The sequence below is a fragment of the Apostichopus japonicus genome, chromosome 8 (genome assembly GCF_037975245.1).
Source record: "Apostichopus japonicus isolate 1M-3 chromosome 8, ASM3797524v1, whole genome shotgun sequence".
Taxonomy (NCBI): domain Eukaryota; kingdom Metazoa; phylum Echinodermata; class Holothuroidea; order Aspidochirotida; family Stichopodidae; genus Apostichopus; species Apostichopus japonicus.
The window spans coordinates 3685990-3805553 of record NC_092568.1 but is presented as its reverse complement, the minus strand read 5'-3'; the positions used below and the strand labels follow the sequence as shown (position 1 = coordinate 3805553).

The 119564-nt window shown below is 37.8% G+C and overlaps 4 protein-coding genes and 2 long non-coding RNA genes across 6 annotated transcripts; 2 read left to right on the top strand and 4 right to left on the bottom strand.

The window, feature by feature from the left end:
• The first annotated feature begins 1067 nt into the window (after window positions 1-1067).
• LOC139971109 (GTP-binding protein 2-like) lies at window positions 1068-18164 on the top strand. The gene is made up of 12 exons (XM_071977311.1): window positions 1068-1471; window positions 1917-1943; window positions 3164-3348; window positions 7788-7896; window positions 8554-8751; window positions 9768-9954; window positions 10367-10583; window positions 11148-11283; window positions 11990-12048; window positions 12571-12742; window positions 13739-13897; window positions 15376-18164. The coding sequence occupies exons 1-12, from the start codon at window positions 1394-1396 to the stop codon at window positions 15544-15546; spliced, it is 1698 nt and encodes a 565-aa protein (XP_071833412.1). The 5' UTR covers window positions 1068-1393; the 3' UTR covers window positions 15547-18164.
• Window positions 18165-18561: 397 nt separating this feature from the next.
• On the bottom strand, window positions 18562-66995 carry LOC139971108 (zinc finger FYVE domain-containing protein 26-like). The gene is made up of 42 exons (XM_071977310.1): window positions 66762-66995; window positions 64445-64722; window positions 61617-61701; window positions 60172-60261; window positions 58723-59394; window positions 56111-56278; window positions 55435-55523; window positions 53824-53993; window positions 50882-52066; window positions 49971-50048; window positions 49149-49330; window positions 47569-48556; window positions 47120-47240; window positions 46258-46523; window positions 45748-45983; window positions 45317-45483; window positions 43788-43873; window positions 43121-43221; window positions 42353-42445; window positions 41324-41549; window positions 40169-41163; window positions 39165-39389; window positions 38277-38342; window positions 37760-37939; window positions 37166-37261; window positions 35817-35973; window positions 33061-33225; window positions 32023-32186; window positions 30749-30888; window positions 30236-30488; window positions 28838-28998; window positions 28060-28236; window positions 27614-27779; window positions 26690-26782; window positions 26041-26103; window positions 25519-25665; window positions 25050-25247; window positions 24343-24596; window positions 23373-23571; window positions 22907-22966; window positions 22276-22503; window positions 18562-21609 (listed from the first exon to the last, which is right to left on the bottom strand). Exons 2-42 carry the CDS (start codon window positions 64654-64656, stop codon window positions 21376-21378), a joined length of 9636 nt encoding a protein of 3211 aa, XP_071833411.1. The 5' UTR covers window positions 64657-64722; window positions 66762-66995; the 3' UTR covers window positions 18562-21375.
• A 17982-nt stretch (window positions 66996-84977) lies between these two features.
• Window positions 84978-99743, bottom strand: LOC139971110 (melatonin receptor type 1A-like). The gene is made up of 4 exons (XM_071977312.1): window positions 99605-99743; window positions 94947-95103; window positions 93215-93345; window positions 84978-90147 (listed from the first exon to the last, which is right to left on the bottom strand). Exon 4 carries the CDS (start codon window positions 88672-88674, stop codon window positions 87661-87663), a length of 1014 nt encoding a protein of 337 aa, XP_071833413.1. The 5' UTR covers window positions 88675-90147; window positions 93215-93345; window positions 94947-95103; window positions 99605-99743; the 3' UTR covers window positions 84978-87660.
• A 6093-nt stretch (window positions 99744-105836) lies between these two features.
• Window positions 105837-110172, bottom strand: LOC139971808 (G-protein coupled receptor moody-like). Its single transcript, XM_071978555.1, has one exon. The coding sequence runs from the start codon at window positions 109478-109480 to the stop codon at window positions 108467-108469; it is 1014 nt and encodes a 337-aa protein (XP_071834656.1). The 5' UTR covers window positions 109481-110172; the 3' UTR covers window positions 105837-108466.
• Window positions 110173-111907: 1735 nt separating this feature from the next.
• On the top strand, window positions 111908-114451 carry LOC139971526 (uncharacterized). The gene is made up of 4 exons (XR_011794412.1): window positions 111908-112133; window positions 112583-112662; window positions 113374-113611; window positions 114317-114451. It is a non-coding gene; the product is annotated as an uncharacterized lncRNA (long non-coding RNA).
• A 714-nt stretch (window positions 114452-115165) lies between these two features.
• On the bottom strand, window positions 115166-117372 carry LOC139971525 (uncharacterized). The gene is made up of 3 exons (XR_011794411.1): window positions 116999-117372; window positions 116064-116280; window positions 115166-115532 (listed from the first exon to the last, which is right to left on the bottom strand). It is a non-coding gene; the product is annotated as an uncharacterized lncRNA (long non-coding RNA).
• Between the last annotated feature and the right edge of the window lie 2192 nt (window positions 117373-119564).

The window sequence follows — 119564 nt, the reverse complement described above, 5'->3', positions numbered from 1 at the left end:
ATGTTACGTCTTCCAGGCCGATCGAAGGGGAGGGGTCATAGGCGTAGGAGCCTAATTTGTTTTGGGGGGCTGCAACGACTTGCCCGAAAAATATAACCAAAATTTTTAGCGCGCTTCGGAGCGCTCGTTCAACATCTTAATGTGCATATCATATAGGCATTCATCGGTTATTGGCATGTGATGTAATATATTGGCATATATTGGCATGTGATGTAATAACTGATGAATGCCTATATGATATGCACATTAAGATGTTGAATGTGCGCGGAGCACACGAAAAATTTTGGTTATATTTTCCTGTTATTACCCGTCCATATTGGTTATAATTATTGGGGAAGTCGTTACAATTATAACGATATTAATAATATCAGTTTAACCATTGAAAAACACATTGCAAATGATCCTTCTTTCAGTTGGTGCCCGAAAAATTCTCAGCATATTGCCCGAAATTTCACAAAAAAAATGAAAAACACTGCAAATTTTTCTTCTTTCAGAAGGTGCCCGAAAAATTCTCAGCATATTGCCCGCATTTTCACAAAAAAAAAATGAAAAACACTGCAAATTTTTCTTCTTTCAGTAGCCGCCGAAAAGTTCTCAGCATATTGCCCGAATTTTCACCAAAAAATTTGGTTGGGAACTTGCGATGCTGCAGCCCCCAGAACCCCCCCCCCCCCGCCTCCTACGCCTATGGGAGGGGTCATCGGATTCGACCATCCGGCCCTTAAAAATCTTTGTGAAGACGGAGGGTACATAGATTCAAAATTGTGCATTGAAAATTCCTGTGGCCACTGATGTAGGGTTAGTTAATCATACACATTTTCCCATGAAAGGTATGACTTTAATGGTGCAATAAGATCCTCAGCAAGATTGCATCAGTTTTAGCCAACATGTTGCACCTGAAAATTTGAAAGTTACGTCATCTGAGACCGAATCAAACGAAACATTTCCCATTTTGAGAAAACAGTAGTTTCCTTATTACTAAGCTCATTTTTTCTGAGTAGAGATACACGAAAGTTCCAAACAAAATATTGCTGGTTTGGAGAAAGTCTGGTGTAAGAATATTTTTGTTTTTGAACGACAATTTCATTTTACTAGCTGCGGATTTGGTACTAGCTGATAGAAGCTCTACGCAGAAGATGCACATCTAATTCTGGTCAGAACGCCTATCAAACAACACGTCACAGTATTTTGTTTCGTTTTAGTGGAGGATTACGCAAACTCCCATATCAGCTGTGCAAGCCGGAAACTGACCTGCGCCAAAACAAATGGATCCCTTATAATCTGTTTACAGCTACTAAATGAACTCGTAGCACCCATCGACCATGATTATTTTCTTGCGATTATCGAGAAATCTTCGTACCACAAAGTAGATTCCCCGCATCTAATTTCAAACATGGATTCAGAATACGATTGGATGGTTTCTGATCCTGCCGTTACTCAAGCCAGATCTTTGTCCAACCTTCCACCAGAAGTAAGTGAAGCCTAGCGTTACGTAACTGTCGGTAGAGCTCTGTACCCAAACAATAACAAAATAACAGTGTTTACTATTACTGTTGCTCAGTACCCGAAATAAAAACGGCTCGCCGAAATGACATGTACTTCAGTACTGTGTAGGCTTAGGATGGTTTGTGCTTCCGTGCCTAAAGTTAGGCTGGGTTTCAGTCAAGCACAGTGAGTCAATGTTGCTAATGAAAGCTGCGCTGTGTACCAACATCCTCGTTGTGATATCCGTGAGGGGTTTTTAACGAGTACCTAACAGAAACAGAATAACCTAGTAAAATAATTATTCAGAATATATGCAGTCCTGTGTAATTATATCTCTGTAGTTTTATACTTTTGATATCGTTAACTGTATGTCATTTATGGAACCATGTAGTAGTGATGTAACTTTCCTTGGCTTGCTTTTCAATTCACAGGATGAAAAAGGAAATGTGGAGTACAAGGTAAGTTTCAATTAGCAGGACTTAGGTTAATTATGATAGATCTGGGCCTTAAGTGTAGTCATTTATATCTATGGGTGAATGTACAGTACACTTGCTACCCAGTAGTAAACAATACAGTGTATTTTCAGATATAAATATAATTACAATATAATAGTGTAATATATTAAAATAGTCATAATAAAATAGATGTCTTAAGTACTGTTCCTTACAACTAGTTTATCTTGCCTCCTTAAATCATATACAACCAAAGTAGCTCAATTGAAGCATAAATGTTTGGCCCTAAAATTGAAGCCATTGACAGTGCATAATTGTAAGAACTTTGGAATTTGTGGTCTTGCAAGCACTTTGAGAATATGATTATTGTAAGATCCAATTAAAGAAGTTTCTTAAAGGAAAAGAAGGCAGGGATCAAAGACAATTTATATCGTTCAGTAACCTCAAAACTATCTAAAATTTGATTTTTAAGTTAACCGCTTTGTGTTGGACTGAATACACTCGCTTTGAAAATTGGCTCTTGAGGCCTAGCCACAATGCACAGTAAGCCGCCATTGATTATGCAATATGCCTGGAATTCCATCATGATGACATCAGGGAGGAACAACTCTCGTAACAAAGTCTTTCACCGTGTGGTAGACTCCCCGTGGAAAATTTTCAGCAAGACGATACTTTTATAGCCTGAATTTTGTTTATTTTCCATTTTATGGGATATAATCTACAAACTTCTGGAATCTGACGGTAGTAGAATGTTTAACTGCTGAGAAATCAGACCTCAAAAACAAGAAAATACCAAAATGCCACGGTGGCAATATATAATTTGCAAAACTTCAGAGTGTGATAATTTGGTCAAGTTTGAAGCAATGCAACTGATATTTTCAGAATATGCTTATTTTAAAGTGGTCCAAGCACACAATCAATTTGGAAATTTTAGAAGAGGTCGAACCACAAAATAAAGTTCTATTCAAAATCTGGTGATTTGATATGGAATGACCCTATTACAAATGAGGCCATCATTGCATAATCACTTTTAAAAGATTTTTTAAGTTCTGTGAGAGTAAAGGATGTTGACCATGTTCTTTTGTTTTGCAATGTCTCATGCAAATTTACTGTAGAAAGTTGGTATTCATATCTCGCTGTTGACTAATCATGTTACGGACAAGGTAGCAATTAGATTTGCTATTCAGGATATGCTATGATAATTATTTTACCTCTGTAATTTTCAGCTTAAACTGGTCAAACCAACGCAAAGCAGATTTGAACATCTTGTCACACAAATGAAATGGCGCATTCGAGAGGGCAAAGGTGAAGCCATCTATGAGATCGGTGTGGAAGACAATGGTATGCTGGTCGGTCTGGCAGATGAAGACCTCACAGAATCATTAACTACTCTTGAAAGAATGGCTAAAAGGTACATAGTGTTCAGTCAGTCATAGAGAGATGTCGTGAGCAGTGGTCCTTTCCATTCTATGATTTAAACTAGTTGTCAATTTGCTCTCCTTTCTGATTACTGAACTGTACAGTTTCCCTTATGCAAAGCAATTAAGGTATTCATGCAGTCAAGTTGGCTTAGGTGTAAGTGCATTTGTATGTAATCACTGCATATATGTCGAGATAGCAAGCTTTAGTTGACCTCATATTTGACAAGCATGTGGCTTACCATAGTTATGATGACACAAACCATATTTTAGGGGAAAAAGATGAAAGCTCATTTCAGGTCAGTGTGAACAACTTTCAGCACTATAATCTCATGAATACACATGCAGTAAGCAGGCAAAACGTGTATATTTTTGTCAATGGAAGGTTGTTTCATGACATGAAAACAATCTACAGTACACTACCTAACAAACTACAAACTACCAAAGAGTTTAAAGTTCAACTAACATCTCTAGTACAGTAGGATTACCTTGTAAGTTATGCAATATCTCAAGGAGGTTAAAGGTCACCAGATCTCATACTTGACATGTGACTTCCTTTTGATGAACCCCATAATCCTATTCTTTTTGATGGGAGGTCGAAGGTCATCTGTGTTCATAAGAGGCCAGTGTATGAAATTCATTAGTACTATATCTCTGGCCTATCATGAACAGAGCTAATGAAGTCAATGATAAGTTGTAATGGATTGATGAGTATGCATTATGTGGGGAATCTCAAGGTCAACTGATGTTCAACACAGGATACATCGTAAACACTATTACTCAAGAAGCAGAGAGCAATAGTAGCCAGACCTCATAAGTGATATGTGGCTTCCCTTTGAGGAGCATATGGAACCTATTGTGTTTGTTGGAGGTCAAATATAATATATTGGTAGGGAAATGTAAATGAGTAAATGTGTGTGTAACAACACAATGTCAATAATAAATGCAAAATGTGCCACATTCAAGCTCAAATAAGCTCAGTGTAAACTTCAAGAAAGAAATGTCTCTGAGAATTCTTTATAGGGACTATTGCCAGAGCTCATAGTAAAAGCAGTTTCTTTTTCTGCAAACTGTCATATTACAATTGATGTGACATTTGTAGATTATTTCATCATGTTAATCTTAATTAGCAAACTTTAACAAAATGTCATAAGTTCTGTACTTTTAACTGGTTTCTGAGTACAAAATTGTCACATACATACTTTTTTATATTTAAAACTTGAGTCAAATGAAAACTAACCATCTGATTGGTAAACAGCACTAACAATCTTTCCGATAATTTTGTAAATATAGGTTGCCTGTGGTTTTGTTACTAACTTTGAATTGTTTTGAGTTGCTTGCAAATTATCAACTGAAATATGTTTAAAAAGTTCAATTAAAGATAGGTTTGGACTCTGACTTAACCCTATCATCTGATATGGACTTTGACCCTTCAAGTGATCTGTGAAAGTGCTAACTGTGCCCTGTTCATGGTATTTGTGAACAATATATTTGTTACTTTCTTCGAACTCTGACTTCAGAGGATATTGCAGCTGAAACTACTGATAAAGAAAAGGTTTATCTTTTACACTATACTCAGTGGTATTAGTGAGAGTCTGAGAATATCAAAACAGATGGATTGATAATGAAGAGCTTGTTTGTTTTTCAATATCATATAATCAAATGACAGATGGGTGCTATTCTGCTTCAAGTACAATGTTGCCAAACTTCTGAAAATTTTAAAAGTATATTTTAAATTTAATGGTCTGATTCATACTCTGGATAGTATTACTGTTGAGTATGGATCACCTGTCATACTCGACACCATTAAGTCAACTTTGACATTTTTATTTCAAAACGTGTGTTGTATTTTAATCGAGGTAAATGTTCCATTAGGAGTTAGGACATCCGAAAATTGATCTTAATTTTTGCATCTGGGCAATTCCATGAGAAAGTGGACATGATACCCAAAAAATTAAAAGTGTGTGACAATAGTAAATTTGGTGTCATATGAAAGCTAAGAGTCCATATTTTCCAGAATCAGGTTCAGAAATGCAATTTTCATGCATTTTGGAATGAAAATATATGGGTAATTGAATATTCATGAGTTGATACAGAAAATTGGATGATTGGTAATAAAAACTATTGGTCACTGCTATTGATAGCGAGTATATGAATGATATCAGCCACTACCATGTGAGAGTATAGATCATGGAAAACTGAATGGATAATATTTTCGCCCCTTTTCCTCATTGGTTCCGCTTCAGTGCCCTTCGGTATTTTTGCCATTTGAAATGTCCTTCCGTTACCGAAAATATAACTTTTTTTAGTTTTTCAGGAAAAGTTGCAGCAAGATTAAAATGAAAGTTCATCTTCAAAGCAAGTTTAGATTGGCCAACAAAATGAAATAATTAGTTTCACCCTGGTCCTCTTCATTTGTTCATTATGATTGATTAAAACCTGTCTTTCCGTTACCATTTTGGTAACGGAAGGACAGTAACGGAAGGACAATTTTGTTTTTCCAGTCAGATAATTGAGTCATTTGCCTATGATTAAAAGTAAATATCATTGCATGCATACATATATATATTGTATATAGCATCCTGTGGGAGTTGTTGATTCTGAGAGTGATGTTTATATCTATACTACTGTAAGGGGCAATTCCATGGTAGAGCCATTCTCGGTCACGTGTGTGACTGAAAAATGAGGAGATTTGCACTTTACCACTAAGTAACTACTTTTAGGTAAAGAAAGTAAGGTTGGTTTTAGTACTTAAGTATGCACTAGGGGACTATTTTACAAAACCATATATTGCTTAGCCAAAATCACAACATTCATGTGCTGGCAGAGGTCATATAAAGGTCGGTCATGTGTGTGACGTGAAATGAAACTGGCTATTTTGCTCAAAAAAACATTGGCAAATTCCTCAGTTTCTAACAGGGCTGAATAACCCTAATTTCTCATGAATCTACCTTAATGTGTTTCTATTCTTACAAGACATTTCACCTCAATATTTCACTTCTTAAAATTAGCATAATACTACATAAGGTAAGAAAAATCTGGTCACGTGTGTGACATTGTTGGGTAACGTGTGTGACATTCTGAATTTTCATTGTGCGTATGCAAATTTCAGTGCAAATGTTGACTCTAGTAATGACCACAGAACAGCACTGTTGATATTCCATAGGAATTACTTTAATACAGTTTTACTGCCATGATTTGGAGGGTCACGTGTGTGACATTGTCGGGTCACGTGTATGACATTCTGCATTTTCATGCACAAATGTCACACACGTGATCATCGGTCATGTGTGTGAGGACTAATAAGAGGCTATGAATTCATTGTAGGAATAATTACTTGACTGGATATTTTGCAGAACTAACAGTGTGCACCAAGAACGGTTGCATATCAAGTGTGGACATCATAAGGCACATCAGTTACTTTTTATGAAAACTTTTGCGTTATTTTGGTCACGTGTGTGACATCAAAATTATGCTAAAATTATGCTCCCATTATTAACAAAGAATTGAAGATCAGGAACCTCTGCTTTAGGAATGAAATAAATGAACCCTTGGTTACCTGCCTCCATGTGATACTGTAGTTGATAACTGAAATATTGTTTCTAGATACTCATGTAGAAAAAACAAATTTACAGTTAAAAACTACTGTTTGTTTGTACTTTTAGATACAATCACTTCCCATTAATAAGCAGGTGATTATTTCTAAAGTAGTAGGACTTCAGCTTCAGTTAATTATCATTTTAGAATAAATTCAGTTTAATATACAGTAGTGATAGTTGCTTCAACTTTTTCAGTTTCACTTTTTCAGTTATTGACCTACAGTTAATTAACATAATGTGATTAGTTGATAATTAGAAATAACTTCCATATTTTTGCTTTTGATGGTCAATACATTGTTATAGTTCACATTGGAATGTTGGTTCTGACAATTATATTATTGTGTCAACATTGTGATATACTCTTCTTTGCACACTGTAATTGAGTGGACATTTTGTCCTTCCGTTACCGTCCTTCCGTTACCAAATTTAACTTTAATTAGCACAATATTTCTAGAAAACCAAAGCAATAATTTCAGAATGGAAAGTGGTACAGTATAGGAAACAGTATTGTGATAACATTTCTCACCTCTAAAATAATATTACTCCATAGAATTCACAGAGTTTTACAATAAACTCAAGACCTGTGAAAACCCTTGTCCGTTTGCCGTCTTTCCGTTACCGACCTCATTAATATTCATATTTCAAAAATAGGAAGGGTTTGTGGAAAAAAAATATGTGAAAATTGAAATACGTAGTTATAGCTAGTCAATGATGACAATTATTTGTTGTAATTAATGGGGATATTCATGATATACTTGTTTAAATGTCAGAAAATTAGTCCCAATGTCCTTCCGTTACCATGGAATTGCCCATCTGGCTTTTTGTCTTTTTAGACTTGGAGCCACCACAGTAGAAGTCAGAAGGACCACAGTAGAATCATATAATGGACTTAATAAAACAGCTTGTGAAGTTCTGGTTAGGAGAGTACCAGATGATCAACAGGTAAAACCATATTTAAACTTGTTATATAAATCCAATTGTCTGAACATTGTAGAATTCTTAATCTACAGTAAGATAGAAATATTTCTGTTGTGAGTTTTCCTTTTATGTTATCATCTTGAATGGACTCATTGTTTGATTTTGGCCTAGAATGAAATCAAAATATGCTTGTAATTCACTTGGCTGATGGACAATATCTTCCTTTCATATTTCCTCTCAGCCCATTTGAGATTCTTTTGTTAATATTAAGTTCTAATACTTTGAACAGTTAGCTTACCACTTTACAGTATGTCAAGTATTGACTGGGAGGAGGATTTTATATTTCTCTCTCCACTTTTAGAAAGAATATTTCCTAATATGAAACATTTAGTAGCTTCTGACTGCAGAATTTCCATGAATTTTGTCTCAAGATTAGCTGGTTATCAACTGGTGTTTCATTGTATATACCCTTATTGCAGCAAGAAGACAAAACTTACACACTGTATGGTTGTTCCTGGGAGAGCTTTGCCCTCGATAGACCACAGTGCATACAGTACATCTCTAGAAGTCAATAAGTATATTGTGTTTAATAGGTACATTGTATTAAGTCAGTGTTGTTACGTCATTAACTGTTATAGCTTTGTTTTAACAGTTTCCTTTTTCATTTCCCTCTACTTATAGTACATTGATCTTCGATTAGCAGTCCTAGGAAACGTGGAATCAGGAAAGAGCACTTTACTGGGAGTTCTGACCCAGGGTGAAAAAGACAACGGACAAGGGAGGGCCAGATTGAACCTCTTCCGGCATTTACATGAAATTGAATCTGGTCACACATCCAGCGTTAGTCACGAAGTCCTTGGTTTCAACAGTAAAGGGGAGGTAAAGATTCATATTTAATAAATTTATATCCTCAGAGAGAAATGAAATCGAAAAGACTATAAACTGTCAAATGAAATGCTGCTTTGATGTAATAAACAGAAACTAGAGCTTTAAAGTGAATTTGGTTATCAAATATAGAAAGTTTGTGTTTTTCTTTTTTAGATATTTAGCATATTTTGAAACTTTGATTCATGTACATAATTAAGTGTAATGTTCCACAAACAGATATTCGGAGAAATTTATTTTGACAAAACTCTAAATTACAGAGTTTTGATTAATCGCAGAGAAATATTCTTTTAAAGTTCAAAGTTAACACAGAGAAGTGTCATAAATAATCCTAGACAGGAAAATATGATAAAAATATCTTTTCAATAGGATTGAAAGGGTTATGACGGTTTTAAAATGAATCAACTAGATATTATAGAAGAGTCAAATTAGATTCAATGTAATGTTGTCTCCTAACCATTTACTCAGGTCAAATATTTAGCAATCTTTCTTTGTAAATCAATGAAACCTGCCATGTAAATATGCCAATACAGAATGTTTTTTCTACTGATGAAGTTTATTACATTACTGCCCCAATAGGTGTTTTAGTATGTTAAGAATTTTGTTTATAGTACAATAATATGTATCACCACTTACTGTGGCTGCAAGATACGTATATGATGTATAACATGGTGCCTCTACGCTTTACTATTAAATGGTGTTTGATGTAATCCATGGGTGTTGTGTTGTTAAAAACATTTTTAGATTGAGGTATAAGAATTTAAAAAAAAAATGGATTAACATTAACTACTAGACCTACTGTAGACTGTTGTTATCTTTGATATAGCCATGAAGGGGCATTCCTGATATTCAGCATATTGTTGAAGGTAAATATCTTTAAAACCATAATAGTTACAGAGATGCTACTAGCATACAAAAGTTTCCATTGGTTTAGCCATAGAATGACATGTCAACACCACATATTTTTTAATTTTTAACCTAAAATCATCCTTCTATTATTTATTACACAGGTCATAAACTATAACGATTCCAAGCAAGGGTGTTTAACCATGAGAGAAATCTGCCAGAATGCATCAAAACTTATCACCCTGATTGATTTAGCTGGACACCAGAAATATCTCAAAACAACCATATTTGGTCTGATGGGATGTAAACCCGACTTTGCAATGCTTGTCGTCAGTGCAAACAATGGAGTTGGTGAGTCGATGGTGCTGTTGGCTTTTCAAAGAAATGTTAACATTCATACGGATTTCTGCTTTCACTAAACTTGCATCGTCAAGAGTTTCATAACATCTTTATCCTGCATTTTTTGCTGTTTGATTTTTACTGTAATTACATTGTTTGCTAGATTAGTGCACATCTGTTTGGGTGTTCAGGAATTCTTGAAGCAGAGATAACTAATATTGTTGAGAAAGGCATCTGATTGAGATCACTGTCAGAGAGCTTAGCTTGGAGAAGAACAAAACAGAAGCTTTGATTACTATCTTAAATTCTATATTATTTTGGCCAGTTCACCATTTAAACTTGAAAATCTTTCGACAGTGTAATTTCTGTATTTTAGGTGTACTTAACATCCATTGATTCGGTTCTTGTCTTGTTATTCCCGTAGCTGGTACGACCAGGGAGCACCTGGGTCTTGCTATGGCTCTTCAAATGGGTATATTTGTGGTGATTAGTAAGATTGACATCTGCCCACCTTGTGTACGAGAGAGAACGTTACAGCAGGTAACCAGACTACTATCAGGACCTGGATGTGGTAAAATAACTTACCCAGTCACATCCAACTATGCAGCAGTAACCGCTGCACGAAGGTTCAATTCAGAAAAGTAAGTATTTGGACAGATTTTAATGATCATGTTAAACAATCATTCACATTGATATATATATATACATAAATGCACCAAATTATCAACACTATCCATACATCCATAGGAAATGTTCTTGTCTTGGAAGGATATATATATGCGTATGATGTGTGTTCTTTTTGTTCAGGGAAATGCGCTTTCTATGGGATCTATCGTTACAATTAACTCTAATTGTGATAATAAGGTGAGGTATGTAGTATCGATATGTATATTCACATCAAATTAAATATATATATATGAATGTTCTATCAAGCCATTGCAATGTGATATGCAATTTGATATCTGGGGAGTGGAAGAAGCCTTTGGAAATAAACCATTCAGTTTTACAATGAAGCTTATAGACAGTAATTTTTCAAGAGGTAGAAGAGAAGATGCTTATTTGTAATCTTCCATTTGCTGTCCCCCCCCCCACCCTCCCCTGGTTCTGATTTAAACTATATAAACTTGAAGATTAACCTTTTACTCATCTCTACATGTGAATTTTTTGGTTATATATCTATTAAATTGGGTTCTTTCTTTCCTCAGTATTTGTCCTATATTCATGGTGTCAAATGTAACCGGAGAAAATCTTGACCTACTTAAAAAATTTCTTCACATCATACCTCCCGCTTGTACCACTGGAGAACAGACTCGATTGATGCAAGAGATTACAGAGTTTCATGTGAGTTTAAATAATTTATGAAATGACAATGGTCACATGATCTTTCATTCTTCTAGTGTAGTTGGCTGTCGCTATGGTATATTGGCAGACCGCAAAGGAATATTAATACAATATAGATAACCTAGATATAGGTATGTGTCTCAAAACAATTCAAAAAGTTTTACAATGTTGCTTGAATGTATGCCTTTTGAGGCTGGGAGGAACTGAAAGGGATTGAAATCTTAAAAGCAAAGCAAGAAAATCTTTTTTGTTAAACTTTAATAAATATTTTTTCACTTACAATTGTTTTTCTCTTCTTTGATAAGTAATTTACAAGTTGAACTGCCTCCTTCTTTTCCAATTCTGGATGTTATGAAATGAATTGCTTGTGTTAAAACTCATTCATACAGGATTGTGTTAAAGCATATAGGCTGCAGAACTGTTACTGGTGAAAAGAAAAGATGAAAATAGTTGCACTTGGCAGTACTGACTTGTGTCTCAGTAGCTCTGTTTGTATTGGTCGGTATGCTTTTGCCCGACAATACTGGCATCAATCCCATCCCTTGACTCTCGATATTAAACCATTTCCTCCTGTTATAACTTGTAACAGTAATGCATAACCATATAAAAATGTAAAAGTGTCTGTAGAGAGTGTGAAAAAGGAAAAGCTACAAGAATTATAATGATTAATGATGCATGTTTCTTATTTTCTTCTTGTTGAATCCAGGTAGATGAGGTTTACAGCGTTCCTCACGTGGGGAAGGTGCTCGGTGGAACGTTATTATCGTAAGTTCCTACCTAAATCTCATTCAAACTTCTTTCTTGATTATCATATGCCGCTAGTTTCATCGTCAGACACCAAATCCATACCTTGTTTACTACAGTCAGTATTTATCCTTCATATATGTTTTTTAAGTAAGTCTTTAAGTCAATTTACTATTTAGTTTTTATGAAATTCTGAAATATTCTTATATTGTTAAAGTTCAATTATTTACATTGCAATGCTATTTTATTACTACAAGACTCCTGTTGGATCTTGGTGCATTACCATACATAAATATAAACCATTTTCAAAAGTAATGTAACCCGAATTTAAAAAAATCAATCAAAAACAATGTCACAGTGTCCCTTCCAGATTGGTCCAGCAAACATTACTTTATGCAAATATATGGCTGTTCAGTATCCTGTGGAACCTTCAATACCAAAAATAATATCCTTTGCTTTTATGTCGGAATTCTTGACCCGACCTGGTCTTTCCCTGAGGAATAATTGTCATTCAGTATTTTGTTGTTGTTTTTCTTCCATCAGAGGTTCCATACAAGAAGACTCTACTCTTCTGCTAGGTCCCAGTGAAGAGGGGAATTTCAAGAAAGTCCAGTTTCAAAGCATTCACAGGAATAGAAGTAAATGTCGTGTAGTGATGCCGGGTCAAGCTGCTACCTTAGCATTAGGGGAATGGGAAGAATTTCCCTTAAGAAAAGTAAGAATTCTTTGGTCACTCTCTCTTATGCTGTTTGTTGTATGTAAGAGTCAATAGCACTGTGGAGCTTCAGATTTGAAACCTTGCTGGGGATCGAGGTATATTTTTTTTCAACTAAATGTAAGTTTTTTTATCAGTGATTGGATGCTGATGAAAATGAGTTTGTTTTATGAAATTTTATAGTTAATAATTATTCTTTCTCTTTTATCTAATTAATCTAATAAATTAGATGTAGTTAGCCTTCTTTCCCCCATTTTGTCCTATTTTTCATGATATCAAATGTTTTGTAGAAAAAAAACCTGTTCATAAGAGGTTCCTAATGTAATCCCACCCTACCTTTACTGGCTGTTAATTGCCAAGGCTATCTTTTGATCTCTTGGGTCAATCATGAACTCACAAAGCCTTGCAATTTGTTAAAAGAAAATCATGTCATTTGTTATAGTAATCCATAAGCAACATTTCCTACTAATCTACAATGTTGTATTCTTGATGTTCGTTTGATCTATTGTTTCCGTTAAGCTTTTATTTGTATTTAAGCAATTAGCATGTGTAAAAGTAAGTGGGCCTGACATTTCGATCCTAGTAGGATCTTCTTCAGAGGCTGAATGACAAGCAATTATCTAGTAAGTAATATAGCTCATTCAGTGTCTTTCCAGGCACCTCCCAGAATTGTTGATATTGTTAAGAATTTCCAAAGTTCTATATTTTTCGTAAAAATATATTTTCCTTTGCGTGTTCCACAAATCACATTCATGCATTGTTGAAATGTTATAGCAATGTTGACTGGACTCTTTGTGAAAGGCACAATGAGACCATTAATTCCCAGTACATGTTAAATATACTAGCCTTGTTTTATCAAACTGACCACTGGTAGTGGTACAAGAAATATGTTTATATGAATATATCTTCTGTCGTCCTTTGAACCTGTCATTTAACCCTTAAGAGAACTTAGATTTCTCCCAGCAATATTCTTATTTTTGATTTTAATCTTTGCAGGGCATGGTACTGGTAAGGGAAGACCCTACATGCTGTATGGAGTTTGAAGCTAACATCTGTGTACTGTACCATACTACCAGCATCAAGAAAGGCTTCCAGGTTACAGTACACGTAGGGAGTGTCTGTCAAAGTGCAATCATTGAAGATATGATAAACGAGGTATGTTTTGTATCCTCTTTCCACAGAAAAAAGACATTCGTAGGTTTGATCAAGATGTAGCGTAACAATCATAAGATGCTTCTGGTTGGTTAATTATCTGTAGAAAGATGTAGTCTAACAATCGTAAGATACTTCTGGTTGGTCAATTATCTGTAGAAAGATGTAGTCTTACAATCGTAAGATACTTCTGGTTGGTTAATTATCTGTAGAAAGATGTAGTCTAACAATCGTAAGATACTTCTGGTTGGTTAATTATCTGTAGAAAGATGTAGTCTAACAATCGTAAGATACTTCTGGTTGGTTAATTATCTGTAGAAAGATGTCGTCTAACAATCGTAAGATACTTATGGTTGGTTAATCATCTGTAGAAAGATGTAGTCTAACAATCGTAAGATACTTCTGGTTGGTTAACTATCTGTAGCATACCATTTCACAGAGAAACTTAGTAACAAAAAATGTGAGGTCTTCTGAGGAACTTCTTTTTTTTTTAAAGTAAACCAAAGCTATACTTGATGTCTCTGTGTAGACAGTTGGTTTTCAGACTTGGAAATTCCAGCCGTTTACTAGCTAATGCCAGTGGATTTTGCAGTACACGAGTAGAGAAAAAAAATGCACTTCCATTTCTCTGCCAGCTATTATGCAAAGTTAATGTTCCTATTACATTAATTCAAGGAAAGTAAAATTGGGGGTTTGATTTTAGCCGGGAGATATTTTTATGCACTGGCATATCTTAGCAAAGTGGGCTGAAATTGAGAAAGTTTAGACCTGGTTCTTGAAACAGTTGAATCTAACGACCTTGAGCACTTTCTGCAGGGAGATAATTGACATGTCAGTGATGAAAAAGCTGTAATTTCTTAGCCTAGTTGTTGTACTACAACCCTTCTTATGGACCCCTTATTTGTGGCTTCACATTTTGGTGTTGAAAACTGAAACGAAAAAGTATTGAAACAAGTGAACTGGTTGACTGACATATTTGTGATGTTATGTTGTGGTATCTAACTCTCCAACTGGTCTCCTTGAAGGCAGTGCAGTGACATCACTTGTTACATGACTAATGTAATTCCTTTGTAAAAATGTAATTCCTTTGTAAAGAGTCATGACAAATGTAATTCCTTTGTAAAGAGTCTCGTGACAAATTAATACCTTTGTAAATAGTCTCATGAGAAATGTTATGCCTTGTAACGAGTCTACTGTTGGTCTGTGATATTGAGACCACAGTGTAAAAGAGAATCCACTCTGCTGCATACTGGTCGCAGCAAAACTAATTTGTTAAGAGTCAAGTTCACCAGTTCAAATCAAAGCCAAAAGGTCTACTTTTGAGTCAGATCAGACTTTCTTGGTAAATATATTTTGTTTCCTCGCTTTCCTCGATTCTTTTGCACAGTGGTCACCCTATAATAACTTTGTCGCTGAAATATCTTGCCATGTTGCAATTTATTCACAACCCTTTTTTGCTTTGCTCTTTAACACTTGTACAGGATTCGTTAAAAGTTAACGAGCAGGCTCTGGTAAAGTTCAAATTTAAACGACAGCCCGAGTTTCTCAGAGTAGGCGCAAGACTCTTCTTTCGGGAAGGAACGACTAAAGGCATGGGTCAGATAACGAAGGTTTACAGTCACAATGACAAAGGCCCTCATATAGAGCGTTGAAGGGTACGGAATGCCACCTGAAGCCACCGCCCACCTGCCGGAGATGGGTTCCATTTTTCAGTCTTCTTCATATAGTCATGACTTTGAAACAGTAAATGTCTGTAATCTTATACTGTCCTGTTTTCATTGTACGTCTCGCATTCTGTCTGTATCAATTGTTTGAAAGCGTATTTTAATAAGATCGTGTAAATATATCTTTTTAATTACACGTGAAATTTGTTGTGGTGTCTGGTGGTGATTTTGAGTGGTGTTACAAGTTTACTGGAGGTAATAACACAAGCCGTGTGTGGTAATTGTTGTCTTGTATTTGATAGAATTTTAATGTGAAAATAATACTTCAGCAAGCTGCTTCAAATGTATCGCTAATAAAACGTTTCTGTCTTGATTAAAAATTGTCAAATTAGGTTGATGTTGTTAACATCAGTAGAAATCAAACTGTGGGTGATGTTTTTATTTATAAAAGTGTGTCTGATGTGATATTGCTTGTTTTGGTGTGTTTTGCTAGAAAACTAACAAACAAAGAGGTTAAGAGAAGATATGGGTGAGTGCAGGTTTGTTCCGTGTAGCGTTTGTTCGATGCTTAGTTTGACTTTGTGATCTTACTAGTGTGTTTTCTGGTATACCAAGAAACAAATGGCGGGAAAAACACAAGGTTAACTGTATATATGGGTGATTGGGAATAAATATGAGATTCTCGGCTGTAGAGGGTTTCACTGTTAACGGTATATATGGGGTGATTGGGAATATATGTGGCACATGCCATGTGTAAGTATGAGATTCTCAGCTGTAGAGGGTTACACTGTTAAAACTGTATATATGGGGTGATTGGGAATATGTGTGGCATAATGCCATGTGTAAGTATGAGATACTTGGCTGTAGAGTGTTTCACTGCTAAATGTATATATGGGTGATTGTAGGGTTTGTTATGTGTAGCACATGTCATGTGAAGGTATGAGATATTTGGCTGTAGAGGGTTTAACTGTTAACGGTATATATGGGTGACTGTCGGGATTGTTATGTGTACCACACCTCATATGTAAGTATGAGATTCTCGGCTGTGGAGGGTTTTACTGTTAACGGTATGTATGGGTGATTGTCAGGTTTTTTATGTGTAGCACATGTCATGTGAAAGTATGATATATTTGGTGGCTGTAGAGGTTTCACAGTAATCCTTTGGAAGTTCAAATATAAACTTTGGGAGTATAACTAAGTGCATTTCACGTAAAGGTTACTGGGTGGATATGCGTGCGTTATTAATCATCATTATCATTATTACTTGTGCTTTCTGTAGGTCTTCTGTATTTAGTTATCTCTGATTGCCTGTTCTCACTGGACAAACATTGAAAAAACCTCACATTTATTCAGTCCGGAATCTTTGTACTGGAGAGATAGGAGTTAAATACAGTTTTAAAGTGGGGAAGGGGGGGGGGCTTACAGTAAAGCTGCTCTGTTTTCTAATGTAGGTAGCGATAGAATCTTGAAGCAAACTTTTATCCTGTATATATTTTAAAGCTGCTATTTTACATGTAGAAAATTTTAAGGATTTATTGTAAATGGGTGTAATAGCAAAAACAGTAATTTTTTTAAATATTTAAGCAACTTATTTTATGCATTAGAAACAATTTAAGAAGGACATTGGACACTCTTGCCTGCTGTGAACACAGATTGAGCTTTATAGAAGTTTATTCATTGCAATAGTGGGTAGTGTTAATATTGCAGAAACAGACAGACTAATGTGTTTGTGTGTGACATTGAGTACTCCATAATTTATTGACTTTATTTGAAGATGGTGTTGATGACGATGATGTCTACGATGGTGCTGATGATGGTGTACATGGAGATTCATTTTCTGTGTTTATCTTAGTCTAGCATATTTTGAGGCCAATGTGTTTATGGGCAATACCAGCAAAGAAAGTCAAAGTGCTCTTTCAACTGTGCCATTGAACACAGTGTGAGTTTGATAGAAATTGATCATAATTCTTTGTGATCATGGGTAATGTTAAGATTGTAGAAAAAGACATACTAATGTGTGACCTGTCACATTTGTGAATGGTTTTACCATTAATTCTGCTCTTAGCTGCTTTAAGTCCATCTGAAGTAGCCCATGTTTGTGATGCGGTATGTTCTGCCTGACGGGGAATATCCGCCACCCTTGGTCAGTTGGTTATGAGGTTTTTGTATTGTGAAACAAACGCTAGATAAATTGAAATGATTAGTAATTTCAAAACCGGACAACACACTTTTCAGCGTTTCTTCTCGACAGTTATGGAATATCTAGTTACTAAGTGTTCATAATAACGTGACAAATGATATGTTTTACATTTTATGGTGACATCATTTTTAACTGAACAAGACCGTATGTTCTGGATTTTGGTACCATCAGGTAATACTTTTACATAATATCCATCATATCAATAAATTCTAGTGACTTCAAAGGTATAATCGTAAACCCTTTTTACTGTTAATTGGAGGTTTTGCCATTTTAATGATATTCTCTGCATGATTTCTGTAATTGTCTTTCTGAGTAAGTTGTATAGAGAAATAGTTTGAATGTTGTAATATACTTAACAAAGTGAAATATTTTGTACAAATAATAAACGTGCAGTGAACAAATTTTACTCCATTGAATTTTTTTTTTATCTGTCTTGACTGAAACTGTGAAAGTCTTCAAAACATTCCTTCTTCATAATTTGATTAAAAAGTCCAAAGGCACCCTTGTCAGTTATTTATATTTCATGTAACTGCTTGTTCTCTTTTGCAAGGGAAAGGCGGGGGGGGGGGGGGGGGAATCCCATTAAATCTGTAGTTTCTTTGTCATTTTCTTTGTCAATTCAGCCTAGTTCTGCAGAATGGTTTAAAAATTGGTAAAGTGGACTGTAATGCCAGTACTCTTCAAAAATACTGTCAGTAGTCTTCAAAAGTACTTAAGAAATACCTTAAAAGTCTTCAAGAAAACTCGCCACATGGCTAGAAGAGAAAATCAGAATAGACACAAAAAGACGATGATAACAGACATTGAAGATGCTTCAAGTGGGATATTTTGTTTCATACTGTAGAAAAAAGTCACCTCTTCCCAAGCTTCTGTTCACACATGTAATTTATGTCATCAATGGAGTGAAAACATTAAACCTCATTCAAACTAGAAAGTAATGTGTAGTACACAACATTGTGGCTCAAATGTACCCTATGTAAACAATAGAAAGAAATTAGGTTTTTAAAAACTATTTAAGATATATTACAAAATAGACACGGGCAAGATAATTCTTTGAAAAAGTAAATTGTGTGCAATGAAATGCAGGGTCTCAAAAGATAAATTAATGACAATATAGAAAAGAAAATAGCTTTGTTCTAAATTTGACAAATTGTCCATTTAAAAAAATCTGAGACATTTTCTGCATCATTTAACTAGAGAATTGTAGATTTCTGCAGTGTCCTAATCATTGGCATAAGCATAAAGTAACAGTAAAAATTATGGTATATTCAATAACACTGGTTCAAAAAAACTATGGCAGAGCCAAAATAAAAGTATAGACTGTAAGAGAAAGAAGAAATAAACCCTACAGACTACCCGATACTACTTACATGATTTAAAGTTAACTCATTGCTCCCTTACTCTAACATGCTAATTTCTCTGAGCAGACATTCACAATTACTTGATCATTGCTAAAGCAGAATACAGCAAACCCAATACTGAGTATTTCATAAACTTCTAATTACTGTTGGTACAAGAAACCAGGGCTACTGATTACCCATTTTTCATGTTATTGAAAGCAAAAGAAAATTTCCAAAACAGCAACTATACTTGTGCTCAGTGTACTTAATAACAGATCCATCCATCTTTTAACTGAAATCAGCCACTTACGTTACTACACAGAGTCAGTGGCATACCTGTGTGATTTTTCCATCAAATGTATGCAGTCAAGGGTCACTACAAACTACAGTATATATCCCTCATATATTACTCATGTATCTATATTGTCACTCAACGTGTAACTGTATAGTAACCCAACATGCAAGACTATAGTCACCCAACATGTTACTTTATAAATTCACCCAACATGTAACTGTATAGTCACTTATGTACAGTAGCTATATAGCCACCCAACATGTTAGCTGTATATGGCCATATATATATATATATATATATATACTGTAAATATATAGTCACCCCACAAAACATTCAGGAGTTGTGTAACAATACAGATGTTAGTGTAACTGTGTATACAGTAGCTCACTGTTTTGTTACTCATACAACTTAACATAATGATACAATTGTCTGCCTAACCTAGAATGCTCTAGACACCCCTGTACCAACTTGAAAAATCGTCAAAGATAGTTGAACATGATTCAATGTATTACAGATCTCATAATTTGCCTTGAGTATACTTCAGCTTATCTACTGATTTTCAATGTAGTCAGTTCTGCATCAAGCAAGGAGGGAGATTAGTTTGATTCCTTTCTCCCTCCCATGCCATTACCCTTCCCTCTTCCTGTACCCGCATCCATTCAAAACTTTCAACAAAATTCAAACACTGGTAGACTTCACATCTTAAATCAAGGTTATGTAGATTTTTCTCCATAGTAGAATAACATACAGCTTGTAAGGCAGTCTGAACCTATTGCAATGCTGGAAGTAACTTATGAATTATTATTTAATCAGAATTGCACTAAACTAAATAATGGTTTTCATATGCATTGACCCACTACTAAACAAATTTATACTAGCATTATCCATTATCCCTCAAGCAAAAGAATTGGAAGCAACAGGATCAGTGTGCATGTGTCAGGGAGGGTCCTGTATAAATGTATAGATATGCAGAGTAAAATTATACAAAAGCAGAATTACCCAAAAAATATATATATATAATAGGTAAATAAAAGAAGGATTTGTGCAAAAGTCAGATTGTAAGGCACTCCAGTGAAACATCCATTCAAAACATTTGGCATTTGGATCTGACTTTTACCATATGAAAGTATCTCTTTATTGCCTTATTATACTTGGTAGGAAGTCTTCAGCCTTCCTTCCTAATGCCCTTCACATTATACCACAGAGGAACACAAAAAAAAATCAACTTAGAAACTCCTTTAAATACCTCCTTTCCTCCACATCCAAAACTTAACCCCTTGCAATAACCCCCCTCCCCCACCTTTCCCCTCATTTTTTTACACTCCAAAACATGTCAAAATAACAATGATTAATAAATTTACACAAGATACCTGACATGCATACTTGCCAACATCTCATGTATTTGCATTTTCAACCCTAAGAAAAGGCATTCCCAACCATCACCAGACCTGCTGAGAGGGGAGGGGAGGGGGGGAGGTAAAACAACTGTAGGCTCAGTCCATGGTTAATAAAGGGTCCAAAGAAACATGGGATAAACACAACGTAAACAATCCTCATTTCGTAATATTAGGCTTTCTAAGGGTGCTCACTGGTGTGATTTCCACACAGCCTGACCTGGCTCTCAACAGACCTGACCATCATTTTAGCATTCTCAAAATCACCAGAGTGTAGTATTAAACACTGTTTTTAGCACCATAGCTATTGATGATCCGTTCCCATGTCTAAACATGAAACTTTGGACCCTTGTTACCATTAGGTCCCTATCTCACCCATTCTGATTGGTTTTTTCACCACACCCACATATTTGTTTAATCACCCTCAGTCTGCTCAATATAAAAATCTAGTTCAAGTCAGTCCAGTCCATCCCATGTGCCTCCTTCCTCTCAGTTTCTTTTATTCTAATCCGTACATCTTTATCTTCCCTTCATCTAGATCCCTACATGACATTTCCATAAATATGGCTTCCCCATTCTCATTTGGTTTCATCTTTGCTCCCAGTAACGTCCACCTTTCTTCATCACCTCTGCCACATCCCTCCTCTGCATCTGTTCCATCTCCTTCTTCTTTAGCCACTGGTCACACATGTCCTTGATCTTTGTGTTACCGGTTCTCTCCGCAGCGCTCGCTATCCTCTTGACATCTTCCGTTCCTCTCTCTCCCCTGACTGCCAGGAGATAAGCCTTCTTTAACTTACCACATATGATGTGAGCATTTATCTAGTGAAAAACAAGAGAAACAGGGCCAGTTCAAACAGAGGCAGGATCTTGAACACATTCCATAATCAAGTTAAAGAAATCATGCAGGATAAATGGCAAGCCAAGGAAATCACAGATGAGACGCACCGATGCTGAAATACTATTATCTTTTGATGGGTGTCTGGAATTCAAATCTTGGTTTATTTCCTACTATGTATATAAAGAAATATGAACTTTATATAAGATGGCATGCTTCAATTCTGTCTGCCACATTATATCTTAGAGATTATTAATGCATAATGCAGAACCACTGTGGCCATGTGATTGGGTGTTGAATATCTTTTAATGCAATTTTCATTTTAACTAACATTTTCATGACAAGAGTTCAGAGACATTTGACATCTTGTAGATACCAGGTTCTTTTAAAGAGATACCTAATGTAATTCCAATCCTCTCTAACCTTTGACCTCTTGTCTAATAGATACCAGGTTTTTTCAAAGAGATAACTACTATAACTCCAATCCTCTCTCACCTTTGACCTCTTGTCTAATAGATACCAGGTTTTTTCAAAGAGATAACTACTATAACTCCAATCCTCTCTGACCTTTTCCTGTCAACTAATCCTAAATTCTATTCCTAACATCCGTACCATCTGTCATACAACCCATCTGCTGAACTCATCATTACCTTCTGTGAATCACTGTTGATGAGTTTAATCAGACTCTCTGCCTCTTTCAGAAGGGTTGGGTTTCCAGACATGACCCGGATGCAGTTAGCTACCACCTCGTCACATTCATCATGCTTCATCAAACCTTTGATACAACCCAGAAGCTGCTCGATGTCCCTGTTTTTACCCAGCGACGCAAGATGTCTCCCGGCTCTGGTGTAAATAAGAGAGTCGGGGAGACGGAAGTCCTGCATGGAAACAAATATATAACATTGAGTATGTCTATGGGTAGTATGTCATAAAGGGGAGGTGGAAAAGAGGAAGATTTCAATGTAAATATAGAAGCGTTCCAAGACTTTTAAAATTTCACATATATATGTATTGCCTTCTTCAGGGATAATTTTTTTCAGTTCAAGTTAAATTCAGTCAAATTCAGTTCAGTTTGGTTAAATTCAGTCAAGTCAAGTTCAGTTCAAGTTAAATATCAATTTTGACCCACAGTAATTCTAGTAATTTTCCATTAGTGCAAATCCATGACCACAAGAAAATAATAATTTGTTATTTTATTACATAATATGGCAACAAAAGTACACACCTCAAGAAAGTGTTTAATTTCCCTCTATCACTATCACTCTATAATGCATTACATACCTGTATAATTCTATATGCAAGATCAAACCCTTCTGGGATGGTACTGCCACTCATCAAAACCTGTCAAACAAGAAAACAACAAATCCTGGACATCAGACTACAGGCACTCAGTAATTTGTTTCTTACTATTCTTACTATAAACTGACAAATAAATAGATATCTTGATAGAACTTGCAAATGAAGTTAGAAGAAGAGCAAAGAAATATTTGTCAATAACATATAACATTCCTAAATCTGATTCATCCCCACTCCCAATTCAGTTTGATCACTAATTAACCTCTTGTTACTAAGAGTGCTACAGGATTTGTTTACGAGGCAAATATGTGTACAACATTACCAACAAAGTTTCCATTCTCCCCCCTCAGCCCCCCCCCCCATTCCCATCCGATAATTGTTTTCTATTTTGTATAATGAGGGGGGAGACTCCAGTTTATTATGCTCCCATATGGCAGCATTGTTCACTTACTCTATATGCCACCTCAGCTTTTTCTTTGCCTCCACCAAATAATGTTGGCAATTTCACGGCTTGACCTGCTTGTGCAGCAGCTGGAGGGGTAGCGGAGGCCCCTGCCACAGCGATAGCCTTTTGAGAAGTCGTTTTATTACCCATGACACCATGGAGGAACTTGGTGACATCAATCTGAACTAAGATTGTATTGATATGTCTGAAAATATAAAAACATGCAACGAATAATATCAAATTCATGATGCATGACCCAAAATAGCCAGCTTGCTTTTTTGTTTAACATATGAAATCAAAACAGTAAAATGGAAAATATAAAGAGTTTTTGAAAAGAGAAAACTTAAAAAATCTTGCACCAACTGGGATGATGCTGGCCTCTTAAGTTTTGCTCATGAACTACCCTCCCCAACTACCCTGCACTCTTTAGGCCTTGCTCATGAGCACCCTTCCCACCTACCCTGCAGCCCTTAGGGCTTGCTCATGAGCACCCTCCCCAACTACCCTGCACCCATTAGGTCTTGCTCATGAGCACCCTTCCCACCTACCCTGCACCCATTAGGTTTTGCTCATGAGCACCCTTCCCACCTACCCTGCACCCCTAAGTTTTGCTCATGAGCACCCTTCCCAACTAACCTGCACCCCTTAGGTCTTGCTCATGAGCACCCTTCCAACCTACCCTGCACCCCTTAGGTCTTGCTCATGAGCTGCCTACCCACCTACCCTGCACCCCTTAGGTCTTGCTCATGAGCTGCCTACCCACCTACCCTCCTGCATATTGCTCAATCTAGGTAAAGTGAGGTTTTGTTTCTGTCAGGTTCTTTGCTGCAAACCCGAGCTGGTCTAGGTAACAAAAAGAAATTATACGTATAGCTAGTTAAAGAAAGCCTACTTTAAGCATACCAGGAATAATATACCACCACGCAACCCCTATTAACGTAAGGACCAGGTTTTAACAAGACCATGACCAACTTACTTTGTCAGATCTGATGGCGATAAAGTGAGGCGTACATTGACATCTCCCTCTTTTCTACCCCCACCCCAACCGGCTGGAGACTTTGAATTTTGATTTGAGGCCCGGGGTACACTGCCCCACTCTTTGTCCTCCATCATGGCCTTCAAGTGATCGTGGGCTCGTCGTACATGATGCAGGCGATCAAACAACTCGCTGTAGGAAGTGGCCCGCTCCTGGTAGAAACGAATACACAGCATCGCTGCTCGGACAAAGTCCTGTCAGAATGGAAAGAGATGTTGTGTGATAGAGATGACCAGTTCCTTGAAACTATAGCACACTGATAGGGTGGAGGGAGGTGGGTGGGGGTGGGTGTTGGGAAGAGTGGGGATGGGAGGGAATACATGACATGGGATTTTTGGTTTGTATTAGGCATATCCACAAGTAAGACATTTTTATATATAATACTACATGCATTTATTAACACATACATGCACAGAGTGACATACTTTGCGAAAAAAACTTTTATAAAACTATGAAATGATTTTTTCAGATTATATCCTACTTTCTATGCAACTATATATTTTCTATGAAACTCCACTTGCAGTATTATAAAGCAACATACTAGCACAAATGCTCTAAGTTGTACATGGGGAAATGGTATATCAAGATTTGCAACTTTCAGTAAATTTCAGCGATGGCATTTCATAAATGAACGCATCTGGCCTCACCTTCATGAATACTTGAAGGTGGTAGAGTACATGGTTGAGTTTGTTCTTGTTGAGGTGTCGGCATACCGCAGTAAGGTGAGAGTCCCAGATACTGAGGGTAGGGTCTAGACGGACCATGTATTCCTCTAACATACCCAGTTCACCTTTCTTCAGACAAGGCAGGAATAACCCTTCCAGGAATACTTCACCGGAACAATTCTGTACAGAATGATAACAGATTAACAGAATGGTAACAGATTAACAGAATGATAACAGATTAACAGAATGGCTATTCTTGACACTGATGTGTTAATACTTTCAAGAAGATATGTCTCACAAAATGTCTCGAAACCTCACCAGGAACAAGATTCCCTTGACCTATTCCTGCCTTGGAATATTGTTGAGTACTTCAAGCACCCTTCAAGATAGACAGAGGCATTTTTTTCGTATTATTATATCTGTTTGTGAAAGAACAGATTTGTTTATTTACGTGTTTGATGAGGTAATCGAGGGCCATGGAGAGCAGATCATACTTCATGTAGAACTGAATGGCTGTCAGGTACGGGCAGTATGTGTTGATGTAATACAAACATTCTTTGGCAGCTGGGCTGTCCAGTTTCTTTTTGGAATAACCATCCTGTCGATATGGAAAGAATATAAAAATATATATATATATAGATATATTTATCTTGATTTAAAGATGCAACTTTCTCTTTTTATGATAAATTTTTTCCAAAGTCCCTTTCCATTTCCTTGTTGTTTTTTGTTTATATATTTTTTATTTCTAAGTGTGCAACCATAAACTGATGATTCTTCGGCAGCTCGGAGGCCAGTTTTCAAAACCTTCTTTGATCATAAAGGACAAAATAATAGCTTCTGATAGAAAAGACGTCCACTCAACATAACAACTGCAGCAGTTGTCTTAATTTGAAACTCCCAATCAATTCTTGAGGAAATTGTTTTACATTTCTCAATGGCCAGCAATACTTGGTTTTCAATACAATTATCTTACCATATGAGGTGCAGCAATGAAGTCTTTAATGGATGTTGAAGATGCATCAAGTATATCTTGAGTCTGCAAGAAAACACAGTGTAAGACACAATATGGTGATGGTATTGTCATGAAATAAATCTCCAGTATTTCTTCATATATCAAGAGGATGAATTGAGATCATCTAATTACCATTTAATTTATGTATTATTTATTAAACGTTTGAGCCAAAATTTAGACAAGCTTAACTCCATTGCTTTTTACCATCTCCTTCTCTCTTAGATACTAACACCTTAGAGAGAATGTATTATTAAATGTTTCTCTGTCTGAAAAGACATATGTGACTGTTATCTTGCACATTCTGCTTGGACACAGTGTCCAGTGTAGGACGCTCTGGGGGCTGCAGCATTACTGAAGCTATGCTGTACAATGACATTATCTTCTGTGCTCTGCGGTTCTCACAATAGGCATATGACAGCACGCTGCTCTGCAGTGATAATCTCTATTGATTTATATTTACTTAGCTTTGCAGCGGGGGATTTTGCAACTGCTGCAGCTATTTTCATATTTTGATGTTCTTCTTTAAATTACTTGATATTTTATAGCTTAGACCTCATTCATAGAAAAACTCTATAAAATATTGATGGTTTATAAGAAATGGTTTAATTACCTTGATAGTCTTGGCATGTGAGGACTGAAGGAATTCAATGATATCATTCAGTAGCTTAGGAAGAGGATGACAGAGATTCTTGTCGTTGACAGGCTTAAAGAAAATAATGAAATGCACGCTTTAGTAGAAGTGAATCCAAAAGAGCACATTCTCCCAATTCATAAATATTTTCTTACATGGCCATGCATTCGTTCCCTCGTTACTCATTAATTTGTCACCATGTGCAATTTTCATATATACAACGTTCTACATAGATTGCATGTTTTTACAACAAATGCAGAATATTATATTAGATCATATCAGAACCTAGTGCAAGCAAACAATCTTCAATTTTCCACATGAATGTGCTTCTTTTTTTTTTTCAATTTCCGCTTGTGCAAAAACAAGGTTGGGGGAAATCATTTGAACTTGGTCTAATGTATAAGTTGAGAGGGTCTGACTCTTCTGGGAGGATCTTCTGGAATGCTAACAGTTTGTCTTTTAAGAAGATCCGAGCCGTAGGATCTAAACGCAAGGCCCTCTAAGTCTTACATTTATTTACTTACACAAGCTGTTTGCAGTAGATAAGCAGATTGTAAACAGTTTTTTCTCTCTTTGAATTTGATCAAAACAGCAATCAGAAACATGGCTAGCGGAACTTCAAAAACTTTCGATATTAAAGGTACTTCAAACAAGCTGCTAAACATAAATTCATTTGCTTGAACTAATCCTGTAAAATCAAGCTCACCATTTGCCACACATAAACTCCTTTTTAACATATGTTAGATTGATTAGAGAGCTCAGGTCAGGGAAGTCCATGTCACTTACAAATCAGTCTCCCAATAAGGCAATATCAAAACCTCAAAACAATTTATACTTGCAATTTTGATAGATGGAGCCCTTTCTGCTACAGATAATTTGTAACTATCACAAAGTATTAGATACCTTCAAAACTCTGGAGAACTTAAACCGTGCCATTTCATACGCTCCGGCCCTCAAACAACTGGAACCCCAGGCTGACCAGACTGCTGTGTTGTCAAGACCACACTTAGTAGAGACTTCCATCGCTAGCAAAAGTCGCTCACTTTTCACGAGGCGGTCACGGACGTTCCTGAAAATGAGATTTAGTGGTAACAACAACTTAATAATCTACAATATCAAATCAAAGCTGAAAAAGAAACAAACTTAAATAAAATTTGACATTAAGGAGACACTTAAGTTGGTATTGTTTCTCGGGATTTTTTAGACGATTTCCATGTTACCTTATTTTAGAAATGGTATAATGAAAACTGATGAAAATCTCTACCACTTCAGATGAAAAAAAAAGAGAAAAATGATTGTGCAAATGAAGGAGAATGAATATAGTCACATGGGAGAGTTGTGCCTCTTACCTGGCTTTCTCTGCCTGGGCTAGTTCTTGGATACTTGGGATGTCGGCACAGTTATTGGCCACAAACAACTTGAGTAAATCTACCGTACTAAGATATGTGTCACACTTCTCTACCCAGTTGCTCTCCTCCCCGTGGGCAAACTTCAGTTTGGCATTGAATAGTAAGGTTCTCATCATACTGTATTGGAAATGAGGCATAGAAATGCTAAAATGATGATATAATAATGAAAATAATAATGTACATTTATACCGCGCCCCTATGACACAAGTGTTGTCAGAAGCGCCTACCTAGCAAAGCAAAACGTTACATATTAATAGATCATGTGTACTGTGACTGTAAAACAGCAGCAGATTTTTAGCAAAACGGCCTGCGAGAGTTGGATTCAAGTAACATTCGCTGTATTATTAATGCTACATATACCTGAATTACATTCAAGAAGCATTCACCATAGTGTTATAGTGATAAATACCTTAGTGACATTGAGATATATGGTAGTTTTAATGCTATTATGTGAGTCAAATTCAAAATGTATTTGTGATAGCATACCTGCTACATATATACCTATTTTAGTTACAATCTAAAGTGTTCATTTTCCTGCTAAAACTAAATAAGAAAGTTATATTATGTAATGACTAAATTACATTTTCTATATATGAACTGCCCCAGATAAATACAGCATTTTCATAACAGCCTTCTAGAAACATAGATATCAGTGTATTGCAGAGAACTCCTGTTACTATCAGGATCATTAACAAAATATAACAAATGGCAATCCCACCTTATGATTAAAGAATGGTCAACTTCAGGGTTTGGGACCCCAGGTCTAATTGGCTTGAGCTTTTCAGACAATGTTTCCGCAAATTGTAAGAGATGTCCTCCACACTCAAAGGAGTCATTAAGTAAATCCAAAATAGACTGACAAAGAGATGTATTGGGAGCCTGGAGAGAGAGAGAGAGACTGGAACATGTTAATTGCAACACTCAAAGAGGAATGTGGTTCCACTTACAAAACTAGAAACAAAACTTTGAGCAATTCACGTGTAACATAAGCAGTGAGTTTTCAAGAAAACATGGATGAGATGGTGCCAAATTAAACATAGGACATTCCTTGACTCAAAATGTTCACAATATTTTTAGATTACGTTAGAAATAATTTATCTGCTGGATGCAAGGGTTAAAAGGAAATCTCAAACAAAACTTTAGGAAGAATGTCACCATTTTAGGATGAATACACCTCAAAACTGCCAATCAAATGTAAAGACTAGATTACATAATCATGTGAGTTTGGTGTATTCGTGTTTTAGAGATAAGTTTATGTTGATTTGTGTATTATATTATATCCTTTCAGAAGTAATGAAGGTTATATGTGATAGCATTATCCAGACCACTAAAGTGAATTGATAACTGAAGTATGCCCATACTACTCCAGTGTGACAAAACTACTCGAGTGTGACTATTCTACTCGAGTGTGATGATACAATAAAGTGTGACGATACTACTCAAGTGTGATGATACTAATACATTGTGGCGATACTAATCAAGAGTGATGATACTACTAAAGTGATGATACTACTCTGAATATGTGACCACCACAATGTTATGTTCACTATAGGATCACAAATATGTGACCACCACAATGTTATGTTCACTATAGGATCACAAATATGTGACCACCACAATGTTATGTTCACTATAGGATCACAAATATGTGACCACCACAATGTTATGTTCACTATAGGATCACAAATATGTGACCACCACAATGTTATGTTCACTATAGGATCACAAATATGTGACCACCACAATGTTATGTTCACTATAGGATCACAAATATGTGACCACCACAATGTTATGTTCACTATAGGATCACAAATATGTGACCACCACAATGTTATGTTCACTATAGGATCACAAATATGTGACCACCATAATGTTATGTTCACTAAAGGATCACAAATATGTGACCACCACAATGTTATGTTCACTATAGGATCACAAATATGTGACCACCATAATGTTATGTTCACTACAGGATCATGAATATGTGACCACCACAATGTTATGTTCACTACAGGATCATAGGTCATGTGAAATCTTGAAAGAAGAATCCACAAACTAAGAGAAGTATCACATCAGGCACACTTCAGTCATCCTGGTCAATTAGGGTTTGACGTACCTTGTCGTAGTAAAAGTCCTCCCTGATTGTAATATTTTCGTTCCTATCGAGGCTGAGCTTCCACTCCATGTCCTGCATGTACTGTGGGGCAATCATATCCCCCTGAGCTACCTCAAAAGATGTAGGTGTACCAGACCTTGACCTTGAACCACCACCTTGGACAGGAGATGGGGTCAGACTTTGAGAAAGGTGCACCCCTAGCCCTCTCTTGTCGAGAGAATGAGGAGTTGAGCTCAGCTTTCCACCTTGAGGTCTAAAGAAAATGACATGGTTTGGTGGTGGTGTTTTGTATGTAAAACACATAAAAACTGCTGATGAAATTGCTGAAATATGCATGAAAGCTCCACATATATAATTTCTACATTTTTTTCAAATTTTTGTTAATGATCTTGGATAAAACTTGACCAGACAAGGTAGCAGGTTAAGGGGATAATGGGGGTTGTGTGTCAAAGTGGCTGGAAATGTCACCTTAGATCAATAGTAAAGATGTGACGATGCTTATCGATTGGTTACCTTGGCATAATGAAGGCACGATAACATTGATCGCAAACTCTGACTGGGGTTTCACCGTAACCCTGCACGACTGCTTTGAGCTGAGAACAACGCCAGCAAACAACGCGTCCACAGCGACGGCAATGGTGCCTCCTATTCAACTGCAGTTTGAGGAAGATAAGAGTACATCAAGAAGGATCATTGTGATTCAATGTACTGAAGAAGATAACCTTTCAAATATGGTATATATATCAAATGACAAAATTACATGTAAAGGGAAGAAGATAACCTTTAAAATATGGTAAAACATAAATATGTCAAATGACAAAATTACATATAAAGGGAAGAAGGTAACTTTTAAAATATGGTAAAAGATATATATGACCAATGACAAAATTACATATAAAGGGATTGAGGGTGGGGGCAGGGCAGGATATCATCCAGGCTACAGAGTGGCAAGAGATAAGTAATTTCAGCTCTTCATTGGAGTCTAGTGCTGCCTCTTATACACTACACATCACTGAACTTCACTTCCAAGAACAGTTATGAATCCATATGTTACATCATCGTTCCCATTGCACAGATGCTATCTCATCCAGAGGGTCCTACATCCTCAATTAGGCTGGTTCTGGTTCTGGTTAGGTTGGTAGGGGCTACTAGTATTGCAATTTCATGCCAACATTACAAATTATATTCACAGCCTAAGATCTCCAATCAACTACTGCACAGTGGATTAGTTATTGCAAGTGTAGGACATCATCCACACCAATCAGGGGTGGGGAAAGGAATATTAACCTAAATGAAGAATAGTGAAGCTGGGTTAGAAACATAAAAGTAGGGATTACATGATACTCATATGGAAGTAAGAGCTAGGTAGACACATTTGTATTGGATAGACTGACTGTCTCTTTGTACTTGGTAATAAGAAGATTCAATAAGGAATGTACAGCTTTGTGGAGAGAGAGGAATAGGGGACTAGCTAGAACTCAGCTGGAGAGAGGTGTGCGAGGGGTGTGAGAGGACACCTTGTGATAGAAAGGATGAAGTGTTTTGTAGTCGAAGAAGTATTTATTGTGTGCAATATTTCAAGGCAGTATGAGAGTGTGCCAGAGAACATGCCCTTTAAGATATTAAATATTATAAGAAAGAAATATATATATTCTTGGGATTTGAGGTCTTTGGTGCTGACTGGAACTTCATATTGCACCTGTGCATAGAATAAACTAACTAGAAGGAGTACTCTTAGCTTCCCATATGCTAACACCATGGCGACTGACTGATGAGTAAAGACATACCATACTGAACTTCTCAGTTTGACAGTTCATGCAGTGAGTGACTGTCCCATCCGGTACCCAATCCTCTTTCTTGGGGGGTGTGGTGGGCAGAGTATTCTTATTGTCTAAAGCTGCTGGCTTGGAAGTGTCAGATCCCGTAGTACACATATCTAGTGATACAATGACTGAGGTGAGGAAATCAAAAATGTGTAATGATCATAATAGGCTATTTTTTAATAAAAACATTTAATGACTGGAACATACAGACTTGCAAAAAAAGACAGGAAGGCTGTGTAGTTGGTAAATTACACAAATAAGAAAAAATTAAATACACCACGTTTTCTTTAATTTCTTTGTAACATTCACTAGAAATGGTTATTTGCAATCACTGGGTTTAGTAGCATAAAATTCCTCAAAAAGCAGGTTTGAAGACTACAGGGAATGAGAGTAAAAAATATAAATATGAAATATTAGGGAAAGGTGCCTGAGGCCTAAATACAATTATGTGTTAGTGGTATATACTTCCAAGATACTGTGTTCACAAAGTAACCTTTTTTTTATATTTCAAATCAAACATGAGCAAACCCAGCCATTTCTTCTCACTTGTACTAGGGTCTGTGCAAAAAAATAGATTACTGACACTTATTATATTTTAGTTCAAATCCAAAAAGTGTCCTACAATATTGATATAAAATTCATTTTTTTATAGCTTGTGACAACTTGATCCACAAAATTGGCATTTCTTAATGAAAAGACAATTATGCAACCTCCAAATCACCTCCATGTAGATATTGTCCTGTGATGAATACCTTGTCGTGAACTGGAATTTTTTTTTTTTAATTAAGCAGCATGACATACAAAAGAAATAAAAGGAATATTATCATATAAACTAGCAATTTTATTGTGTTTTTGTATTTTGTAATTATAGTGCAGATGAGGCGTCTTTTCTTTTTATGTAAATTTCTTGCCTACTGCTGCAAAGTTGGACTAAAGCCAAACAAATAAAAGAAAAATGAAAAATTACAACACTGGCAAAGAAATAAGAGCGGTGCAAGTAACCTTTATGTGAGTCAAAGCTTCTCTTTGGTTTTGGGACTGGAATTGATGGCGGAGAAACTGAGGAGAGGCGAGAAAGCCTGCCTCTGGCAGTAGCGAAGGGGGTGGTTATGGTACTGAGGCTCATGAGAGACGCAGCGGTCATACTTCTCTGCAAAGTCGATGTACCTGGAAATTTGATAAACATTTAAAGTACAACAAATGTTTGCTGGAATGTCAGCATGATACAAACCTTTGAATGGTTACTAAGCCATATATAACATGCATGTAAAATATGCTTGAGCTGGCCATTAGGTGGCAACCATCTACAAACAGGGATGATTTTAAATTGTTTAATAATTATCAGGGCCGATTTTTCAACGATAATTCAATCATCTTGGGTGATTACAAACATCATTTGGATGTTCACAGCTACTGTTTGAGGTTGCCTTTTGGACTGTTAGTTTCTGTTCAGTAAATACACACAATACTAACAACTTACACTTTGATCACACAACACATCACACAACACTATATGCACACAATATAACACTTTACACATGGATAACACCACACTAGCACACACACATTCTAGCAATTACACATTGATAAAACAACATAGCAGACCACACTACAGACACACAATACTTAGATTGGTCGCAAAATAGCACACACAGTATATATACAGTATTATACACACAATACTCATAATTAACAAATTGATAACGGAACATACCACACACAGTATATACACAAAATTCTAGCATTTACACATTGATAACACAACATTGCACACAACACTAAATACACGCAATACTAGCACTTTCATCTCACAGAGCACACAACACTATATGCACACAATACTAACATTTACAAAGTTGATCACACAACATAGCATACGCAGTTTATACACGCAACATAAGCAATTACACACCCATCACACAATGTAGCACGCAACACTACTGTATATGCACAAAATACTAACATAATTTACACATTGATCACACTACATAGCACACACAATATAAACATAATACTTACATTTACAAATTGTTTACACAACATAGCAAACAACACTTTGCACACACAGTACAATATACATATAATACTCAATACTAATGCTTATGAATTAATGACACCATATTACTAAATTTACTAATATTTCTATGCTCTTTTCCACTGTCCATAATTTCCCAATCAGTTTTACATTGTTCATTTTCTAAATAAAGAACCAAACTTCTCTTGAAATCCCTTCCCAGTCACTTTCTGGGTTGAATTAAATGACACTAGGGTTTGATCCCTAATTAAATAGTACAAGGGTACTTTGGCTTCTGATTGACTAGATCGCCCAGAAAAGAATGGATTATATACAGCAATCACTACCAACTAAGGACTGGATAGCTCAGATGGTAGGTTGCAGAGTCTCTGGTTCAAATCCCATCGATTCACTAAAACTTCTTTGCTCTTTTCCAACCTTATATACACACAATACTTAATATACTCCATTGGCACTTTGTCTTAAATGCTCATACAGTCATGCAATTATCACTGAAATAATACACATGTAAAAAAAAAACCTTAAAAGTGGTTATGTTTGCAAAGTTTTAACAAATTAAAAAGAAAATATGATGCTGCCATCCATGCATGATGCCATTGAATTCATAAGTTAGTAAGAAACATTATTACTGCCAATCTGATAAGAATAAATGAAGCCTTGTTCTGATACAAAAGTATTATATATGCAGACATGATACTTTAGCATGCTAAATAGTAGTAAATACACTGGCAGGTTGTCGAAACATTGAACATTCTAAGATTGGATATAATAAGAATGGAGTAAAGTCTAGAAATGAACACACTAATAACTAATATGTTGTGGTATGGATTATTTCAAAAGAAAAATTTGAACATAAATGAGAAACTGTAATAATGTGAATGATGGACTTCATAGTGATTCAGACCGTGCATACAATAAACAAATAATATTTTTATCAATACATTTTCAGTCCTTGCAAAGCGAAAAACAACAGTACTAATGAGTCTGATGGCTTAAATAGCATAAGTGTGTGCTTGCAGGTAAGCACCTGCGCATGTGTAAGTGCTAAATAATATCTCTGCCCAACTACTCACATGCTACAAGCCATAACTGATGACAAAAGCAAAAGTGCTACTATAGTACCCAACCTCTCAATTACCAGACATAATACTACAAAGAACATCGGTGGGAACTATATCATATATCCATCTTCATAGTTTTCTCATTACAGAAAATAAGTAACTTAATTCATTCAACTCGAGAAGAATGTATTTTACATATTAAAGAAAGTAAACATTTCACTGTGAAGAAAAATTTCAACATAAATGTCTATTAGTCATCTAGCCATATATATTTTTTTCTCAGATCTGAATTCTTACTTCTCTGATCTGACATGAAAATTTCTTAATTTAAAAGAGAATTTGTCTCAAATAAAGAGAACAATGATAGTTCTTTTTAACTTACACCAAGGTAGTCCACTTGAGAAGGTAAGGCTAACTTTTTCCCATTTTAATAAATATTGAGCAAACAAAGGAAAATACTAAAGACATTTGGCATAGCTGATTTTAAGATGAGGTGAAATTCCATTATTGAACCTTAAAAACTCTCGAAACAACTTGAGCATGACCAATTTAGATCAGATTAGTTCAGAATAGCTTAAAGTAGTTTAGCCTAGGCTAGACGAGACAAGTTAAAATGAGAAGAGACGCAGTCTTAAGATTACACTGCATTGATAAATACGTACCCATATCTGATAATTCTACCAAGGCTACGTATATCGCAGCTTTCGCATAGTAAAGTACCATGGCTTTGATGGATTGGACGGACACTGAGGGCAGTGTATATATCGTGGCCTCCAGCTCCTTCATCAGTAAACCATGAACTTTACTTGCCCACTCCACCTAGAAAGATGGAAACATAAACATATTTCTTTTTTCTGTGTGATTAAGTGACAGATTATGGTCATTTAATGTGTTGACTCTGACCAGTAGCTGTTGTAGCCAGATTCTTACCATACCATCACATAGGTTTGGGTGTTCTGGCAAGTTCAGAAACTCCAGACATAGAAATAATTGTTCACTCTCACTTGATTCTTTGGTGCTGTCAGAATTAAACTCAGAATAACCATAAGAATATGAGCAAGAGCAAGGTCACGACTCAAGTAAAGCGTGAGAGTCTTCACTCCCTAAGTTCCAAAGACTTACCAGATGTTTGAAAATAAGCAGGGCTATTTATTTAAATACTCTCTTCAATTCAACATCTTGCAGAATTTGAGTCAAGGAACATGGTTAACAGGAAATGTTTACATTTTCAGAGTCTGATTTGGTACAACTTCCTTGTATCATATGATTATGTGGGAGGATTTCATGGAATTCTAACAAGGTATTGTTGTACTGATCATTTTGTTTCTTGTGAAGCGCATCGAGACCGTCGGTATAATGTGCTATATCAATAAGTATTATAATTATTATCATTATTAAGGTGGACAGTGGTTCTCTGGCATGGTTGAAGGGGTGAAAAAACTCAAACAACAGGAGACTTGTAAGTAATTAATAAACCGTATATGACAAAGGAGAGGTGATTTATGTTTAAGTAACACCACATAACAATACCTAATTACATAAGCGTGTCCACAAACATTACGTTCGTCATGATCATAATCAAACTATCACCACAAACCAATGTAGGTAACTACGTGTTACCATTACATCATCTGTCTTGTTGCAAACTTGAAAAATTGCAAACATGGCTGACATTTATCATACAGTATGTAATCCCATACTGTATGGGATTGCGCAAGATCGTGATACGTGGAGGAGGTTAATCACTGAGCATGTCGGATAGACGAGACTCAACTTACTACTTACTTCTACTACTATGTAATCCCAAGTAGGACATCCATGAGTATTCCAACTATTTACAATTTTATCGATTAACTGAATTTTAAATAGAAGTTGGATGAGAGTATTATATCCGAATATAACACGACCAACAGCCCTTCCCTGCCTAGTTCCTAGTCATAAAAAATCAAAATATGAATAAGAGAAAAGAAAACGATAGTATTGACAACAGTAAACAACAACAATAACAAACCTTCATATTCATGAGGAGTTGTTCAAAGATGAGTTCTGGGTGAGATTTGAGATGACAATAATCCGTCCTGGCTGATTCAGGAAGACACAGGAGGGCCTACAGAAGAAACACCATCAGATTAGATCAGACTCACTATTGGATCTTGAACAACTTCAAAGATCTCTCCGTGAAATATTGTAGTGCCATCGACCAGTGGTATTTACAAATACGTTATCAAGCAATTCCATTTAACAGTCGGTGATAACATTGTAATGGTTATGATATCAAATAAGTTTTCTTGATGAAATATTTTTCTATGCTTTCCTCATTGGCTAAAATACATTCTCTTTCACACTGACAGCAGTAAATATTGAGAGGAAAAAAACTGTTAGCAATCTACTTATCTACTGCAAAAAGTATGTGTAAGTAACTAAAGTAAGAGTTGGAGGGCCTGATGTTTTGATCTTAGCAGGGTCTCTTAGTTTGTTTTAACTTTGTTTTCCTATCACTAAGCATCTGAAGAAGATCCTACTGGAGATCGAAATGTCAGGCTCTCTAACTTTTACATACGATAGTAACTATTACATAGACAGCATATCATATTAAGATACCAACCTTGGCACCGATGAGTAAGGCCTGGAATTCCTCTAGTGTGTTGGTAGGCAGTACTCCAGCACATTGCTGCATCAAATATTGAACCATGAAAACAGTTCCTTCTAAACTAATCTCCTCACTGCTGTCTAATAAATTCTTTCCCAAAGATGCCAATTCTTCTACTTCTATAGATTCCAGAATCTGTTCCAGAAGATAAAGAAATTAATCAACCTGAAGCATTTTCTTATTGCTTAAAAAATGCATCCAATTTACCCAAGACATAGCTTGCAAGAAGAAACTTGTTATGAATAATACTCATGTACAGAGAAGATCATGGAAGGTCAAACGCCATTGGAGAATAAACAGGATTATTACCGCTAGCAAAACTCACATCAACATTCAAGTATAAATATGGGAATATGTTACTCCATTCTTTACAAAAATGGTGGGAATTTTAGGGATGTATAACCAGCTATCTGCATGGGTTCTTTTAGACTGTCATCCTTGACTAGAATCAATTTAACTTTGATTCACTTACATCGTACGCATCGACATGGATGGTAGATTCTGACAGACAATGCTCCAAGTGTTTTTGCCTGATATCCTGTAAATTAAACAAGAGTCAATAGAGAGGGAATTATTTCATTAAACTGTAGAATCTGATATTCGGTTTCAAACTGGTGAACAGCTTGTTACATTGTGTCAGTAAATGAAGAGTGTAAAAAGAAAGCGTTTTTGCAAGATAGGCCGAGTGCAACGTACTGTAGGTCCTGTTCAAAACAGGTCTGGTGCAAAACAGGTCTGGGTGCAAACCAGGTCTAGTGCAACACATTTCCTGAATTGGCTGTCAGAAAGTAGTATCACATCCTTTTTTTTTAAAGTAATTTCAAAATGCTCAAGGACAAAGAATTGAGACCAAAAACAAAATGGTCATGAAGTCCAACAACAAAGAAAACCTGAATGCTGGGTTGTACAACAAGGTTGCCACAATACATACACTACTTCAAATAAACTCTTTGTCTGTCTGGTTTAACCCCTTGGGTAATTCTGAATGTCTTGATATTTGGGTTGCCTTTGACAATATTATAACTGCTACAGACCAAAACATGGCTTTGGTTCCAAATAGTTGATGATGAAATTACTACATAGTAAGCTAACCATCAATTCCCCCCCCCCCCAGACAGGGTGAAATTCTCCTGGTTTATGGCGTACATAAGAAGTGTTCAGATCCGGTGGGTAAACAACTGACATTTTCCTAACACCTAAACTACCTCTGAATACACCCCATGCATAAATTGGCACAAATATTCAGAATTCCCATAAATTAATTGCAAGTGAGTTGTACTTGCACATTTTCAACAATTTATAGTTAAGATAAAATCTCTCACCGTCAAGAGAAAGCTACAGAATCTAATGGTGCACTGACCTTGTGAAACTGTTCCGTTTTTCCAAAATGCCGAGCCCACCTCTTGGCCAAGTCAAAGTCTTTAGCCTGAAGAATGACGTCCAGGGTCTTCTGTGGGACATGTATCGTGTCCTGGGCAATGTCTTGCCACTCGGTCAGTAAAGGAATGTCTTGACTGAAAGGAGAACCAGCATCCATGAACCTCTGTCCTTCTAGCCCCTTCTGATCATTGGTGTACTCTACGATCTAAGGAACAATCAAGGATACTCCATTTCATGTCGTTTCTAAGCTTAATGCAGTTGTGATAGAAAGCTTAAACTTATATCCCTGCTAGCTATTTAACTCAATTAGACTACAGAATTAAGACCACTTTATCTGCGTCTAGTAAAATGGCACTAATTATTACCTTATTTCAACAAATAACCAATAGGACACCAACTAAGTAAATAGAATGCCCTCCCCCCTCCCCCTCCCACCCTTGAGAGATATCCATATTTCCATATATTATGTTGAAATTTTACAGGCAGACAATACATTTATGCAAGCATTTAAATACTTGCATGAAAAGATGATACCACATGTGAAGGAGCAGAAGTAATCACAAAGTAAAATGGATTATTTAAGTTTGGTTGTTATCTCGTGAATATTAGATTGCCATAATGCCCTTACACTGTGCTTCACAAGCTATTTCACATAGATTTCCCAGAAAATTCACCCAACTGTGATAGTTAAAAGAATTTAAAGGCCTGTTATTTTATTCATTACGTACGGTACTTGTGCCATGATCTGTGTCTTCTGTATATATATGATGCTAAGGCCACCAAACTAACTTAACATAACCACTCATCAGTTCTATAGAACCATACAGTAGGTAGGCATCATGTACAGTAAAGAACAGAAAATTATAGCTATGAAATTTAGTTGAGATCTTCCTTTCAAGATCCTATTCAAACTAAAAAAGCAGTAAATTAAAACTGTTTTGACCAGATCAGATTCAAGTAAATCACACATATTTATTGACGTACCTTTTCATAGATTTTAATCTCTTCCAACTGACGTGAGATGGCTTCATGCATAGGAGAAGGGCTTTCAACTTTGGCCAAAGACATCGCCAACAATTGTATGCAAGCAAATCCTGGTATTTTTTGAAGAAGGCTAAAAATCATGTGCATCTGTAAGATCGGATTGGTCACTCCGAGGAGAAGTTTCCAATGGATGCCAATTCTCTTCGATTCTGACGTTGGACTGGCAGGTCGTTGGCAAGCGCAGCAAAGGACAAAGTCCCTCATGACTTGAAAGTTTGATTTCAAGGATTCTTCAAACCCTGACATATTTTCGATTAGTTGCGTCGCTTCGCCCCATTTCTTAGCGAGTACCAATCTCTCTAAGGCATGATAGACTACGTACTGGAACTGCTTAGAGTTTTGATGGGCGAATATGCAAGCTTGGACGTTTTCAATGTTGAGAGGCTGACAGGGTCCAAAAGTAGGTGTATCGAATTCACCAGGGGTGTCCGCTACGGGCAGGATATTGGCAAAAAAAGCTCTGATGTGCCTTTGAAGAGTCGGGAAGGAGTTACTCGACATGAGGACTCTATCAAGCTCTGCGTTCTCCGATGCATCGTAAACTCTCTCGGTTCCAAATGTCTCTTCAAACACTAGGCTCTTGTCACTCTCGAGGGAAGTACTAAAGGAAATGTTATCGATGCCTTGCGGTTGATCATCCTCCACAGCTAAACTAGACACTCTTGCAAGAACTGCAAATAGATCAGATTTAGAGTGGAGGTATTTCATCGTCGACTCCGTCATCCGGAAATGTGAGCTTGAGGATGACGGCGGACCAATAGAAAACAGCATATCGCTGCTCTGACCTTTCATCTCCGGAGTGGACAGTCTCCTCTTTATGTGAGCAAACTTGGCCGTTGGACTGTAAGCTAGGGTGTACCCAAAGTCCTGATTGAACACATCCACTCGAACTTTGAACTGGAAAGACCTCTGACGCAAAAGGGTCGACCTCTTATCTAAAGAAAAGATGAAAAGTCAACTTCCAAAAAAATGTAGAAGATGTTGGATCATGTTAAATTAGTAATAAGAAAGACGGGCTTAAACTATTATTTGAACCAAAGAGGATATGAACCCATACATACTCGGGTGGAGGAGAAGGGGGGGATTTCAATTTACCTGTTTCTTCCACTCCTTGGTCATCTTCACTTCCAGAAAAGACCTCAATTTTCCCAGGAGAGAATCTGAGGGCATACTTTTCCAATTTTTCTGCAAGGAGTTGAGAAACGTGTGGTACGATGACATTCAATAATCCAGCGAAAACCTCGCCCTGTCCGGACTGGCTGTTTAGCCTCCTACCAGTGAAATCTCTTCGGAACCATTCCAGTAGCTGAGGAATGGTGATCTGTACAAATAAAAGTTGAAGAAGTCTTGTTCTGGTTTGTCTACAAGGACATAATATCTACAATCAGGCTTAAGTACTATTTAAAGCAGCATATAGACTTCAAATTGATAAATATTTCAATGCTATTCCAAAGTAAACAAAGTCCACCTCAAAAAAATTAAACTCATTAATTTGTTTAGTCAAGGTTCATTTCAAATGGTGTAGCAAAATTTTGAAAGTTGCATATACATGAAACTGTCCGCTGTAAAAAAAAAGGGAGGATTGAGTCTAAGTTATTAATTACTTAACCACTTCCATTCATTTGGTGAGAAACAAATCTAGACTGACCTCTTATTTGGATCAATTTGTAATCCTAGTTTAAGAAATACTCAAATCTTCGAAACAAATTCTGACCAAACTCAAAAAGCTGCTTTAAGAACACTATTTTTAACTGTAAAGACAAAAATTTTGTATTACACAAAATGAGCTCAATGATATTTCTTTTATGCCAGATAAAGTTATTTTACTATTGATATCGAGTAAGAATTATTCTGTCGTTAGGTTTATTTTGTTTCTTGGGCGAACTCGCTCTTCATTTGAACACATAAGCATGATGACACCTTTTCCCACAACAGTTACCCTAACCAACCCCTCTGCCTTTGGTTTGGGATGCAGCCACATTTCAGGGAATTTCAAAGTTCTATACCAATGCACATGTTACCACTCAATATTATGACTGGATTAGGGGGAGAGGAGGTGATTAGCAGATAACAGACAACATCAGCGAGGGACAGGGGGTTGGGATGGGCATGGGTAGGGTTTACCTCATTCCTACTTTCATCAACCATCACTGTCTGTTCCAGGTATTGCTGCATTAACATGTCCAGTTGTTCCTCCATATCCTCTTCTCTCAGCATCTAAAGAAAACATACCAAGTCAATCAAGAAACAACAGGAAGCAATGGAGGGTAGGCTCATAAAAGTTACAATGCCTCGTATTGGGATTTAGAGCAGCTGGTTGGGTCTGCCTCTTAATGCTCCGTGCCGCAGACATGAAGGAGCTCAACCAACAGTTGCTGCATTATCACCACACACAAAAAAAAATACCACGATAAAACAGTCCATTATGTTTCAAACTAAATATCGATACGTCCCAATTCCAGGTAATCACACGTTTCAAAGCAGATGTTGTTAGACATTGCTAACTTTCCATATGAAAATAAAAAGTGGTGAATCTCAATAAAACAGATTAGATTATATCAGAAAAGATTATATCTATTTAGCATTTGGCTGCATCGATTGGTAAAACGACAAACTTTGTAGCGTTGTCAAAGAATAACAGACTAGCACTGACTTTAGGAAAACAATCACTTGGCAAGACCTCAAAGGGTTTATAATGTTATTAACCAGCTCATTTGATGCTCTCCAATCATCTACTTTGAAGTTGCATTTGTCACCGGCCAACCTCTGTCACTATCTAGTATTAAATTATTTGTTTTCATGTTTTTTGTGGGTTTTTTGTGGTTCTGCAAAAAATCATCCTGTATTGAGAACATTGTCACATAAAAAAGGAAATTGATGTCACAAACTCACAGTCAGAACTGGAGATGAGATAAAACCACCGGTGATGGCAAAGACAAGCCTGGTATCGGCATCAGGGATGTACTTAAACCAAGGATCCATAGCATGAATATCTAAAACGAATAAGTATAAATTAAATATATATATAAATTATCCATAAATAAATAAGTCTGAGAGACAATAACACTCAATATATAATTGAATATCAAAAATAGATATCTATAAGTCATTATTTTACAATTTTTCAATTATTTAATGTTTAATTAAAAAATATCACTGATGAAGAAGAAAACTCAATCACACATGCTTGTGACACTTAATTAAGTGTCATGCAATAGTTACATAATCATTTATTTATTCTATTTTCTATGTATGGTAACCTGACCATAAACAATACGAACATTAAACTATATACAAAAACAACAATAAAAACTTGATTTCATCCAAAATGGAGAAAAGAATGAAGAAACATTGATAATCCTGACACTTTTGAGATGATCCAGAGAGTGTGGAATACAATCACAACATGTTGTAATACTTAAATCAATAACACAATGTAACTTAAGGGTACCAACAAGTATAGAATCTTCAATTAAGCTTGCTAGACGTGTATTTTTATTTTTTATTCGAAGGTTGTAAATATGTTATCGTTACTGTGTCAGATTTAGCGTCCACTTACCCACCACACGATCTTCGAGAACACGACTGAATATTGAAGGTGGTGGAAGACCTTTCCGTAAAATTAAAAACTCTAGTTCAAAGGCACTGTCGTGAAAAACAAAGTGGTAGGAAAGAGGGACATTGTTTAGATTGCATAGTATAGAAACACAATAAATAATGTAATATTACAACAAATATCATCATTTTTAAAGAAGACGGAGACATTAAATTACAATATCAGAAATCTTTTAATTGGCTAACATGTCACCTCCAGTCATCCATTACCCACTAATTGGACCAGTAGGAGTACTTGCTTGGTAAGTAACTCAACAATAATACACATGTCTGATGAGGAGGACTTAATTGCCTCCAACCCTACCCCTCTCTCTCCCATATGTGGTACAGATATTCAACCTCTCTCCCCCCACTCCCCCACCAAAGCCCTTGTTACTAGCTCCACCAATGAATAACTCACCTGACTGTTCCCATTTGACCTATCCTATAGGCGTACTTGCATAGATAAGTTAACAGATCTAATGTCATGGATGTCTGTGATGTCGGAGGTTCCTTCCCTCAGATATTCAACCTCTCTCCCCTCCCTCACTCCCCCACCAAAGCCCTTGTTACTAGCTCCACCAATGAATAACTCACCTGACTGTTCCCATTTGACCTATCCTATAGGCGTACTTGCATAGATAAATTAAACAGATCTAATGTCATGGAAGTCTGTGATGTCGGAGGTTCGTTCCCTCAGATATTCAACCTCTCTCCCATCTCCCACTCCCCCTCTCCCCACCAAAGCCCTAGTTACTAGTTGCACCAATGAATAACTCACCTGACTGTTCCCATTTGACCTATCCTATAGGCGTATATGCATAGATAAGTTAACAGATCTAATGTCATGGATGTCTGTGATGTAGGAGGTTCGATTCCCTCAGATATTCAACCTCTCTCCCATCACCCATCTCCCACTCCCCCACCAAAGCCCTAGTTAAAAGTTGCACCAATGAATAGCTCACCTGTCTGTTCCCATTTGACCTATCCTATAGACGTACTTGCATAGATAAGTTAACAGATCTAATGTCATGGAAGTCTGTGATGTCGGAGGTTCGTTCCCTCAGATATTCAACCTCTCTCCCCTCCCCCCACTCCCCAACCAAAGCCCTTGTTACTAGCTCCACCAATGAATAACTCACCTGACTGTTCCCATTTGACCTATCCTATAGGCATACTTGCATAGATAAGTTAACAGATCTAATGTCATGGATGTCTGTGATGTAGGAGGTTCGATTCCCTCAGATATTCAACCTCTCTCCCATCACCCATCTCCCACTCCGCCACCAAAGCCCTAGTTAAAAGTTGCACCAATGAATAGCTCACCTGACTGTTCCCATTTGACCTATCCTATAGGCGTACTTGCATAGATAAGTTAACAGATCTAATGTCATGGAAGTCTGTGATGTCGGAGGTTCGTTCCCTCAGATATTCAACCTCTCTCCTCTCCCCCACCAAAGCCCTAGTTACTAGCTCCACCAATGAATAACTCACCTGACTGTTCCCATTTGACCTATCCTATAGGCGTACTTGCATAGATAAGTTAACAGATCTAATGTCATGGATGTCTGTGATGTCGGGGGTTCGATTCCCTCCACTGACGGGGCCAGGTGTCCCGTCAGTGACCTGTGTCTGGTGTGGCTAGGAATGAATTGCTTCTCCTGAAATACAAACACAAATTAATAACATTACCACTAGAGTGCATAACTGATTAGGTTGCAATGATAGTTCCATATCTCCATTGATGTCATATGGGAGGATAACCACCATGGAGGTCGGCGGATCTTGATCGGCCAGAAGTGAGCTAGGTGGAATATCTGGTATTGTGAGACATAAATTCATGACATCTCATGTAAATCCTCACCACTGAATGCCATAGTGATTACCTATCCTAGTGTATTTATTACTAATAAGATTAAATATACCTTCTGTTTGCTCATGATCTGATCGTAGACGTGGTGTAGAGCTGCGTGGACGAGCATCAGATTCAGGACGTTGGTGAAGAAGCAAGTCTTCTCTCTATTGGATTCAAGCAGATCCAGGTCAACCGAAGCCAACTCCTCGCAGGCGATCTGGATGCTGTGGAACTCAGGGTGACAGGCAGCTCTGGCCGCAGCATGGAGGTCAAACAGGTCTGGATCTTGACAATTCAGGGACTGACCTATTCAACCATGGTGAGAAGAAATGATGTATAACATTGAGTACAAAAGTATTTCAGAAATACAGGAAGAAAAGTAGTAAAATATATTTGCTTCTTCATATACTTGAATGAGATCATGTATGGAGAATAATAAGATCCTATATGGACAGCATTTCATTGTTGGTGACAATATAGTATTCTTAAGATTGGACATAGATGGAAAGTATAGCATGCTCTTCTGATGGTCAAGCATCGGCTACAAAGATGACAGAGATGATGACAACAATGATTTTACCTTTGAGAAAAGTTATCATTCGAGACAACAGCTCCTTAGCAACCAGTACAGGATGTCTGGGCTTGGCATTGTCTGAGCTGTGTGCCACAGGTCCTTCATTAAGAATGTATATCCCTGAGACTGGTTTGGATGGAAAGTGATCCTTCGGCTTCCTGTGAGGCAGACATAAACTTGGTGGACCAAGAGAGACAGGAATATTTGGACAGCAGCTTTGAATGATGATGTGGACTAAGTTCAGTTTCAATCTCTTGGCAACGTCTTCCAACCTGTAATGAAAAGAACAAGTGAGGAAATTAACTCTTGCCACTATTAAAGTAGCTTCAGGCTCTTAAAAGTTGAAAGTATTATTCCTCACAAGTATAACACACAGTTTAATAACATCGACCATATTTGACAGACAACTGGCGGCAAAGAAAGACCAATTTAATGAGTAATTTAAAGAATTGAACAAGTATTGCGTGAAATGAAACAGGGCTTCGATCCCACGGTCCTATAGTATGCAAGTTACTGTGGCTTCCGTCTGACACCCTATGCAAAGAAATACTTGATAAGGATCCCCACCACTAAGATAATTTGTTTTGATTTTAAATTGAATCCATTTCAAGAAATAATGACTACTGATATGTCCTAACTAAGGAGAAGTCCTTGTACAAAATTTTTGCAAACTTCTGAGAGTCTGGAATTTTTGTTAGAGGAAGTTTTGAAATATGTCCCTATCGTGGCATAAGTCTCAATTTGTCAAAGTCTTTATTCAAACATTCTGACTATCTTTGTTGGCAGAGGAGGACTGATTTGTATAAGAGAAGGTTATGGAAGGAAGGAAGTGGGGATTGGAATGATCTAAGATGAATCTCTCTAATACCTGGCTGGTGGGATGTTGTTTTCAAACATCATTTCTCCAATCAGGTTACTAGGACTTTTACTGAAGATGACAAAAGGATTTTTAGCATTGAAAACTCCTCCTTTGAGCTCCATATCATTATCTGTGCAATAAAAGAAAAAAATGATGATTAAAAATGTTACAATCACCCTGCCAAAGCCATTCCAAGATAATTAGGCTTGCCCAATAAGTATTAAATCTCCTAACTGCATTTGATGTAACATCAATGTAACAACTTACAAACATGCCAATTATTAATACTAATTGTAAACGGAGAAACTTGTGATGTACAATCTAATGGGTATCGTTAATATCATCTGTCGACTTTGGTTTCCCTCCAGATTGCTGATAACCACTACTTTTGAATGCAGCAGAGGAAGACACTCTATGGTACACAAATATTTGTAACATTATCTGTAAACAGCCCTTACCTGGTTGCCAATCTTGTGCTTCCAACTGGAGGGATGCTAGAATACAGGCATGCTTAAATATACTAAGAAAATAGTTGGAAGTCCTCTCTGGAGAAGCCCTTTCCTTGTTCCTGGAAAGGTCTGACAAAACCATCCCTGCTGCTTTATCTAATGACTGCAGCAAATAACCAGAAGCCTTCAAAATTGTCTCGGCAGGGGTTGACTTTGCGGAAGTTTCTACCGGAAGCTGAACTACCTCCATCGTATCGTTTGACTCTTGGCGGAGAAGATTGTCCAATTTAGACACTTTAACAGATATATCTGACAACCTCTTATGAGAGTTCTTGAAAGACGAGGAATCAAGAGGCCATCTGCAATCTGTGAGAAGTGTCCTCAAAGAATATTCAGTTTGACTCAGCTCAGTTTGGGGTTCTCCTGGGAGAGAAATCTCGCTCCACGAATTGACCAACTGATGGATTCTCGATAGGAAAGAACAGAGCCCGAACGGTGAAGATGAGTCCTCTCTCCCCGAATCTGGTAGTTGTTGTGCGTCTTGAACTTTCTGCAAACGGCCAACGGCCATCTCCAGCAGGTCCTTGCACGACTGCTGCGACAGACAGAAGCTGCAAGCTAAATCAAGAATGATCATGACGGGAATGCTCAACTGTCGAAAATGATCGTTGATAGTCGAGGATGAAGTCGAAGGTTGCTGTTCTCCGATTTCTGATGACAACTTGAGATCCGGAAGAGATGGAAGATTGGACGATGTTAGAAGTACGTCGACTATTCCTGTCACAGATGTCGACATCACACCGGCAGCGGCCATGGAAGCGATTCCTAAGTTTGCCATTCTCCTTACACTTCCCGGTGAGTTTCCAATAATCCTTGTCTGTTGTAGTCTGGACTTATTTTCTATGGTCTGAAGTTGTTGGACTGCCTTCTCCCATCTCTGACAGAAATGTACTTCAGTTGCATCTGGCTTATCATTCATACCAAACATTTTCACCACCTGAGAGTCAAACATTGATAAAACAGGCAAAGAATATCGTAAAATTTAATATGAAAACTTTTCTGATGAGTAGAATCTTAACAAATGCAACATACCCAAAATCTGTTAACACCATAGAATATTTTGCAAGTGTAATTGCATGTCCACCAGCCCACAATGATCACAAAGATATCAAAATCATTTATATGTATGAGGCTATGATACATTTTAATCATCTCATGGGTAAGTGGGTAATCTTAGTAGATTGGCAATTACTTCTTCCAGCAAAGTCTTTGTGTAATGAAAACTAATTATAGCTGACATTTGACTCAGAGGGCTTTAACTTTCTTTCAAATTCTAGGATGGAATGCGCCTTCTTGTACAAATATTTCTGCCTAAATTCATCTCTATTTTATTTCAAGTTTACAAACATATTAATATCTTTATTTACTGATAGATAAGAAGGGTCAACCTAACACTAAACCAAAATGGTTAAAAATATCAATCAACCACTCATTCGTTTATTCACAAAATTCACTATTTGTCAATAAAAAAAAATCTATTGTTTATTCACTACTTACTATTATTTTTGAAACTAAGTAAAACTTCTTACCTGAGCAGCCTGAGAATAGTTTCCCTTTCTCAAACACATCTTTAGGAGAGTATCATCTGTGGCTAACATTCTAGCAATAATGCTCCTGTCAACTGGAGCTGATAACTGTTGGCTTTCACTTCGCACCTTTCTGCGCCTCTTTCTGTGACCTCTTGCCCTGCCGTTCATACTATGGGCTCCATCTGGCAGGGTTAAGGTTATAAAGATAAGTTTTGTATCATCTTGACTTTGAAAGGTTTAACTCTGTTTGTTCTAATGGTCAGCATTTTAGAGATGTTATCAGTTGACAACAGGGAGGTACTTTCCTGCAATAAATCTGTTACAACACTATAACTTTGTGGTTTAATTACAGAAATGACCAATTTTGTGAACACATCTGCATTCTTCCTCCCCTCATGAAATACAAAATACTGGGTTATTCAATTTAAATGCCTCAAACAAAACCCATAGCTTTGCAATAATAAAACCAATAAACTGAGAACTAAATCCATGTCTAATCACAGCAATGACTGGACCGAGGGGTTAGCAGATTTTCATTTCACATCAAAATTAAAGTACTCTGTTTTGCTTTGGTCAGTAAATTTCCCAAGCCTAGAGAATATTTAATCAAAAGAGCTTGCATACGATCAAACTAAGAAATCCTCCTCCAGTTTAATCACCACTTGAAGGTTTATAACAGAACAATTAATAAGATATGGTTCCTAATATTTATTGATGAGGTACGTTAATGTTAGGTTCTCCCTTGTTCCAGTATAATGAGTTGTCAACAGTAAAATAACACTATTGTAACCCAAGAAATCTCTGTATGAAGTGAAAACTTACCAGTCGACTGTCTGTTTTCCCCACTAAACTGTGAAAGGGTGCTCTGAGAGCCACTTTCTCTGCCTGAGCTACTAACACCTACAGGATATAAGTGTGAGGATAATAGGAAATGGGTGAGTGGAAAGGATGTGTAATAGAGGTAGGATGAGGTGCTATAAAATGACTTAATAACAAGTATCCATGCTGAACCTTCAGAGCCATGAAATGTCACTGTCACAACCTAGACTGTAAGTCTGGACCACGGGCATAGCTGGACTTCTCTTTGTAAGGGAGGTTCAATGCATTTCTAGGGGAGGCAGGCAGACCCTTTTTTGTAACAAAATGTTTTTCTGATCATTCTATGGGGGGCCTAAATTCCTATACTACCCCTCCCCCACCATCACCCACAGTGGTTTTGACGTCACCGTACTGTCTTTAGTATTACGTATTATTGTTGTTTTTTATTATTATTATTGTTGTTGTTGTTATTATTATTATTATTATTATTATCATTATTATTATTATCATTATTATTATTTTTATTATTATTATTTTTATTATTATTAATAATATTATTATTATTGTTGTTATTATTATTATTATTATTATATTATTTTTATTATTAGTCCACTATGAATGCTGGCTTCCTTTCACTGGGACTGAGAGCAGGTTGCACTTCACCTACCACAACAAGGTTGGCTACTTTTGTCTACAAGACTGACATATATCAGGAAATGTTAACTTACTTCAAATAACAAGAAATAAGCTAATAGCTCTTATCATCAGAACTGTCACATATTTCTGTGTGTACTTTAGCGAGAAGGAGAACATCAAAGAACTGTGTTTAATACAGTATAAACTTAAACAACATGGCTAGGAGATACCATAAAGATGAAAGTAAGGTGATCTTATTTTTCTTTTAAAATCCTCACCAGATGTTCTTTTGCCTCTACTGTTTCTCTTTCTTTTCTTTTCCTTTTTCTTCTGCGATGCCGATTCCAGCTGCAAGATATCTCCGAGCTTTTCCAAATCCTCGTCGCTGCTCCAGTTCTCCCTACGGGACCCTGACCTCAAGCTGACAGAGCTCTCCGATACCAGTTGAAATCGCCACCATGCTTCGTTTATGTACTGCGTTAGACTTGCTATTCTCTGTGCTAGATTCGGTAAGGCTACAGAGGTGTTCAAGTATCTTAGGAGACGGTCCTTTTCATGAGGCACGGTGTCGTACGCCGATATACCGTACAGCGCCATCTTTTCTTTGGAGATTCCTGTGAGGCAATTTTTCAACGTCATGAGAAGTTTCTTCATGACGGTTTCACTGACGAGGAATCCTATTTGAGATGTGCTGAGGTGGCTCTGTTGGGACAGACTCTCGGAGCTGATGTGTCTCCCCGTACTTGCCTCTAATAAGAAAGCTTCGCTGCTCTGATTCCCTTGATCTTGTGTCTCAGACTTCCTGTTATCCTTCACCTTTGTTTTGTGTTGTACCGAAGAACTGATCGGACCTAAACCGAGAGACGCTTCTTTGGTGGAAAGATCCAACTCTGTCACCATCTTGTCACTTTTACTCTGCGACGCTCCGTCTGTGAAATTGAGTCTCCTAGAGATTGCGCCGTGTCTGGACTGTAAATCAAACATGTCGCTAGCACCGGCGACCTTAACAGGACTAGAAAGGCTTTCCAAACTTGTGATGCTGAGGTTGGTCAGATCGTCTTCGATAAGTCCTTCCTCCTCTCCACTGTCAGCATGCAAGTCCCTGCCATCTGACAGGTCCTCATACCTCAGAAACAGCAGGGAGAATAGATTCTCAAGTATCTCCACTCTGTAACTCAACGGATACAACGCTGCCATACCCGATTCAACCTTCGTAAGACACTCGTCCAAAAACTGCCCCGATTCAGCTTCCGTCTGTTTAGAGTCATCAGTTTCCTCGCTCGAGAGTTTGGGTCCATGAAAGACACCTGCTAGAATGGCTTCCAGAAAATACTTCGAAATCAGAAAGCTGGAGTAGATGACTACATCCCGTTCTTGTTCCAGTGGAAGCTGATCCACATCTTTGTCATCTGCAAATCGCACGCTCTTCGTCTTTTTGGTGTCGGTCTTCGTCGCTCCATCCTCTGAAAAAATTACAAAAGGAAAAGGGGGGAATAAATGGCAGTAGGGTTGTGCGGGATCCCGGTAGTCAAGTGAATCCCGGTATCCAGATCCCGGTATTGACTAATCCCGATCACAGTGCAATGTGTAACTACTACTGGTATTGGGAAAACAACCGGTTATTACATTCGTTTCGGTATCATTCCCGGGAATCCCGTACATAATAAAAATATCTACGTGTTACTATTTGAAATAAAGAAAACAAAACACGATTTTTTCTGGTTTCTGTGTTCTTAGTTTGAATAATATCTGATCAACTTACGTACTGGTCTAGACTAGGCTATATATTAACAAATCAACTTTTCACGTAGTAATTTGGACCTAGGCTACAATAAATATCGAACGTTACTTGCGCTCAACATGTTACGGGACCTCAAAGTTATTCTGAAGTTTTCGTTATTTATTCTTCCTTCAAACGATGATTGTCAAGGTTCCCATGTACAAAATCTTACCCTTATGCATTTCACCTCATTTTGTTATAATAATTTTAACGATTTTATAAATTTTGAGCCAAAACCGCAGGGAGTATATCCAGTTTAAATCCATCTTCGCACAGGACTGTATATTTTTATAGCCTAGGATACGGTACTGGTACACAGAAGTGCAGTACTTGAGATTTTGCTGCTGTAATGAAATGGATTCGTTTATTAATGCGGGGGGGTTCCACGATGTCATTTATATTTATCTTTCGCTACTTTTTTAATTTTTAAGAACTTTTGTACGAAAGATTGATATTGCACGTATTCAAAGTATATTTCCTGGAGTAAACAACAGCCCATTAACGATATAAATAAATCTGTACTATTTTTATGTATGTAGTTTGTAATCCCGTATTTCGGTAGCCCCTATGTTATATTCTAATTGTCTGAAGTTCCAAACACGTGGTGACTTGTTGATAGTTGAAAACTTTTCATTGTGAACTTTTGAACTTGAAGGGGTTGCCCTATTCCAATATCATGGAATAGTGGGGAACTCCCAATTTATGTTTGTGTACGGATTACAAGTTTAATCCACTTGCGAACGTGTTAATCTAATATCGTACGTCGAGTATGAATGAAGGATGGTGTGGGTTGCTTTTTTCCAAGGTTTGTGCTTTTCTTTTTGGAAGTGTATGTTAAAAAACAAAGGCCCTAATATAGCGTGTTATTTTTTTAATTTTTTTTTTACAAACGTGCGTGTAAGAGTATGTACATAGCCTAGGCTATGCATATTGAATGTATGACATTGACAGTCTCGTAACTAAGTGCTTTGAACCGTAGATGAAAGTTGAGGAAAATACCGGTTGTAGTTACGATACCGGTATTCATGTTGCAACACTACCGGTTGTGGTAAATCCGACTACCGCACAACGCTAAATGGCAGCAGAAACAATGTAGAGCAACTTAATTATGATTAAGAAATTTATTTGGCATTCATTATACAGTTTTCCAAGAGAGTAAAAAAAAAAGCAATAGAAAAACAGTAACAATTCTTGTATGTAAAAGTTAGATGGCATGACATTTCGATCATAGCAGGATCTTCTACAGAGTCTAACTGAAATAAAAAAAAGTGTAACAAAATTATTTTATACAATAAATGATAACCTTACGAGGTCCTAATGGTTGAATCCGAACAGGTTGAGACAAAAACAGGAAAAAAAATGTTGCTACACTCATCGACAGACAGAAAAAAACATGAAAATATTTAAACATATTTTTTGGAAATTGCTGGTGATATTTACTGATTTCTGGTCTTTGTTTCAACAACTTTAACACCACATCTTGATCCAATTGTCCCAATCCCGTAAGGCGATGCAACATGCTAAGTATGGAATGTGAATCAAGGTCCTGAAACATCCTACTGGCTCGAGATTTCAACAGCACTTGTTGACCGGGGGATGGCAAAAGCGGTCTGCAAAGATTAAGAGCTTTAAATCATTTAATGGAAAACAAACTTGCTGAAAATTGTCTATCATTTCAGATGAGGGTAAGCACTAAATAATATCATTTCCCAAAAAACAGCCCTCCAATGTCCATCAAACCTCCATGATTGCTTTGATATTTTCATTGAGCCATAACTTCCAATGTTCTTATGTAAGCTAACCTTTTAAGTTGATATTATGTGGTGTTTTTGCAGTTCAACTTTGGTTTCTCATTTTGAATTTTCACTCAAGTTTGGTTTAGAAGACAATCCCCCTTAATAGATCTTCCTGACAAAGCAGCTTTTTGAAATATTTCTTTAAATATATTGCAATTAACCAAACTAGGATATGTATCCTCCTGTATTGTTTTCATCAAATGACTGTAATTGAGTGGTTAATTAATTAATTTGATTCAATCCTCAACAATTTTTGTCTACCAGACATTTTTCATCGCAGTATATTCATTTTCACAAGTTTAAACAAAAAATGTACTTTTGTTTCACTCCTTGAAATGAAAATTGACTTAATTTTGTAATGGTATTTTATAATGAACTAGCAGTGAAATATTTATCAATTTCAATTATAAAAAAGCTGCTCTAAGTATATGCTGAGTAGTGAGAAATTTCTGGAGAAATTATATGGCCAACGTATGAGCAAAGTCCACTCTAAGTCAGTGAATAAAATCCTTACTGTACCTCTAAATGTGACACACAACTAAGTACAAAGTGCTCCAAAATTTCAACAACTCCCGCAAGAAAATTTACCTCAAATTTCACTAACAGAATAGGCGAGTGGCCGAAAAAGGAACAGACTATATGTAAACAGTGCTGTGTGTAAACAAGTACCCCATCATATTTTGACTGAAGAGGAGCTTATTATAGGGTTAGACAATCTGTGATACAAACTCCTCCAGTTTACTCAAACATGCAGACAGACCTCAAGATTGGATATGCAATGTCTTCACAGCAGCTGCATGGTATTCCAAAGCTGATATATTTTGATGATTTATTTTGTCCAAGCAAGAATTAAACTTTCCCTCATATGTCAAAACTCTGTCTCACTGGGTTGTTGCCAGGTACATAATTAAATATTAAAATGACAAATCTTTGTATCTTTGTTATCAAAAAGCATCACTGGATTTAATGCCCTTTTATAATTTGTGAAAATGTGAAAAGGAAATTCACAGACCAATGGTCAATTCTTGATATAGAAGTTTGTGAATGTAATTAGATGCATTGACATATTCCAACTGAAATTTCACAGACCAATGATCAATTCTTGATAAAGTAACTTAGTATGTGAATGTAATGAGATACATTGACATCTTCCAACTGAAATTTCACAGACTAATGATCAATTCTTGATATGGTAACTTAGCATGTGAATAAAACAAAAAGCATTGACCTCTTCCAATTCAAATTGTTAAATTACCTCACTGTCTCTAGACACCATCTCATACCAGCTACTTGCTCTCTTAACTTGTCACAAGCTTCATTAAGTAACGGGTCCTTACAGAACATCTGTTGATATGAAAGAATAGTTAGAAGGCAATTTTTCACAACTTTTATTGGCTCCTAATTTCTCTAGCATGGTGTTCTTAGACAACTGCCCACCATGCAAGTACACAGGCATAAATTCATCGTTAGTCTGTGTGTCATGGGTTCTGCAGTGCAATAGAATCATGAATTGTATACTGCTACACATGTTTTCACATCTCTTATACTACACTTTGCAAGATCCTTGAACTTTGTGATGCAAGCTCAATCATGATTGATTCACACAAGTGCACCTCATACTCTAATAAAACAATATTATCAGTCCAAACAAGAAATTTCTTTCCACTTTGGTCTTTCCCATCTATTGGTGAAAAAAAAAACAGTCTGTCAAAATCAGTTTCTGGCTGACTTCAGAAGCTTTCACCAAAACTTTAAAAGTGAAGACGATTACATAAGATTGCAAATTACCCTAGAATTATAGTTTTAAATCTGAGAATTGAAGATTCAGAAAGAAGTTTGAGGAAGAGGGTGTTGACCTTGAAGAAGGCCGGGGGTCGGCACAGTCCTAAAATGTTACCAACGTCTGAAATATCCTTGATTCATTTGTATACCTGATTCAGGCAAAGGGCCTGGATGAGATCTTCTGCTGATGAACTGCTGGTGACATAATTCCATCCGATGAGAAGAACTAGAGGTTTAAGGCATTGAAATTCGACCGGCTGAAGTAGAATAGTGAGTTCCTCAAATAGTCCGTCTTGGATAAACTTTAGACAAGTACTCTGCGAGAGTTAGAGGAAACATTTAAAAAAGATGTGAATTATGATCATGTAAGGTTGTAAAATTGGGTGACCCCAGAAAAAAGTACTTTTGGACATGCAGTTCTAGGAATGTTATGTAACTTGATACCCTTTTGTGCAGTGGTACGTGCAGTGGTACATAGTACGGTGGTAATAACTTTAAAACAACTTGTCAAAACCAAAAATGTCATCTTTACTCTCGCAGGTCACAGGAATGTGGATTTAATGATATTTAGTAAAAGCAAGCAAAATACACATCATTCTCAAAGGAGTCCACAAATGCATTCTTAAATTCTGAACCTGAAAGTTACAATCCTCACCACATCCCCCTCATGCTACCCCCATGCCCCCCTCCCCAACCCCAAAATTGTAAAACCAAAAATAAACAAGAGCATCAATGATGCAGTATCTCAATACTGGAAGTTCTAATTTCGATTCTTAGTTTCATATCTTTGCTCTGTCTCTACAATTATTAATATCAATATATATAATATTTTTGGTCATATAGTTTGATGTCAATGACAACAGTCAAATAAGAAGAGGTGAACAACTCGACCATATTCTTGATGCCCACCTTGAGAAAGCTAGGCCTATCGACCTACTGTACGTTACTGTAGTGGTGACTACCATCAAAACTGTGTACACTTCCAAGTATCAAAACAACCCACGTTTTTCCTTCTCAATAATTTTGACATAAAGATTTCGTGGATTTATGACTTGGAAAAAATAATGTACAAGTAGATTGCAAGTTTTTAATTGAAAGTGATGGGTGGCCTCCTCCTCTCCTTATAGCCACCCCAGTTCCTCTCCATTTTAGTATTTTCTTTTAATTCTTTGAATATTTGATGTCAAACATCACAGGTTCAAAAGAAAGCTAAACATACTTCTTATAACCTTATAGTTATACATCTTACATCCTTATAAATAAAACATAACCTTATCCAATTTTTATAGTCTTATAAAAGTTGTGATGCTATGGCTGGCTCCTCTTTTATACATACTCCAGTGAAAATAAAATGTGATAGATTATAATTTTTGTTCTTAATTCTTTTTTTTTTTTTGGGGGGGGGGTTAAAGAAATATATCAAACAAGCTGTTAATTCATAATGATGCTTCATTCTAGAAATGCACAATATACACTCTATTCCAAGTTAATAGTTGTTGTATTATACCATTCACATTATGTTAAATTTATGGAGTCACAGTTAAAATATAAGTTGGAAACTTAAGAAGGCAATCGAACAAACTTACTGCACCCTGGCCCAAAACTGCCTGAACACCACCAGTACAATGCTAATGTGGCCATTACTAAATGAAAGTCTAATATAGGATGCACTACTGTAGGCCTAGCCTAAACTTGTAAACACATATTACTAAAACCATGGAGCTATAAACAGACGAAGTCATAATATTAATTAAATGTAGTATGACAATGTGTATGAAATTAGTGTGCAATACACTACCAGTACCAGCAGCATATCTCACAACAGTATAGAAATTGGTCGCGAGGGTGGCCATTTTCGTATATCTAACATGTAGCTGCCATGAGTCCTAACCAATCTGCTACAAACCAGAATTGGAGGCGGGGCTTGAGTCATTGCCAATCTGCTACAAACCAGACTTGGAGGCGGGGCTTGAGTCATTGCCAATCTGCTACAAACCAAACTTGGAGGCGGGGCTCAATTATCAAAAACAAGGAAACAAACAAGTTTTGTAGCGTGTGCAAAAAAGCCTTGGTTCAACGGTTTTTCAGAGGGATTTGGCCAAATTTGGACATAAATCGGTGAAAAAGTCATGGAATGAGATACAATTCTGGAATAAAAAATAGTAACTTTTGTTGGCCTATATGATATATGCTTGCTCTGGAAATTTCAGAGAAAAAGAACTTTGTATGAAGACGCTGAAAATTTTTTTAAGAGAAGAGAGAGTCCCACTTACTGTTACAATATCTCTATACATGTAATGTATTGAGATAAAAATTCATAGAAGAATCTCTTTGGGAAGGAACAAGTGACCAGCAAGTTACAGTAAAAGAGAAAAACCAATATTAATTTAACTTTGTGTCTTCAACTTTTGTGGCAGACTATGTGAAAGAAAATTGGTCTGATTTTGGTAAGCTTTTTCAATTCTGCTATCCCATGAGAGTGTGGTGAAACAGCTTAGAAGCATTTTCAACACTCTTGTCATATACTAAGTACTGCAGTAGTACAGAAATACTGCTTGTTAGCTGTTCAACACTGTCATCCCATGAGATTTACAATAGTTTGGCTGGAGAAAATTGTAAACACATGCACAAGTTACTCCCAAACTCCACCTTTTTTTGGTAAAATCATCTATTAGCATAGAAAATTTTACTTTTAAACAACTGAAACCTCAATTTAAAACACATACCACTATTTTAAACACTTGTAGATTAAGATACTTACAACAATTTCACCGAGTAAGTGTATCTGCTTTTCTTGAACCAGAGCACTGTAGGTTTCCCATGCCTTTGCTCTATCATATTCTAATGCAAGCCCAACCAATAGTATCGTATCTTGAGAGCAATCCTTTAATTTACTCCTCTCGAGTACCACAGAGTCTTCTAAGTTCTGAAATAACTTCCTCTGCTGCACTTTGCTGTACAAATGGGCCAAATGCGACGTCTCTCTAGCCAAAAGGGAAGACCTGACACTCAGAGTCAAGCTTTTATTGCTTACTTTGGACAACACGTCCAAAATATCCTCAAACAATCTCTCGATTTGATTGTCCCCTGTTTGCGATGGTGGATCCCACCTTGCTAAGAGTGTTATGAAGTTTTCTACCCGGTCATCAAACTCTGGCGTGTCCTCCTTGCTGTTGGCGATGTCTTTACGTATCTCTGCCAGTAAATCTCTGATACAGGTGGCGTAAACCTTCTGGAGCGATTGATTGCTCGTTTGGTACGACACGTGCCCAGGCAGGAGTAACTGACTGATGAGGGAGTGACCTAAAGAAGAACTATGCAAGAGGGTCTTTTGAAGGAACTGAAGGGCTTGCCGTGATAAAGAGGGCTTGTGGTGAAGTCTCCCTGGTTCTTCCTTCTCAGTCAAAAGTTCAAGGTAAAAAGAATATAACTCCTGTTTAAAAAAAAAAAGGAACAAACGTTTATAATATTTCGATTCTCCCTTTCATGGAAAATTGATTACTTCAAAATTGATGATTCATTCTATACAGCAAATTAAAACATTTTTAAATTTCATTCCAATGGAAATTTAAATATATTTGATCCTGCCTGTAATGAACACTACCAAAGCATCTGTTGAATTAAATAAGGTAATGACTTTGTCACAGTTGTCCACACAGGGTAATGTCCACAATGTAATGTCCACAATGTAATGTCCACAATGTTTGTAATTCAGACAATGAGTAGAATCAGCAAATCATCCACAACCTCAATAGCATATATATCCACAGGAATTGTTCTTGTTTGTGACAGATATATGCAAAGGTAATGTACTCGATTGTTCATTGAAATGCATTTCTTTCGGAAATACGTTATGTTGATACATTAATGTGATACTGAGATGGTAGAGTAGCTATGGACAGGGAGGGGGAGTGGCATCACTTATAAAACACCTATTCCATCAGCCTCCCTCACCAAGAACCCTCAATCTTCTGTCTCCTCTCCTATCCTTATGACCTCTATCTCCACCCCCACCCCCCCCACCACCATCTACTTCCCCTTCCCAAATGTGTAAGCCATTCAGGAAATATAATGATATCACTTAATGCACTTTTTACAGCTTAAATTGACCCATATTCCCAAATAGCCTTTAAACCAGAAATCCATAATTGATAAACAGTAACCAGAGTAAATTCCAGCATATACAAGGGAGTTTGTAGGATCGCTTTACCTGGAAAACTGGAGGTGAAGACTCTGCGTGAACTTTCATCAGTAACATGAGAAACTCTACTTTCAGTTCAAACTCAGGAGGCAAGGCATTCTGGGAAAAGAGAACGATGTTTCCATTAACACACCAACAGATATCATGAATTAAAGTTAAGAGGATAAAAAATGACAAGATTTATTGAGTTTGACGATGTAGCATTGCTAGATCTTTCAAGAAAGTGCTCATTTTCCTTTCATGGTCTATTACGATAAATTGACAAGCAATCGCATCTCATGGTTTGCAATTTAATATTTTGTAATAACTGTTTTCAGCTATCTACCAAGGAGTACAACCATAATCAGAAGAAGTAACTCTGAAACTCACTTGCATGGCTGTTACATTCAGTGAAGTCACAATTGCTTTGATCATACTACAAATTTTGCAGAGGTCAATAGTCCTTCAAAATATGAAATAAAAAATAAACTTTTCAGAGAATTGCTTATAGTGATTAGTGAAAATTAGCAGTTATTTTATGGAATGATTTATATTGTACATCCATTAACTAAGAGTTTCCATTCACAACCATTCACCTTCACTGAAATGTTTGTAACTGAAGATTGTTCAATTTCTGGGAAATTCTATAGTATTTTCATTTTCTTTTACATTTACATTTTCAAGGAACTAAAAAACAAGACTATTTCGTTTTTGAGGTTTGGAAGAAATTGTGCCATTTGGATATCACCCAAACTGTTACAAATAATCATGACGACACAGATTCACACTGTGTAACGATCTATTTATGTGACAGTATAACAAGGCAGTATGTAATTTGTAATGCACAGTGTAATATGGAAACAAATGACTGTATACCTCATGATACATTTTTGTATTCCTTTTTTTTTTAAAGACTTTCGAAAAACTGCAGAACAGATGTATAAAAAGAGGGCTTGTTGCAGAAAGAAAGTCAGTCTTATGTGAGAAAATTTTCAATAACGACTTTCTTTCTATTTTAAATTAAGCATGTTTAGTATTCTGCACCTTGTTAATGATATTTACTTTGACAAAGCACAAAACGGTTTCAAGCAATTAACCAAATCCTGATAGCAAAACTGGATTTGTACTGCCATGTTTCGTATCTGCCTAGCTTTCTAGCATGATCATAAGATCTGACACCATTTTAAACACCAAACTATATTAAGTCTCTTGATTATATTTGTTTCTGCCTACAAATATCATTCCATGAAGAATATGCTACACTAATCTACAAATCTTTCATCTATGCATTGCTTCCATCATATCCCTGCCCAGACCTACGAAGAAAGAAAGTCGCTGTGGAGCACATGGTTAGGATAAAATATTTATCCTTACAAGCTGTCTATTATGGTGAATTTACAGTATTAAAGTTGGAATCAGGTCAGCATTTTCTACATCATGTGGGAAGCTTTTTAATAAATTAGTCAGATTTTTACCTCGGCTGTTGTAGTTAAAGTCTTCAGAAGCTGGGAACAATGCCAGGAGAGATGTACAGGAGAAGGCAGACTGTCAGATCCAAAGCTTGAAAAAAGTTTAAAAAAAAATTGACATTTACTGAAGTATGAAATTACAAGAGTAATTTACCACCACATTTAGATGTCTTGAACTTATTTGACAAGTACTCATCCTTTTGACTTTGCATACATAACAAGACACATATAATTAATGAGCTGCCTTTCAAGTTTTAATCACTAACAATGACACATTTCTGTTACAAGTATTCTGTATTTATTCTGTAATTATTGTGCAGCAATACGGAAGGTTCATTCACTGGCACAATCTCTGGACTGGTTTTCTTATTTAAAAACAATATTCTATAAACACCAGCTCATAGAGTATGTTCATTGTGCAGGAGATCAAACATACCTCACAATTATATCCATACCACTTTTCTCACTGATCCAAAAACAGGAATGAGGTAAATAATTTCTAATACACTTGGATGCTACAGATCTGTTAGTGAACCTTTACACATTTGTACTGTTTAGCTCAAACAACCACAGATGTTACATTCAATTTTTTCTTGGTTACAACTGTATGGTGTACCTTGATCAAGAATCCTGATCACATGAAAGTTTATAGCTCATTAAATACATTCAAGTACAACTCAAGACAGAAAGCAGTCTTTTAGCTCAAAATCCTTTTTTGCATTTAGTCACCAAGTTACTAATTTGGCAATTTTACTCAAACATCATACAAATAATATTACTAAAGGTTAAAAGGTACTAATATGCCATTCTCGACTCATTCACCAAATGAATATTAACTATGGGAGTAATTAATTAATCCAAATAATTCTACAAATTTTGTCCTTGGAGACCTTTACAAATTAGTTTTCACAAACATAGTCACAGTTTTAACCTTTACTCCAATGGGTATTTGAAATAAATCTTTCACTATTGCAAGCTATTTCTTCCATGTGATGTTATTATCCAACAGTATCAAATAAATTAATAACAAGAGCATCAATGATGCAGTATCTCAATACTGGAAGTTCTAATTTCGATTCCTAGTTTCATATCTTTGCTCTGTCTCTACAATTATCAATATCAATATATATAATATTTTTGGTCATATAGTTTGACGTCAATGACAACAGTCAAATAAGAAGAGGCGAACAACTCGACCATATTCTTGATGCCCACCTTGAGAAAGCTAGGCCTATCGACCTACTGTACGTTACTGTAGACTGTAGTGGTGACTACCATCAAAACTGTGTACACTTCCAAGTATCAAAACAACCCACGTTTTTCCTTCTCAATAATTTTGACATGAAGATTTCGTGGATTTATGACTTGGAAAAAATAATGTACAAGTAGATTACAAGTTTTTAATTGAAAGTGATGGGTGGCCTCCTCCTCTCCTTATAGCCACCCCAGTTCCTCTCCATTTTAATATTTTCTTTTAATTCTTTGAATATTTGATGTCAAACATCACAGGTTCAAAAGAACGCTAAACATACTTCTTATAACCTTATAGTTATACATCTTATATCCTTATAAATAAAACATAAACTTATCCAATTTTTATAGTCTTATAAAAGTTGTGATGCTATGGCTGGCTCCTCTTTTATACATACTCCAGTGAAAATAAAATGTGATAGATTATAATTTTTGTTCTTAATTCTTTTTTTTTTTTTTGGGGGGGGGGGTTAAAGAAATATACCAAACAAGCTGTTAATTCATAATGATGCTTCATTCTAGAAATGCACAATATACACTCTATTCCAAATTAATAGTTGTTGTATTATACCATTCACATTTTGTTAAATTTATGGAGTCACAGTTAAAATATAAGTTGGAAACTTAAGTTAAAATTAAAACACACTGTAAGGCAATCAAACAAACTTACTGCACCCTGGCCCAAAACTGCCTGAACACCACCAGTACAATGCTAATGTGGCCATTACTAAATGAAGGTCTAATATAGGATGCACTACTGTAGGCCTAGCCTAAACTTGTAAACACAACAATGTGTATACGTAATTATACAAAAATACCTGATGGGCAATCAAACAAACTTATCATGACTCTTGCTCTGAAAAACTACCTGAACAACAGTACAATCCTTAAATTGATATTACTAAAACCATGGAGCTATAAACAGACGAAGTCCTAATATAAACTAAATGTAGTACGACAATGTGTATGAAATTAGTGTGCAATGCACTACCAGTACCAGCAGCATATCTCACAACAGTACAGAAAATTAGTCGCGAGGGTGGCCATTTTCGTATATCTAACATGTAGCTGCCATGGGTCCTAACCAATCTGCTACAAACCAGAATTGGAGGCGGGGCTTGAGTCATTGCCAATCTGCTACAAACCAGACTTGGAGGCGGGGCTTGAGTCATTGCCAATCTGCTACAAACCAAACTTGGAGGCGGGGCTTAATTATCAAAAACAAGGAAACAAACAAGTTTTGTAGCGTGTGCAAAAAAGCCTTGGTTCAACAGTTTTTCAGGGGATTTGGCCAAATTTTGACATAAATCGGTGAAAAAGTCATGGAATGAGATACAATTCTGGAATAAAAAATAGTAACTTTTGTTGGCCTATATGATATATGCTTGCTCTGGAAATTTCAGAGAAAAAGAACTTCGTATGAAGACGCTGAAAATTTTTTAAGAGAAGAGAGAGTCCCACTTACTGTTACAATATCTCTATACATGTAATGTATTGAGATAAAAACATGAATGTTAAAAGAGCTGCTTAAATATGCAGCATCTATAGGAGACTATAAAAACTAAACTACTTTACAACCTTACCAAGTGTTGTGAGGATTCTTTGCCAAGGCCTGTAGGAGATCGACAGCTTGGGGTACACCACTATCAGTCTCATTTTGTGCATGCAATGAGATTAAGCAGGCCCTGGCCAGTTCCCACTGGCCGAGCTTAAGGTTATTGCAGAAGGCTACGAACAGCTGTTTCAGAGATATTGAAGCCTCTTGTCCAAATGGATGATGGGATGGCAGATCCATATTGTGTGTTCTCACAGAGACTTTGTTAAATAAAATATCTCTGTTACCACTTTACTGCTGGTAGCCCTGTAGAAACACAAGAACAATGCATATTAACAAGTAAATGAAATAGATGTACAATCATGCATGAGGAACAGAGTAGGCATACTGTAAATTCAAAAGGCAGGTAATAAAGACGTAATGAAAAATATACTACAAAGGCCTGAGTATTGTGTGAATGAAAGTAATCTAGAGAAATAGCAATGAACTGCAGCATACATGCGAAATAACATAATGTAAAATATTACACAAGTTTTATTGATATCTTTTTGATAGCTTGCCGATGTGATCATTAGACACAATGCACCCACATTAATGGTTCTAGAAGCTGAAGCTTAAATGGAATGCATATCAATTGTTACTTGTTGGCACTGAGAGTTGCTAGTAATTATGACCTTTATGTTATTAATACCTTTTTCTTGAGAAGAGAAAGCTTGCTGATGACACAAAACTGACATTCCTTCTAAAATTTTGGGTGCTGAAAGCTTGCTGTGTCATCAAAATCTCAAAATGTTCACTGGGAGTAGCTTATGTTGGTACCATGGACTAGGAATACTAGAGGTTTTTTTCAAAATTTGAAAATCTTCCAATAGGTTTCATGTTCTGAAGAACTACAAAGTTTTGAGATGTTTTCAAGGAAATGGATAGTTGGACACTTGTGTTTTAGTTTTTGCTTTAGTAAATCCAAAGGTTACCTGAGCCAACAGAACTGTGTTCAAAACCCTATCTGTGTGATGATTATGGTTGAACACCAGCTCATAGTGGTCAAACCTCTTTTCCATAAGTTTGCAGAGGTTTAAAAGGCAGGCATGTAATTTTTGCAACCATTCCTGCTCTCGGGGCCATTTTATGTCACCATCTGACGGACCAGAGTGTAAAGTATCTGACCACTCTCTCGAAAAGTCAGGTAGGTTACTTGGCACCTCAGTTATCATCACTGCTGTGCAGCTATTGTGTATGAAGTTGTTTTGGAGCCCCATTTCCTATTATGAAACTAGAAATTTACACCAAATCCAAAGAAGATGCCATTTACAACACTGATTAATGCAGCAAGTTTGTTATGTAGATCAAGAGAAGCAGGAACCTATAGGTCATGGGGCAGACATCATGCTACATCATATAGGCCTGAAAAAAACGTTATAAGAGTTTGCTCGGCTGTCCTTCATGTATACATGCATATTCCTGAGAAGAGGCCAGATCATTATGGTTTCAGGGTAGGCTGTATTCAAATCACATACTAAAGGTGCTTTACACTGCACAAGCACCTTCAGGAAATCATAATTGATAATGTGCACTAACTTCACTGAGAAGTTTTTTCCTCACATGTTTCTAATTAAAGTGCTCATACAAAAATCAATTGCCATGTACTTCTTGTTTCTTCCTTCCACTGTGATTGTTTTAGTGCCCTGGACTTTAACAATGTACAGTTATAGGAATGCAATAGAGCTATACCGTATAGGCCTAGGGTCAATCAAGAACAATCACTGATGAATCAACTAGAACAATCACTGATGCTATTTGATCCTATCCATCCTGAGCTGGCTCTTTTGGTATGTTAGCCTTGGGGATTAGGGTTGGGCCTAGTACATTAGGTTAAGAGGCTATGGATTCGTCAAGTGCCCAACAAGTGCAACATTACCCCTAGTTAACCCTTTAGCCCTAATCTGCAACACAAACTCCCCTAAATTATGAATGGGAGTGGATTTGTGCTATCCTTTTCCACTTTATAGTTTCTAGTTCACTAGACTAGGCCTTGGTTGAATTTTCTAACATGTAAAGGTTGTTTACACTTACCACACACACGATTGTCAGGAAATGTTGCAGTGGTCTGACACATTCTGTTGATGTTATAAAATAATACTGAAAAGGCTAGGACTGCCTAAATTAGGCTAGCAGTCGACGCACCTGTCACTACATTCCGTGTCCTACGTAAAAGAGCAAGGCTAGGCCTAGCTTTACGTTGGGCATAGGCTACAACAATAGCGGTATTTATTCTAGGCCTAGCCTACATATCACTACTCTCTTATGTTAAATTGCAGGCCTAACGTTAGGCACATAATACCAACTTGTCTACAAATGAAAGGCAATGCGGTGTGAAACTCTGTACACCCCGTTTCTTGTGCACGAATTCTGCATCGTGAGTTTAGAAACCTCGGTCATGTTAGGCCAGGCTAGCCATATAGTGCTACCCAGCTCTTTAGTTGCGACCGAATTACTCAGACCGGTATTACTCAGCTGTGCACATCTGGCTGAAGTTGGCGAACAATAAGAGCGACATCGGGCTGAAGTTGGCGAACAATAAGAGCGACCAATAGTAGCGAACAATAAGAGCGACCAATAAGGGCGACCAAAAAATGCTAGAAAGTGCAAATGATACTACGGAGTTGTGTAGTGGCCTTTGTAATGAGCCATGTGGCAAAAATGATGTGTTTAAAGCAAATTGAATGATCGAATGCTTTCAATCGATTGCAATCAGGAGGGAAAGACAGGCTTTTGGACGTTCCATGCATTAAATAATTTATTATAAGAGATTCACACCCGACAAACTCGTAATTATGGAACTGGGTATAAAATATCCCCAAAGTCAGGGTATGGCCTAACTCATTATCGTAGTAAAGCAAAATTATAGCTCTTAAAATATCAGACCTGCCCCGAATATCAGCGAAAAGCGTAAGTTTAGGGTAAAAGATAATATATTTGCAAACAAAGCTTAATGGGAAACATGAAGAAGGGTGGGGCGAACGTTAAAGCTGACATTACACTCTACCGAAGTATGTCAACAACCGTGAGGGACGATGTCGGGCAGGGGGTTATTAACAATTAACTCAGCAACTGAAAGTAAAACGTAGCATATATATACTGTTATTCAAAACCGCATCTGGCAAACAAATAAAATATGTAACTCAGTATCATTGGGGAGCAAAAACGTAGCTGACGTCACCAGCTATCACCCCATACCAACAAACCTCGGGGGACGGTATCATTTAGGGTGTTATTAACACCCAAACTCGACGCAAAGTCGCATTTACAGTTTAAATACGGTTTTTCAACACGATTTTTGGCTAACAAATCAAATCTGTAACTCAGTATCATTGGGGTCCCCAAAGTAGCTGACGTCACCAGCTATCACCCTATACCAAGAAACCTCGGGGGCCGGTATCATTTAGGGTGTTATTAACACCCAAACTCGACGCAAAGACTCATTTACCGTTTATATACGGTTTTTCAACACGATTTTTGGCTAACAAATCAAATCTGTAACTCAGTATCATTGGGGTCCCCATGGTAGCTGACGTCACAAGCTATCACCCCATGCCAACAAACCTCGGAGGACGGTATCATTTAGGGTGTTATTAACACCCAAACTCGACGCAAAGTATCATCTACAGTTTAAATGAGGTTTTTCAACACGATTTTTGGCTAACAAATCAAATCTGTAACTCAGTATCATTGGGGTCCCCAAAGTAGCTGACATCACACTCTATCACCCCATACCAACAAACCTCGGGGGACGGTATCATTTAAGGTGTTATTAACACCCAAACTCGACGCAAAGTATCATCTACAGTTTATATACGGTTTTTCAACACGATTTTTGGCTAACAAATCAAATCTGTAACTCAGTATCATTGGAGTCCCCATGGTAGCTGACGTCACCCTCTATCACCCCATACCAACAAACCTCGGGGGACGGTATCATTTATGGTGTTATTAACACCCAAACTCGACGCAAAGTCGCATTTACAGTTTATATACGGTTTTTCAACACGATTTTTGGCTAACAAATCAAATCTGTAACTCAGTATCATTGGGGTCCCCATGGTAGCTGACGTCACCTTCTATCACCCCATACCAACAAACCTCGGAGGACGGTATCATTTATGGTGTTATTAACACCCAAACTCGACGCAAAGTCGCATTTACAGTTTATATACGGTTTTTCAACACGATTTTTGGCTAACAAATCAAATCTGTAACTCAGTATCATTGGGGTCCCCAAAGTAGCTTACATCACCCTCTATCACCCCATGCCATCAAACCTCGGGGGACGGTATCATTTATGGTGTTATTAACACCCAAACTCGACGCAAAGTCGCATTTACAGTTTATATACGGTTTTTCAACACGATTTTTGGCTAACAAATCAAATCTGTAACTCAGTATCATTGGGGTCCCCATGGTAGCTGACGTCACCAGCTATAACCCCATACCAACAAACCTCGGGGGACGGTATCATTTAAGGTGTTATTAACACCCAAACTCGACGCAAAGTCGCATTTACCGTTTATATACGTTTTTTCAACACGATTTCTGGCTAACAAATCAAATCTGTAACTCAGTATCATTGGGGTCCCCAAAGTAGCTGACGTCACCCTCTATCACCCCATACCAACAAACCTCGGGGGACGGTATCATTTAAGGTGTTATTAACACCCAAAGTCAACGCAAAGTCTCATTTACAGTTTATATACGGTTTTTCAACACGATTTTTGGCTAACAAATCAAATCTGTAACTCAGTATCATTGGGGTCCCCATGGTAGCTGACGTCACCAGCTATCATCCCATACCAACAAACCTCGGGGGACGGTATCATTTAGGGTGTTATTAACACCCAAACTCGACGAAAAGTATCATCTACAGTTTATATACGGTCATTCAACACGATTTTTGGCTAACAAATCAAATCTGTAACACAGTATCATCTGGGAGCAAAAACGTAGCTGACGTTACCAGCTATCACCCCATGCCAACAAACCTCGGGGGACGGTATCATTTAGGGTGTTATTAACACCCAAACTCGACGCAAAGTCTCATTTACAGTTTATATACGGTTTTTCAACACGATTTTTGGCCAACAAATCAAATCTGTAACTCAGTATCATTGGAGTCCCCATGGTAGCTGACGTCACCCTCTATCACCCCATGCCAACAAACCTCGGGGGACGGTATCATTTAAGGTGTTATTAACACCCAAATTCGACGAAAAGTATCATCTACAGTTTATATACGGTTTTTCAACACGATTTTTGGCTAACAAATCAAATCTGTAACTCAGTATCATTGGGGTCCCCATGGTAGCTGACGTCACCCTCTATCACCCCATACCAACAAACCTCGGGGGACGGTATCATTTAGGGTGTTATTAACACCCAAACTCGACGAAAAGTATCATCTACAGTTTATATACGGTTTTTCAACACGATTTTTGGCTAACAAATCAAATCTGTAACTCAGTATCATTGGGGTCCCCAAAGTAGCTGACGTCACCCTCTATCACCCCATACCAACAAACCTCGGGGGACGGTATCATTTATGGTGTTATTAACACCCAAACTCGACGCAAAGTCGCATTTACAGTTTATATACGGTTTTCAAACACGATTTTTGGCTAACAAATCAAATCTGTAACTCAGTATCATTGGGGTCCCCAAAGTAGCTGACATCACCAGCTATCACCCCATACCAACAAACCTCGGGGGACGGTATCATTTATGGTGTTATTAACACCCAAACTCGACGAAAAGTATCATCTACAGTTTAAATACGGTTTTTCAACACGATTTTTGGCTAACAAATCAAATCTGTAACTCAGTATCATTGGGGTCCCCATGGTAGCTGACGTCACCCTCTATCACCCCATACCAACAAACCTCGGGGGACGGTATCATTTATGGTGTTATTAACACCCAAACTCGACGCAAAGTCGCATTTACAGTTTAAATGAGGTTTTTCAACACGATTTTTGGCTAACAAATCAAATCTGTAACTCAGTATCATTGGGGTCCCCAAAGTAGCTGACATCACCAGCTATTACCCCATGCCAACAAACCTCGGGGGACGGTATCATTTAAGGTGTTATTAACACCCAAACTCGACGCAAAGTCGCATTTACAGTTTATATACGGTTTTTCAACACGATTTTTGGCTAACAAATCAAATCTGTAACTCAGTATCATTGGGGTCCCCAAAGTAGCTGACATCACCAGCTATTACCCCATGCCAACAAACCTCGGGGGACGGTATCATTTAAGGTGTTATTAACACCCAAACTTGACGCAAAGTCGCATTTACAGTTTATATACGGTTTTTCAACACGATTTTTGGCTAACAAATCAAATCTGTAACTCAGTATCATTGGGGTCCCCAAAGTAGCTGACATCACCAGCTATTACCCCATGCCAACAAACCTCGGGGGACGGTATCATTTAAGGTGTTATTAACACCCAAACTTGACGCAAAGTCGCATTTACAGTTTATATACGGTTTTTCAACACGATTTTTGGCTAACAAATCAAATCTGTAACTCAGTATCATTGGGGTCCCCAAAGTAGCTGACATCACCAGCTATTACCCCATGCCAACAAACCTCGGGGGACGGTATCATTTAAGGTGTTATTAACACCCAAACTTGACGCAAAGTCGCATTTACAGTTTATATACGGTTTTTCAACACGATTTTTGGCTAACAAATCAAATCTGTAACTCAGTATCATTGGGGTCCCCAAAGAAGCTAGCGTTACCCTCTATTACCCCATGCCAACAAAAATCGGGGGACGGTATCATTTAGGGTGTTAACACCCAAACTCGAGGCAGAGTCTCATCTACCGTTAGTATACGGTTTTTCAACACAGTTTTTGGCTTACAAATCAATCTTACTTTTGGAATTTGTCATTAAAATTAAAACCTGCAGGGTTCTCGCCCGCTTTTTTGTCAAACCGGGTGGTCTCAAGTGCCGATGATCAATTCGGATGCCAAGGGTATCCGCGCGATCGCGTAGCGTAGCGATCGCACTCTCGGCGTGCGGTCAAGGGGCAAAGTTCGTTGTGTGGGTCCAAGGGGCTAAGCCCCCGGAAGCTCCGCGATTTTCGTCTTTTCTAAGTAGGCAAACTGCTTGAAATTGACTTTCTCGAGCTATGATTTATAAATGCTCAAATATTTTTCAATAACTTAGAGTTATACATGACTGCCGAGTAATAAAGACAAAATAAACTGGTCTTGGTGATTCTTCCAACAGCCAAGCCACTTGAAATTCGCGCTACTTTACAAAGCTATGATTTCTTAAATTTTCAAATGTATGGCAATAACCTGGACATTGCTGTTAGTTATACTCTACAGTATAAAGAAAAATAGTCAGCTGACCATTGACTAGAGTCAACATTACATAAACTGCTACATAAACTGAATGACTATTTTTTTTGTGTGTGTGTGTCACGGTGATTCAGTTGTGACTTCATTTTTTTCCTGCCCTGGTTTAGGTTATACGATGTTTAAATACAAACATTCTGGCATCTCTCAGTACCCAGAAAACACAAACTTCGTTCGCAACCTTTTGCTGTGTAAAAGCAGGGATCGTTTGTGTCGCGATATCACTATACTGAAGCGCTTACGTGATACCTGGAATGTGTTATTTGCCGTGGTTGCAGTTGGGAATAGGAAGAGTGAACTGAAAAGTGTGAATATTTAGTCGATGGTTTTATTCACATTAAAAATGTCAAAATGTTTCAGTAGTACTTGCTAACGTTGATTATTTATAACAGCTATAAAACCAGGCACCCAACTTTCAAACAGCTAGGGCGCACAACTTTCGAACCGATCGGCGAGAGCCAAAATCAAATTCAAACCTGGAGCCCCGCCCGGTTAAATCGGACTGGCGAGAACCCTGGCGTTATTACCTGGTTAATACATATTCAAAATTCATGAAGGGCAACTTCAGAACATGGAACAAGAGTGATCATCACAACCTGGGATAAATAACCTTATCATGCATGGATACAAATGTACTAATTGAATTAGTGCTCCTGCTTTTGTATTTTTGATGGTGAGTGTATCTTATCAGATCTGTATTCAGCAGTTGTTAGATCTGTGGTAGAGAAACATTATCATTGGTTGAGTGCACTTTAAAGGGAACACGCATACACCCTTTGTTCATTATATGACGTTTGTAACTTATAAAATACAAGTTGATCCCTCCATATCCAATATATGTCTTCTGAAACATCACGAGGGTACCTTTGTTGGAACATAAAAGGAGATTGAAGAATTTAGCCGACGATAGAAAATAAGATTTAGGTAACTGCATGCCTGTTGATTATGCCCTGAGTTGGTTAACGGTATAGTACGGATTAAACCGATAGTGACTGAAACAAAAAACTTGAGGTTTCATCGGTTGTTGATTACACAGACTTGTGTAGGTACGTTTTGTTGACCTGGATTCAGGTCTCTCTAAATGATACACCAATAGTTAAAAGTCGAAAGAGCTATTTTTTAAATTTTCATTCCAGTGAAGTTAGAGCATGTGTACACATCAATGAAAGATGACCAAACTTGATCATAGTGTCCTTGAGTAGTGGGTCATATGGGTGTTTAGTAAGTTTATGCCAAAGGTTATACAGAGGTCATCTGGGTTAATTGTGTGAACACACTCAAAATGCTTCTCCTATATGGGTGATCACCAGGGTTGTCACCAGACCATTTTTAGAGCCGGGTAATCTGTGACAGTGATCCGCGCCCTGGGGGAGGGGTATAAAGGGAGGGGGTGTCCCCCTCCCCTTTTGAAAAATTTTCAAATCCTGATGGTGCCTACATGCAAAATGGTGGCATTTAGAAAGGGTTTTGATCCTCAAAATTCTTCTGAGATACCTTTGTTTTTCATGTGGATCACTGAATTTTCCTGGGATCTTTTTTGGTATTTTTTTGTATTTAGAGCCCCTCATCACTCACCCCAGTGTTATTGTTCCAAATGCACATTGTTCTCATTTAGTATGCATGACCATTAAATCCCCCCAAAAAGGAATTCACATTTTACCTGTACGGCAGTGTACGCGGGAAATCATTGGTACAGCAGGCTGTCGTCTGATGATTTGCATGCTACAGTACTGTACAACATTCTTACAATGTGCGTGAAACACTTGTTCTTAGTTAAACTTGGCAAATCGCCAAGAAACGATTGGCAGTGGAACGTCTCTACATGCATAACTAAACAGCGAACAGTATCCAATGCACCGAGTCTTGTCTCGACATGTTTTTCGAACAGTACTCAGTGCAACGTTTCCTAGCCTAATGTGCCTAAAGTCCACACAAACGCGAGGCCTAATGTTACTACTAAAAATGATATGTAATCCCGAAAGGATGTATGTATGTATGTATGTATGTATAGTGATCTTCCCGCAAGCAGGAACTTCCCGCAAGCAGGAACTTCCCGCAAGCAGGATAAGGCACGAAGTTTCCTTCTTGCTTTTTATTACTTCTGGTAACCAGAACATATCGGGGAATAAAATAAACATGTATAAAAAGGTTTTGCCCTTCAACATGAAACTATTCTCGTTTAAAACTTTCTTTCAGTCAAAGTTCGTAAACTTCGTACTCGTGCTCGTAGGCCTACTCTGGATGTTTACAATAAACAATTGCATATAACGTGTGTTGGTTACAAGCGATCGGTTTACGCAGGGAGTTGTTATGAACTCCCTGGTTTACGCTACCTCCACGCTATGAATAGGGTTCTATCGATCGGTTCACTCCCATTGTGTCGGTGGTGAATAGCTAGCGAGGGGAATTTGCGTTCCTTTATTTGGAGTGCGGGGAAAGTAGCGTTCCTTTATTTGGAGCGGGGTTAATTACAGATAAGCTGCGTTTTGCACTGAATCGCGCTAATCTTTACCAAGTTACTTATTGGCGGTACTGTAGGCTAATTTGTGCCGGGCGGTAACGCTGAAATTGACCTTGAGTACCGGGCGGAAATTTTGAGAGCTGGGTAGCACCGCCCGGCGCAGTCCGGCGTGGTGACAACCCTGGTGATCACCATGCTGGGTCATAGTGTTCACTTAATATGGAGACATAATTATGGTGAGTTCAAAATATGGATGTCAAAGATCATCTACTTATCTTTTGCAGTAAGTTGTATGTAATACCGAAGGTTCTTTTCGTGCAGTTTGCATTGGATTATGAAGAATGTTGGTCATAGTGTTACTTGAACAGTAGTGGTAAGAATTTGGGGCCAAAGGTCATCCGGGGCTCAAATTGGGTGTTACTAAAACGAATGACAATTGCGTTACACATAACGAATGACAATATGTTGTACACACTAAAAAAATGCTTTGACTAAAACGAATGACAGTAATGACAGCACAGAAATTTGCTTCAACCGGATATCACAGTTCAGACTTCGTGGGTATCTAGATCTAGTAAAGTACGGACAAGATAAAAACGCAGGCGCGGCGGAACGGAAAAATTATTGGGGGGCTAATGTGTGGAGACTATCTAAGCGGAGCGCCACCATCAGTCGGCGCGGAGCGTACAAGAAAATTTTGGGTTTTTTCAAACCCCCAGATGGCCGGAAACGGCACTTCCCGAGTGTTTTATGCTGCGAATACCTAGCCCTAAAATATGGGTCTCAAGCCTGCAATTTCTCAGATTGCACGTTAAAGTCTGTAAAAAACATTGTAATTTGTATATTCGATGGTGTTTTAAGAGAGTTGCTATTACTCGTAGTGTACTCGCAAAGGCGTTTTTGAGTGTAGTAAGGGCAGTGGCGGAGCTAGGGGTATTGGTCAGGGGGGGCAAGAATGGTCTATAGGGGCGCTTTCGACACTATCTAAGCAGAGCGCCACCACAGGTTGGCGCGGAGCTTACAGAAAATTTTTGAGTAAAGATACTCCCTAGATTGCAGGAAATGACCCTTTCCGGGCCTTGCTAATTTGCAGATAAACGGAGAATAAATAGGTGTCGTCGCCATTTTGTCGGAAAATTACACCAACAGAATATGACAAATGTCAATAGGTATATGAGAGCGCAATAAAATAGTCAATAATCGCGAATAAGTAAAAAGTAGTGAAAAGCTGAAAAGGGCGCCAGCAGTCCATTTGAGTCCTTCATGGGGGGGGGGGGCATCCGCCCCCTGACTGTATATATGGACGCTCCGCCACTAAGTAAGGGGATGTTGGAGAACTGGCTGAAATGAGGCAAGGCATTGGCCTAAGACGAAGTTGTGTTACGCTTACCGGTACTCACACTCGCGGCTTCCACTTTTCACGGGGCGTGAAGACGCGGTTGGGGTGACAATGTGGTCTATAGCTATGGGACGGGCCGAGGGTCCCCCAGCAATTACTTAAATTATTACACCTATATAGTGTACCTGTGCATCGGACAGATCGACAAGTATGCATTGAAAAATGGGCAGATGCACGTTTCGGAGCCTTGGTAAATATTGGGGGGGGGGCATATCATGCATTTGCCCCCTCAACTTTTTCATTGGGGGCTGAGCCCCCCCCCCCCAAGCCCCCCTGTTCCGCCGCCACTGTTAAAAAACGCACCTTATAGTAAGCGAAATTGTAAGTCTGATTTTAAAAAGTAAATTTAACGTCATTTTTCCGATATTAATTGTTAGAAACTAACAATACTATAATCTTGAAACGGCTTCAGTTATCTTTCTCTATAAATCTATAGAGGTAAAAAGCACAGCACTCAAGCGCATTCTCACACAAAAACTATCCCTGTGGTTTCTATCCGTAAATTACACCAAAACCCTGCAACCACGTAACATGCGATTTTCCTCAAATCATTTTTGCGTAGAAAACCAATAACCGCATTTACTCCACTCCGTTAATCATTCTATCTCCACTCAACAGTGTCCTTCGTTGTCATTCGTTGTCATTCGTTATCATTCGCTGTCATTCGCTGTCATTCGCAAATGATAATTAACCCTGTACAAAGTCAATTGTCATTCGGTCATTCGCTGTCATTCGTTTTAGTTTGTCCCCTCAAATTTGCGATTTTGTGTACAACACTGTGATTTTCTTCAGCAATAAAAGTTTTTTTTTAAAAGAAATATCACTAAATTTTTCAATAAACTTTCAAAAGGTAATCCATAATTAGTATACCCTGTAATTTGCTTAAAAAGTCATGGTCTTTTCTCTTCTCTTCTACTTAGATATTAATTTCATTACTTGTCGTTTGTTGCATGTCTATTGAAGAATTAGGTTCTTATCAGCTTACTGCTGAATGCCGGAAGATCTATGAAGATTCATGTGGAGTTTGTCTAAGTTTGTTTGTTGTTTGTTTGTTGTGTATGTGTAACTAAAAAAGTCAATGCAACTTAAAACTTCATGAAATGTACGTATAACTTGAAAAGATATCAGCCCAGCTGCTTTTCACGTAGTTTTGGCCGTTATGCGTTTGATTGCAAAAACTGGTACACAATCAAATCATCATCTTAACATTGTTGAAAATATGAAAATATCTCAACTACTTCAGTAAGTAAACCTTGATTGAAAGCCATACTTGATATATACATTCCCCTTATTATATACAAGAAACATATTGTATATGTGCTGTCAATGTTAAATGCCAGATATCGAGTCAATATATTAGGCTAATTTATGTATTTCGAATCATGAGCCGTTTATTCTTTTTTATTCACTTTAACCAGTCATTTATAAAATAAGTTTTTTTCGGCACAATTTGAACAAGGAGGTCAGATACGTTATATCCTGTGACGGAATTGATGCTTTAACGCAAACGTATTTGAGAGAAATAACCAAAAACCATGGATTTGATCATCGTGTTTGCAACTCGGTGGTCCAACGTCTTAAAACAATTCACATGCTTATATGCAATTAGGTGGTTGATTGAAGACAATTTGAGAAAAATGCCATGATAACATTTATCGCTAACCAATTTATATGATATGTTTTGTCTAAACCAAATTTACAGTTGGATCATTGTCATTAGACTACCCATCACATGTTATCTCAAATTGGTTCTATTGGATCCCATTTTAGGAAAATCGGGCCTGAACTTTCACAATTTGCTTATACTGTCGACATGATTTTGTTGTCTGTCAAATAAATCCATCTTTAGTTCACGGGGATTAATTCCTTTGGTATTTAAAAGGAATACAACATCGCTAAGCCTTCTATTCTCCATTGCGGTTGCATATCGATAAACTTCTACACACATACTAAAAGAAGTTTGGAGACATATTAACTATATTTTGACTAACTCTTGTAATACGGTGAAATGTGACTGTACACTGACACTAATATCTATTCCGAATTGGTCCGGATATACTGATCGGGGAAGTTTCTTGTTATTTCATTTCAACGATACTATATGAGTAGGGTCATTTTAAGCTTACTTATGTATCTTTGTATATAATAAAAGGTATTCCGTAAAAAATCATAGCTTTCCTAATAGCTTCATTTTAATTTACGGCTTTCTCAATTAATTTCTCTTCTTTCTATAATGTGAGACACATTCTCTCTACACTAAATATAAATCGGATAGCTTGCGTCGAGTTTAGGTGTTAATAACACCCTAAATGATACCGTCCCCCGAGGTTTGTTGGTAAGGGGTGGTAGAGGGTGACGTCAGCTACTTTGGGGACCCCAATGATACTGAGTTACAGATTTGATTTGTTAGCCAAAAATCGTGTTGAAAAACCGTATATAAACTGTAAATGCGACTTTGCGTCGAGTTTGGGTGTTAATAACACCTTAAATGATACCGTCCACCGAGGTTTGTTGGTACGGGGTGATAGAGGGTGGCGTCAGCTACCATGGGGACCCCAATGATACTGAGTTACAGATTTGATTTGTTAGCCAAAAATCGTGTTGAAAAACCGTATATAAACTGTAAATGCGACTTTGCGTCGAGTTTGGGTGTTAATAACACCATAAATGATACCGTCCACCGAGGTTTGTTGGTACGGGGTGATAGAGGGTGGCGTCAGCTACCATGGGGACCCCAATGATACTGAGTTACAGATTTGATTTGTTAGCCAAAAATCGTGTTGAAAAACCGTATATAAACTGTAAATGCGACTTTGCGTCGAGTTTGGGTGTTAATAACACCTTAAATGATACCGTCCCCGAGGTTTGTTGAAATGGGGTGATAGAGGGTGACGTCAGCTACCATGGGGACCCCAATGATACTGAGTTACAGATTTGATTTGTTAGCCAAAAATCGTGTTGAAAAACCGTATATAAACTGTAAATGCGACTTTGCGTCGAGTTTGGGTGTTAATAACACCTTAAATGATACCGTCCACCGAGGTTTGTTGGTATGGGGTGATAGATGGCGATGTCGGCTACTTTTGGGACCCCAATGATACTGAGTTACAGATTTGATTTGTTAGCCAAAAATCGTGTTGAAAAACCGTATATAAACTGTAAATGCGACTTTGCGTCAAGTTTGGGTGTTAAAAACACCTTAAATGATACCGTCCCCCGAGGTTTGTTGGCATGAGGTGATAGCTGGTGATGTCAGCTACTTTGGGGACCCCAATGATACTTAGTTACAGATTTGATTTGTTAGCCAAAAATCGTGTTGAAAAACCGTATATAAACTGTAAATGCGACTTTGCGTCGAGTTTGGGTGTTAATAACACCCTAAATGATACCGTCCCCCGAGGTTTGTTGGTATGGGGTGATAGAGGGTGACGTCAGCTACTTTGGGGACCCCAATGATACTGAGTTACAGATTTGATTTGATGGCCAAAAATCGTGTTGAAAGACCGTATTTAAACTGTAGATGATACTTTTCGTCGAGTTTGGGTGTTAATAACACCTTTAATGATACCGTCCACCGAGGTTTGTTGGTATGGGGTGATAGATGGCGACGTCGGCTACTTTGGGGACCCCAATGATACTGAGTTACAGATTTGATTTGTTAGCCAAAAATCATGTTGAAAAAACCTCATTTAAACTGTAGATGATACTTTTCGTCGAGTTTGGGTGTTAAATAACACCTTTAATGATACCGTCCCCCGAGGTTTGTTGGTATGGGGTGATAGATGGCGACGTCGGCTACTTTGGGGACCCCAATGATACTGAGTTACAGATTTGATTTGTTAGCCAAAAATCGTGTTGAAAAACCGTATATAAATTGTAAATGCGACTTTGCGTCAAGTTTGGGTGTTAATAACACCTTAAGTGATACCGTCCCCCGAGGTTTGTTGGCATGGGGTGATAGCTGGTGATGTCAGCTACTTTGAGGACCCCAATGATACTGAGTTACAGATTTGATTTGTTAGCCAAAAATCGTGTTGAAAAACCGTATATAAACTGTAAATGCGACTTTTCGTCGAGTTTGGGTGTTAATAACACCATAAACAATACCGTCCCCCGAGGTTTGTTGGTATGGGGTGATAGAGGGTGACGTCAGCTACCATGGGGACCCCAATGATACTGAGTTACAGAATTGATTTGTTAGCCAAAAATCATGTTGAAAAACCGTATATAAACTGTAAATGCGACTTTGCGTCGAGTTTGGGTGTTAATAACACCATAAATGATACCGTCCACCGAGGTTTGTTGGTACGGGGTGATAGAGGGTGGCGTCAGCTACCATGGGGACCCCAATGATACTGAGTTACAGATTTGATTTGTTAGCCAAAAATCATGTTGAAAAACCGTATTTAAACTGTAGATGATACTTTTCGTCGAGTTTGGGTGTTAATAACACCCTAAATGATGCCGTCCCCCGAGGTTTGTTGGTATAGGGCGATAGAGGGTGACGTCAGCTACCATAGGGACCCCAATGATACTTAGTTACAGATTTGATTTGTTAGCCAAAAATCGTGTTGAAAAACCGTATATGAACTGTAAATGCGACTTTGCGTCGAGTTTGGGTGTTAATAACACCTTAAATGATACCGTCCCCCGAGGTTTGTTGGTATGGGGTGATCGCTAGTGACGTCAGCTACTTTGGGGACCCCAATGATACTGAGTTACAGATTGATTTGTTAGCCAAAAATCATGTTGAAAAACCGTATAAAAACTGTAAATGCGACTTTGCGTCGAGTTTGGGTGTTAATAATACCCTAAATGATACCGTCCCCGAGGTTTGTTGGTATGGGGTGATAGCTTGTGACGTCAGCTACTTTGGGGACCCCAATGATACTGAGTTACAGATTTTATTTGTTTGATTTGGTAGCCAAAAATCGTGTTGAAAAACCTCATTTAAAGTGTAGATGATACTTTTCGTCGAGTTTGGGTGTTAATAACACCCTAAATGATACCGTCCCCCGAGTTTGTTGGTATGGGATGATAGCTGGTGACGTCAGCTACTTTGGGGACCCCAATGATACTGAGTTACAGATTTGATTTGTTAGCCAAAAATCGTGTTGAAAAACCGTATATAAACTGTAAATGAGAATTTTCGTCGAGTTTGGGTGTTAATAACACCTTAAATGATACCGTCCCCCGAGGTTTGTTGGCATGGGGTGATAGCTGGTGACGTCAGCTACTTTGGGGACCCCAATGATACTGAGTTACAGATTTGATTTGTTAGCCAAAAATCGTGTTGAAAAACCGTATATAAACTGTAAATGCGACTTTGCGTCGAGTTTGGGTGTTAATAACACCATAAATGATACCGTCCACCGAGGTTTGTTGGTACGGGGTGATAGAGGGTGGCGTCAGCTACCATGGGGACCCCAATGATACTGAGTTACAGATTTGATTTGTTAGCCAAAAATCGTGTTGAAAAACCGTATATAAACTGTTAATGCGACTTTGCGTCGAGTTTGGGTGTTAATAACACCCTAAATGATACCGTCCCCCGAGGTTTGTTGGCATGGGGTGATAGTGGGTAACGTCAGCTACTTTGGGGACCCCAATGATACTGAGTTACAGATTTGATTTGTTAGCCAAAAATCGTGTTGAAAACCCGTATATAAACGGTAGATGCGACTTCGCGTCGAGTTTGGGCGTTATTAACGCCCTCTCTGATGGCATCTTTTCTCAAGGTGGTTTTGATTGGGTGATAGAGAGGGTTGCCAGCTATTACTTGCACAATTTGAAAACTTTTATTGTCTGATAACACACCCATGACTCTGTTAAATAAGTGTGTCAATTAGTTTAGTTTTTAAAACTTTACTTTTCCCCTTGTAACATTGGAATTGCCCTTAAACTTCTCCGTAGTATCATTTTCCCCTTAGTGTTCGCTCTTATTGTTCGCTGGTAATGGTCGCTGTTATTGTTCGCCAACTTCAGCCCGATGCTGTGCACTGCTTGACGTGACAAGATCAGCTGACTGGATTAGGGAATCAACTCCCGATCATCATCACAACTTCCTCACAACAATAACATGTGCAAGTGAAACCGTAGTAAGTGGATGATTTTCTACTATGTTGAAACCAGCGGCTAATGCATGTAACCCTAGCATTCAATATTGTTGCTTCATCCTCTTAATTTTCATCTTGATCATCTTGGCGCGACCCTCCAGTGCCGAATGTAATTGTGCGTCCTGCGAAAGGGGCCCACGGGGAAGAGGTATCCCCCCTCCCACTCACAGCTGAGACATTTCCAGTAAATTAAGACTAAGAGTGCGATACTTGCAAAATGGTGCTTTATGTTGCAACTTTTGAAGTAATTTATGTGCAAGATTTTCCACCTTTTATCCACAAATATCGACTATATAGTTTTTCTTCCGTATTTTAGCGACCCTCCAAAACATTTTGGTTATCGTTATCGCAACCACCAGGTTATAAAGCAGGGTATGTATAGTCTACAACAAAACAGTGGGCACTGGGCTGTACCAACTTCCTAATGCAGGAATAACAGTTGAGGCAAGGGTTGGGGGTGAGTAGGCCTATGGGTATAGCCAGGGGCGTCAATCCGATTTGAAACGTGGGGGGCGTAATCGATTCGAGTATTCCGGCCGTAAGTATACTATCTAAGCGGAGCGCCACCATCGGTTGGCGCGCAGCGTAACAAGAAAACTTCAGATTTCAATACCTGCCAGATCGCTGGAGATGGCACTTGCCAGGCTGGATAGTAGCCATCTAGTGGCGTAATTTCGGGAGAAAATTACAAATTCGTCACTCAGTAAATCTGCAATAAAGTTCATGCGACCTTAATTTTTGGTGGATTATTTCTTTTATTAGTGATTCCAATTGACATGAACATTAGAACCCAGTGCAAGTTGACAAATGATGCTGCGAACTGGAACCCCAGCCCCATTTTGCCCACTATAACAGGACAGAAAACCCCTCATTTGTTCGAACCCATGACAACTAACAATCTGTGAATAAATTTATTTCGAAATGGGCACATTGTATTGCACCAAGTCGGTCAAGGAATGACCTCAGGGCCTCAGATATAGGCCTATAGGAACGATGTCCCAAAATGTCCCCGGACATATAGGCGAAGGAAGCTAACAGCCGCGACTACATGTGAGTTTCTCGACTTGCCCTCCTGGGAGTCATACCACAAAATGGTGCATTTCCTCATACGCCATTATTAATAATTTAAATAACTAACTAATTAGGCACAGTCCAGATCCGAGTTCGTATAGTGAGCTTAGCGCAAATTTGGCCAAAGGTCGTTATACGCCAGCATGTTAAACCACCAATGACTTGTAATGCCACCCGTGACACAATTCCAATGGGACTGTGTCAGTTTAAATTAATTGCTAGGTCTACGAGAATACATTTCTGTGAAATTTGAAACAAGGATGGCAAGACAAACCACTTTAATTATATTTCAGGACCTCACACATGCGCATGCATTGTCAGACTTAAAATAGGTCCCATGTGAGTGGTGGCTAAAGTGATGAAGGCATCAAAATAAATCAGTGGTTGTTCGTTGGAGTCCTCACCCAAGTTACCTCGGTTGCTAGGTGGATCTGCATCTGGTAATCGGATAAATTCTGGTCGGAGCGTACTATGTAACCACCGTGTACCCAGGGACGGAGCTAAGGCCTGATGATTGGAGGGGGGGGGGGGTGTAGTGGCTGTAAATCCAACTGGATGGGTTTTGAAGCCAGAAAATTCCGACTGCTGTCTTGTGCGCCCCCCCCCACACCCTCGCGCTACCCGTCAACGATACACCAAATCTTTCGCGACTGCACTTTTGTTGCGAACTTTGTTCGATACATTTGTACCCCAACCAAATATTTTTTTGTGAAAATTCGGGCAATATGCTGATAACTTTTTGGGCACCTACTGAAAGAAAGATAATTTGCAATGTGTTTTCAGTCGTTAAACTTATATTATTAGTACCATTAATATTGTAACGACTTCCCCAATATTTGTAACCAATATGGAACGGTAATAACACGGAACATGATTGTATGTTATTGGCATGCGATGTAAAAACCGATGCATGCTTATATGATATGCACATTAACATGCGGAACGCGCGGGAAGCGCGCGAAAATTGTTGGTTATATTTTTCGGTATTTGACGGTAGTTCTATTAGGCATTTTTTTTTTGGGGGGGGGTATTCAAAATCATACGAAGATTTGAACGGTGGAGTATAAGAATCGCGAGATACAATTTCTCAAAGTGGCAAGGAAAACGTGGTAAATATGACTGTCGCACTCCAATTTTCCAACTATCGTCAGTTTTACCAAGTTTGGGGGTAAGACACCCCCCCCCCAACCCTCTAGCGACGTCCCTGTGTGTACCTAGTGGTCTCACTGTGGAGTAAAGTCCGGTATCACTCAACAACAAGGTAACATGGGATGCGCTGCCACGGAATATGCTCCCTATTTCATTTCCCCAATATTAGGGGTCGGGCACCGTCTTTGAAACACCATCTACAACTTAACAACAAATACGCACAGGCTTTGGCTCTAGATATGAAGTGATGTCTCTTATAATAATGACAGAGCGCACTAGTTTTCTATTGGAATCGCCGAAGATGCGGCGTCTGTAATCCGAGGAACCAAAGAACTTCTCTACTAACTCCTCAGGCTTCAACTGTGCTAGACGTTCGCGGTGAATATGGCACACCATCACATGGTTCAGCCTCTGTTGAGTCATGGTGCTCCGTAGCCATGTCTTCAAACGGCTAACATCACTAAATGATCTCTCGACTTCCGTCGAACTGGCGGGGGGCACGAGCAGCAACCGCCAGAGAGCTTCGACTTCACCAAACATATATAGCCCGTACCGCTGAATTCATCGACTTGAATGTTTGTCTATACCCTTCAACCGACGACGACTGGAACTGGCCTCGAATGAAAGGCAGACTAAGCTTAAGATTGTCGGAAAGCTCAGGGAACCAACTCACGAGATCTTATCTGGGTGGAATTCCCCATTCAGAAACATTGATTGATATTCGATGATATGAATCCTGAGATGTGTAAGCCCTAACCAAATAGAGCCACGACACTACTGTTTTTCCAAATGTCTGAGGGGGGGGGGGGGACATTTGATAGTGTGTCCCCACCCATCGAAATGTGGGGGACGTGTCCCCCCGTCCCCCCCCCCCCCCGGATTGACGCCCATGGGTATAGCCTATATAGGAGCTGGGGCATCACTCAGGATCGAGGCCTGCATAGCGTTGGGGGGGGGGGGGGGTATTGGCCGCGTTTAATTTGCCCCAACACGAAGCCTGTCTTGATTTCAAATAACGCATCATATTCCCTGATTTATCGTCAGTGGATGCTGACACCGCTTTACGAACACATGAATGATCAAATGATCCATTTTTACTCTCATAATCCGTCGAAGTTTCGAATTATTATGTCATATAACAAAAAGCTATTGCAAAAACTTGTCGAACGCAAATACGGTGATAAAGCATCATATTGTCGAGAAAAAACGTCGAAAACTGGAAATACAGCCCGTGACCTCGACATTTTTAGATACAATATCAATATTTCTCGGTACAACGTAGGATACTTTTATTTATAAATTTTTTTTTTATTACACATTAAAGGCTGCCCGGCTCGGTTAGGGTAAAGCTAATCTCCCGAGGCCCTGAAATATAAAAACTGTAATAGAATACAAATAGTAATCATATATAATAAAAGCTAATATAGAATCAAACGTAAACAATAAAACGAAAATGAAAAAGACAAAAAATATATACAAAATTGACAATTGCATAAAACCCAATACACCATGGAACAAACGATGAAGTGATAAGAGCAAAAAAGATAGATAAAGTTCTGGATAAAACGTGTAATGGTATTTATAAGGAGTTGGAGCATTTTATGTTTTTCTAGTATCCTGTATATACCATTACTGCACTGCTTTTGTATGTCTATGTATATGCGAAATATATTGACTGAACTGAACTGAACTGGTATCCTTACACTTATTTGATAACTCGTTCCACTCCTTAGCAGAATCAAAGGAAAATTTTTCTGATGATGCTGGTTATTATTTATTAACCACACTCTCAGAATAAATGTTGTAGTATGGTGGATCTTAGGGAGCCAGACCATTTGAAGACATGCACCATTGTCGATCTTTTTAAATGTTTTTCGGGTGAGGACTAGTTCAAATAAGCTTTAAAAAAGGTCTTCAGATCTATCATCAAATGTTGCATTGGAATAAGAGCTTTCTGTAGACTGTAGATGACTAAGTCTAGGGAACATTTCTGGCATTACTCATACCCCATACTAAACACCCTATACTACAACACTCAAACATCGGTAAAATATATCCATTGTAAAATAGAATACAATTATTGGTTTAATTTTATACGTCTACGTATTGCCAATCTACTGGAAACGAGCTTGCAAACAGAATCGACTTTGTTCATTCCAAGATAATTCATCGTCGATTTTTACGCCCAAAATCTTTACGCAGCATACACTTTCAATTAAAGAATCTTCGACTGCAACATTTATTTGTTATTTGGAACAGATTGCAGTCGTTGTCTTGTACCCAATCAACTTGCTTATAGTTTTATAACTATTTATAACCAATTACTTTTTCTTGCACCACTAACAAACATTAACCATATCCTCATTAAGTTTAATTTAAATAATCTATAGACTTGCCCTTCATATGAAATGTTGTATCATTATGCATAAATGTCCGCCGAGCAATTATTAACACTTTGACTCATGTCACTAATAAACAAATAAAGAGCAACAGGCCCAGAATTATTGTGTGGAAAAACTGGTAGTGAGCCGTGACGAAAATATGCAGCTCAAGTATAGCAAAAACAGTAAATATCCAAGTAACATGCAAAATTCCTGCATGGAAACGACATATGATGATCCGATGATAATCTGAGATCATGGAAATGTTATGTTTAGACCCACGATTTACCACCTTCTTATTTTATTTGGAACTCAGTTTATTTTTTCATGTACACTATATTAATATATTTATCATTGGGATTTTTTTTACCCTTTTAGGGATATCATAAAGTTGAATATACTATCGATCAATATATCTACCGATCAATCTATATCTATCTGTCTTAAATCGTAAAATTGTTATTATTTTCATGATCGTAAATCATTTTGAATATACTCAGACATAACTACCTTTCAGACAAAACTGGTGACCATCTTTCTACACGATATCCTGGCTGGATCAATGACCTGGTTAGATGTTAGAACTTGTTCCCAATTACTATTGCCCGATAATCGTCATGATCGTCATGACAAGGTTCAAAAATTTTCCGACATCGGCATTGGCCTGACGCCCATATATTTTAGAAGCACACCCCCCCCCCCAGTCCCCTCAGCACACCAGCACGCACCCATTGTGACATCACGTTTCTCCCTACTGAGATCTTAGAAGTTCCCCCAACAATTTTTCCGCTGATTTTCCTCACAAAACGCAACATTTTCCTGACCACCGTCGCTTTGGCCAGGCAGAAAATAATTTCTGTGGGAAGGTGTTGCTACAACCCCTCCCCAGTATCGTGATCAGGCGCTACATAATCAGTAAGTAGAAAAATACTGAACGTATTGTCACATAATATTTCTAAGGCCAAATGACTGTCGCTTGTTTCTTCCAAACGAAACACAGAAAATCTGTGAAAAGTATTTCTAACAGTAAAAAAATCCCTCGAATATTTCCAAGAAAATTTAAAACTTCATTGAGCACCTTTTACACGATGATTACTTAGTTGCAGTTATGAAAGTGTCTGTCGGTACTCAAATGAATAGAGAATATGATATTCCATGTTTGCCACATTACCAATACCACAGTATAGAATATCCCTTTAATTTGCGGATTGAATTATAGAGCCAAAAGGCACATTACTTCCTCAAGCGCTTGTCGATGCAGTTGTAAGAGACTGTAAAATATTCGACGGCTCTGGAATAAGTCTAAACTTGCACGAAAGTATACGTCGAAATACATCTCTAAACTGAGGATGGTATAGTCCATAAATGATTGGATTCACACAACAGTTAGCAATAAGAAACATCATCACCCAAGGAATGGAAGGGTAGCTGGGTGGTATCAAACAGGCAATAGCAAAGGGCATTATACATATGATATACGAACATACCACCAAAAACAAGTTCTTTGTCACTTTCACTTGTCTTTTGAAGGCCGCTGATTGGGCGTTGCCCTTGCTTTCCCCTCTAGACGCGTTGTTTGGAAATAGCTCTCGGTTTTTAGCTCGAATGAATCGATAAATTTTGACGTAACATGTAATGATAATGATCAAACAAGGAACTTCAACGAGAACACTGCTGATGAATGCGTAAACATCCGATAAAGGATGGGTTGAGTCAGCTGAACACATCTTATATCTCTCCGCGTAGCCGATTCCTCCAAGGCCACACAAGGGTGGGACCGTAACCAGGACGATCGGAATGATCCATGCTGAAACTAACATAAGGACAAGATTTCTCTTTGAATATACATGGTCGTAGCGAGTACGAGATTTAGTTATTAATGTGAAACGGTTAAAGGCGATTAAGGCGAGGTTGACAACGCTGCTACCAAGACCAACCCAGAAAACACCAGCAACCAACGTGCACAACGGGTCTGGCAACGGCCAACTATCGTTCAACAAAGCGACAACTTGGAACGGAAGGATGAGACACGTAGCAAGATCAGAACACGCCAAATTCACGACAAATGAATTGGTCTTGGTTTGCAATCTTTTCGAAAAAGTCACAGCAATCATAACCAATATATTCCCAGGAATGCCAACAGCCGCCACAAGTATCACTATAACGGACAAAAGTGTTCTTTGTGTCGGATCTTCAAAAACGTAACCAGGCGAATCGGTGGGTAAAATCGTAACTTCAACTCCGTTCGTATCCATCTTGTTTACATTTAAGACTCCTTAACGTTTTTAAGGTTTTGTTCCTTCTTTGGATTTTGTACTCCTCAACGAAAACGGCAGTCTTGTTACTTGTAACGAGCAATTTAACGGTATAGATTGGTTGAACGGTTGTAGTTATTCCTTACGTATGATATGTAACTGGTACTATATGCCACAGTGAACTGAGAAGGCTGTTAACTTCGGACGCAATACTCAACGATGATGTATACCAAATATCCGGTTTGGCCCCCAGCCGAGTCGGGTCTGTCCCACATTCGGTTCCTCTATGCAGTGTGTTATAAACCTGAGTATATTAGCTGGGTATATAATACTTGGAGATCAAATTGTCATTATATTGCGGATATTTAACACATGTAGGCAATGTCTAAAGTCGTAATTTACGTATGACATGTAACTGGTGCTATTTGACACAGTGAACTGGGAAGGCTGTTAACTTCGGAGGCAATACTCAATGATGATGTACTCGAAATATCCGGTACTTGTCCCATATTCTGTGTGTTATAAACCTGACCTCTGAGTTCATTTGCTATATAATACTTGGAAATCAAATCCGTCATTATATTGCGGTTATATGGCGCATGTACGAACTTCCAAGTTCGTTAGTTCAATACCACGCAGTGTATCGTTTGCATTGTGAAATATAAATCAGTTACATGAATCACTTCCTGATATTCGTATATTTTTTTTAAACGTTGGCCATGAATAAGCAATAATGTGGTGTGGACGGTTGTTAGTTATTACGAGATCTAATGGAAGTTAATCTTGGATTGTCTTTAGTTTCAGACTGCAAGCTGATTGCGATTTTATATAAAGATGTTGTTTGATCTGTTGACTTGAAAGAACTTGAAAGAAACTGTGGTAAATGAACACGGGCTCCATGAGAAATTTGACAAAGAATAATATATTCTAGTTTCATGACGTAACTTCAATAGAAAAAGGGGTGGAATTAGACACTTTTTAATAGTCTAAATCTTTCGTTCTTCATCTTATGTCATTCAGTATTTTACCATGTACAAATGTAGCGTGGTTCTTACTCGCAACTATAAGGCACATTTAGTCCTTCTTTTTAATAATTCACAGTACTTGTACTTTTAAGGGTAATATTAATACACTCAAGTAAAGAAAACATTCGGGAGCTATATACCGGATAGTGTATACTTGGGTTAACTATATAGATATTCGTTCATCCTTATTTTGAGAGATTTCACAACTTGATGGTAGACCTTCGATGCCGATTGCAATCTCCAAGTTGACTTACAAATAATTTATATGACGTTAGCTACTATATATTCCTTTTAGTCATTTTAATTTGTATTGAGAAAAATCAATTAATTACCCATGTAATCAATATTTCCATCGTTATCTACCCCAGCAACTCTCAGCATTTCTTCAACATCCTCGGTGGGAAGAGTATCACCATACGTCTTCATGACGTGACGAATGTCGTCAGCACTAGAAATATAGACATGAAAACATACTTTAAAAACGAATGAAAAACACATATCTTCAAGTGTTTTGAAACATTTTATAACTGTGCTTCCTCTTTTGTCCTCATCAATGGTTTCCATCACAATAGTTTCCTGTTGAAAGAGGATGCCGGCAAGGAGACCCACTATCCCCATATATTTTTAAATTATGTACTCAGCTATTGAATGTTTTAATAAGCAATGATGATTCCATTCGAGGTATTGATATCGGTGGAAAAGAATATAAAATGACTCCTTATGCTGATGACACCAGGTTCTTTGTCGAAGCGAACGAACGATGTTTTCGCAATTTACTCAATCACTTTTTCGTGGAATTTTCAGGTTTAAAAATGAATATTAGTAAGTCCATGTTAGTGGGAGCAGGAACATTGACTGGTTTTCAAATGTTTTTGAACGATATTTATTGGGTTTTTGGAGAGGATTTTACATCCTTGGCATTACCTTCAACATTGACATCGATACTGAAGTATGACGGTAAAAAAAACAGATCGTTTGAGTCGAAACTATATTATTCAAGAGTATTCTGGAAGGTGGTATTAAAAATGATTGACATAGCCATACATTGCGTTGCACTTAAAGGTATATATTTTGTTTTAATTATTTGTGTTTACAGAAACCAGATCGTGTAAAGTCGAATCTATATTATTCAAGATTACTCTGAAGGTGGTATTAAGAATGGTTGACGTATCCATACACTGTGTTCGTTGCACTTATTGTTGCATGTTTTGCACGTATGTTAAAAAGCGGTTGTCAGGGACATGTTTCTTGTTATTTATCAAGATACATTGAATATTTAAGTATGGGAATGATGTTAACAGGAATGCAAATTAACTTGAGTAGAATGAATTTTGGAAAGATGTGTTAGCCTCAGCCCAATATTTTTGTAAACAGGGGATTTCACTGGGGGAAAAGGAAAAATGACACATTAACTCTGAGTCAGTCGTGGAATAATAATTTTAGTAATCAATCAACCCGTTCTTACTCTCATCGGTTCAGAAAGGGCATCTACTTTGTATAAGATTGATAAGAAAAGGGTACTTTCTACGTCTAATGCCATATGGTTAGTATTTTGGGCATTAGTAATCATTTTCTTGAATACCATTGGCTTATTCACTATATTACGACGGCATGGAGTAACTTTTTTAATAATCTACACCATAGCATTCCAAACCCCGGTATATAGGTTAAGCAGTATGATGTTACACCGTAATTATTTAACGTGTAAATCTGTTTACAGTAAACTCTTATAGCAATCCGAGTTCAAAAGAAAATCTCTGGAAAATCTCTGGATATATCGCAATCATCGTGGGCTAGATATTATACTCCATTCCTTTCCGTTGTTCTACCAACGTTCAAATTAAATGGTTTCAGTATATTATTCTCCATATAATTTATCCTATATTTGTTTTATAAACGCCTTACAGTGAACTGTACATTTTGCCACAATGACATCGAGAAAATCTAACACATTTTCATTTTATTGCAAGTTTATATTTGTACTTTGTAATTATATTCACAGCGTTTGTGTATCTGCGCAAACATTAAAATAAACCTATTTTTTTGTGGGGGTGTGACCAGGTAGCTAACGTTGAATAATTTTAGTAAAGGAACATATATTTAAATGCTAGCAATTTAAAGCCATTCCATATGTGTTTAGTTTGCGTAAGTATTTTAAAGATTATTTTAACATTAACGAATATAGTTTTAAGGAAAATATCAAGGTAATTATTTCGGAAAGGTACAGGCTACCATAGTATCATTTATTGGACTTGAATGATTAATTTAATAACGTTTGTATTTCATTTAATATTAAATTTATGGAAAGCATTTGATGTTTTTTGTTAACGGGATTTTAATTTTGAAAGTTAAGATGGTTGCCAAGCAAAAATAAAGATAAAATGAGATAAACAATATCGCTTCATGAATCTTGTACCTATAAGTGCTGTCGAATTACGTATGTAGAGCAATATGCCGTTACACTTTGAATATTGTCACCGAAATTAACAACATTTCTTCCCTTAGCCTATATGTATTGAGTCGTCGGCACTGTGGGTAATACATGCAAATGTGAAGATTTCGGATATTAGAATTAGTGAAACAAATGATCTTCTGAAGTAACTCGAAGACGTGTAAATAGGTGACACGCAGATAGGACCGCAAATGATGAAAATGAAAAAGTGATCATGTAAATAATTGTACAAATTATATATGCATTATTTTGTTTAAGTGTCAGGCAATATCCTTGATTAAGGATGTGCAATATTTAGCATTTCACAACTTCAGTGATGAATAGTGCCACAATTTCATAGAGGGTTATAGAGGTGCCAGGTATTTTATGCATTGTACTGAGAACAAGGTTTTTTGTAGGAACCCTGGACAATTGATTATGGATGAACAGTGTTCAAAAGTTAACAAGACAATTATAATATCCCACCATACTGCCTGGAATACCACAATGTCCTATCCGATTGGTGTGAATTAGATTGTACACTCTTCCACTGCACACTCAACATATTCTGCATTCACATTTATATACATATATGTATTCATATATCATGTGTATACTGCAATGAAGAAATCATTGTTACAACTTTACCTGTAATAAATTTGGTTTAGGGTTTGTACAATGCAACCTGGTGCAGTGGTCTGCGTGAGAACTTGCTAGTGGGTAATGTTTTCACAATTTCTGGGGCTGGTGAGGTTCTTCGGGAATTTGATTGGCACAGCTGCAGAGCATTAGTGACCGATGCTTTGATAGTCCCCTTCCACCATTCCCCTTGGGAAAGTGGCTGAATGCATCATTCATATCTTTCAGATGGGAACATAAAATGGTGGTTCTAGGAGCAGGGTGGGATTGTAATTGATGAATGTCTTGTCTCACCAATCGATGTACACTGCTCGAGAAGAGAAGGCAAGCTCTTTGCCTGTTTCATCCATAATTGTATCATCTGTCAATTTTCCTAGATGAACCTGTAACCGACGATGATCTAATAACAGGAATTTTTCTACTTCAAATTTAGCTTTCAGCTCACCTTTTGCAAATCCACAAATGAAGTTACGGTTCCTTCAATTGTAGCCTGTTTTCCTTTGCCCTTCACCTTCTGTGACCCAACAGGTAGAATGCATGGAATGCACTGCAGTGCAATGTTGCATACCTCATCATCTGTAAAGAGGGAAAATAAGAACCTTGGGGAAAGATTCACAGACTTAACACTCATGGAGGCACTGATTATGCCCGTGTTATAAGCTAACACTGTCACAACTTCCGTGGGATAATACAAAATGGCACCCTCTAGCGCCCCCTCTGTTGCGACCCCGGGTTTTTCCTTTGGCCTTCAAAGCCGATAAAAATAAAATTTTAGATAGATTCAGGGAAGTAAACTCAAAGGACCAAAAGACTACTGAGAGGTTTCTGAAAGTTAACAAAAACGATATATTTACAATGATACGATCTCTACTGATTTGTACAAGGATTATTGGTACTAGAAATTTGGAATATTACAGACAGATTTTACAATATTATACGGCCGTTAAATTTTTGAAAGATTACTTAACTTATCTTACGCGGCGCGTGCCGGCTCTCGGTTCCTTTCGTAGCTGTTCTGACCTCCTTGCGTCACCAACAACGATGTCGGGATTAGGCTCCCTCGTAGGCTGGTATCCCGTGACTTGGTCAGGAGCAAAACCGTTCCCCGCTGGTCCAATTCGACTCAACGTTTGTATCCCAAGGATGGCTTCCTCCTGGGTGAACTCCGAAAAACTCTGCCGAAGTCACGCCTGTCCCGGTTAAACGACGCACCAATCTAATAAACAAACAGTCCACCGGTTCCTCCGTCCGTCCTCTCGATTATTCTTTTATCTCAGATGAATTTCTTTTTACAATAGATCGGAAAACTCTGAACTAAACTCCTCATCACCGAAAATATCTCTTCTTATATAGCCGGGTTTAATCTCCCGAAAATTCTCTTCCAGGAATCCTGACGGAAAAACATCGAGAATCATCCATGTCTCGAAGATACGACAGATAGTGCATCGTTCATTGGTCGACGATATCCGGTCACCTGCTAAAAATTACTTCCCGTATGTTCTGGAAATTTGCACTCGTTAATACCGAATAGCGCCATCATTTCTCGACGCTTCCAGAAAAAAACGCACAAGTTGTCAGTCACGACGAGTGACCTACTTATCACCCTGACCAGCATATACTGAATACACGTACAATGAATAAAGTCGTTCGTGACAAACACATTTGTTGTAATATATGATGATATATCAGTTAAAAAAATGTCTTTCAGTGGAACAATATGCATTATATAGTGTGGATAGGATCTCTGACGGCTCTACAAATCCACTAATTTTTCAGCAGCATTTCTGATTGTGATCCAAAGTTGGGTGGATGCCAGGCCAATGAATGTTCGTCCAAGAAGCAAGACAATATTACCAGAATTCTGATGCGAGAATAGAAAACATTTGTTATAACAAATCCGATGTCATCTATGTTGACTGTGCAGGGTTGTGCCCATGCCAGACCTGAGGCACTGTGTACTGACACATGGCAATCAGGCATAATACTTGACACTATTCTGTTATCTGACTGCCACCTTAATCCCCTGACTGACCCCTCCTCCAAATACACACCATTTTCATTATTTCCCCTGACTGAGGTGAAGCTCAACCAGGGGCCCACTAACACATCACTGGCAGTGTCACATGAAAACAGTTCACATGCATTTTACCTGGGTTAAGTTATTGCAACTTAGTTACCTGATAGTTGACTGCTGTCTTGAACAATCCCCAGGTGTCGAGACCAACCATTTTGCTTGTCAGCATAATGCAGTAGGTTCCTAGCGAGTGCAGGTGTCCATAACAGGAACAATTTGTCCCCACACTTTGGCTTGATGACTTCAAAGTCCAGATTAATCTGAAAAAGGATGAAATATGTGACAAGTCTGCACAGAAAGCATTTTTTTGTGCCCAGACTTGGACTGTGAACATTTTTTTCCTATAATTTTTTTACACAATGATGATTCATGATATATACAATATACAATATTTCTATGGAAAAGATTTACACATTATGAGTGTGGGTGAAAATAATTTATCACAGATAATAGCTTTCATGTTGGGAAATTTTGGTAGCCAATCGGACTACTGCTATTCAGTGTTCTGACAGTTCTGGTAGTCCAACGTATATTTGGTTGTCTAGGGCTACCTACTGAACTACCACGTATTTCGAACCCTGACGATTATGCCAGGGCCTATATAGATTGAGGTTTGTCTGGTGCTGGCATCATAATCTGAATATTTTCAATGAATGTTGAAGCAATTGAGCTGAAAAGTGCACAGTATACAGGTACCCTGTGCTACTTACTTGTTACAACAACACCCCCCCCCCCCCGCTTAACTGTACGTACTTGTGTGGGTGAAAATAATTTATCACAGATAATAGCTTTCATGTTGGGAAATTTTGGTAGCCAATCGGACTACTGCTATTCAGTGTTCTGACAGTTCTGGTAGTCCAACGTATATTTGGTTGTCTAGGGCTACCTACTGAACTACCACGTATTTCGAACCCTGACGATTATGCCAGGGCCTATATAGATTGAGGTTTGTCTGGTGCTGGCATCATAATCTGAATATTTTCAATGAATGTTGAAGCAATTGAGCTGAAAAGTGCACAGTATACAGGTACCCTGTGCTACTTACTTGTTACAACAACACCCCCCCCCCCCCGCTTAACTGTACGTACTTAATTTGTAGAATTAATATACAAGTATTTATTGTAGGGTATCAAAGTGCCCGAATACTGCGGGGGCCCAAATAATGCATATAAACCTACTGTAGGCTACCTAACAATACGTTCCAATATTACCATATAGCAACGTGCTCACGCTATGAACAAATAAGATCTGCTAGGCCTACTTATTTTCAACCTTAATATATGCAAAACAGGCTGTTTTTTCACATCTTGATCAAATAGACCTAGCATAGGCCTAACATTCTAGGCTAGGCCTAAATGTTAATTTTGTATGATTATTCAAAATTTTCATTGCCAAGAAATTTTCAAATGAAATTGTTGTAAATTTATTCCAAGTTCTGCCTCTTTTTTGATCTTCTTTGCCTTTCGTTCGGTAGTCTGATAAGCTAGTGTATGTTAGTGCACTTACTGCTTAATCAGATGTAACATTAGCTATTTAACTAAGCTATTTTTGTTATTTAGGACTAACCCTAAAATTCTGGTAAAAACTCTGATGATTTTTTTGTTTACAGGCGCTTGTTCCATATCTAACGTTAGGCCTATAACACTATACGCAGTAGGGCCCAGGCCTAACGTTAGGCTAAACTAGTAGCTGAACGCTACTGTAGGCCTACGTACATTACGCATATTGCAAATGCTTCACACTACAGTAGCTGCCCTGTGTGCAGTGGCGTAGCTACGGGGGGGCCTGGGGGGCCGAGGCCCCCCCATGAAATCGGCTGGCCCCCCCACTGGGAATGTTGTAAAAAAAAATGTTGTAAAAAAATAAAAAATAAAAAAATAATTTTTTTTTTTCTTCAATAATTTGGGAAATAGAGTTACACAATTTTCCCGTCTGCATCTGGCAGAAGAAGAATAATACAATATCTGTAGTAATCATGAGAATGGTCACACAGCATGGCATGGCAATGGTCGATGCGACGATTGCGACCATACACCACGAACCTTGTTGTGCTGCGCGATATCGATAGCTGCTGACAATATGTTCAGTGCTTCCACCTAGCGCAACAATCTATCAAAAGATTGGCTCCGTTTGTACTGGGCCGAGGTATCAGGTATTCATATATTGCCTCGAGTCAAATGAATATATACAGGCGCGGATCCAGGGGGGTCCAGGGGGTCCGGACCCCCCTGCTCTTGACCAAAAAAAAAGAGAAAAAAAAAAGAGAGAGAAAAAAATAATTAAATTAAACGCCAATTTTAAACATGTAGGACGTCAGAAAAGCGGTTATCCTCACAAGTTATCCAGGTGTGTCTTTTCCGTCAAATGAACTATAGTGTGCACGCGTGCTACACGTGCCAAAAATGCCTAACAATCTCAATTTTCAGACGGTGGTGTTTGAATTTTTTTGGGCGGTGAGGTTACAGAGCGGTAGGCTGCTAGGATGCGCTAACGAATTTTTCATGAGCAAACCCCTCACCCTTCCAGAATCCTGGATCCGGCCCTGCATCAAACAGTGGTGACGGAACGGGAGGGGATTGGGGGCTAAAGGCATTATGATTTTTGTATCATCTCAACTCATCTGATATGTAATACCATATTTCATAGATTGTTTTTTCTCATCAATTGAGAAATTGCAGACATGAGATCCATATTTTCAGGCTAGGTACATGCAACTTAGAATACTCGGGAAGTGCCGTTTCCGGCCATCTGGGGGGTTTGTAAAGCCAAAAATTTGCTTGTACGCTCCGCGCCAACCGATGATGGCGCTCCTCTTAGATAGTCTTACGTTCAGGCGCGGCTGGACCAGTCAGACCCCCCCCCCTGTCACAAATCCTGCATCCGCCCCTGATATGTCATTGAATATTCCACAAAACAACTTTTTTTATGCCCACGAAACTGTCGAAACATGATTTTCCACTACTGGTAGAGATATAAAAATTGGGAATTCTGAAATTCCTGCAAACATGTGGCTGTGCCTGTTCACTACTCACTACTGTATCGCCTTAAAATATGATGAGTGGAAATTGTTTCTCCAGGACCGTATCGTATCGTGTGGGTATCGAGTGCGTCTGATATACGAACGTACGTAGTACGTACGTACGTCTATGATGATATGCACTGTACTGCACTGATAAAAACATAGGTGAATTTCACTCCATGGGAGTGATCACTGAGCACCTTCCGGTATAAGAGTGAATTTCCACTCCATTGGAGTAAATCTTAACTCCTAATAGAGTTATATTCACTCATATTAGGAGTGAGGGTTAACTCCAATAGAGTTAAATTTCACTCTTAATTTGAAGTGCGCCGAGCGATCACTCCAATGGAATGAAATCCACTCATTTGTTTTTAGAGTGTTGCTATAGATGTATGAAGAAGAAATTTACATACCAATACATGTTATCGGTCATCGATTGGCACAAAAACCCAGATTCTGATGACAGCTGCCTCAAGAAACCCAATAAATGGCCTAATTAGCACCGAGCCACCAATGTGGACCATTACCGAAACATCGATAGATTTCCATCCCCTTCCTCTAATGCTATTTAAGTCCACATGTGGGCATATCCTGCAAACCTACTACCGGTAGCCCACAGGGGTTTGAGTTGGGAGAAAGGCCTTGACACCTTGAAACGACAAATGATGCCAACTTCCCTCAAGTTAAAGTCTGGCTGAGTTGGCAAGGCCAGTCAGCATGAAAGAGAAAAAACTTTTTTTGCATTTCTGTCACCAAAGTTGCACATCTTTTTGGTTGCTATTTTGCCTCACAGGTGCCATCTCCTGCGATCTGGGGGGTGCTGAAATCTCAAATTTTCTCTGTACGCTCCGCGCCAACCAAGGTGGCGCTCCGCTTAGATAGTAACCTCCGGCCCCCCCCCCCCCCACAAGAAAGAACAGCCCCCCCATGGCCCCCCACTCAAAAAATCCTAGCTACGCCACTGCCTGTGTGTACAAAAAAAAAAAAAAAAAACCATTGGCCTGTCCAAATCTAGCCGTCATCCTCATGATCGCAAGTAGGCCTAGCCTAGGGGCCTAATCATATTTACTTACCAAACTTGGCACAACAATGCTTAATTATGCATCGTCAACAATGCTTACTGAATGCAATTGTGCATCGTCATATTTATTTTAAATATACAGTTCGGCAAATGTAAAAATATGGTATAATGTTTGGTCTTCGTGCAAGTCCATGGGTCTATCCACGGGCGATCCTAACGTTATTAATAGGCCTAGGCCCTATAGGATATATTGACATCTTACTTCTTAGGCCTATTTAAAAACTTTGCATTTTTTGTACGTAAGCTAACTGGCAGTGACTAGGCTAAACGGGTCCGTTTAACAACTTGGACAGAACTTTCTGAACATTAATTAGCTCCATATTTTACAATTTCAACCATTAGGGGCCCAATATTCATATCAGGATTGTGGATTTGTATATCAGATACTAGAGCCTAGTAGAGGTTCCGTACATGTATACATCATCACAATATTTTAAAGAAACTACATTGCCTAACAAGATAGCACACTGCAATAGTGTAATGTTTACAGGCCTAGTCTACGTTAGGCCTAGCCTATGTTATGGCTTAGCGTTAGCCCATAGGCTAGTACGACTACGAATTCAGTCACCGACTTAGCCTTACGTTATGTCTTCGTATGCTACGTCAGCATTTCTTGAAATTTAATTACATATAAGAAAGATATTTGCACATGATACCATACCTTGAAATGAATTAGCCCATTCCATCAAGCCCCATTCTTCTAATTTACCTTTCACAAACGAATCCATCTGTGCTTCTGATCATGTTCGCTCTGTCAGCAAACTTGTCCTACAGCCAATTTGTCTATGGCGCGCGAAGGGCCAATATTATCAGACGGTCAATGTGTGTTCGTTAATTGGCTGATCTGACATGATGCACTCATATTCCTATAATGTTGACCAATCTTAGTCCAATATTATTTTGACTCGTTGATGAAAGTCAGTTTCGGACTTAGCATTGGGTCAGCTTAGTGTATGGTACAACCCAAATTGGGTTATAAGACCATCGACCCTGCGTTTGGGTCATGAATATGACCCAGGTGTTTTAAGAGTGTAGTGAGGTGTGCCCTATTGTTCCTGACTGTTGGTTCACAGCTATTATTTTAGGCCCATGTGGACCCCAAATTTTGGTTTGGACGTTTTGGGGCCAGAATCTTTTCAAGCCTACATTTTTCTGGACTCAGTTTTGGATAGTTCCATTTAGCTATTGTGCTAACATTAACTTTTCTATTGGAGTTACTCATATTGTACTTGACCGAATGCATATTTATGAGAAATTTATGAGAGTGTCATATTGTATCAACTGAAGTTGGTATGATGATAACATTGGGTGATGACATATGCAAAATTGTGCCCACTGAAATGCATGACATATATAGTTTTAAGAGAAGAAATGTGGTCCTTTCATCTTGGTACCTTGGTACTTGGCACCTGACAAACTCCCCACTCCTCGTCTGACCCCCGCCCTTCATCGCAATACCCCCCCCCCCACCACCCACTAAAAATAAAAGCGTGACAACTGGTATAAAGTAATTTCGCCATAGTAAGGATAGTAATGTTCTTTTAATTAAAGGATAGTGATGATGACCAGCTTTGTTCAGCTAATTATAGCTACATTCTTCAGCTGGTGATTTTCTCGGATTAACTGCCTACAATGTACACATGTACTTTATTTTCATCCTTGTTTTTTAGTAGGATACAACCGTAAATAGTATAGTAAGTGTTGATGCAGGTACAGCTGCGTTAAATTTCTTAAAATACAAACTGCGTTTGTACCAGATACTGCTGGTTTCCCCCAATATCGAACAAACAAGTTTGTTAGCAAAGTTAAAATTCCAGACACCTACAAAGAAGGTCACATGACAATACCGACCAATAAGAACGAGGCCTCAAATCGAAACTTTACTTTGGAATATCATAAAATGTAATATACCAAAGTTATAAATAATGAAGATGATAAATATGATAGTAAATAGACAGGTAGGTACCATAACACTTACTTATCACTTCAGTACCCTGACGAATAAATTGTGTATAGAAACTTAAATAATATAAAGCTTTGACTTTAATGCTGACCTCCTAACTCATCGATTGTAAACTATATCAGTTAACGATCAGAGTCAGCATTAAAAGGAGAGAATATGGCGTGCACACACTTAAGCACGTATATGATGGCAATATATACGGAACGCTAAATTGTTTTCCTGTCTTACATTTAATTTAACATATCAATATCAACCATGCCGTGCCGTGCCATGGTAATGTTAAATGAGATAAATATGGAAACAGCAGCATCGAAGGCAGGTGGAGGACCCGCTGAAACGTCTCAGCGAGACCACTAGACATATGATTGTGCCAAATACACCTGTGAGGTACTAACAACTTTCAATGCTATTAATTCAAGAACTTTGCAATCAACAGAGGTTAGGAAATTCAACATCTCATATGTTGAATTCATGACATGTTCTCAAAGAAATATGTAATTACTATCAACTCCTTGGCCTTAAGTCAAAACCAGAATGCAAAATGCATTGAGGAGTCAATGACTCCATAGATCTAGACTTCTGGTTGTTCACCAATATAAATGTCCTGAACCACTATTTTGATGTACCATTACACTATGACGTGAATCACGGGTCAATGAACCCATAGATCTAGACTTCTGCTTGTTCACCAATATAAATGTCCTGAACCACTATTTTGATGTACCATTACACTATGACGTGAATCACGGGTCAGTCTACTGTACGCGGCAATGCACACCTCCACTAATGACAATAGGGATCTTGTTCTCAATGTGTTACATCCACACACTAAGTATGAGAAGATCCATCATTCCTACCTTGAGCTATCATGTTTAAAAGTTTTCAGAGTTTGACCTCTAGTGACCTCAAATGATATTTAAGCTCCAACCACAACCATAGGCGTACGAGGCGGGGGGGGGGGGGCGAATTTTTTTCCCAAACAGGTTTGCAATTACGGAGTTTTCAGCCAATCATATTGCTCATGACGTCAGCATAAATAATAACCATCGCTTGGAAGTTCGAAGACATATACTGAGTTACACACTGACACTTGATTGAGTCTAGTTAAGGGGTTTCCATTCAAACGCCCTAACTTTACTCTAAATGCTTGGATTACATGTTGACCTCACTTATATATTATACATACGCTACATTCTATTTGGTTCGTGTTTACGTTATCCACGATTCGTGAGCCGTTCTATTGAAATCAGAATTCGTTTCGTGGAATGGGTAGGCCTACACTAAAAGCAACTTCACGACGCGAGTTCACGAGTCTTGAGTGAATATACGCAAAACAGTATAGTGTATAGTGTGATATATTTCCGTCACTGCACTGTGTACAGAGTTTAATGTTTGGATTACATGTTGACCTCACTTATGATACATACGCTACATTTTATTTGGTTCGTGTTTACGTTATCCACGATTCGCGAGCCGTTCTATTGAAATCAGAAGTCGATTCTTGGAATGGGTAGGCCTACACTAAAACCAACTTCACGACGTGAGTTCACGAGTCTTGAGTGAATATACGCAAAACAGTGTAGTGTATAGTATGATATATTTCCGTCACTGCACCGTGTACAGAGTTATAATACATATAGGCCTACAGCGCATGTGTGAATGTACCCTGTACGAAACTTTCACTGTGCGATGCTGCCTTCACAGAAAAATTCGATCAAAGTAGATCATACAATACTATAGTGTGCTAAATATGTCTAAACCAATTCCAAACATATCTAAATATATGTACGAAAAGCTACGGGTAATTTTGAACGGGTATATCTTCGTTGCAACAAATGGATGCAGAACCTCGAAGTGAAGGTTTCTATGGTGATGACGTAACTTTTCCGACCAATCATGAACGACTATTTACGCACACTTGCCAACCTGTTTGGGATAAAAAAAAATCGCAGGCGGCCCCCCCCCCCAAATTTTTTTCCAGAAGACAAGAAATTCGGGCAAAAGTTCTGAAAAATTCGGGAAGCCTAAGAGGAGAAAAAAATATATATAAATATGCAGTAGCTTGCCCGAATCTTATAATTTTTGCCCGACAACTCTATGGAGAGCGTTTTGTGCAATATGTTTTGTGACATTAATATTAATATAGGCCTAATGATTTTCTTTATTTAGCATCATGATGCCCGAATATTTCTGTGTAACACCACCGCAAGCGCAGGTCATCTGGGCTACCACGCTTTTTGCACTATCGCCCACAATTATTAACAGGGAACGTCGCTCACAATCGTGGTGACATCATGTGATCTAACTAGTCAACTGTATACCTTTACATCCCCGACATGACTGCATATAAGAAACATTTTCTTTTCATGGATGGTGGGGGGGGGGGGGGGTGCCTATAAGGCTAGAAGTACAGGTTTATCATATTCTTTGTTATTTTTTTCTACTTTTTTTGTGAGACAAATTGCAGTCTCACCCGACACAGCGACATTATCCCGCATACGTGTCGCTGATCAATGTATGTTTTTCTGGAGGTAGCTGAGTACTGAGTTAAAATAATAAATACGGTAACTAAATAGGAGCTTAAAAAATATACTGTCATATTTTTCCCCTTCAAAGTGATGTTACCATTTTTTCTTCTTCTAATTTACCAAATTTTTGGGCAAGTGTTAATTTCTAAAACGTGAGATTATAAAGTAAAGAATGTTTAGATGCAACTTGCAAGGCCTCAGAAGTGCCATTTCCGGCAATCTGAGAGGCATTTTTTGCCAAAAATTTCTTGTACTTCACGCGTCAACCGATGGTGGCGCTCCGCTTAGATAGTGTCACGGGAACTTTCGGGCACAAAAGTTTCTGCCCCCCCCCAAACTGAAATGGTCCCGTACGCCTATGACCACAACTACATGATCCATGTACTCAATATGAAAAATCCATATCCCACATGCGAGGAGTATATCCATGATTTCTACCATGAGATATCATGTTTAAAAGGTTTTCACATAATTGATTGCTGGTGACGCAGATGACCTTCACCTACACCAACAACAATTGAGCTGTGCATCCATATGCCAAGTATGGAAAGTATCCATGCTTCCTAAGTTGACATTGACAAAACCTTCCATGTTAAGTTTGATGGTTACATCTGCAAAGTGAACAAAGTGGGTGGTTTTCTGATCTGAAAGCACTTGTTTATATATATTATTTAATACATGTTCACAACACGACTATCACTAAGACAATCAACACTACGTAAGCCCACAATAACTGATGAATCTTTTTCTCTTTTGTTTCAGAAATGTGGAACATTTACAGAAAGAAGGTAAAAAGCATAAAACCATTACAAGCTACCTTTTTTCTTTTAAACAAGCTTTGCAAGTTTCTTAATTGCGAACAGAGAGGAGGCAAACTGCCTAGGGGTCACCAGCAGGGCCACCATTTTACTTATTGGATGGGAATCTTTGGCATAAAATAATAGATCTACAGCACTTGATAAACTTGATCAACATACCAAGGGTGAAGTTTATCCAAGTAGAAATATCGAGTTCTTCGGCTAATAAGTGCTTTTTCCAGTTATTAACCTTTGTTGGCATCAAATTACCTTTGATGTCAATGTAAAACAATAGGGTTGTTGACATCAATATTAAAGGTGTATCCACATAACAAAAATTACGTTCCCCACCGTATCCTTTGTAACTAGATATATTGTTACAAAACCAAGGCGTATCCTATACATACTTACACCATGAAGTAGGTTCCTTTGTGTCAAATTCCACGGGATAAAACAGAAAACACATTAAATGCACACAGGTAAAATACTTGCATCTTGTAAAAAGTTATTGCACTTTTCTTTCAGGTGCATTACAGAACACTCCCAACTAGGTTGAGTGGTCACGGGTGGCCAGTATGAGAAATATTCTCACCACATTAATTGTTTTAATGTCTGGCCACCGCAGTGGCGTAATCACTCATCTAAGTCGCACGTTTTGCAGTTTTGCCGACACTCTTCTCTATAAAATAGTGTAAATTCCAGCTACTCCTTGTCATTTTCGGTGATCATGCACTGAAGAAGAGCTAGTTTGCTCGAAAGCTCTGCAAAAACCAAACATTGGCTGTTTTACCTCCAATCACTTATATATATATATATATATATATATGTATATATATATATATATATATATATATATATATACAATATATATATACAATATATATATATATATATATATATATATATAAATATATATATATATATGTATATATATATATATATATATATATATATATATATATATATATATATAAATATATATATGTATATATATATATATATATATATATATATATATATATATATATATATTATTATTATTATTATCATTAGAGAAAACCAGAGAAATAAGATATGACTCATAATTGACAAATAAGGAGTAAAGTTTTAGAAAATATATTGGAATTTTCGGTCCCCTGGGACCTTCGTCAGCAATACTTGGCAGTCGAATGAAAAGTAAAAATGTAACACAATGAAAGTATAACGCTAGATAAGTGTAAGTTGCAATGATGGAATTAGAACCAAATAAACAATGACTATACAGGAAGCGGATTAAGGAGCACAGAACGGATAACATATGTTTGTAGAACTGCATGATAGTTGTTAAGGGGTCCCAAGTCTTTGTTGAGGCCGGTGATGTGAGACTTTATATTAAAGATCCAATCGATTTCTTTACGTTTACGTTCACTAGCTGATTTGAAGTTCGTGGCAATTTAAATATTTATTAAAGTATTTTAACATATATTTTAACATATATATTTATATACATATATATATATTTATATATATATATATATATATATATATATATATATATATATATATATATATATATATATATATATATATATATATATATATATATATATATATATATATGCTTTGTTTACCTACATAATGTGTCCTTTCTCCTACGATCAATCTCGTAAAAATGACAGTACCATTTGTACAGAAAGGTTCTGTAATGTCACAGTTTTTAATGTAGAGCAACATATACCTTTTATTATTTGATGGACGGCTGGTGTATATAAACAAACCTTTTGTACAGAAACATTCTCCTTTTGTATATTGATGCAAGATATCTGTATATTTACAAATCCTTTTGTACAAAAACATTCTCCTTTCGTATATTGATGCAAGGTATCTGTATATTAATAGGTAGTGTTGTATAGAAACAGGAACCTCTCATATATCAACAAAGTGTATCTCAACAATGTCATTTTGCTTACGCGGCAGTATAGCTCTTGTTGTAGAATAACGTAGATTATTAAAAATTTGAACAAATGACATTCAGACAAATAACAAAAGAATGCTATAGTTTTAACTTACAACACGTTTAATGATATTGTATAATTGAGTTGTAATAGAACGAAAAATATGTGAACAAATCATAAGAACTAAGGATGAGTTGAGATCACTAAAGTAGTACAGCATAACGGATTACAGTAATAAAACAATGTGTGGTTCACTATTGACTCCTATATATTTAAGTAGACATTAAAGTATTACGTCTTAGATCAGTTGTTGATGCCACGATAGTTCTGTTAGTTGTAACAAAGTTGAAAGTATTTTTCATAGCTTTCTGAAGGTAATCATAGAGTACTAGATTTTTCACTACATTGATATAAACATAATCCTTAACTAGAAGGAGCAAACTAGTAGTACCCGTTATACAGATGTACGAACTATTCATTGTCTCCATGTATGGTTCTAATAATGTGTACTTCTAGTCTTGCTATATACATATATATTTGCCTTGGTAGTTTATTTCCATTTCATTTAACAGTCTTGTCTTTCGAGATCCGACCTTAGGATTCAGAGATCTCTAGACTAGGGCAAAATATGTCACCAAAACAGAACTATAGCCATTGTTCGATACAGGTGGCAAAATCCTACAGTGGGATAACGACCCTCCTTACTGGATTCGAACCTCTGGACATACAATCAGCGTCCATGGCCTAGTTGGTTAGGGTGCGCGCATATAAAGCGGGAGGTCAGAATTCGAATCACGGTGTAGGCTGGAACTCTTTCACTGTTCTGGCTTTTCCAACTCATTACAATTTGAAACATGAATTCTGTTATTAATAATAAAAAACTCTCATGTTCCAGTTGAATTAATTAAGCTTTAATAACCGACAATTCAGATAAATGTTGACGTGAGGATAACACATTGAGTAAATACATTTACTTTCAAAAACAAACAGCAATGAAAATCGTATTGTACGTTAAACGTTCGACTAAATATTGTTATTTGTTACGGGTACAATAAGCATCTCCGGTTGTCGTTTCCGGGAGGGTCTCTATAAGTACGCTACACGTCTTTGCGATTCTCCCGAAAGCCAACAATGGCCATATAAGTAAGCGTCTCTCGTTTCGGAAGTATATTATGTGACTTTCCAAGACTGTGAGTTGTTTCCGGATAGTCTACTCTATCTTCCGGAAACGATTATGAGCAACATAAGCGTAGGTAAATCCCAATAATACTAGTTATGTTAGTCAGTCAAAGATAATTCGTCTAAGAGTTAGAGAGACTTGGCTTGTTACATTTTGTTGTCTTTTGCCTTAAGCCTCAGAAAGGTTGTAAAGCTGTATATGTATATATAGGTGAATAAGTGTGTCTTAATTCTACTGAATTCTCGCTCCGTTATTGTCTGAGTTTGCCTCGTGCATCATCCCCGTATTCCACATTATATTCCTTTCGGAGATTCGAGAAGAAATGGGCACAATATTATAATATACTGTAATTATATGAATATCTTCTCACTAACATCAACAGTACCGAACACTCATTTAGGATGAAGTTAAATTGGTAAACCAGATACAGTAGCAAAGCAGACACAGTTATTATTTTTCATACTAAAAAACCTTTTGTTTTTCAATATTTATTTGCAAGAAGAGTATCCCTTAACAACTGAAATTTCAGTATACTTTGAGCCAGTATCCACGTTCATGTATAAATCAAAGAATGATCAAAGAATGCTCAGCATATTAGTTTCATCAAGGTTGTTTTTGTAGGATTCCGAAGTAAACCGAACACCGTCTTTTCTTATTTTTTCCCTTATTATACATCCATTTAACATATCGCAAAAGGTTAAATTGAACGGATATTCATATTGAGAGTTGAATGTGCAGTGCATATATAGCAAATATATTGGGTTACATTCGTTTGTTCAACATATTTAATATTAATTAATATTTTGAATGGTATTGAATATTCTAAAATTCGAAAGATTAGTAAAAAATGCCACCAAACATTTGAAATCAACACTAAAATGCTTTGTCTAAATATTAATCCATAATTAGGTTTACAGTGTTACTTCATTTTCTAAGAAATGCTAAGACAAGAATAGACAAGTGAATCACTAGGAACACAGTTAACGCAATATATTGTCAAAAGAGTTATTAAATCATGTTGTCGTTTTCCTTTCCTCAAAGGAACATGTCTAAACCAGGCCTTCTGTGAAGATTAATCGATTAATTGTTACTATTTCGAAATACGGTACCCAATTAGCCTTCTATGCGTCGTTAGAACTGGTTGTGAGAGTCTGCAATAGCTTCGATGGCTCTGGAATAAGTCTAAACTTGCACGATAGGATATGTCGAAATACATCTCTAAACTGAGGATGTTTTAGTCCATAAATAATTGGATTCACACAACAGTTAGCGATAAGAAATAACGACACCCAAGGAATGGCAGGGTAGCTGGGTGGTATCAAACAGGCGATAGCATAGGGCATTATACATATGATGTACGAACACACCACCAAAAACAAGTTCCTTGTCACTTTCACTTGTCTTTTGAAGGCCGCTGATTGGGCGTTGCCCTTGTTTTCCCCTCTAGATTCGTTGTTCGAAAACAGTTCGCGAGTTTTAGCTCGAATGAAGCGATAAATTTTGACGTAACATGTAATGATAATGATCAAACATGGAACTCCAACGAAAGCACTGCTGATGAATGAGTAAACATTCGATAAGCGATGAGCTGAGTCAGCTGAACATAACTTATACCGCTCTGAGTAGCCGATTTTTCCAACGTCACACAAAGGTGGGACCGTAACCAGGAAGATTGGAATGATCCATGCTGAAGCTAACATGAGGACAAGATTTCTCTTTGAATATAGTTGGTCGTAGTGAGTACGAGATTTAGTTATTAACGTGAAACGGTTAAATGCGATTAAGGCGAGATTGACTACGCTGCTACCAAGACCAACCCAGACAACAACAGCAACAAAGGTGCACAACGGGTCTGGCAATGGCCAACTATCGTTCAACAAAGCGACAACTTGGAACGGAAGGACGAGGCACGCTGCAAGATCAGAACACGCCAAATTCACGACAAATGCATTGGTCTTGGTTTGCAATCGTTTCGAGAAAGTCACAGCGATCATAACCAATATATTCCCAGGAATGCCAACAGCCGCCACAAGTATCGCCATAACGGACCAAAGTTTTCTTACTGTCAGATCTTCCAAAACATAACCAGGCGAATCGGTGGGTAAATTCATAACTTCAACTCCGTTCGTATCCATCTTGTTTACCTTAATGACTCCTTAACGTTTTAAACTTTTTGTTACTTGTTACTTGTAACGAGCAATATAACGGAATAGATTTTTCAACGGTTGTAGTTAAACTCTAAAACCACAATGGTTAAAATTACCTTGTTGATATACTGCTATCAGGGTTATGTTTACACATGCCGAGGGTTGAAATAAACACGATCCTGAAAGGAAAGCCCTGGTCAACATGGTCACAATGGTTACTGTATACACGTGATTGTGTATTGTTTCCGCATTGGTTTAACATTACATCAGAGCTCGGGAGACGTGATCTGACAGCTCTGATTGGCCAACGTCAAAGCGCGGCTCATAGCGTCAGGTTCTTACATGAGCAAGTTGGGCTAGCTCCGGCCTTTTTCGACAACTATATATAGGCTAAAATGGACGATTTTGTGACGGAAAAACTCCAGAAATGGAATTGGTCATCACTGACAGACATATTCGAATGTATATTTTATATTTTCAGTAACTTAAATGATATGATAATTGAGGTTTTTAGAAACAGGGACATTTATATTTGCATCTAGGCTTAAACATCAATGATCAAGGGGGCATAGACGTCGGTGTAGGCTAACCTAACACATAAATAATATACTAGGCCTACATAGACCTATACTATAGTTATAGGGCTAGGACCATATTTCCTGTTCGGCTGTAACTAAACCCATACCAAATTTAAAGTGGCCCTCAATTTCCCTCTTTCTTTCCTTCTTTTTTGTTAGGAAGGTACGGAATTTTCGTATGAACTTAATATTATCTAACGTAAGAATACATAAATGCTGATAACATTTGAATTACCAAAAAGTCGTATGCTTGGTTCAAAAGAAAAAGTTAAGTTTGTAAATTGATATCGTATGATCGATCGGGGAAAATCGTGATATTAATTGGTGACTCTCGCGAGCTACATGTTGGCTTTAAATGTCTATGCAATGAGAAGGCCTATATGAATTCCTTACACATTATATTCGTGATTAAAGGTCAAGTGACACGTAACAGATTTCCTTCAAACTTACACAAATTGAAAAGCTACATATCAAAACCCTATATTCCAAATTTGGAGTTCCACAATTGTTTCTTTGCTGTTTTAATTAAGTTAATAACCAAGCTAATTCCGAAAGATAATGACGTCACGGGGGGAACCGCCAATGTTACCAAAACTAAGTATGCCTAATATGCTAACCGAGATCAAAGCCGTAAACAAAACGTCACGAGGGTTGAAATAAACACGATCCTGAAAGGAAAGCCCTGGTCAACATGGTCACAATGGTTACTGTATACACGTGATTGTGTATTGTTTCCGCATTGGTTTAACATTACATCAGAGCTCGGGAGACGTGATCTGACAGCTCTGATTGGCCAACGTCAAAGCGCGGCTCATAGCGTCAGGTTCTTACATGAGCAAGTTGGGCTAGCTCCGGCCTTTTTCGACAACTATATATAGGCTAAAATGGACGATTTTGTGACGGAAAAACTCCAGAAATGGAATTGGTCATCACTGACAGACATATTCGAATGTATATTTTATATTTTCAGTAACTTAAATGATATGATAATTGAGGTTTTTAGAAACAGGGACATTTATATTTGCATCTAGGCTTAAACATCAATGATCAAGGGGGCATAGACGTCGGTGTAGGCTAACCTAACACATAAATAATATACTAGGCCTACATAGACCTATACTATAGTTATAGGGCTAGGACCATATTTCCTGTTCGGCTGTAACTAAACCCATACCAAATTTAAAGTGGCCCTCAATTTCCCTCTTTCTTTCCTTCTTTTTTGTTAGGAAGGTACAGAATTTTCGTATGAACTTAATATTATCTAACGTAAGAATACATAAATGCTGATAACATTTGAATTACCAAAAAGTCGTATGCTTGGTTCAAAAGAAAAAGTTAAGTTTGTAAATTGATATCGTCTGATCGATCGGGGAAAATCGTGATATTAATTGGTGACTCTCGCGAGCTACATGTTGGCTTTAAATGTCTATGCAATGAGAAGGCCTATATGAATTCCTTACACATTATATTCGTGATTAAAGGTCAAGTGACACGTAACAGATTTCCTTCAAACTTACACAAATTGAAAAGCTACATATCAAAACCCTATATTCCAAATTTGGAGTTCCACAATTGTTTCTTTGCTGTTTTAATTAAGTTAATAACCAAGCTAATTCCGAAAGATAATGACGTCACGGGGGAACCGCCAATGTTACCAAAACTAAGTATGCCTAATATGCTAACCGAGATCAAAGCCGTAAACAAAACGTCACGAACAGTAAACAAAATATCAGATGAGAATGGGTTCACAACAGTACAAGAAAGTTTCGTGTTCGTCAACACTGTATACAGCGATAGCTTAGTACCAGTGCACTCAGCCAGCCTAGCTGCCTATAAGTAAAGATTGGCTTGGAACTTCGAGCGAATCTTATGTGTGCAGTGCCCCCTTCACCAGTTAAAGTTTCGATTCCTATCGCCTATCCGCGCAACTTGGACTTGGAACACCAACAGCTCGCCGTCTACAAGACAATGCCGTTCCTTCTCTATTTGGAGAAAGTATCTTCAAATCTCGAGGAGATATAGAAACAAGTAGACCAGTTATTGCGAAGCTGGATCGGAAAAGAGTAAGTGTATTTTCTGGCCTAGGCCTACTACAACAATGACTAACTTGGTATTATTACTATCTTACAGTAGCCAGATTCTTATAATTTCGTTCAGTTAGTTAGGCCCTAAATTAGGTACGGCGACGATGAAGTTAGGCGTAGGCTAGGGCTATATTAACTTTCATTTGTGGTACATCATGAAAAAATCCAGAATAACAAGCATAAGATGTTTACATGTCATTTTGCCCAATATTATAATGTGCCCCCACCTATCTATATACTCAAGAGTCATAGCTCATATGTTTCACAGTAAATGACATCCTTATATTTTGCCATTTTTGTTGGTAGGGCTGCAATTTTTGTTGCAAGAGAAAACGCTTGTGACAGGTACTTTCAAACATATCAAACTGCTTTCTTAAATGAACTTTCATAACTTCCTTGTTATTTTTTTCCCAATTTTCAATACTTAGATTAATCTAGAAGCTGTTCCCCAACCAACTGCAGTGAAAATAAAGGCAGGATTCTGCAGAATGTACATCTCCATCTAAAGGTAGCATGATCTTATAGACATGTGCTTGATATTACCGAAAAACAGTTGGGAAATGGGGGAGGGGAGGGTGGTGACAGGCAAAGATTTAAGTAGTCAGTTTTGAACGGGATACAAGGAATCTCCACCAGTAAAACATTGAGGCATGTATATGGGGGGGGGGGGGGGGTAAGCTACCAGACAAAAAGGAGGCAGGGGGGTTGGGGGAGAAAATGTGGTAGAGAAGTGTAAGCTAGGGTAATACAAGCAAGAATGGAAAACTTTCATACATCTATAGAGTATTCTATAGCAGAAGTGAGTACAGGGGCCAAAATTTTAGAAACAGTACTCGTTGAAAGCAAAATAGCAATCAAAACTGCACATCGGGCAGGCTGACTAGGGGATAATATACATTGTATTTTATCCATCATATCCGCCTGCCTGACGAGAGTGGTTGAGGAGGCTATACCTGATGGCTTCACAGGAAAATATAAAGGCTACAGCTATAGTTACTGAGAGAAGGGAGATTACATTGTAGTTATACTATATGAAACCAAGCTGAAGTCAATTGCAATGCTCATGGTGTGAGTGGCCCATATTTTTGCAGCCACATAAAGCAGGAGGATATGCTCTCCTTCAGAAAAGATAAGTGAACCATCTAGGCAGCTGACCCCTGTCCAAGAGCAGCCTATACTGTATGTGTGTGGTATAATAAGCGTTTATTCTAATTTTCAGTGAATGTAACACATGTAGAAGTCCAGTGTTCACTGGTCCCCCTACCACCATTGAAGTTGCTGACTGGACCAACAGAGACAAGAACACCATCAAAGCAACCAGGGCCATCTCACAGTGGCGATGATAGTCCGTCTGCTGCTGTGGCATCCACATCAGGATACACCGAAAAACCGCCAGGTAGTCCGGACTACACTCCATCAGTTAACTCATCTGAACATGACAAAGATGACCCTTCAAGGTAATTTTCAAGATTGATAGTAGATTAGTCTGGAAAATCAATTGGTGCCATAACTTTCTGGGAAGAGGATCATTATTAATTTTGACACCAACACTGTGGGGCAGTCTGGAATGTGTGGTGAGGCCATCAGTCTTTACTTCAATTAGCATATACATACTGTATCTGGTAGAGTTGTCACAGCTGTATGTGAACAAGAAATAAAGGCACAAACAAGTAGTTGGATTTTACAGAGTATATTATATCTTAACTTGGCTGGATATCTGCTACTGAATACAAATGGTGAAAGTTGCATCTTATACACTCTTTTACCATGGATTACAAGGGGATGGGACAGGATGTTACTCTGTCCACATGTTTACTTTACTACATAAACAGTGGTTAAGCTACTGAGACAATGACCACACATCCTGCTGAAGATTACATAATCCATAATATTAGGTGCACAAACAGGTGTAGGGTTTTTGTTGTAATCAGTAAAAAATATATTGGAATTGTTCAGGCACAAGTTGTCAGGTAAAACCTGACCCATGTATCCACACGAATTGAGGTGTACTCAGCTGTCGCCTTAGTTGGGCATCCAAAGACTTGACCGACAACTGTGCCATGCCTATTGACCGAAGTGGAGTGATTGGAATGCCTCTATCTAAATGGTATGTTTTTATGAACTATTATTATATTATTCTTCATATCTTTACTATTCTACAGATTATGTATGGGAACTTCTTGACTGCTTGCAACAGCTTCTGCAGAAGTGGAACTCTGGGAGAGGAGTTTCCTGTTCCTGTCAGAAAAGAGCCCCCACCCCTTGCAAGCTCCTATGTTCATCCGAACAATGAGGATGCCATAAAACAACACCGAAGCAGATTTCAAAAGCTTTGCTGAAGTACTGTAGTTGATGGCCTCCCAAGTTCTAATTTTGTTTCATTGTAGTGGGGAGCAATCGACTCTGTGAATCGTCTGTTCACATGGTGTATGGCACAGCTGCAGAGCAGTGTTAATTAACAGGTCGCTACCAGCCTTTAGGGAAGTTGCTAAAGTTTTACATTCAAGTTTTACTTACATCTGGTTTCCATTGTAACTAACTATTAGTAATGATAACATTATATTTAAAAAAAAGTTCCAATGACAAGTATTCCTTTCTAGAGAGCTTAGACTTCATAAATGTAAAGTTCATGCTGACTTACTATTTGTATGCAACTTTGGTGTTTCAAACATGTTGCCAATTTTTTGTTTTTCTCGAAAAGAATTGACAGAAATTTGCTGTTTGTTCCCCGCATGGGATAAAATATGATTTTTTTTATCTCATTTATGATCAAGTAACCTTGATATTCCATGGATTAATGAACAATTTCAGATTGATTCTCATTACAATTTTATTAAAATGAAAGCCTAAGCTCTCCAGATCCCATTGACATAGTGGTTTAGGGTACTTAATTCAAACTATTCTTCTATTTTAATCTAGTATATTTGAGATTTCAATCATCCAGATTTTGTTGGCAGGCTACTAGAAGTGACAGCTTTGCTTACAAGAGAGAATACATACAAAAAATTAACTTGAGTTTTTATTATTTATTACTGTTATGTACTTCCCAAACTTGAAAATGTAAAATTTCATCCAAGATTGTAGTTAATACCATGAACCAGAAAAATGTAAGCTGGAATTCCAAAATGTTCACCATTCAGCCACAAAACAGACAGCACTGAACCCTGTTTCCATAAAACTTTGCAGAAATGATACTATGACTTGGCATAAACAGTCCACATTCTCAGTCTTGATAATTTAAATCCTTCATACTGTTCAGATGGTAAAGCTTCTCTAATCCTCCTTACTGCATAGGATGGGAGAACAACACAAAACTCCTTCCCTAAAAACTGCTAGCTCATCCGTGCAAGTTGTCTGTATGCTGTGTGTCTGTATTTCCTGTAAAATAATCATATTAAAACCAGCTATAAAAGATGAAGACACACAAAAGCTTGGTAGCCATCTGGGGACGTCAATTTTAAAATAAATTTCTATATGATTTCCAGAATTTGCTTGGCCCCTAAATCTGCCTCCCCTAAAGTAAGCCTAGCTATGCCATTTATACAAACTGATCATTGTCATCATCTCGGGGACTAAAATTTGTAAATGGATCGTGCACAAGCATGGTGGACATTTTTTTTGTGGCATTTGGTTCCATGGCTCAGTGTTAATGATTACTATGTCAGTCAGCATGATAAGGGTTAACCTCAAGGACATTACACCAGTTTTTGGTCAAAATGACCTAATCAGAAGCAGGTTTTGAACTATGGTGCACAAATTTTCTTGATCAAATCTATATCTTAATGTTATTCCTTTCACAACGAAACAAAACTAAACTATGAATACACCCTCTGTATTGTTACATCTTTCAACAGCAGGTCAGAGCAATGAATAAAGGTATACAACAAAAATAATGTATTCTATACTTACTCTTGGATCCTGTTTTCCTGTGCACGTCCACCATACTGTTGACGGTACATGTAGTAGGCTGTCTGAAGAAACAATGTGTTCAGGCACATAGCTTCAAAACCTGGGTGTCAGGTGATGCATGCAGCACCTTCTTCATCCATCACAGTCCTTATCTATTTCGCTGCAGCATCTACACTCCCTTGCTGTAGGCATCACAGCACATTGGCCACAATGACACCTGTAAACAATACAAACCAGTTCAAATAATAAAGAGCCAATTCAATGACTTCATACCAACCTCAATTATTGGGGCATACTGTACTAACATGTCAAAATAGAAAAGGGGCACCTCTGAAGGGCAATCTACTGTTGAAGCTCCTTACAAGTAACATCACTAGTAAGGAAGGGATAGCCTCTTCTTAGAAGTCTTGCCTCTGTTGGGACAATGCTGCAAAGGAAAATAAAACAGGCCGATATTGCCTCGTTTCCAACTCTTTCCCACTTCTGAATCCATTCCCTAGATTGAGAAAATCTGGTTATGAAATTAGCTCAAGCGGAAATGACAAAAAGCTGGTGTGAGGTGCCACCTTCTCCCTCCCCCCCCCCACCCTTTCCCTGATTTGTGGTAACTTCACTAATTTGCCACTAGGCCTACAACTGCTAGGAAATTAATAATAGGCCACCTCTGAATTTGTTGTGCACTCTTCCAATTGGCTCCTTCAATCTTCTAACCAAATGAAACATGTCTGTGTGACATGTTCCTGGGGCATGTGCTGCCACAACTTTAGTAACTTCCTTAACTTTACTCGACCGCACATTCATGTTAATTTTGCTGCCCCATCAACAAATTGGCTAGCTAAGTGTATGAGCAAAGTTAGGAAACATTTATCGGTTCTAGGCCTAACTAGTGACACAACTATCCTATATAAAGTAAAGTACGCTTGGCGTAACGTTACCGTTATATTCCGTCAAGACGATCAATTTCGACATCGCTGTCCGATCCCGCTTCCTCTTCGCTGGTCTCCGGTTCGAACATATAGGGAAAAACTTCCCCACGATCGTCCACCATGTCCTCCATTTAACTTACTTCTTCGCCGTTGCTATCTAAATACTGTGTGTCAATGCCACCGGCAGCCATTTCGCGATATGTATAAGCTATGCTGTGCTGTGTATATATGCGTACTACAGTGCGTGTATAGAAACTGTATGTGGTAGCAATATCGTATGCGACGATATCATTCACTTTCGACTTGGTAAACAAATGACGTCATTTGTTTTCGGCTTTCCCTGAACGAGTCAATCTAGCCGATTTTTGCTGAGTTTTTTGTTGCTTGATAGGAAGAAAATGCAAGGAATTTATGAAAAAAGAAGTCAATGGATGTTTTGCTCGATGTCTTATGTATCAATTTGTGATTTTTCATCTTAATCAAAATCTTAACTTTCTTGTAACAGACTGCTGAAAAAGGTAATATTTTCGAGAAGTTTGAGATTTCTCCATACCCAATGCACTGCGCAGAACATATACAGTTTGCACTCTTCTGCGCTCCCCCCGTGACGTCACTGAATCTATTACGTAATAGTACTTTTTACCGATTTCTACCCCTTTGGAGACGGAAAAAAATCGCGGTGTTGGGTTTTTGTTAATGTAAGAATTGTTAAGTTTAATATTATGCAAAGTCAACTTTACGTGTCGCTTGACCTTTAACAAAGTTGTTATCTGATCTCAGACACCTGGAAAAATTAACTATGGTTTCATTTGGAGTGAGGTTTATAGGCGACCGTCAAAAGTACAACGCTAGGGACAACATACGATTGCCTCTATGATAAGTCAATGGGTAAAATTCGGCAGAGCAAACAAATCACACAATATTGGTAATAAAAAGTGAACCACGGCCTGCTGTGTTTAAATGTTAAGTAACGTTAAGTTTTCAATCATAACGGCTGTTTCGCCATTTCTACACTTTTCAAGATGGCGTTAGTTGCGAAGGCAGTGACAACTTAACCGGGGCAAAAAATCGCAAAGTTACAACGAAAGGAAGATTGGTAGCGATATCTATTTGTTGAAATCTGATTGAAAAGCTAACTGCTTACAAAATGTTGGGAGGATGAAGGATGCGTTGGTAGGCCATGGCTTACTTTTTATAAGCAATTTTCGGCCACTAAAATAAAACAAAAACATTGTTAGGCTTAAATTTTCGAGTGTTTTTCGGTGCGATTGTGGAAAACAAAGTTGGCCCCTGTGGAATTTTGTCCAGACAACAAAATAAAACCAAATTAGAGGTGTTAATTTCAATAAAACAACAAAGATGATTCCACCGAGTCAAACACGAATCATATTGCAGTTCGGGTTGGTGGCCGTTATTGTCTTTACATTGTCTTTGTATTGTCTTTACAAACCATTAAGCATATTTTTCATTCTCAGTGTACCAATAGTTAAATAAGTTACATATATTTGCTATTTTGCCATTACGAAAATGGCAAAAGTTACATTTGCACTTCAAATTTGACAAAGCGAATGGTTTAGTTATTTGTAAACCTCATTCATGTGGTAGAATAACTAAGCGACTGCGTTTATTTCTATACACTTACGTCAGATATTCCTACTCCCAGGTTACTCACTCATACGGTCATACCAGAGTGTTTTTAGTTATCGAATAAAACGGACATATGTACTCACGCGTATTGAATGTGTTTTTCATCTTGTCGAACTCCTGTACTGAAGCGGGAACACGACAAGAAGTAGCGAAGATTTATTTTCTCGCCATAAAGGACATTTTTGTCGGATTTTCACATTTTATTGTTGAAATGGCGTTATTCGGATAATTGGACGAATTTCGTGAAGGAAGAGAAGAGTGGACGCAATATATTGAACGTGTTGAAAACTTCTTCAATGCTAACGAAATTGTGGACCTAAGACAGAAACGTTCGATATTTTAAAGTAGTCAAGCATATCAGCAATTACAGTTGGATGAAGATTCCAAGCTTATGGGTAATCAATAACCATAAAGGTCTTTTTCAATATAATCGTTTACCGCTTGGGACATCCTCGGCCCCCGGGATATTTCAACACGCCATCGAAGGTATCTTACAGGGAATACCTCATGTGGTGGTTTACATAGGCAACATCTTCATTACCGGTTCATCGGATAAGAAACATTTGCTAATCCTAGACGAAGTACTTAATCAATTATAAAATGCCGGGCTCCGTCTTAGAAGAGACAATTGTACGTTCATGGCGTCTTCGGTCGAATACCTAGGGTCATATGATCGATGAGAAAGATCTACATCCCTTATCAACCAAGGTAAAGGCTATCAGGGACGCGCCCGCGCCACGAAATGTGACGGAGTTGAAGTCACACCTGGTTCTGGTTACTATGGGAAGTTTATACCGACTTTGTCTACTACCTTGGCTCCACTTTATGATTTATTTAAAGAAGGAAATTAAATGGAAATGAGAATAAGGGTAGGAAAACTGCCTTCAATAACTCTAAAGACCTATTAAATGGAAAGAAAGGCTTGGCT

What these genes read in the sequence shown, in the direction of transcription:
- LOC139971110 (XM_071977312.1), bottom strand. Translation starts at nt 88,674, where the DNA reads ATGGATACGAACGGAGTTGAAGTTACGATTTTACCCACCGATTCGCCT.
- LOC139971808 (XM_071978555.1), bottom strand. Translation starts at nt 109,480, where the DNA reads ATGGATACGAACGGAGTTGAAGTTATGAATTTACCCACCGATTCGCCT.
- LOC139971108 (XM_071977310.1), bottom strand. Translation starts at nt 64,656, where the DNA reads ATGGATCTGCCATCCCATCATCCATTTGGACAAGAGGCTTCAATATCT. An exon ending in AGTTCTCCAGAGTTTTGAAG is followed by an intron (nt 26,783 to 27,613) that starts GTATCTAATACT and finishes ATTTTCTTTAAG; the next exon opens with CCTGTCAACGACAAGAATCT. An exon ending in TCAACAGTGATTCACAGAAG is followed by an intron (nt 21,610 to 22,275) that starts GTAATGATGAGT and finishes GTTTTTCACTAG; the next exon opens with ATAAATGCTCACATCATATG.
- LOC139971109 (XM_071977311.1), top strand. Translation starts at nt 1,394, where the DNA reads ATGGATTCAGAATACGATTGGATGGTTTCTGATCCTGCCGTTACTCAA. An exon ending in GTTTCAACAGTAAAGGGGAG is followed by an intron (nt 8,752 to 9,767) that starts GTAAAGATTCAT and finishes TTTATTACACAG; the next exon opens with GTCATAAACTATAACGATTC. An exon ending in AAGAATTTCCCTTAAGAAAA is followed by an intron (nt 12,743 to 13,738) that starts GTAAGAATTCTT and finishes TAATCTTTGCAG; the next exon opens with GGCATGGTACTGGTAAGGGA.